Source organism: Python bivittatus, unplaced genomic scaffold (genome assembly GCF_059951505.1).
Source record: "Python bivittatus isolate LINGU-HERP-01145 unplaced genomic scaffold, Pbiv_v1 ctg000790_np1212, whole genome shotgun sequence".
NCBI lineage: Eukaryota > Metazoa > Chordata > Lepidosauria > Squamata > Pythonidae > Python > Python bivittatus.
In genome coordinates, this window is record NW_028277110.1 from 6,626,795 (window position 1) to 6,770,310 (window position 143,516).

The window sequence follows — 143,516 nt, forward strand, 5'->3', positions numbered from 1 at the left end:
TTTAGCCATTCCCTTTCAAAGCGGCATTTTCCCTCTTCTCCTGACAATTTTCGCCAGTAATGTGGCTGCTGACCCACTCGGAGGTTGGAAGCTGCCCAGCTCCTCCCGGCCAGTTCAGGCCGCTGCAGGCCGGCCCCTCCCGCTGCTGGGCACGGTCCCCTGGGCCATTCTGGCCGGGCTGCAGGAGAGGCCGGACGCCTGGTTTCCCGAGAGGCGAGGCGCAGCGCTGGCCAGGTCTCCCGCGGGCTCCTTGGGTGACTCTGCCTGACGATTAAATAAAGGTGGCTTTGTTTCGAAAGAGCCAGACCTGTCTTTTAGACACAGTTCGGCGGCACCTTGAACTCGCGCCAGACCCGAGTTCTGGGGGGGCTGGTTCCATCACGGCAGGGTTCCACGAGGGGCTCTGCTGACCACCCTCTCTCCTCGTGCCACTGCTTGGGCGCCACACTGCCTCCGCCACGAGCTGCGGGCCCCGCAGCGTCTTCCCCTCGCAGCAGCACAGTGGCCCGAGGCCGGTTCGCGGCTGGTCGCACCCGGCACCCCGGGCTGCGTGTCCTTCAGAAGACCGCTGAGCCCGTGTTCGGAAAGAGTGCCGCTGGCAGCCGGCTTGTTGGGCAGCCTGACAGACGGCTGAGCGCCGTTCTAAGTACCGGCCTGCCCGCATCCAGCGCGCCGGCACCAGCGTAAGGAGAGGCTCGGTCGGGCGCTGCGGGCTGGGAAGGGAAGGGAAGGGAAGCGAAGCGAAGCGAAGGGAAGCGAGCCAGCGGCGCCCGGCAGCCGCTGCCCACCCTCGCCCTGCCGAAGGCAGGAAGGCAGGAAAGAAGCCCTCCCCCGTCAGCGGCCGGGCACCGCCCGTGCCCAGAGCGAGCCCTTCCTCTCCGGGCTGCGACCCCGGACGGGCGCGTGGCGGCGGCAGGGAGACGCCGGGCCCTGCGCGGCCGACCCGGCGCGCCGCCTGCGACTTTAAGGGGCGCGGCGCGGGGGAGGCGCCGGCCGCCGGAGCCTGCGGGCGGGGGGCGGGCGGGCGAACAAAGGGGCCCGGGGGAGGGGCCGGAGCGCCGCGGCCGCCTCCCGCCTTCATTCAGAGCCGGCTCTGGCGCGCCCGCCGGCCCGGCCGCAGCCCCGCCGCCGATGCGGAGCCGCAGACGCGCCGCCCGCCCGCGAGGACGCGCCTGCCCGCGGCTGCCCGCCCGCCGCGGGATGCGAGCGCGCCCCGAGGCCTCCGGGGCCGCCTTGTAGGGCTGCCGCCCGCCTCGCGTCGCCTCGCCCCGCCGCCGCCGCCGCCGCCGCCGCCGCCGCAGCCATGGGGCACCCGGCGCTGGAGTTCAGCGACTGCTACCTCGACAGCCCGGACTTCCGCGAGAGGCTCAAGTGCTACGAGCAGGAGCTGGGGCGGACCAACCGCTTCATCAAGGACGTGATCAAGGACGGGAACGCGCTCATCGGGGCCATCAGAAGTAAGCGGCGGGCCGGCGGGCGGGCGAGCGGCGCCGGGCCCGCGCCATCCCCGTCCCCGTCCCCGTCCCCGGGCAGGCGGGACCCGGGGCTGCGCGGCCCGGCCCGGCCCGGCCCGCCCCCCGCGCAGAGCGCCGCGCCCGGGCCGCAGGCCGAGCCGGGCCCCGGGCTCCGGGGCGTCGTGGCGGGGCCGGCCGGGAGGCGGGTGGCGGAAAGCGCCGGCTTCTGGCAGCAGCGTCTGCGGGAGCGATCGCTTAAAGATGGCGATTGGACCGTAGTCAGCCGCATTGGATGGAGCGGCTGGCACTCCTTGCAGTTCCGCCTTTCCCAGGGCTGCGTCCAGCTGTCCGGTCGGTACTTTGACGGGAGGCCACGAGGAGATGCCGGACTGCAGAGTCCCCCTCCCCTCCAAGTCCCCCCTGGAAGACATCAGAGGGGCTTCTCCGTGGTTGCCAGGAAAACGAGAGGGACCCTCCTTGGTCCTCCCGAGCCGAGCTAAGAGAGCGATCCTGCCGGGTGGTCAAGCGAGCTGCCCTGCCTCTCTTGGCATCCCCTGGGCTGAGTTCCCTCCAGGGCTGAGTTCCCAAGAAGTTGCCTACTTGCTGGTGTTTCATGAACCTCGTTTTGTGGTCTGCTAAATCTTAGTGTAGCACGTTAGGGGGTCTGGTGAAATGTTGCTGGTGAAACCTTTGTCCTGCTTTTGCGCATTTAAAAATGCATGTTCTGCAAACCTCAGTTAAGCAACCTAGGGCTAAAAGGGTTGTGAACACCACCATCTTCATGGGTTATGCTAGCAGGCAGCTGCAGAGGTGGGGGCAAGTGACATCATCTGTGTCATGATGTCATGCCTTGATAATTCTTGGCTTGAATTGTGTAATTTGGGTGATTATCCTGGGTGCCAGGGCAAGTGTTCCAGAGGATGACAGAAGGTGTCCTGGAGGCCCCCGGGCAGGAGAAGAATGGGGTCCCTCTTGGACTTGTGAGTGGGTGGGAAGGTTGGCTCGCCTGCGTCCACTAGAAGGGCTTGACTCAGGACAGCTGCAGAAGCCTCAGGATCGAGGGGCTTCTAAAGGGGTTTCCCACCTCCCCTTTTCTGCTCTCCAAGGAACCAAGTGCCCAGTGGGACAATCTCTCTTCTGCAGTGATGCATCCTTAGTTGGTGGGCCCGACCTTAGTGCCCCCCCCAGGGTTCCTCTCATCACGCTCCGTGCACTGCTTTGGGGAACAGGCGCAGAACAGACTCCAAAGAGAGGCTCTTTGGCTCGCGTGCACCGAATTCCAGAACGGGCTACTTTGTATGGTCTCTAAGCCTGGCTCTGTAGTTTCCTGTGAGATAGCTGAGGATCTCAGAGGAAAACGCAGTTTATACGTAATTTTAACACACAATAGGCAGTGTGAGTATTTTGTTCAAGTGTTCACGCAAGGACCAGATTGTGTGGCATGTTCCTCTGGACAATGGATGGGCTGATAGCAAGTTCCTGAACAATACAAACTGCTGAAAAAAGCCGTTTCTAGGCATGATCTGTTATGTTTTATGAGCCCTTCCCAGGGAGCAGGCACCACAAGAAGATCCTGTTTCTTATAACTGCAGAAGGTGTACAAGTATGTATATTGGGGAGTGAATCCTTTCAGCAGAATAGTCTACAGTGATGGTGATGTGAGTGCTCTACATGAAAAAGTGTTATTTTTCTTTACTTCAAAATGAGGTTCAAAATGAGCTGTGTGCAGAATAGGGCATATTTCAAGGTAAGAAAAAGAAGAGTAGTCTTGTTGGATTAACAACCTTTCACTAGACGCAAGCGGAAGAAGAACACTGGTCTTGCTGGGTCTTGAACTCAGGCCAGTGCCTTATACGCTGGGTTTACACCTTGGGCTAAGCTCTAATGTGGATCGCTTGCTTGCGGCCTAAAGTACAGTATAGTCCCAGGCATTGCGATCTATAAAACATGGCTTATGATTTAATACAATGTACAGACTCAGCTATTTGTAGCTTATTAAGTCAACCATGGTTAAACAAACCATTGTTTAATATATGTAAAGCCAACCCTAAAGTGGGTGGGTGGATTAGAAGGTACAGAAGCTTGCCTCCCACCCACACCTTTCTACACCCAAGGTTTTTTTCCCCCTCCCACTTGTTTTTTCTGGTTCCACGTAGCTAGTCTTCCAGGAGCTAGAAATGGCTCAGAGCCACTGAGTGGTCTTGGTGAAAAGTCCCCCACCTTGGGGGTGCGTTGGCTGCTTTGCTTTGAGAAAGATACAGGAGGAATTTAGCAGGGCTGGGTGACTGATCTAATACTTAATCACTGAAAATTCTCTTTCCCCCGGCAAGATCTTGGGAGAATATCTCAACCAATAATGGTTATTGAGGGACCTGGCATTGCTCCCCTGAGCAGCTCTGGCTCCCAGCTCCCACAGATGTAGGACTGGCTGTCTTATGAGCAGACTCTTTCCTTATCCGCCGATTAGGTAGTTGTTCTTTTCTGAAGTCATAAATGTGGTAGCCTGTGTGTAGAAGATACGCCTTATAACCGGAGGTTCATGGACAGTCCCTGTCATCTCCAGGAAAGACCCACGTGAGAGATTTGAGCCAGATAAATCCCAAGGAACAGAGAAGAAAGCCGTGTGGTTGTTTTACAAACTATTAACCAGATAGGAATACCAACTTGGGCGTTCAAAGTGAGTGACTCCCAGCTCTCAGATGGTTGTGAAATTTGGCTGCTGTCATCCCATGCTCTTGGAGATGCAGCTTTTTGGAAAGCAGTGAGCACGTACTGTCATGTGCTGTGCTGGCTGAAGAATTCTGGGAGTTGAAGTCCACTCACCTGGAGGATGCTGAAGCTGGGGAAGGCAGCGATGGAAGAACAGAATCATGGCTAGAGCCAAGTCATCTGTTTACAGCTCTGATCTCAGAGGCGTGTTTGAAAAGTAGCTGTGCACCATCTGTACACCCATCTGGAGATGGAGATGAAGTGTGCAGATCCCAGGAGGAACAGCTTTTTGTCATTTGCAGTTGCTTTAAAAGCATTTGGGAGTGGTTGGGAGATGTGCTCCTTGTACAACAGCGGATGTATTCTTTGATCACAGTTGTTGATGGCCACTTACTTCTCAGTGACCCAAACGTAGTTGGATCTCTGATTAGTTGGATTGAGTGGGGCATTAGGAAGGAGAGGAGCCTGGATTCTGGACACCATAGAATTACACAGATGTTAAACCAGCTCAGTTAGCCTGCTTTCCTGCAAGAGAAATTAGACTTTGAGTGGTGAGTGACATTTCTTTTAGAGATCTCACTTTTCACAAACAACCCACAGAATGCCTGGGCTGAAGATGGCTGGACTTATGCAGTACTTTATCTAGAAGAGACATTTTTGTTTGCTGAAATATTTGAAAACTGGCTCCAGATACAATGAAATCAGCAGTGCATCATTTCAGTTGCATCGGATGTAAGCGATGCACCGTTAATAGTAGTAACTCTATAGCAGACCAAGCCCTCTGCTTTCTAGGAATCCTACACACTCATGTGTGGAGGTAAAGGGCTGTGTGGTTGTTGTCCTGGATCAGTTCAGTTCTCCAAAAGCTGGTGGGTCTGATTTTAAGCAGTGACACTGCAAGAAGGAAAGGGGGTTGGAACCCCCCTGCCCCTGAGTTCATTAATACCTGCCTTTGATTTTAGCCTCCCAAGAACTTTTTTTCATTCAAACAGGAGCCCAGAAGATGGGTGGGGTGGTAGAAATACTCATCCAGAAATTATTTTATGCTGTTTCACCAGTATTGTATCTTTGATGTGTGTCTTTTGAAAGATGCATGTACACAGCCTGAAAGAATTTGCGTAATCACAGCGTATCTGTGAGAAATAACAAGTGGGGTATGCAATTACTTAAGTCTTTATTACAGAGGGGCAAAAACCACAGGTGCATGGAAAGTTAGGTCTGAACGCCTTGCAGAAGAGCTCTGGAGCTTTTCATGGCACTGGGCTGTAATTAAGGCACAAGGGCTGATCTTTCAGTTTTCTTCATTTACAAAGGAGTGAAGGTCCAAATACGGACCCCAAATACATGGGCATTTTATTCTGGTAGAGTAGTAGACACTTCCATATAGCAGCTAGCTCAAATTCTCATTAATAGAAGAAAACATCTCTTTAGAGCTGGTCTGCTGCCAGGACAAGTTTGTGGAATAACTGGAAATAATTATTTGTTAACTTCCCAGCAAAGACAATGACACAAATTGCTGAACCCCTCAAAAGCTGCATGCTCCTTTGAAGCCTTTCCCCAGAATAACATTTGTTGTTGTTGCCGTTCAGTTGTTAAGTCGTGTCCGACTCTTTGTGACCCCATGAACCACATCGCGCCAGGCCTTCCTGTCCTTCACTGCCTCCCTGAGTTGGCTCAGTTTCATGCTCATGGCTTCAGTGATGCTATCTAACCATCTCATCCTCTGCCATCCTCTTCTCCTTTTGCCTTCAATCTTTCCCAGCATCAGGGTCTTTTCCAAAGAGTCCTCTCTTCGCATTAGATGGCCAAAGTATCTGAGCTTGAGCTTCAGTATCAGTCCTTCCAGAATAAAATAACAACCTGTAATTCTTCACCTGATAGAAAAGGCTGATAGGGGAACTTTTCCTAAGAAGTGTGAAGTAAGAGGTGCCACATAGTATTTGGTTTTCCCCTGGCAGTTGAACAATGTGGCTCCGTGCCAGTTGGCAGCAGGTAGTGAAGCCTGGCCCAGCGTCCTCCGCATGGAAAGAGTGGAAAATCGGGGTCCGTCCTCTTCTCGTATATATGTGAAGGGTGATGGCTGCAAAGTGCTGCGTGTTGGCACCCCTTCCTCTTGGGACATTCCGTTGCACAGCAGAGGAATAGATGGGCATCCGCTGGCCCCGAAGAAAGAAAGCTGAACAGAGATTGGGAACATTTGTGCTGAATCTCTGAAATCAGTTATGAAAATTGGGGTGCTTCAGGATGACGAAAACCAAAATAATTCAACGAGCATTTGTTTCGTCCTCTCATTTCCCCTTTAACTGCTCTGAACTTGAGTTCAGATATCATGTTAAGCAAGGGCTTTTTAACTAGAGTTTGCTAAGCCAGCCACAGAGGTTGCGCAACGTGTTAAGGTGGCATGAACTGTGGGTAGTCTCAGGGATGTAGGTGTCTCCCCCCAGTTACCTTGAAATGGTAGTTCTTCAAGTGATAGAAGGAAAATGTTAAATGTGGGGGGAAGCAAATTAGCTATTTTGAATTACTTTATTACAGTTTAAAATAAATTTAAGTATTGTAATTGTAATAAATTTAAGTATTCGCTATTTTTAAAAGTGCAGAAATGCTGTGTCTAGAGGAACTGTGAGATAGGATGAGGGGCATGTCCGCCTGCTCCTCAGAAATCCTGCTGGAATTTTTCTCTGGCAGAAGCTCCATATATTGAAGCTAGACTGCAGCGCATATCTTTTTACAATTTGGGCATGCTATTACTTCAGAGTAAATGTGCAAACATCCTTGAAAGAAAAAAAAAAGGCTTTGTAACCCTGGACGAGGACTTCAGAAGATGATGACGATAAAAAATAACCTTACATGGGGCCCCCAAATGGCCAAAAAGGCATTGAGAGAAGCCCATCGATTGTCTGGCTTTTTTCCAATGAGCAGACATGTGCACGACACTTCAGTTGGCTCCCATTGGGCTTCAGCCTCTGTTTTCTTTGCTTGGAAATGGGCTCATCTGTCTAGAAAAAAGACAGCTGGCAGAGAAAGACTAGAGGGGCTGGTGGAGAAGAATGTTGCCAGACATTTTCCATTGGCCATGTCCATCATGGCACCATTTTGTGAGTTCCCATAGCATGCTCCCTGATTCCAAAGGTGAGCACCATCCATAAAGATTAAGGTCCCATGACCTCTACTAGGCAACATTAAATTTCCACAGGAAGAGGACGCTTGTAATTATTAGGGCCATGCAGTGCTTCAGATTTGATTCCAAAAGGGTATTTCAGAGCACACAGAGGTGCAAACCCAGAACCTGGCCGCAACTCTTTAAAGCAGCTGCCTGATCCCAGGGAACGCTGTAGCTACTTTAGACAGTTGCGGACGTGTTACGTTCATGCTCCTGAATGCTCCTAAGAATCTTTTCGGAATTATTTCTGAAGCATTGCATAGCCCTAGTAACGTTAGCTCCGTTGGCACTGTTGCCGTCTTTTGGAAATATTTTGTCTCAGTCTTAGGGTTTCCATGCAAAACCTTCCTCTCTCACTGAATATTGCATCAGTAACTGATCTTGTCAGTTACTTTGATACTGTAGTCCTTAAAATTAAGCTCAGAAATGATACGTTTTAATTTATTTTAATTTATTTACAATATTTGTTAACTACCCCAGTCAGTAAGACTCTGGTCAGTGAACAACAAAACATTTATTTATTTAATTTATAGGCCCCCCGACTCCTAAATGACTCTGGTAGCCGGCAACTGAGACCCGGCTCATTACGAAGTACAAACTAAAACCAAAACAGATAAAACAAGATAAAACAAGCGAAAGTAAAGCAAAACCAAAAGGGGGCTTCACAGTCATTCCATCTCCAAGGCCTGGGAGAACAGCAATTGCCTGAATGCCGTTCGGGTGGGAGCCACGTGAATCTCACGAAAGAAATTGCAGCAATAAGCTAATTGCATGTACCCAGGACAAGCATTCACAATCAATCAATTGGCTCAAAGGCACAGTGGAAAAAAGCTGTTTTTATAATGTGCAAAGGGTGGGGCTAAATGCAACGGGGGGGGGCTAAGTGTGCATGTTACAAAGCATGAGGGCTATATTTTCAGCTTAATTTTTAAAATATTTCTCTTCTTTGGATAATTAAAAGCAGTTCTCTCTTTTTTTCCTTGCTGCTTCTGTTTGCCTCTGGGAGAGAAACTGGTGTTTGCAAGGACAAAGTATAACATCTTTGCTCTTGACCCAAGGAGAAAACCAGGAGAGCTCCAGGACTGTTGGCTTCTGGAGAGTTTGACAAATCAAGGTGCGACTGCCAGGCAGATGCATGAAGTGGCACCTGGACTTGGAAACCCAAGTCTGGCCCCAAAACTAAAGGCACAGGCTTCTGACTCTTATGGGGTAGTGGTCCCCATAACCCACCATAACCCACCAAGCGCCACGAAGCAAACATTTCTTCTTGGAGGCAACTCTTTGGGGTTGCTTAAAGGGGGCCAAATAAAGGCCAGAATGTGGAGAGTCTCCTTCCCAAGTGTGCGTGGGTGGGTGTTTCTGGCTGAGGTGGGATTGGCATCTGCTCAGGAGGTTGGTCCTATAGTGAGATTCCAAGAATGCCCCTGTGTGGAGGGCGGCTGCCCTCCTTCCATTCATGGTGGTTTGTGCCCTTGGTGAGTAGATGCAGGGCGGAGGGCTGTTGTCCTGCCAAGGCCACTGCTGAGGGCCGTCCAGGTACCAAAGTGTCTCGTCTTCCAGGTGGTGATGGAGCTGAACAGCAGGCTTCCCCTTACGCGGTGGCCTTGAAAGAGGGTTATAGTGCTTTGTTGATTCCTCTTTAATTCTTTTAACTGAGTATTTTTAACAGTGGCTTTTTTTTTAATTTGAGGGGACACCAGAATTGGCTTAATATTTTCAGTACTTGTTTCTCTAACAAGTATATCCTGCTGATGCCATCTTCAGATGACAGAAATGTTCTATTAAAGGGTTTCAATGAACTAATGGTTGGCCTATCAAATATATGGCAGCTAGGGGTGATGGGAGTTGAAATCCAGCCCGTTTGGAGACCAGAGTTACTAGCCCATTTGTCTACATCAGGGGAGAGTGACTCACCTGGGGAAAAAAGCCTTTGCCTATCTTGAAACTGGAGACTGTTGACAGTAAGTTTTGTGATGCTTTATACTAGTGTCAAAAGTAGCAAGCAATTGTACAAGAACTGCCTTGAACTGTGAGCATTCAGTTGTGTGCGTGTGTTCATCTTTTACACAAAGACCTTGTGACCCAAAGACAGACCGTGCTGGGGCTTGAGGTCTGAAGGGGTCCATTTCTCCTTTGGGATAGGGAAGAACTGAAGGCAAAACTTTCTCCAAAAAGGGGCAAGGGGTGGTGCTTGCTTGACCTTGCTGGCATTGCATGTGTGTGTGTGGGGGGGTGGGGGGAGGAATTGCCACTGGAAAAGCTCCTGGCCCCAGAACGCAGCTCCTGGTCAGTTCAGATTAGAAATGGTCTTTGGGGGAGGAAGCCTGGCATTGCATGCCTACCCCAGATAGGAAGGGGCTGGTGCGTATTTATAGCACGAAGGGAAGATCAGCAGAGAGGAAGGCTGCAAGCGCGTGGCCAGCGGGAGACAAGAGCAGGTGCCTTTTTCTTTTTTTTAAAATAGTTTTTATTAAAAGATTCTACGTATATAATAAATACATTCAAAGAAAAAATATAGTAAAGTTAATGTGAAAAAGAAAAGAAAGGAAAAGAAGAGACAAAGAAAAAAGGAGATAGAAAAAAGAAAAATAAAATAAAAGAACAAAACCCATGAATGAATGAATGAATGAATGAATATAAAGAAGTGGCTTCCGATCTTCCTCTCGGCAGTTATACATACAATTCTAATCAAACCTCTCTCTCTAAGATCATACCATGATTCCCTTCTTTCTATAACCTGTTCTTTCTAATCGTCAAAACCGTAAGTCACAGAATTCTTTTCTTTTTTTTTACCAAAAAGTCCATAAGGGGTCATTGATGAATGTCAGTAATGACCTTTCTCTAATCAAAGAAGCCAGTTTGTCCATCTCAGCAAGATCTGTCAGTTTCACCAACCACTTCTCCATGGTGGGTAATGCCGAATCTTTCCATCTTTGTGCATAAAGTAATCTTGCTGCAGTTATCATATATTTAAATAATCTTCCATGACTCTTTTCTGACAGTTTATGTATCAGTTGTAAAAGGAAAAGTTTTGGCTTCATTGAATATTAATCTTTAAAATTCTCTCTATCAATGTGTATATTTGAATCCAATTTTTTAAAGCTTTTTTACATGTCGACCAAGCATAATAAAATGTCCCTTCATGCTGTTCATGTTTCCAACATACATTTGAAGTGCCTTCATACATTCTAGATAATTTCTCTGGCCTCAGGTGCTTTTTTCCCACCAGCATGTTATTTGCGTTAGCTTTGGCCTCCACGTGGGGTTTATCTTTTGTTGTAACACTTCGTAGTGAAATTTATTTGCTGTGGTGTGACTGGAGAGGCGCATTGCACTAAAGCTACAGCTGGCATATCCCTGGTTCGGGTTTACTTAACATGGTACACCCTAATGTTGTTTAGTGTTACCTATTGGGGTTTGTAAACTTTATAGCTTAGCAAGGTGTGTGAACTCAAACACATGGCTTGTTCAGTGTATCATGTCTGAATCAATTTCTCAGGTCTTTCAATCCCCTTGAGTTTATACAGCAAAGTTTGTTGTTAAGATTGGAGTCAAATGGGCTGTCTGGTTAGTTGGTTAGAAATCCATCACTGCTCTTATGTTTGCTGCCTTTTGTCCCAGTAAATCTCCCACACCAGGAATGTTTCATAACACGTAGTTCCACTCCCTGTGTGGACCATAAATTTGTCCCTCTTCTTTTGCTCTTAATCATCTCCCAGGTCTTCTTGATCACTATTTCTTGACTTTCTTGAGAACCTCATCTTCCATTGCATGTTGTCCCTCTGCTTTGTGTCTACTAGCTTTTTCCAACTTGCTTATTCTGCTTTTCCTGACACAACTTTAAGTCACCTCCTGTCCATGGGGTACCCTTTATGAATCTTGCAAGTTTTTTTTCTCTTTCAATACAGGTTCTGTACCATTTTACTGCATTGGGTTTTGGTAAGCCCTGGTTTAACTCTGGTTAATAAGCTTGGCTGGGTTCACACAGCATGCAGAACCAGGCTGGAACCACTTATATTCTGGCAGTGTGTGACTCGGTTTTGGTCAACACTGTATGGCTGGCTCTTTTTGCTCAACAGTCAGAATACTTAGGAGTTTTTATCCCGTTGTGGTTGCTGAGTAAGGGATCAGTTGGATTCACAAGTGACACAAGCTGCAAACGATTTTGAAAAAACATACGTGTAAGGTGGGGTATTTTATGTGCCTTCTCTGCCTTAACTTTGTGAAGAGGACACTGATTCTTCTTGCTAAATATGAATTCCGCACCTGCAGCAGGATTCAGTCTTCTTCTGCATGGGAGAGGTTCTGTTCCTCAGGAAAGCCCCCTTGTTCAAGCCAGCCTGTGGCTGAATAAGGAAGATGTTGCTGCAAAGCTACTTATCTGTGGCTTGGAGAAGAAAAAAGCCATTAAAGGAGCTTCGAAGCTTGCTGAAGGTCATTTGGGGTCCCAGTGACAGCTCACATAAATGGTTCCCTTTGCCCGCTGAGACGGTTTTGTTTCCAAGCGTGCCAGCTTCCCCAGAGGGTCTGTCAGCGGTCTCTCCTCTTTCCTCTTTCGCATCCTGGAAGTGCAGCACATTTCCGGTGGAGGCCGATGACTGACTGGGATCGTGATCTGTAAGAAGGGGTGGGTGCCTCGATTGTCCCCTGTGGCAGAGAGAGCCTCTTGGCTCCTAAGGGAAAACTAGGTGCGTGGGTGGAGGTCATCTCTCCTTTTGGGCTGCGTCCCTTAGACTGCACGCCTTAAGTTATTTTCCATGACCGCACTCCGTAGATTATTTTCTTTGCATTGTTCTAGCGAGCTCAAGGCGGAGCACTGGAGGAAAGCAGTTCCGCATGACGCCTCCCGGCTGCGAAGAGGTTGAAGGCTTGCTTCTGTTTAGACAGAGGGAGAGGAGAGTTTGGCAGAAGGTTGACCCATGTTCCTTACTCTGAGCTGAGCCATGGGGTCCTAATGACAGGTGGTTTAACTGCAGGTGTTGGGTCAACTTCTCCAACATCACTCTGAATCTCAGAACATCTGTCAGGCAGGTGGGGGCTGTGTTTCAGGAAACATCTCCTGGCCATTTTAGAAGCTGGCCAAGGCTCTAACAAATGCAAGCATATATGTTAGATTTTTGCATGGAAGGGTCTCAGTCACTGATTGGTATCAAAGGTGGTAACTGGTTGCACATATTCCGTAAGCCATGATTTCTTGAACAATGATTGTTTGATTAAGGGCCACTCCCCCTGCATTTCCACTGATCCACTGATCAATCCCCTGTCGATGTGCATCACCATTAGGCAGTTCTGCAGCTGAACCGTTTCACTTCTGTCTCAGCTGGCACTGAGCAGTTTGCAGGATGCACCCCAGGCCATGGGTGGGAATTCCTACCTTATCTGCCTCCTTGGCTTTCCCATCACCCTACTGGTAAGGGTGGCTTGCCATCTTCTGTCTTACAGTCCTTTTTGGTTGCACAAAGAGGCAGCTTTGCATCCCCCACACAAATACAGACACAGCACAGTATAGGAATATAATTTGGTTTGTTTCTTTACAGTCGCTGACAGGTGTAAGATACAATTCTGCAGATTTGGGTGGGTGAAAATGGAGGCTGTGTGGAAGTGGCCTAAACCACACTTGGCTGCATTTGCATGACACTTATGCCTTAAGCGTGGTTTAAAACCTACCAAGTTGGGTTCACACAACATGCTTATCTAAAATCAAACAAACCAGATATGGCTGAGCATTGCATGAACAGTCAGATTTCTTGCGTTTCTCTGCTTCTGCACAGTGACTTCTAAAGGATGGGATTGTGATCAGGTTCAATGCTGAAACAGAACAAAATGTGACTTGTCAAATTCAGCCTCTTCTCTGTCTACTTTTCTCATGCATTTGTGTTTAGCTGGTGGGCTTGGGGAAGGAGATATCTGGGGGGCGGGGGAGGTGGAGACATTCCAGCAGAATTAATCCTGTAAGGTTTTGCAGCCACGTCCATCCAACAGCTGCCTGAAATTCAGCAGCTCTGGCCAAAGTAACTTTTGTAAGGGCAGAAGGGGGTGACATGTTATGCTAAACTGTAATGGAGTTTGGTTGGAACTGGATTAGCAAGTTGCAGCAATTTTGCTGCTGTGGTTTGCCAATCATACTTCCTGGTTTAGTTATTGTGTAAACCTAGCTAATTCAGCAAACCAAGTATGAACAAATCATCTTAATCTAGTTCCCTGTTTCATGTAACACAGTAGATTAAACTAAGATGGGTTGGCAGGTTGTGTGTTGTAGGAATTCAACCATTGTCTTCGTGTGTAATGTGAAGAGACTACTGCACTGAACTACCATTTGATTTATTTGTCAGGGCATAACATGTTGTATGAGCACAGTCATGGGTTTCGTCCACGTGGGTTTAGCATGTTGAGGGAGAGCACAATAGGATTCAGTTGCCTGAAGCGCTTCACTGCAGCCAGAAAGAAATTTCCTGAATGTGTGTTGGAGATAAGCTGGTGGTGCAGCTGAGCTTGGCATGAGAATTCAGCCTCTCCCAGGTTGCCCCTCTCTGCAAGAAATAATTAACTTAGAGATATCCAGGCGTGGGACTGGCTTCATTCATTCATTTATTATTTAGAGAATTTATATGGTCGCTCAACTCCAACCATGAGACCCTGGGTGGCTTACAAAAGACAGCCACCTTTTTCATGACCAAAAGGTGCCCATGGCTCTTGGAGGCTGACGTAATCTTGGAAGCCGTGCTTGACAATAACACATTATTCTTTCCAGTAAACATCTGGAGTCTAAAATAAATGTTGTGGCATTGCCAAATTGGTATACTTGCTGCGTCTATTTCGGGCCAAGCCTGGCTCCTGCTCTTTTAATCGCTGAGGTCCTGGGTCCAGAGGTGCTTTTGAAGCTGCTGTGGACCTTGGGCGTGCTGTGGGAAGACCGCCTGACTGGTTTCCTGTGGCGGCTGCGTGGGAGCAGGGGCTGTGCCTTCCCTGGGGTCATGCCTAGCACCGCGGCTGTGTCCTCCTTGGAGGCCACTGGGAGTGGGAATGCCTGGGCCCGTTTCCGTATGAGGCCTTCCTGGCTCTTGGCTCTTTCTTCCCAGAGAAGAGGCACCTGTACAGAAGATTGGTGTGTGTGTGTGTGTGTGTGTGTGCGTGCGTGTGTGTTTAACAGGCCCACTTCACATGGCAATTTATTTCTATCTGCATCCCTCCTTTTATGAAGCACCGCTTACAAAGCATTTGTTCTCACGGAAGTCTCCTGTTACCGAATTCAGATTTAAGACTGTTTCATGCCTGAGTTCCGTGCCTGACTTCCGTGGCTTCTAGTCAAGAAACCATGGAAATCATTAACAAGGCATTTTTAGCAACATTTTCCAACTCGGGTCTCTAGAGTTCTTTTAGGGAAACTGACGGTGACAAAGGGTTGAGACCACAACGAAAACAATTTACAGTTTTTAGGCATTCTTAAGGGTACCCGCATGATTTTCTGTCATCAGGGATCTCCAGGCTACAGATCCCATCATTCCTGCTGGCTAAGGTTGGTGGGAGTTGTAGTCCAGCACAGATGGAGTGTACCAGGTTGGGAAGGGCAGCCTCAGACAAAGCTCCTTCTCGCCCCAACTCTCATCCCAGCGTTCTTGCTCGGAGCCCACTGGAGGAAGACCCTCACTGCTCCCTGGCAGTCCCCACGGCAGCCGGGGATTGGGAGGCAAGTTTATTTTAGAAAGCCGTTGGGCACCCTCCTCTTTGAGGCTGTTTTGTGTTTTGTGTTTTTTTCACAGAGCTACCTCCCAGGTTGTTGCAGATTGAAAGCAGATGTTGTGATCTGAGCAACAGCAGGAAGATTTCTCATCTCAAAAGAAACACTGCAACAGCTGTAATATTCTGCACTCCCTTCCTCAGTTAGACATTCATCCCACAATGCCTTCAGAGACGCCTCCTTATCTGCACTGGTAGGAGGAGGCCATCGATTGGATGGTCCTCAACAGTAACAGTGCACCTACGTGGCCTGCTCACATGACACGTGGTAGCTTCTAGCTGAATGTGTCAGCAGGCTAGCGCAGTTATGGTTGAATCAGTTTTTGGTCAGCAGTCTGCAGCTAGTTGCTATTTCTGACCCCCCCCCCCCAAGAGAGGGAGATCCATTGGAATGATCTGCCTGAGATACTTTATGGATCCTCTTGGATTCCAACAGGTGCTGGGGAGGTTCCAGGGAGAGAGTAGACAGTCCTACTACAAGTCTTGTCAGCCTTTGGAACAGGAGGCTGACGAGTGGTGGACGGGGTGCCCTCACATGGCTTCTCTCCTGCTGCAAATCGCATGGCACCCCATGGTTTAATGAGGAGCTGCGGGCCCTGCAATGGGGACCAGGAAGGCTCTGAGTCCAATTCCAGGTGCTGCTGATGACCTATAAAGCCCTTCAGGCCTTTGGTCACCTTAGGAGATGCCTTCAAGCAGAATCTCATTTTGTTGGAGCATGCTGGGAATGTTCAAAAAATGTTTAGAAGCCTCAGCTGGTCAGAATGCTGCTCCAAGTGATTAGTAACTCACTTGCTCCGGGCTACTAGTTTGTTTGGGGGCACAGTTCAAACCCTGTGTGGCTTAGAAGCAGGTGAGAGTCTCTATTGCCCTTCCAAAGTCCCTCTACCAGGGAAAACACTTTGGCCAGGCAGGTCAAAACGGGCTGCTTGACTGCTGCTGTCCTTGGAACTCCCTGCCAAGGGAAATTCAGCCAGTTCCTCACCTTTTATCCTTCCACTAGCATGCATCGTATTTTTATTCAGAGAGAGATTTTTGGTGAGTAAATTGGTTTGGTTGCTGCATTTGCTGGGTGCTAACTATTACCATCTTTTTAATTTTGCTTGAAAATGGTTTTTTAAAAATTATTATTATTACTATTATTATTCATTTCATTTCATTTCATTTCATTTCATTTCATTTCATTACCCTTTGCTGTCTGTTGATAGACCGGTTGGCCATACATTAAATAAATGGTTGCAGATAAGTGTTAGTTAACTCAGGCATTTTAAATCCATGTGCACCTAATGAGTTTCATTCTTAGGGGTACTATTTAATGCACTGAAATGGTGCAGTTAGCACATAACAGTTGAATGCTGCCCTGTGAATAGACTTCAGATGGAAGTAATAGGAAGGTCATATTGAAACTGCCTTGGAACTAAGTAAAAAAAGGTAAAATCTCCTTTGATGCAACCTCGAACTACAGGCTGAGCATCATTTGCCTCTGCCTTCTTCTGGAGTTCTTTTGGACTTCTCAGTCTACTTGCCCCCTGGGATTTCCTGTGGCCCCCTCTCCAGGTATTAACCAGGCTCAACCCCTTGGAGCTTTCCAGCCCAGACGACATTGGCCAGAGGCTGCCGCCTGCTTGAGCACTCTGGAACGCAGGGGCAACCTTTTCAGTCTCCTGCTGTTTTAGGAGGAAGGATATTTGGGCCCCAGAGAGTATGAAGATGCCAGCTCCTTCTGACTGCGCAAGAAGAGGAGGAACTTTCCTTCTAAAAGCAGAAGTGGTTCAGGTCCAAGGCAGCCGAACTCTGTGGAGATACAAGGCCTGGGGACAGGACTATGGCTGACAGCCTGGAAGTGGCTTGTGGCTGGAGGAAGTCTCAGCTTTCCAAATGAGCACAACCTGCTTCTAAAGTTGGATTAGTGTTTCTCCTTGTGTGTGTTTTTCTGAAGATGATCAGCCTTAGCACAAACCTTCTTGCCATGCATGCCATCAGACTTTTTTTTTTTTGGTGAGTGTGCATGTCACTTGAATGCACATTTAATGTTAAGGGTTTTTTTTTTTTTACCAATCTTTGGCACTGGGGAGGTGTATCTGGTGCTGAGCCCCCTTTGAAGTAGGTAATATCTGGGGGGAGAGACTTTCCAGGATCTCCACGTGAGGGCCGCAAGGTTTAGACTGGCTGTGGAATGTTGATACTAGGAATCTAAGGAGGCCTCAGGCCCTCCAAAGGATCTCAGGTCTTCTGCAATCTTGGCTTTCTAGAGCCAGCAGCCGTGGGGTCTAGTGGGATGAATCCCAACTGTTCCTGGCTTTGGGTATCTCTTGAAGGATGGCCTTGTGGGCTGAGTGTTCTGGAAGAGGCTGGGTGCTCTGGATGAGTCTTTAGGGAACGGAAGACCCTTTTTTCTCCTCCCTCCCAGGTGGGTGTGCCTTGTTTTCACACTTTTCAAAAGATAGAAGTTGCAATTATGCACTCAGGTCAGCCAGTGTGGTTTAAGATCAGTGGATTCCCCCTCCCCCTGTGCCTGAGCTTCCTTGGATAGCTCATAAACCATGAGCAAGCTTTTCCCACTTGGCCTGTGTGAGTCCTCTGGCTTCCTGCCAAGGTTGTCCTCTGGAAATGCTGAAATGAGCTGCTTGCTGCAGTCTCACAAGGAAACAGTAATTTGCCACCCATGTTTTTGTTTGTTTGTTTGTTTGTTTATTTATTTATGTGTTGCTTGTTAAACTTACATGCCACCACAGTCCAAGGACTCTTTGACGTGTTGCAGAAGTAAAGGGACAATGGCCCCTGCCACCTCTTTTCAATTTTTCCAGTTGATCTTTGTTTTCAGGGACAGGAATATATTTTGGGTAATTTGAGATGTGATAATGCCTTCTTCAACCTGGTGCCTTCCAGATGGGTTGGGCTATAAGTCCATACTTCCCATGCCATATTAGTAAGTTATGCCCTTTCTGTAGTCTTCTAAAAAGTCTGTAAGGAGCCAAGAGCTCCCTCCCCATCTGCTCAGCCTAGGAGACCCCCAGTCCAAGGATATGCTTAGTGCAGTTGGTCTTGCTCATTGCACTAAGCTATAAATCACTGTGCACAGGCCTCCTTGGCTGGGATCCCACATAATGTGTTATGGTATGAATCTAATCACTGTGGCTCCTGCTGGCTGAACTGGGAGTTTCTCCCCTTTCAAAAGACCATCAAAACATCTCTCCCTCCTTCAGATATTTGGGCTATCTGAAGGAAGGATCATTAGAAATAAATCTTTTGAAGCCTTAATTTGCTGCTAATTACAAGAATTAATAGAGTTGTCCACTGGAAAACATCACCAAAATGGCATAAAATTCTGGATTTTGCTTGGTAAATCAGATTAATCTATTTTTCATGACATTTTGGCACTGACAGATTCAAAGGCTCTTTCAGATTTTCTGGAAGTATTAATCCAGGGAAAAATGTGTGTGAACTCATCTATATTTTCATCCTCCTCCAAGAGTTACATTACCCTAATATTTTCTTGATACAGTTTCTTGTCTGGTTGTAAGTATTAGTTTGATTTATCATGTTCATCTAATTTTTGCAATGCTATAAAAATTGTCCCAGATAAAACTACTTGCCCCTTTTCTCCCTGTAAACAAGTAGGGAGGCTGTTTTACTTGTCTGAATGGTTCTCCTGGTCAGTGGACATATCTGAAGGCATCTAGCAGGTCTGGTAAAGAGGTCAGTTGACCAGGCAAATGCTGGAGGTGAAGAGGTTCTACCAGATCCCTCTTATTGATGAGAGATGGGATCGTCAAACTTTCCTTTTCAGCCGTGACCATAGAAGGATACAGGTTGGGTTTGCACAAAATGCTGCTCTAGGCTCAGATAAGAGTGGCTTATAGGGCTTGTAGGGCAGTGCACTGTGGAAATCTGGTCATGGTTTTCACCTGTGGTGGGAATCAGGTCATCACATTAAGCCATAATCTGTCTTATTTTGGGAACATCACAAGTCATGCTGTGGGAATCCAGATGTATGGAGGCTGTTGTTGCTGGAAGAGAGTTGCCACTGAACCTTTGCTAAGGGGAGCAATTTAGGAGGGATGCAGCCACTCCCTGTAGTGCACAATCACCCGGGTTATTACTTTCCCACCAACCTGGAGGTGGAAGATGCAGGAGACCTTAGCTGGGTGGCCTCTTTTCTGTCTGCAGCAGCAGGAAGGAGGAGAGCTTCTTGGGCACATGGCTCCCATATGACTCCCTCCCAGCTAGGTGGTCTTCTCCAGCCTTCTCTTGCTGGGACTCAGCAGCCACCAGCCAGCCACACTCCCCTGCAGCCCCTGCATGTCCTTGCTTGAAGGAAGCAGGAGACATGAGTTATGGAAGAAAGAACATCTGGGCAGTTCTCCAGCAGCTGGTTCTGTAGAGAAAAGGAGACAGAGCTTGCTGGTTTATTTCAGAAAACTGCTCCGTCTCTATCTCTCCCCCACTTCCCCCCTCCCCAGATAGGTGGCAAGGCTGTTGCACCGTACCTGCAGCAAACAAACACTTTTTTGCAAAGGAGAAAAGTCAGAGTTCTCTGTGAAATAGCCCGCTATGGATAAGGCCACAGGTGGGGACTCCCAAGGCATTTGAGTAGTAGAACATGTTGTGAACTTCCATCCTGCTTATTCTTTTCCTAGTCTTGTGGAATTCTGCCAAATGAATTTAAATACTGAGGGGTGACCAGAAGCATCAATGGTGTTTGTAGGCCTACAGCCCTCTGAGGAAACCCCCATAGATTATGCTGGAATTGCAAAAGACAGTTGAATATGTATTTCCCTTCCCTTTCCCCTTCCCCCTGTATTTCTAGAACAGCTTCTGAGGCATTCAAGTGGTGTTATATTTTAGCAGTGTCGTTTTTATTTTACCTATCAAATCAAATATTTCTTAGAGAAACTTCTGTTTCCCCTTCCCTCCTGTAAGTGATTCATGAACAAGATAATCCAGTGTCACCATTCATCTCCCTTGCAATGGTGCAAAGCTTGCCTTGTCTTGAGGCCTTTTAAGCAATTACATTTTAGAACAATAATGCACAGCAGTGGCAGGCAGGGAGTGGTGTTTGTGCTCAAGGTTATGTCCGAAAGGAAGCCTTGGGGAACGGAAGGAAAATGAGCAGTATTTATTTAAGGCTGCTTGTGACGCTGTTGGTTTTCACCAGTTTGCCTTGAGATACCGTTTTCTTGTTGACTTACTTGCCAGGCAGCATTTTATGACATGCTTGAAGATCACAAGGGGGAGGAACAGAATGGTGAGGGCGCTGCTATCCTAGCACATGAACTGAGCATATATCCTCTGAGAGAGGGGGGTAAAAATGGACCATCTGCCTCTTCAGGAAAGCTAGTCTTGAATTTTTCTGGTGGGCATTTCCAAAAGCTTCAGAGTCCTTGAAGTCCTGCATCAAAGATGTTGACATGAATTGTCAAAAGGCTGAAGGCCAGATCTATGTCACAGTGACTTATGGCTTTTCTTTTTTTAGAATAATTATTGATTTGAAATGCTAGGATTTCATCAGGGGAAATCTTTCCCCACTCTCTCTCCCCTTAATGACTGGTATTTAGATTAAAAACTCAACGTTATGGTCTTCTACTTTGCCCTGAGTGTGTCTGGAAATGGAGAGGGTGAAGCAATTCAACTGTGTTCCTTCATGTTAGGTACTGTGTGTGTCTCGGTGCATTTTCTTCACACTGGGCTTTCCTACTCTTCAAATTTTGAAAACAGTTGCTTTCTTTTTCTGTGCCTTCGAGTCAACTAGCCCCTGCAGTTTTCTTGGCAAGATTTTAGAAGCGATTTGCCATTGCCTGCTTTCCAGCGCTGAGAGAGAGTGACTGGCCCAAGGTCACCCAGCTGGTCTTGTACCTGAATTGGGACTAGAACTCACCGTCTCCCGGTTTCTAGCCTGATGCCTTAACCACAACACCAAACTGGCTCAGTTACATCTGGTTTTTATTCTCTTCAACAAAGAATAATGTATACATTTAAAGTGAGAATATTTTTCTTCTCCTTGGTAACCAGTGCCGTTAACATTTCTGACTTTTGGTCTGACCTTTTGGCATGGTGGGCACAAGGAGGAGCTGCCTACCCCAGTCAGGGGCCTTCTAGATCTGAAGGTGGGCCTTCAGATTAACGACTCATATAGGTTGCAGAGCAAACAAGCTAGCTGGGGCTGCGGTTCTTTCCAAAGGCTGAAGTGCTTGGAGGCCTAAAGATGAATGCTGACTGTGGCCCTTTCCAAAAATATCCTTTCTGCATGGTTACCACCGTGGAGGGTGATACTGAAAGAGAATGTTGTCATTTCCTTCAGGCCCTTTGGCTTCAGTGCAGATGGGCAGAGGAGTTGGTCTATGAGATACGCAAAGTGGCTCACGGCTGACAATCTTGGCTCTGAAAGCAGTGCCTGTACGATGAGTCTGTTGCTCTTTAGAAGGGTGCTTGACCTCTTTTCTCATTACTGTCCGTAATTTGTTCTGAAAACTTCTGCACTGGAATATATGGCCACAGTTTCTTTCCACAGGACCCTTGAAGAGGAGAAAAATGGGCTTTTTGTTGGTGGGTCAGAGTCAAACAGGCCATAAGGAGCTTCTTTGTGAAAGGGGTTGAAGGGCAAATTTTGCTGTCTATGGAAGGCTGTCCTACTTTTCCCCAACACTTTTGGCTTCCATGTGGAAGGGCCATGTCTGTCTATTGCATGGGTGACAATGCTTGTTCTGCAACTGACCCCACTCTGGCAAGGCACAGGGCCCATGGGGTGGCATTGTAGCCATCAGTGACACTTCTGTATTTCAGTGCCCTTGTTAAAGTAGTGGGTCACCTTTTTTCATAGTTATGAGGCTATTTATTAGAAATAGAATTGCATACAGTACATACATAAGAATAAACTGTTAATAAACATGATGATGAAATAAACACAATAATGAAACATTTATAAAATTGGAAAGCATCAGTACTTCAGCATCCTGCCACAGACTATTCGTTCAGCGACTGTTCAAAGTTATGACGGTATTAATATTTTAGACTCTCAAAACAAAAACTTACATATTTACACCTATTAGAGATGAAACAGAAAGATGGATTTTAAGAAAAATAATCATCCTGAAGTTAACTTAAAGTTAAGTAACTGTCTTGTGATGGGGGTATAGAAGAGATGGATCTTCCACTGTTGATCTAACTCTGGTTCTTGCAAGCAAGGGTGTTGGTCATAGATGCTTTCCAGATACTTCTGTGATTTCTGCAGTGGTAACCTTCAAAGGACAGGTCCACCCCATCTGCTCTGGCCTTCTGTGTGTCATTTCCAACATATTTCTGCATGCCAATTTTTGGTAATTCTGATTTTTGAACATTGATATCTCACAGCAGGACAATAATATATTATCTCTTAAAAATCATGTATTATACTTGACTTTCTCACTACTGTATGGCATAACCTTATGGCAAGTGCTCACCTCACTGGACTGGCATAGGCTGTGTTCACTGAAAAAGGTCTGTTCCACATAGCGGCTAGTTTGTGTGCAAGACGCCATTCTGACCTCTTATGCCCTTAACAATGCTGCTTAGGATCTGTTGTGCTATTTCTGCTGGAAATTATGGAAACATAGAGAAATACTACCGTTGTCATGTTTGCGTAGGAATGATAATACTGCGGGCTGTTGAACAGAATGGGACTCAGAAAGCTTTATGCAGATAAAAGAGAGAAGCCTTCTGTGCATAGGGGTTGGGTGGGTGGAGGAGAATTGGTGTAAATGGCAGGGCAGGGTTGCAATTCCCCGGCGTGCTGGGAGGGCTTGTAAGCAGAATGTCAGGGAGGCAAACTCACGCATTTCTGCAGATGTTGTTGTTCTGGCTTTGCCAGAAAGAGCAAGTGTTTCTGCCACAATGCTACGTTTTGTGGTCCCCAGCAAAAGCTGTTCTCTTTTGAAACGTTAGACATTTAAAGTAGCGGATAAAAATACTGAATTTCATTAACCTGCATACTTCTACAGACGTTCCAGAGGCTGTGAAGTCACCAACCAGTGCAAAACCATCTGCTGGGACATTTTGACAAATGGCTGGACCGCTGGATTTGCCCTCTCTCAAAACTCGCCCGGGACGAGGCTGTTGCAGGCGTGCCCAGACAAAGCAGAAGTCCGTTCTGACATCGCTGGCCTCATCCCCACAAACTGCCTTCGCAGGCGTGATCAGCTTGAAAGCAAATGTTAGGGCTCCCGTCTAAATTGCTCACAATCTCCCTAAGAGGTCACAACCTACAATTAGAGAACCTCTGGCTCAGAAGTGGGCAAGTCCAGCCAGAGTGCAGTTTTATTACTGGAGGCATCAGCTGCTGCTGTTGCTGCAGATTTCATTTCAGCAAATGAGTGTGTCTGCTCTGGATTAGTGAGTGCCTGGTACTTCTGCACTTGGAGGCATGAATTTCAGAAAAACAGCTTACATGCCTGCTGCTTTTCCTAAGAATTAATTGGGGTGATTGTTTCCTGGCACCCTGGTCCTTCCAGTTGGTTTGCACATGTACGGTAGCTCTCATCCTCTCCTCTCCTTGCAGCACCAGTATAACAGGTCTTTCCAATCTGCAGTGTTATTGCTCTGGGCGCCTCCCCTGGAAATGGCTCTGCCCGCAGTGGAAGAATGTACACATGGGCCTTCCGTGTTGGCCAGGGGCTACAGGAAGAAAACGCTCCATACACCTGTCCTTTTTTCCAGTCGAAGCTGACAGCTTCAGACATGAGCATGTTGCTAAGGCTGAAAAACGGTGGTTGAGCCCTATCTTCTAGGGCAGGCCCTCTTCCTGGAGCTCAACCTGCTCTTCCAGAGCTGCCTCAGCTCCTCTGTTTCCACTCTGCTTAAATGCCTTTAGATTGGAGGGACACTTGCTATATTTTCTGCCCCCCAAGAGCTTTGGGCATAGCCTTTCCAAACATCTTCACAGTATTGCAATCTGTAATGCAACAGAAGGGAGAAATCATTAAAATATTTCAAGAATCATACTCCTGACTGCATTTAAACATAAACTGAATTCTGGCTTTGTCTTGGTTCTGCCTACTTCTTTCATCTGGTGCCATTCACATTGAGGACTGCACTGTCTGCCATGCCAGTCAAAGGTACGGGCAATGCTCACACTGTAAAAAGTTGGGCACACCTCCCAGGTCCCTTTGGAGCTTCTGTAGAGCACCTAAAAACCCGCCGTGGCAGTGACTTGGAGAAAGTGGGCTGCTGGATGAGTTGAGCGGCCCCACACAGCATGCCCAGTGTTCTGGGATTAGGGGATGTGTAGTCAAATAACAGGTGATGGGTCACTGCATCCCTGACACAGACTGGAAGAGGCTCTGTAGGTTCTGAGCGAGGGGTCTGTCTGGAGACGCTGCGTTTGGGCCTTTGCGTGCAAGCCCCTCGCCATGGCCTGCATCTAAAGCACAGTTCCCTCCTGGGTCCTTTCCTGCTGTGACAAACGCAGTCTGCTGATATCCTGCAAGCATCCAGGGTGACAAAATAACATCGCTCTTTTCAGGAGAAAAATTTGGTAACCGTTCTGATGGGCTGCATTTCTGTCCTGGTTTGTTTCAAGAACGTTGCACCTCCCTTGCAGCTTGCTTGAAGACTTAAGTCTCTGAGCCTTCAGTTCGTTTTCTGGGTTTTCTCAGAGGAAAGCAGGCCTGCTCTTGCTTTTCTCTTCGCCTTTTCACGTTTGCTGAAAGGTTGGTTCGTTTCCTGGTGGCTGTGTTTGTTTAATCCTATAATCTTAAATGCCTGTTTATCAAGACTCACAAAAGTAAACGCTAATAAAGGTCTGCTCTTGGTTATTCAGTACCTGCTTCTGGTGAGACGAGTAAATAAACTCTCATCTTTCTCAAGAGAGAATGAAGAAAAAAATATGCTTTAATCAATGGCTTAATCTCAGGAACTGCTAGTTGCACCTCCAAGCTGAACTGGTAGCTAAGGAGGAATCAGCTTGGGGCAGGCTGCGTCTTCTTATAGACGCTTTTTAAAAAAGCTGTTGGACCAAGTGAGGAGAAGTTAGGAGGAAAGAGCCACAGGTTGCTGCCTTTGCAGCTGACAGTATTTATTTTGAGTGAGTTCATTAGGTACCATGGAGTTGGGTCAGCTCCTAGTGAGTTGCATGGAAGTGCTCCTCATCTCGACCTCTCGTTGGTACTAACTTGTGGAGTGCCTGTGGTTCTCTGAGCTTCCTTGTTTTCTCTTCTAACTTGTGTTTTGATTTTCTGGCTGTGAAAAGGCCACCTGTGGATCTTGGGTTTAGGTCCACGGATGAACAGGGGCATTAGCTTCCTATTCAGATAGAGCTGGCTTGTTGTTGGGAGAGAACAGAAATCTGAAGGGCTGGAGTATTTCCACAATGTGCACTAACACAGCTTTTTAACATGCAGCCTTAAAAGTGGGTGGGGATTCTATCAAGCACAGTTGTGTGGAAATATGTACCTTGCCTTTGGTGCATGGAAACTTTTGGACAATTTGGCAGTAGGGCTTGTTTGTATGCTGAGTGCACCTAGGATTGTATGCTTCTGTATATTTAAGTTGGAATCAGTCCCACTGAGCTGATTGTGCCACGTGGCTTTTTTTAATCTATGTACTTGTTTGATAAACTATTCCTCATATCCTGCTTTTGAATTCTTAAGCTGATAATTACATTGGCTCCAGGAGGCTGAAAGAAAATGAGCAGCGGCTATTATAGACCCAAACTGAATTTTGCTTTTGCGCTAATGTTGTTTGGTTTCCTCTCTGGTGTCCTGCCCTTGTGTTGGTAAAGATGTTAGAGCTGATCGGTTGAGCTGATATGCAGACAGTCCGGCTGTTCAGTGGTGCAAGCCCAGTCGTTTTCTGCAAGACAAAGGCAGATGTTCTGGCTGACTGGGAAGCAAGAAAAATGGAGCAAGACCAAGCAAGAGACTCACGTTCTGCCTAAGGATGGGAAATAGATCCAAGTACTCTGGAAGCTGAGAGCCAGCTTGGTGTGCAGGGAGTCCTCGCTTAACAACCATTTGTTTAGTGACCGTTTGAAGTTACGACAGTGCTGAAAAAAGCTACTTATGACCAGTCCTTGCACTTATGATGGTTGCAGCGTCCCGGAGTCACACGGTTGCCATTTGTGACTTTCCCAGTCAGCTTCTGGCAAGCAAAATAAATGGGGAACTGTGTGATTTGCTTAACAACCGCCACAAAAATGTCGTAAAATTGGTGTGGTCATGTCACACCTCACTTAACGATGGCCCTGCTTAATGACACATTTTCCAGTCCCTATTGTGATTGTTAAGCGAGGACTACCTGTAGTGATTAAGGCACCAGGCTAGAGACTGGGAGACAGTGAGTTTTAGTCCTGCTCGGGCATGAAGCCAGCTGGGTGGCCTTGGGCCAGTCATTCTCTCTCAGCCCTAGGAAGGAGGCAATGGCAAACCACTTCTGAAAAACCTTGCCAAGAAAACTGCAGGGGCTAGCCCAGGCAGTCTCCGAGAATCGGACACGATTGAACAGATTAAAAAAAAAAAAAACTATGGAAGTTAAAGTGCAGGCAGTCAGGGTGGTGGAAGAGAATGCTAAGAGGGCAGGACATTTAAAGATGAAGGAGGTGTTTTCAAATTGGTGGTGTTTGTATACAGTTGAAAGCCAGGATTCAAACACCTCCCTGCTTATTATGAGCAAGCTGTGTGCCCTCACCAAGAGTCTCTGAAGTTCTGGCTCACTGCTATTCACAAACAGATCCCTTTGACCATTTGGTTCTTGGCATTAAATAGTATTTTACATTTCCAAGCAGTTTTTTTTTTGGAGACAGCACCCATTATGCCCTGGGCAGCTTGTTAGGCTGGAAAAGTGTGTCTGCCTGCATTCAGAATAAACTATACAAAGAGGCAAGGATTGCTTTTTCCAAAAATCTCGAAAGGGAGGAGGCCTTTTTAGTTGTTTCCTAGGCATGGCTTTCTCCTGCTGCATGTGACATTGTCCCCCTCTGTTCTGGGGAGGAAGCGGTAACTTCCCTGCTTGCTTTTAAAGTGGCCTAAAGTTTGCTTCTCATTTCTAACTTCATGTTCCTTGATCTGTCTGTCTGAGCTGTGGTGCCATGGATGTACCTGGGGAACCACCCTTTCCCCTATGTCTTTTTCATTGTAAGTATTTGGATCTTCTCTGCACACTGGCAGCTCCATAAAACCCTTGACGTGAAGTAACACTGCCCATTTCAACTGAAACATAGCACTTCCGTCTCTCCCCTGTTGTCATTCCTCATTCCCTGAAAAGCATCTTGAAGACAGTCTGTGATCATCTCTTCTGCCAGTTATACAGGGCTGAGAACAAGGAGCAAAGAGGCACTCTCCCATAGGGAGCTTCCCATAACCCTCTTCCCTACAAAATGGAAATCAAATAAATTATTTACCCCTCTCAATTTTAACTTTAGTTCATGCTGTGCATCTGTTTGGTCTAATGCTAAAAAAATTCCAAGCTGTTCCTTTGAGAGGGAGCTGCAAAGCTCTCTAGCCACATTTCCCTTGAAAGGCCCACTAGGGCAGCTGAAGCCTGAGAGGTGGGATGCAATGAGGATTTCTGCCAGTTTGAGAGCAGACTAACTTTTCAGTCCTGAAAAGAAAAGAAATTTACAGCTTTGCTGCAGTTTCAAATAGTTCAACAAAGCTAGGAGGGAAAAAGAAAATGATTTAACTTTCAAAACCAGTTAAAGCTGTGTAATTGTGCAACTTTAGAGCTGGGTTTGAACTGGCAAAGCTCTTGTGTGAATATCCTTGCAGCTTTTTCCTGGTTTGTCTGGAGTACAAAGCTGCAGTTTCCTCCTGTTGAATCAACCACCAGAGTTGGGGAGGGGGGTTACCAGCTTGAGTAATTTCTATGGCCTCTTTTTTATTTTGGCATATTTGGTTTGTTCGAAAACTAACCTAAACCAAGTCTTGTTTTGCCTCCTGAATAGTGCAATCTCGTTTGTTTCTGCCTGGAATCTGTTTTCAATTAAATAAATTCTGGCCTCAAGAGGCATTGCAAGGATCTGAAACACTGCCCCCATTTCACTGCTTGGATGAATTTCTCTGCTTGCTCTTTTTTTCCCCAAGTAACGAATGAACCCTTGTCTTGGACATGTTCATTGTGGGGCTTAACGAAGTTTCTTGATCCATGAAAACATTTAACACAGTACAAAGTGGTGATGGGAGATGACACTGTTTATGCCAGATTTAAGTTTTGTTTGCTTTGCAGTAATTGGAGCTGTGCAGCCATTACTCTCCGGTTCTCTCCCTGGGTGTAGGTATCTGTTTGGGTAGCTGAACCTTATCATGTTCTCACATTTGTCTGAGTTGTACCTCTTAAGATTCTTTAAATAATGCTGAAAATGATTTTCATGATCAGAAGTGGACTTCTCCGTCTTCCAGAAGTACTCTGATTGCACATTAAAGCATGTTGAATATGTACTAAATTAATTTCTCAGGTTGTGGGTTGCAAGTTTATTGCACCGAGTGGGGTGTGAGAAATGACGGTGGCTTAGATCAGTATGTGCCAACCTGGAAATCTCCAAATGGGTGGACTTCAACACTGCCCAGGTTGGGAAACTTTGGTTAAGAACCCTTAAGAACGCTCTCAACTTTACAGTTCCATGTCTGGGCCACTAATCCAGTGTACATTTCACACCACAAAAGTATAAACCCCCTGCATGCACCAGAAATGGTAGCAACTAGTCAACTTGTCTGTCTTCCAATCAGTGAAATAATAATTACCAAAAAAAAAAAAAAAGGAGAGAGAGGAGGAGAAATACACTATATTTCTTATTATGAGCTCAGGGCCTCCTAAACCAATTTGGATGTCAATCAGGATGCTCTCCAGGCCGTTGACCTTTGAGTCATGCCCGATAGTGTCATTTCCAGAGTGATGCGGAGAGAATGAAGAGCTGCTGCTTTTCCTTCCCACCCTTTGGAATGAAGAGTGGGGGGTAAATGATACAAATTCTGGCTTCTCACTGACTGGATGAGGAATGGTTAACTCAGAATTGATTATGTGGCCCTCTCTCCTTCAGCCCCCCCCCCCGCCCTTCCACAACAGACTTTTGCAATAGGGTGGATTGAGTGGCTGAGATGGGCCCAATGTCACTTAAAGAGCTTCCACATCTAAGGATGGACTAGAACCTGGATTTCCTTCTTCCTAGTTCAACGGCTTAACCACAGCATCATAGTTCTGTTCATTTCTGCTTCACCCAAGTTGCACTGCACTGGTGAGGCTGAAGTTAACTGGCATGTTATTATCCCATCATTATATTGTCTTGCCACATTGTCCTGCTCTTATTTGTCCCTCCATCCACTCCTTGAGGATTTACCATTTGTTTTTACCTTTTCAGGGGCAAGAGTAATTTTCCACTTCGGCCTCTCATAGTTGCTGTCAAGGGTTGAAACAAAATTGTAGTGGTTTGGTGGAAGGCTGATTGGAAAGAGACTGGTAATATAACAGAAAATCCGCTTTCTCTTCCCTACATTGGCCAAAATGCCCTTGTCTCTTGCTGCAGGGAAATTATGAGGACTATGGTTCAGAGCAGACAAAGAAGGCTGTTGTAAGTCTTCTGTTTAGGAACAGTTATAGCTACAGTCTCGGATAACATCTATAGCTATCTGGATCAAGAAAATTTAATTTTTACCTGGAAGTACTAGGATCTTCCTGATTTTGTTAGATAGTGATTTCTTAATTCACATTAGAACTCCGGACAATTCTCTGTAGTAAGAGGCTTATGATGGAGAACTGAGCACCCTTCTCTTTCTTCTCTTGACATGCTGTCCTCCCCATCTACCACAAAAAGCACCTGGCAAGATAATCTGGTACACTTGTGGCAAGACAGTGATTCATTCTGAAAAAGAATTACTGAATTCAGCTGTTAACATATTTAATTTCTGGGTTGACCGCTACAGAAGACTTCAAGATAGAGGAGCAACCCAGAAGGAGAGAGCCTTGCGGAGTTTCGTTCAAAGTTTTAGTGCCTTTCTATGCTGCCATTTGTGGGGAAGCATGTCATGGTCTGAGACAGAATCTTTTCACCGACGAGAGCTCTCTGTGGCTCTCCCTCCTTGGAGGGGCCTGCCAGGCACCAGCATGGTATTCTTTTGGCATTAGGAAGAGCTGTTTTTTTCCCCCCGAGGCTTTTCAATATTTTAACGTACAGCAACTTATGTTTTAATTTCTTGGTTATGTGTCTCCCTGGAAGTTCCAGTGAAGGGCAGCATGCTGCGTCCCCTGATTCTTCCCTATAGCTACATTTATGAGGAATGGCAACAAAAGAGCCACAGATGTCTTTTTGCTCAGGCTTTGCACAAAATGGAGAAGTTAATTCTGAACAAGAGCCTGTATTCCTTTGACCGGGTCTTAAGAAGTTGGTAGCAGCTGAGCAGTTCCCTCCCTTTAAGAACTGGAAAATAGAGCTTTGTGGTCAGAAAATGCTGAATGAGGCTTTTTCAGAGAGAGGAAGGAGTAGAAATAGGTCCTCTGATTTGCATGGCTCAGTTCTATCTCTCTTCCTTCTTTTGGTTGGAGGGGGGGGGATGGCTTTTTAAAATCTATAGGAAATCTGCAGGATTATGATATCTGATGAAGTTGTGCCCCACTTCATCATTGGTCTTGTCTACAGCCCAGCCCTGTGCAGAGTGGTCTAGAGAGTGTTTGACTTGCTCTTCTCCAGCAGGAAAAGGATTTGGCACAAGGGATCCACCCCATCTCTCTGGAAAGCTGACATCTACCCCCTCCAGTTGTCAGCAGCAAGTCTTCCAAGGTTGGGTATTTATCATTCTCTGTATCCTTTTTCATACTGTTTTAGAAGAAGGATTATTTTTCAGAGCACTTTATTGTGAACTTTTCAAAAATACTTTTAGTTAATTTGTCTCCATGGGGGAAAGATAGACACTTGACCCAAGCAATATAAAGACCATCAGGCCTAAGTAGGAAATTTTATAGTTATTCACATCAATGAAAGTCATGTTTGGTCATTCAGGGGGAAAAAAATGAAAAATTAAACCACAATACCATATAAAATCTGTCAGTCTGTTTTTGCCTCTGGATTGGTAGTTTTTAAAACCATCTCAGGGAAATGTGTGCTTCCTTGGAAGAATGCTTTTGAGTTAAGAGGATGACCACATTGGAAACATAATACTTCCTCAAGTTTATCTGCCTCTGCTGGACTTTCCTGCTGATCTGAGGATAAAGCCCACTTCCCCAGTGGGCTTCCATTCACATTTCCATGTCACCTGGGGGAATTAAAGATGCATTTTAGAAGACATTCTGCAACCTTTAGGAATTCCATGGCTAACAATCTTGTGGATACTGAACATACTGAACATGGATAGTAGAGAATTTAAAGACCATCATATTATCTTACAGCTACTTTGAGTATGTAAATTATCAGCATGCCACAAATAAATTTCCTTCAAACCAGTGCCCTCTGGATAGTTGGACTGCAGTGCCCATAATCTCACCACCAGCAGCAGTGCTAATTACAGATTCCTTCTCTTTGGGCTTCTGGGCATTAGGCGGCTTCACACAGGAATTACTTTGCAATTGACAAATATAACCAGGACGCATTGATAGAGGTATCATGATGTTGCCAGTCACCAATGACATAAAGTCCATTCTTGGCCCAACAGACAAAATTTTAAAAAAAGATCATGTTCTCCTGTGACTCAGTGTTGCATTCAGTTATAATGTTAATCCAAGATTTTACAGTTGTGGTATAACGAATAAGCCAGGATAGCCTACTGTATGCCAAATTACATCATGGCTTAGTACAACATGTGAACTGTATCTGAACAGTCCTATAGCCATGAAACCCAAACTCCCAGTAATAGCACCGTAGGCCTTTGTGATTCTTTGGTGATAGGGAAATGGCAACAGACCTTGCTCGTTTTATAGCCCATGCTATCCTGAAGGCTCAAGGTGAATAACGCAAACCCCCCTTCAGTACTCAAGAACCACCAACTCTTACAGGTGCTTCTTTGGTGGATTTCCACAACCTTAATGGGACCCAAGAACACTGTTGATATGTGTAAGGTGAGATTTTCTGGCTGAAGCCAATTTATTCTTGTTGGGTTGCAGATAATCCCGAGTGCAGCTGGTTTTTATATTGCTTAGATGAGCAGATTGGTGAAGGGTGCTGGCCGAGGAAATACCATTGTTGATTAATCTGCAGCTGTCTCAAGCATGCTCAGTACTGCGGGATGCTAAAGGCTGGCATCTTTGGAAGGTGGATTAATTTGAGGAAGGGGCAGGTCTGTGTAATTGCCTCTGCCTGACCATCCTGATGTAATGGACTCACTTGGCTCAGTGTTCTAGCTTAGGAAAGGGGAATGGGAGCCGCTGACATTTGGGCTGTCTCCCTGCAGCTGAGCACGAATTAGATTAATGGCTTGTGGATAATTCTCCAGTGATGAGACAGATGGATCCTGGATTCCCTTTTTCTGTAGGTATTGCCAGTGCCTCCATTTTCCCACAATTTTTTGAACACAGATGGAAAGCAGGCATATATAAATGGCCAAACGTTTTGTGTGTGGGTGTGTTTGCGTGGTTGGAGCAGTGCAGCTGTGCAGGAAGAAAAGCGTGTGATGTTTATGCTTTTACCCCTTCTGATTTGGGGCAAAAATTCCAAATCCGCCATTGCATCAAAGGATACATTTGCAAAATCAGATTTTCTTCTTCATGATGTAGCAGGACCAAGTGTCTCTTCTGTCCTACATTTCCTCTCCTGTACCTGCAGATTTTTTAATCTTCCAGTTCATACTGAATCAAATGCGGTTTCACTGAACTTTGGGTCTCTGAAAAGAAGAATTCATCACAACCTTCCCCAACTAGGTGCGTTCCGGATGACCTGGATTACAGTTCCTATGTTCCCCCCATCCGACTGAATGTGGGTTTAGTTCTGGCACTCTGCTTCTTCTTCTTTTAAATCCAATTTCAGCAACTTTAAACAGATTTAAGTCCCATTTATCATTGTTGTGCAGCTTCTAGGAAAACATTGATAATTTCAGCTTAACCCCTGATAAACTATATTTATGCCTTTCTATCTTGTTCTTCAGAACATGCCGGTCATTTTTTTTCCACTGTGAGGACTGAATGAATTTCAGTCGCCAGATATTTTTTCTGCATTAAGTTGCATAACAGGAACAGGAAGAATAACCTATATATGGTATTTTAGTTTTTTCCTCTCTCCTTCCAGCAAAAAAAGGAACAAAAACTTCAGGAAACTGAATGCCTATCTGTGGTGCAGCAGAGAATTTTCAGTAGGCAGATGGTTCCAGGATGACTCTCTCTTAAGACCAGAGAAACAGAAAGGTTGGAGTTTGAAGTACTCCTCCATAAAGCAACAGGGTACCAGTTAGATTTGTATGCGAGCATCTGGAGAAGACCAGGTGGGGAAAAGAGAGTGGGATGTGGTGGGTTATGGGATCAGGGGTGGAGGTCGGGGGTAGAACAGGTAATTTCTGCTCCACTACTCAACTTCTCTGGGTGATTCTGGGCATATGCAGAGTCCTGCTTGACCAAGCCACTGGCCCATCCAGTCCAGCATTTTCTGTGGTCAGCTGGGTGCGTTTGAGGAGCCTGGCCTGGAGGGCAAGCCCCCTTCTGCTGTTCCTTCCCAGCAACCAATAGTTTGAGCTTGTTTGCTGCATTGCAGGAGGCTGTCAACAGGGGTTGACAGGGTCAACAGGGTATCAGAGGTTGGAACCCAACTAGTCCTCTTTCACAGCCATTCAAATTGACTGCCCCGACCACAAGCAGCAAATGCCGATTTCTCTGTGGCGTGGGTTAAAAGAGCATCGTTTCTTTCTGCCAGTTCTGAATTAATTTCAGTGGATGAAGCTCTAACTTTGCAAGAGAAGGAGAAAACCTCCTCCTTCCTCTCTGTCTCCATGTGACATATGCCAGGCATGACTGGAGCACCTCTGTATAACTTGCTCCATTTCCCATGTACAAAGATGTTCTGTGCAACCAACACAGAAGGTTGTTATCCCAATCACAGCACTTGTGATGAGAGAGTTGTTTGAATTTTGAATGGTTAGAGCAAGTGAAGGTGTTTTTCTCCCTTAATGGTGGTGTCCTAATGTCCTGATAAAATATGGAGTCTATCAGGACAAGAATGAACCTTCCCTTGCTGAGTTTAGACATTTTCCTTCCTTCTCCAGATTATTATTGATAAGGAGATTGTAAATAAGCTTTTCATTCAGATTAATGGTAGTTTAACACCAGCCTTAATCTTTGCTTCCTAAAGTGATGTTAATCTCAATTCTCTTTAATTGAATCAGGACAGCCCCATAAACTATGGCTTAATTATGTCTTGTTTCAGTTGATTCTACTTCAGATAAGTAATGCTTGCCCATAACATGTAGTCTGTAGTTGATCTAAAACAGTAATAAAAGCAGCCAAACTCCTGCAGCCACACGGGGGTGGAAGAGAGTGCAGAACCCGAGGATTCAATAGTGCTGCTGCTCATATCCCCAAATGATAGTTTGGTCCAAAATGTTCTTTATACAATGCCTGATTAACATATGGAACCACAAGAAGTGGTGTTGGCCACTGTGTTTATTGGTTTTAGCAAAGCATTTTGCAAGTGTGCCTTGATTAATAATGTGACTGGAGATTTTTGAGCTTAGCTCAGAAGTTAGTATTCCAAGAGTAAAAACTAGATGTGCTGTGGAGATAGGAAAGAAGGAAAAATAAATGAAAAAGTGTTTATCATAAGGCAGAAGGAACAGATACACATCAAGAAGGTCTTGAATGGCTGGCAGATAAAATCTTCTGAGGATTGGGCAAAGATGCTGGGGAAGAATAAAGCAGGTGACATTTGATGGTTTGAAAATGCAAATTCCTGGCCCCAGACCAGCTGGCTGAGATTTCTGGGAGCTGTATTCCTAGTGCATCCAGAGATGTTTAGGTTGGGGAAGACTGCCATTGAGCAAAGATGTGTCCAGATCTTTGGGTTTGAATAGTTAAATGGAGCCTGTCTTCAGATGTAGAGTTGCTGTTGAGCAGGAGATGTCAGGATGGGTATGACTTTCATGCAGTGCTTGTCACTTTCCACAACCACCAAGTGGAGCTGAAACCACAGGCTGGGCTTGATATGTCTTGGCCTTCCCTTGGAAGATCTTATTCTCCCTTTTAGTGTGTTCAGACCAGGCACATACAGGGCAATGTATGTGTCCGGCTGCTAAGACTAGTGAGAGCTGGGTCAAGTGGGTGGACCTGAACTGGGACATTTAAGCACTTCCCTTTCAAGTAGGACCCAAGGAATAGATTGTGACTTCACAGTATGGAAAGGGAAGGCTAGATATTATGAGGTGGAGTGTGATGAAATGGAATTATGAAGGCCGGGCTCAGGGAGAAAAACATTTTCTTTCATCTCCTGAGGAGTGTGGGAAATACAAGAGGATGAGACTGGCACCTCCCTGAGGAATTCACAATGTTGTGGCTGGCATTACTTGGGAGCTGCGGTTTCAGTCTGAGAAGATTCTTGCTAGAGGTTGTAGCTAATAAACATAGCTGGACTGAATTTACATGGTCTCTTGGAGTTCCTTGGGCTAGGCCTGACATGGAGAATGACCACGTGGCTTTTGGGTTCAGTGGCAGCCACTTGTTTCTTGTACCTTCTAGCTGAACTACAAATGGTCAAGATGCTGGACTAGGATTAGGGAAACCCAGGTTCTAGTCTCCCATCCATCATGGAGGCCTTCTGGGGAACTTTGGGTCAGTCACTTTTTCAGCCCAGCTGATCTCACTGTGCTGTTGTGGAAAAAAATGGAGGGAGCACCATGTATGCCACCTTGAGCTCCTGCAGGAAGGGTGGGATGTCAATCTATTAAACAATGACAAGGGGTCCCTTGATTAAAGAAACAAGGGGGTTGTCTGTCATCCAGGTATCTGTTGTAATATTTATATTCTTGGAACCATATCTTGGCTATTGTCATTTGAATTAATCAGACATTTTCAGTTGAGAGATTAGTGCTACTCAGCTCAGTTTTGGAATAAATCTTTAGAAATGCTAGACTATACCCACATATATCCATTATTACTGTTTAAAAGCATGCTTTGCTTCAACTTGTTTCACTGTATAAAAACACTTCAAATGATCTTTGTCAACCAGTGTTGAATCAACATAACATCAAAGTGCACACTAAAAAGCTAATCAGTGATGACGAGAAGCAAATTATTTTATTTATTTAAACAATTTATATAACTGCCCATTTCTCAGCAATGATTCTGGTGGTGTACAGAGGATTAAAACCAGGAAAAAAAAACCCCCAGCAGCATTATATACAAAATAAACATCCCAAATACTAATCCAAAATAATGGTAATAACAACTAGACAACCCTGTGACTCGTTGGGCCATCCTTTGAGAGAAAGGTAGTGCAGTGTGATGTGACCAGAATGAACATTAAATTTTAGGCTGACCGTATTTTTTTTCTACCCCAAATGAGGATGGTCCCGTGGTCATCTAAGAAGAGTATATGCCATAAATAGAAAAATAATTGTAGTGGCAAATGAACTTCAGTATTTACTTACCTAAACAGCCACATCACACTGCACTACCTTTGTCTCAAAGAATGACCATGGGTGGGCAAGAAAGCAGTGGGAATGGGAGTGACTTCCAACTTCTTGCCAGCTTCCTCATTAACTTTGTGTGTGGGAAGCTGGCAGGGAGCATCGGAAGTCACGACTGCGGGGATACTGCAACAGCCACAACTTTGCAAATAAAACTGATCTGAACATTGTGGAAATTTCAACTCCACAAGAGTCATGGGTCCCGGATTTTTTATGCATTCTTTAAGTTAGCGGATTTTAGATATCTTGATTCAAAAATTGTTGCAGTATAATGCACCGTTTGGGCTAACTCGAAGGTACAAAGAGATAAACACAATGAGTTTTTTGGTAGTATATAGATATATAGATATAATATAATATAAATAAAAATAATCCCATTTTCAATCTATAACAAGAAAAAACAGGAGTGGATTAACTCCAGGTCCAAATGCCTGTGGGAACATCCAGGTCTTTGAAGCTTTCGAAAGGCCAGGAGGATCGGAGCCATCCAGTTCTCTGGGGAGACGCTCTTCCAGAGGGCAGGTATCATGACAGAGAAGGTTTGCTTCCTGAGTCCCACAAGATGACAGTTCTTAATAGAAGGGACCCGAAGTGTGCCAACCCTGCTAGTTCTGATGCGATGAGCAGAAACCATCTGTCAGCAGCAGGCATTCAGAAAATCTGCCACTAAGGAATCACTGTTGGGTTAGACTGACCCTTTCTCACCTGTTTGAGCTCCAAGCTGAAACTAATTCTGGAGAACTGCCAGTTCCAGATAGCCATGACTCTTCTCTCTGTCCCAACTCCCCTTCCTAGAAAGCATCCTTTTTCTAGGCTCATGTAGTTGGAGGGGATAGGAATCCTCCCATGCTTCTGATGAGCATTGGAACACTTAATCTGAGCTTCCCCTTGTATTTATAGTTCCAAGTCAGGAAGGACAAGAAGCCAAAAGGTTGTCTGTTGCCATGTTTTTGGCCCCATCTTGCCTATTCTTGATTCCTAAAACTGCTCAGAAGTTTTTGGGTATGGAAGCTGCAAACTCTCTTCGTGCAGTCCAGAGAAGCAAGAGAGCAAAAGGCGCAGCGCGGGGGCCTTTTGCATTACAGCATCCGCTTCTCAGCTGCTTGATCCATGTCAGGCCCGCTTATGGGCTTTATGTTGAATGTGGAAATTTGAAGAAGAGGGTTGCAGCATCATGGAGGGCTTGATCAAGTAGACAAGAGTAAAACACTTGTTAAACCCAGTTCTCCATGCGTCCATCACTCTATCCACTGCATCGCATTGCCTTGAAGAACTTGGCCCTGAACCTTGGAAAATGTGGCTGTCAGAAGTTTCAGGAAATAAGATGAAAAAGCCACCTTCTAGTTTTGCTTTTTAGAGAGCTGCTCTCTTTTATGTCAGACAGAACAAGTGAAATGAGAAGGTAACAGTAGAAGCATGTTGGGGACAGGCTGAGGCTGAGTTCTTTTTCCAACAGTTGGGTGGTTGACATCTGATTAAAAGCACTAATGTGGCTATTGGTCTCAGCATGTCATCTCCCTGAGCTGGTTTATCTTTTCTTTGTTCCTCTTCAAAGCAGCCCAGCTGGGGCTCTGCAGTCTGTTCCTGGACACACCCTTGTCCAGTTCCTAGATGTTTTCTGCTGAAGACACTGCAAATTAGATTCTGTTTAATTTCAGCTCAGCATAGGGGCAGAAAAGCAATCTTTTTACATTTGAAAATGTGGCAATTTGCCATATGGGAAGAGACTTGGTGTAGAGAAGGAACTGGCATGAAGCTAGGACAGGGTGGGGGTGGGGATGAAGGAACATCCAGATCCTGATTCCTTGTTTTCTTGGAAGTCAGTAGATGTCTTTGTGTTGCCAGTCCCTGAATCATAGCTCCACCTACCTCAAAGGGTAGATGTGTGGCTAAAATAAGGGCAGGGGGAGGAGTGGTCATAAATGACACATACACGGTGTCAGTCACACTGCACTTTAATTCCTCTGTTCCCGAGCACGTCCTAGGGAACTTGTCTTTAATACTGCTCCTGGCTATGAAGGATCTTGCCCAAGATCCTTTTATTTCTCCTCTCCCATGGATCCCTCATTCTTTTGACCCCAAATAATCAGAAGCTTGTTGGGCTAGATATGTCTAATTCCTCATGGATTAATATTAATTAATTAATATTAATAATTAATACCATGGCATTACTGGTGTTGGGCCTGGTTTATCTGCAGCTAATCTGTGTGGCCCTCTGATTCTTTATATTTTGGTTGCCTTCAAAAGAGGCTGAAGAACGCCAACTGCTCTTCTTCAGATTCTGCTCTATGAACCCAGCATGGCAATCTGAGAGTTCCTGAGAGTTTTGCTGCCTGCTCTTGAAGTCAATTCATGTGCCACCAAGCAACAAGCAACTCTGGCTGCCTCTTCATGCCATTCATAGTGCAGCCAAGTGGAATGTTGTTGAACCAACACGACTTAATGTGCAACAATGTCTTGTGAGATTTTGTGAGATTCCCACAAACTAGTACTGGATTACCTTCATCTCTCTCCTGATGGGCAGATCAGTACTTGCACCAGGGCTTGGACAGGAGATCAAGCATAGGGGCTCTTTTTTCCTTGGCATCTCTGACTCAGGATTTGAGAGTTCTGGGTAACTGCAACATGTAAAACAGATTAAAATTCTAAATTCATATGTTGAGGGCTGATTCCCCATGCAATTATGTGTATCTCTTCAAGGCAGTTGATCCCCTCTTCCCCAATGTTGTAGACTGAGTTGATTTGGTTATGCAAGTATTTTCTAAACTCCTAAATTCCAGAATGCACAAAAAATAAATCAGGTCAGCTTTTAAGGCTTTGTGCAGGTTATCATGTCCAGCGTACAGGTTCAGCTTCATTCAATAATTAAGATTCAGCTTAATTAATTAATTAATTGTTTGAAAACATAATCATTGAACCTGAACATGGAGGGGGAAAGCTAGGGGTCAGTGATAAAACCCATACTGAAAAAATGTGGTTTTGAAGGGCAGCATAATTTTTTTTACATTAAATAAAAAGCACATTTTGTTTAGGGTGTCAAAGATCAAAGCTGGAAAAAGCCAGTGCCTTGCATGGGTCGGTGGCTGGGTTGCTGTAGAACAGTTCTGTAAGTCCATGCAGTCAAATGACTGTTCTGCAAAAAAAAAAAAAAATCAGAACGACCCTGTGAGTAATGTTGTAGCAGACCTATGTCAACCCCAGCATGGACATTAATTCTAATGCACACAAAGGCTCTCTTTTACATATTTATTTTAAAACTGGTGAAGGCAGTTTAATAGCCATGGACAGCAGTGTGTCAGTAAGCATTTGCTGTGGTGCCTTCCAGGCTCCCTCTGATTCCTGATTATGTTACAGATTTTTTTCACTAAAAAATATTGAGAAGTTGCCATGCTATAAAATAGAGTGCCAGCCTTCAACATAACATTTATTTCCAAGAACATCTGTTGGCCGCAAAGGCAGTTTTAGAAGACAGAAGTCAGGAGCCTGTATCCAACGCTTTCTATGGAAGTTGCTCCTTGCCTAGAAAAAGGCAGAGGTCAGCTGAGGCTGTGGGCGGGGCTGGAAGCAAAAGGGGAGGGGCCAAGATGGCGAAAACAAGCCAGCTGCAAGGAGCAGTTGCCTCTTTGTAAACAGGTGCCCTCCTGCAAGCGCGCTCATGATTGCATTCAAAAAGTTTGAAATCTAAAAGGCATTATCTGTGTTTGGCTTCAGCGCGAAGTTTCTGCAAATTGAGTTGCTCTTCTTGAATGCTCCTGTTTAAAAGTGTTCTCTCTTTCCTAGATTATTCCTTGGCTGTCCAGAAATTCTCCTTGACGCTTCAGTCCTTTCAGTTTGATTTCATTGGGGACACTCTGACGGACGATGAAATCAACATTGGTAAGTGCTTTTTTGGCCAGCTGCCTCTTTCGCCTTGTCACTGCAAGTAGCTAGAAGTCCATTTGATGTCCTTCTTGAATAATGAAATTCTTGGTTATAATACAGTTTAATATATCTTGCATAGAGCATGTCCAGCATACTTAACTCCCTCCCCACAGTTGCCATGTTAGCCATGAGAAAAAATACCTCAGGTCCATAGCAGGAGCACATGCATTAGGCCAACTGGTGTTTCACTGAATAGTGCAAGTTTTTAAGTTTAAAAGCTCAAATTATGTCTGGCCTTGTTGATACAAAGGCTGTCTAGTAGATTTATGTCTTGTTTTCCACTGGCCGAGGGATTTTTGTGTCTCACGTAGTTTGGAGAATGGACTGCAACAGCTGGAATTTATAGTGCCAAGGATGGGAGCCCCCAGCGTTTGGTGTCTTCGTTCCAGCATGACTTGGGAGGCCCTTGACACAACTCAACCTTTTTTCTCCTGAAAAAAGTGTGCTTACGCTGTTGTTCCTGTTTTTAGAGGAAAGCAGCTGTGTGGCTCCCTGTCCTGATCAGAAGTTTGGCTTCTTTCTATTTCCTTGGCGAGAAATTGATCTGGAGTACCTATTTTAGGAATGCTTTTCTGATGTAACATTTCTTAGCTGATAAATAACCCAGTTGCATGACCTGGATCAGTGTTTACCTTGCCTACTAATATTTGAGATGATAGAGAGATACAGATACAGATAGACGCAAACATCCAGATCAGTTCTTTCATTGCCTTCGGTATATGGTAAGTGTTTGTAAAATCACATAGAATTTATATTCCTGGGGGAAGAATAAGTCAAAGAAGTGAAGGTATGAACAGTCAGGGCAGCTGCAGGGGGATGAACAGGTAAGTATCAGAAAGCAGCAAGGCCGGGGGCTGCCCCTCTGCCATCCGTGAGAAGTGTTGAGGCACCCTGAGGATAAGATAGAAAAACAGGAGGAGGAGGAGATTTTTGCAAATTGCAAAGCAGAATTTGGCACAGCATAAATATCAGATAGATGATTCCATATTAACCTGTAGTATAATGGCTATGAAAAAAGGGAAGAGTTTGCAAGCATTATGCTGGGCCAGGAAAGATCAACCTTCTTTTGCACTTTTGAATTAAAGCAAAAAGCCAAGGTAAATCTACAGGCTGTGTGTCCAAAGCCATATGTGGTTTGACCCAGATTTGAGGCAGTTAGAAAACTAACATGTGGAAATGGTTCATGTGGTCCCAGTGGGCAATTGTTTTGGACATGGGAGACTTGGGACACCACTCTTGTTGCTCAGAAGATTTCTTGGAGAGGTCCTCCTGGTCACAGCCTAATTTTCTATCCTGACACATAGATATGATGACCAGCCAAGGAAGCTACACATTTGGGGTATTAATTCACTAAATATATAAGGATGATAAAGGCCTGATGGGGGGCAGGTATTCCCATCTCTTAGAGTCAGCCTCAATTAATGTTTTCTCATTCTTTTCTCTCCATTGTAGCTGAATCCTTTAAGGAATTTGCTGAGCTGCTCCAAGAGGTGGAACTTGAGAGGTCCATGATGGTAAGGACATTTCCCCTCCCTCCTTGGTCAGAAGTGAGTTGAGGCTTCAGTAAGATGGGACTGAGTTCTATCATTGCATAACCCAAAGCCTTGACTTTGTGTTCTCAATACATCTGCCCTTTCCATCTCTGGTGCAATCTAGAGATCTCCAAGTCAAAATGATCCTATTGGTGGGTACGCATATCACACCAAGCCCTATATGTGTTTGGTTTGGGCCCAGTGTGTTGTGTCATCTCAAACATTGGGAAGTGTAAATCATGACTTATGACTTAATCTACTCTGAACCTAGGCAGTTGTGATTTATTTGACCAACCATGGTTAAAGAAAACCATAGCTTAGTAGGTTGTATGAACCATGAATGATGTCTAAACCCAGCCAAAATGAGGTTAATAATAGCTAGAATAATGTAACTTTTTCTAACTTAGTGCCCTTGCAGAATTCCCTGCCAGAAAGGAGTCAGTTTTTTTTAACCAAGGAGTTGCATTAACCAAGCAGTTGCATTTTTGGTACATGTTGAATATGCCCATTTCTCTATTTGCAAAGCTGTATGTCCCTTTTTTTTCAGGTTTTTCCACTCTTCTCTCACTTCGCAACAATTCGCGACACAAAACTCTTCAAAACCTTGAAACCCGCCCCCCCCCCCCCCCGGATATTGAGAAGACCAGGTTTGGGGGTTGCTTTCACTTATAGGCCCTCAGGATTTTTGAGTTGAACAGAAAAAGCATCAGCAGCTTCCATCACAGTTCACTGCTCCTTGAAAGAGAAAGCTTGGGACTTGTTTTCAAAATATCATTTGAAGTGGAAAATATTTTTTTAAATATTTTTTTCCCCACCTTGTGAGATTTTATGCAGCTTTTTAGGCATTAGGCATTGTGCCTAAATTGAAGTGCTGGTCTGTAGCAGAAGCACATCCCAACAGTGTCTGCTGGAGGTGCGGGTCCTTCTTGAGCAAACCCAGCAGGTTGGGGGTGATAAGCTCATGTTAATAGACTGATTGATTATGTGCCATCAAATCATTTTTGACTCCTAGCAACCTCACGGATAGATTTTCTCCATGATGATCTGTCCCTAACCTGGTCTTTCAGCTCTTCCAGTGCTGCACTCATCACTATGTAACTGAGTGTATCCACTTTGCTGCTGGTCATCCTCTTCTTCTCTTTCTTTCCACCTTCCCCAGTATTAGAGCCTTTTCCAGAGAGCTGGGTCTGTGCATAATATGTCTAGAGTAGGATAATTTGAGCCTGGTCATTTGTGCCTCGAGTGAAAATGTTAGCGAGATGCATCATCTTTAAGGCAAATCTAGGTTATGGCTCTCAAATGCCGTCCTTGCTGAGGGCTTCCGTTTATCCAGCCAGTGTCAAGTGGTGCACAATGCATTAGCTCACTGATAAGCAGGCAAAGGCGAAGGAACCCAGTGCCAGGGAACAGGGTCTGGGCTGTGTTTTGTGCTTCTGGTTCTTTCCCTCACAACTCACTTTGATCAGTCTGTTATCTTGGAACTTGTAAGGAGATGCTTGGTACGTTGTAGAGCTCTTGGCAACTGATGATTTTTGATGTCTCCAAACTGTTGGAGCAGGAAGGATTCCTGAAAGCACATACCACATTGCACAAATTCCATCACACCGTTCCATGATTTCTATTGCCTTTTCCATGATACGCTTTTAGTTACGGTGTCTTGAAAAGGCCAATGTAGGATGGTCTCCTGTAACACACTGATCCAGAAGGAGGCTTAGTTTGATGGGAGAACCTGGCCAAACTCTGCTTGTGTGAACTCCTGCCAGGACCCTAAGGCCCTCCTTCCTTAGTCCTGCAGAGTGTGGAAATTAGTCTGGAGCACAGTTGAGGACCAAATCACACAGATTTAAAAGGTTCAGTGTTGCCTGACTCTTTATTATTTGACTACATTTTTCCCCTTAGGTGCAAAATGCCAGTAATTTGTTGATCAAACCTCTGGAAAAATTCCGTAAGGAGCAAATTGGATTCACCAAAGTAAGTTCTGGGCTCTGCCCCCATTTTATTTATAACTCAGAAATATAACTGCGTTAAGTTGGGGCAGACGTGATTGTGTTTGTGTGACTCATTATTTATTCTAAATATCTCCAGCCAGCTCCTAAAAAGAAACAAATTGCAATATAGTGTCTTGGGTGGCTACATTTATCAGTAATTATGCATTTTTATGATTTTAAAATTTATGATGATGTTACAACTTTGCTCTTTTATTATTGTGAGCTGCCCAGACCCCGTGCAGACCCTGTGCAAAGCCTGTGAATATTGGAAAATAGCTGAGTAACTACAGACGTCCTCGAGTTGGCGTTCTGGGAAGTCACAAAACTAAAATTCACATTGTGGTTACTTGTTAACTGCCCCTTCTCACTTAGCTGACGGCGAATTTCTTGTTTTAAGCAGTGCAGAGAAATGACCATTCCTTGGAGGTTGGGGGCCTTCTCCACTTTCAGCCTCTCCGTTTGGGGCAGCTTGACCCACGGGCACTTGCAGAGGCAGATGCTGGAAGCTAGACAAACAGCTCATCTTGGCTGGACTTCAGGGTGAGAAAGAAGTACAAATGCTTCCTTCTCTCTCTTGTTTATCCCTTTTTAATTTGGGGGCCACCATAGATTAGCACAGCATTCCTCCTACAATGCCTGGAAAAATGGAGGTGGTGGGTCAGCAGCAGCAGCAGCAGGAGGCTGAATATAAATACGCAGCCAGGAATGATGACTAGAAGGGGGGGAAATGAAACAAAACTTAGTCCCAAAGATTTGAGCAATACGTTTCTGGCCCTGAAGAATACTTTTTTTTTTAACCAGAACTAAACATGGCCATAAACAAGATCTTGTTGGGAACATTTTACTGAAATGACATTTTAAAAACCAGAGATGGTTATACTCTTGGCACAGAAAAATACTTTCCAAACTTCCATAATAATTAATTGATCTGGATCTGGTAGAGCTCCTAGTGATTTCTCAAAGTTTCTGCCTCCTTCATGGCTCCTCAGATCACTGCTCCATTTTTGGATGAAAGTAAATGTGAGAACATTCTGGCTACAGAATTGCTTTGTGGGGGTGTTGCATCTAAAATGAATTCTGCACCTCCCTCTCTGAAGAATATCTGTTTGGGTTAAATCAAACAAAAATGCACTTTTTACTAGAAATAATTATGATAGAATCTTCCCCGTGAATGAAAAAGTTGTGATGGAGATAATTAAAAGAAGCCTTCATGCTAACGATTCATCAGGCCCACCCTGATAGATGCTGTGTGCATCCTCTTCTGAATTGATTTCTCCTTTCTTTGTGGCAGTTGCTCGGTTTCTTTGTTTTCTTTGCATATAATGCCTCTTCGTTAGTTTGGTTTCTTGGCATGGAGGGCAGTCTGTTCCTCCTCTGGTCCACCGTTCGGGGAAGAGGGAGGCTAGGTCAGCAGCTGGCTGGCATGGATGCTTCAGGAACGCTGCATTTTTAAAAAGAGGATATGATTTGCAGAATTTATCTGTCTAGTCAGCTGCATTGAGTTTAATATGCAGTTCCACCAATCACACAGTTTTTGTGTAATTATCATGCAGTCTTCCTTTCTAACTAAGGTGTGTAGTGCTAAAAAGGGAACCAAGTTGGTGTATTGCATAAGACTTGATCTTAGCCAAAAGGTTGAGAAGCAATGAAGAACATCTGTGTCCATGCCTTTCTAAATCTGTGAGTCAGTGTCATGTGTATCATTATACTGTTCTTCCTACAAGGGACACCTGATATTTATTCAGAAAATCAGAAGGAATCTGGTAGCATCTTTTCCGACTAACAAAATTTTATCAAAAGGCATAAGCCTTTGTGAGCAACAGCTCACTTCGTCAGATGCATGGAGTGGCTATATTGTTGAATTAAATTCATGCAGTTTAGCAATACCATTCATCTGAGGAAGTGAGCTCACAAAAGCTGATGCCTTTTAATAAAATTTGTTGGTATGAACAGATGTTTACAGACTCCTGATTCTTGGCTACCATAGACTGAATATGGCTCTCACCTACGATGTCTTATTCATAAGACACTGTAGGTGAGAGCCACATTAAGTCTATGGTAACACCTCTTTTAAGCAAATACTGAGGTAGACCAGATACCCACTTCCTTTTATCAGATTAAAACCCAGATAGTCTTTGTAAGGTGGCAAAATTTGTTCCTGAGACTATTAGGAAAATAAATGGACTTATCAGCCACCTGCTTATGAAATGAAAATATAATGGAATATTACACCTTATGGGCTAAGTTATAAAGTTACTGTCTATTTCCTTTGTGATCATGGCAAGTGCTTGGAATAACACATAGCAGAAAAGGTGTTTTATTTCCAGGAGTATGAGTGGTGAGAAATTTTTGGACCATATTGGGACACAGATTGCATTTTGATAACGAGACTCATGAGTGATAATGAGACTCATTTTTCTTTGGAAAATTCTGCTTTAAAAATTGGTGGTAAATTATTCTAATCGAAAGTTAGGGCAGAAGCTGGGATCAGGACTTTAAATCAGCTGTTATACAGTGACTATTTTAAGGATTTTTCCTGACTTCAAATTGAATTTGGTTTTCCCAATTCTCATGAGGAGGTATCTTTAACTTAAGCATGTTCTAATGGATCAATATGGACTAGATGCGTTGTCTGCCTCAAAGACACCTGAGCTGCTTTTTTTACTTGATGGAACCCATGTCAGAATTAAAATGTATAATGTATCTGTATAAAAAGTTCAAGAATATTTTTAAAGTGTACATTTCTGGGGTATTTCAAACATGGACTAAAGAGGTAGAATTTCCGAAAGTCCTATCAATGGATTTATGTCCTTAAAAATGTTAAAATGGTATCTACAGATCTGAGGCTAAGGTTGATTCATCAAAAGTTTGCATTTAGGGTGGACTGGACTCCAGAAAGAATCTATTTGATAGGTCGGGCATCAGATTTTCTGTGCTGGAGGTATAAAAAGTTTGAAAGTTCACTGACCCATGTGATATGGTCATGTGATTATTTGGTATCTTTTTGGGATAGCGTATTAATGTATAGAAGCAGGTTTATGGGAGAATCTTTAAATGTTAAAAATGTTAATGTAATGTTGAATTATATACCAGAGCTTTGGAATTTGACTGTTTGTCAGGAATTATGGTTGTACTGAGCTTGGGGGGTGGTAAAAAGAATCATATCGAGAAGTTGGTAATGTGATATTATTCCAGATGTCAAGGAATGGTTATTGGAAATATGTGATTTATCTGTTTTGGAAAGGACAGTATTTTCTATTAATCAAAGGATGTAGCAATATTCGTTATTATGGCAGAGACTTTGTGATATCTTACAATAATATTTTGTGCTGTTCATATTATAGTAGTGAATTCATTGGTAAAACAGTCTCCTGGTTTCTAGGCCAGCACCTTAACTATACCAAACTAGTTGTCGTATCATAGTCTTTATAGTTTTAATATCAATAGAAAGTACAATTCTTATAGTAAAGTCTAAGAGTTTAAGGGTTAGTTTGGGGTTAACAATCTGCATAAGTTTGTTATTAATCTGTGGAGCCCTTGTTGCTCTCTGAGCTTGGTTCTTTACCCAGCTAGGGAGCATCATCAGTGCTAGTGAGTGTGAGGATTGCTCCTTGTTTATATACAGTAGCTTGCCCTGCCAATGTTGGTGGGGGTGTGGATTTCTCCTTGGTAGTTCCTTGATTAGGATATTGTTTTCTGGTTGTTTGTCTGGTGATGATCTGGGTGTAAGCTGCTGGAGAGGATGTGTTCTGGTCTTTTTGTTTCCTTCTTAGTTTTTTTACTGTCTCTTTTGAATGGTGTGTAAATGTGGTTTAACTCTATGTGCCTGTTGATGGCTGATTTGTCTGAATGCCAAGCTTCCAGGAATTTCCTCGCATTTTTGAATTTAGCTTGGTCTAGGATGCTCGCAGTTACCAGTTGAAACTATCCACATGAGTCTGTCCACATGTTGTGAGATTAAGGAGTTTTCATCGTGTCTTCTGACTGCTGGTTGGTGTTCATGGATGCGCTCTGCAAATCTTCTGCCTGTCTGTCCCACATAGTGTTCGTTACAGTCCTTACACTGTATGTTGTAGATGACTCCTGTTTTTTCTTCTTGGGCTACTGGGTCTTTTGGTTTGCTTAGGATGTTTTGGAGGGCTTTAGTTGGTTTGTATGCTATGGAGATGCCATGTGGTTATAATAGTCTGTTGGTTGTTTCTGGGATGTTTCTGATGTATGTGTTATTCTTTTCATAGCTTGTGTTGGTTTGCTGTAGTGGGTTGAGCAGTCGGGCACTTTTTGATAAAGTTGCGTGGGTATCCATTTTGTTGGAAGATGTTGTATAGGTTATGTTGAATATGTTATTAATCTGTTATTCTATCACTTTCATTCTTATTCCTGGATTGAGTGCAATTTTATATGTTTTACACTGGGTTTGTGATAGAAATAAAAATTGCTGCCTTTCGGCACTGCAGAATAAATAAGAGTGAGATACAGAACATGGCATTCAGATCAGACTTGGTCATGAGCATTCTGGGCAAACCTTAGGAAAAACGAGTCTTCTTCCATTCATAGCATTCATTGGCTAAGTCCAAGCATAGTTCTAAGTGTGTGCAGAAACCGAAACACTCTTACATTCTGCCCTTGGAGGAGATATTCTTCAACCAGAGCTTGTTTATGAAATTGGGATCATACGAAAATAATATTAGCAATCGCTCTGAGCGAAAGCAGAAGATTTTTCCTTCACTACTGAATGCCCAGCGGTTAACAGGCCAGGGGACCTCTGCTTCTGGCCCTTCCGTTTGTTCTCAAAATCTTTAACTATGGATCCTAGTAGAAATTTGTGCAAATTCTCCATCCATAGGAGAGGAAGAAGAAATTTGAGAAGGATGGTGAGAAGTTTTACTCCATGTTGGATCGCCACTTGAATTTATCTTCAAAGAAAAAGGAATCTCAACTGCAAGAGGTAAAGTGCAGGCTGTTAGTTGGGTGGTGGTCAGAATGTGACTCAGTCTGAGGATGCTTGTGAGGTGAAGGCAAACTAATTTAGCCCAGTGGGTCAAGATAGTTGCATGTTATTTCATTTATTTTTATCCTGCCATTTCTTCAGGAAAGCCAGACACCTTACATAAGGATCGCTCTGCATTAATCCTGTGGCTGTTGCTCCTTTGCTGCCCATCAGAAAATTGTTCCCCTCCAATGAGTTCACACACCAATTGATTAGGTCCTCCTACTTTGGCTGCCTCACACCTTTTCCCCCAGCAAATGGGTTAGCATTAAGGTTATCGATCCATGGCTGAGAGTTACCTCTTTGAATTTAGATACCAGTGCCATAATCATATGGATATTGCGCTGATTACATCTGCTTGTTTTGGTAGTTCTCTTTGGCAGGCAAAAACTTTCTGGACTTTACATTTTATCACTAGTGGCAGGCAAAAAAGGAACAAGAGCCATCTCTGCAACCACTCTGCAAGGTAGATTAGTCTGAGAAAGACAGTCATTGGCCCTAAGTCACCCAGTGAGTTTTGCTGGCTAAGGGTGGACTTGAACTTGTCTTAGCCCAACCCTTTCACCTTCACCCTCACCTGGCTTCCACTTCCATGAGCAGTGAATATGGCTGAGTCAGTGGAAATTGCCAGAGCCAGTTTGTAAATTAGTCTTCTCATGAAGACAATTCACGAAGTGGCAAAAGCGTGTGTTCAATAATAGGAGAGAATTAGTTGAATCATTTTATTCACTTTTTCCTATTTCCCTTTTTTGTTATATAAAGCATGGTTGATTTCTGTTGCTTCAGTTGCACGCTGTAATGGACATCTTGAAATTAAGGCAAGTCTCAAATAGGAATTCTGGCTAGTGTAGCTAATACAGTTTGTTCTTGGGAAACAATTCAAAACACATGGTGTTTTGTGTTCTGGGGTTTCCCCCCACCCCCTTTTTCTACTTTTAAAAGTAGTGTTCAGCTGCTCATGGATTTATAGCTTCCCTAATTGTAGCAGAAGGATTGTGTAATACTGTCTTTCTTTCTTTCTTTCTTTCTTTCTTTCTTTCTTTCTTTCTTTCTTTCTTTCTTTCTTTCTTTCTTTCTTTCTTTCTTTCTTTCTTTCTTTCTTAGGCTGATTTGCAGGTTGATAAGGAGCGGCACATTTTTTTTGAATCTTCCCTGGAATATGTGTATCAAATCCAAGAAGTACAGGAGAGCAAGAAATTCAGTATTGTAGAGCCTGTAAGTCTGCTGTCCCTGCCTTTTTTTTAAGCAATCTTACCCCTATTTAAAGGGAATAGAGATTCTGGAATCCACAGGCTGGGTTCTACTCTTTATTGTAAGCCTTTACGATTGTTTGTTCCAGAAATGCTCTTATTCTTAAAGAGAGGTGAAAAAAGAGAGTGAATAGAAATTTTCATGATGATGAAATCAGTCCTCAATGTTCTTTTGCATTCCTTTTTATTTTTTATTTCATTTTGCCTGTAAGTGGAAATTGAACGTTTCTTTTTGTTGTGAGCTGGTCAAAAACAAGAAACTGAAATGAGCAGATTTCTACACATAGAACATTAGTTCTTTACTGTCTGTCAAATGTATCTCTAGTCACCACCTAAGTCTATGTAAGAAATGATTTCCATACCACTTAGCTCTTACAGTTGCAAAGGAGGGCTTAAAAGTCCCTGGGCCATGTCTACTAATACTGTTGTATTCAAACATTGTTGTCCTTGACTTAGAGAAAATATACGTTATGCAGAAAAACCTGTACATCCCACACAAATTGCAGATGCACACACATGGAGGCACCAGTGAGGAAAGGTAGGTGAACATTAGTTACTTGTATTTCCTCACTGGGTCTGAACAAAGATTGCTGAGAAACTTTAACTCGTCGGCAGCCTCGGATGTGGCTTGTGACGCTGATCAACCCTGTTTGGCAAATGTTGAAATCAGTTCTGATTTGTTACAAAGTTATTTGGCAGCAAGTTCCTGCTCCAGAGGCCCAGTTCCATTTTTGGCATGGTCCCTTTGATGTATTGCTTTTCCCCGCAGAGATTTTTAAGCATTCTTATCATTCTTCCCTGCACAGGTGTTGGCTTTTCTTCACAGCCTCTTCACTTACAACAACCTGACTGTGGAGCTCACACAGGATTTCCTTCCGTACAAGCAACAGCTTCAGCTCAGTTTGCAAAATGTGGGTGAATTTCCAATATTCCTTGCATCCTATCTAGAGGGCACTTGATTCTGTTCTCAGCCCTTTTTTAACTTGAGACAGGGACAACTGGGAAGCTCCAGCCTGCGGCCCTTTGCTCCACGGGGCCCCAGATGAACTCCCCTCCTCCAAACCCCTGAAGGCTGCCCTCATCTGCTGAAGCCTGCCCTGGGGCCTCCCTCAGAGATTCTGGGCCTTCCCAAAAAAGAGAAGGCCTGCATTGGCAGGGATCCCAGCTGGAGTGCTTGCTCCCTCAGGTGCCTTCCCTGGAAGAGGGAGGGGTTGGTCAGAGTGCCCCTCCAGGCGCCCAGCTGGGCATGTTCCTCCAGTTCTCCAGACTGGGGAAGGGAGAAAATGGCAGTCTTGAGCAAGGGCTTTCTTCCATGGAATGTGCTGATTCCAAGTTTCCTCCTTCGCCAGAAGCTGGTAGGCATCAAGGCATAGGACTTCTGGGAAGGGGACAGACATGCCGTCCCTCAAGCTCCTGCCCAGCCCAGTGGGAGAGACCCTGGATTCAGTTACCAGCTCAGGACCTAAGAATCCAGACTCTGTCCTCTTTCCCCAGGGCTCTGGGGAAGGGCAAACTGTGTGCTGCAAATCAGATCTGTTTAAGCCTCTCTCAGTAAACATCCTTCCTAAGTGTGCAAAAGTGGGGTTTGTTGAACTAGGAAAAAAACTAGCCTCACTAAGCACCATGCAGGCAGGATGCAAACAGTATGCTTGGTTGTTGCTTCCCTTCTTTTCCATATGAATTTTAAAATATTTAAAAATCATCCCTTTAGTCAAGTTTTTGGTAACTAATAGACACTTTGATTACCATCCATTTATGTTGAAGGTTCTAGGATGGAAAATCGAACCCTCCGCTGTTCTCTGTTGTAGCACATTCTCAAAAACAGCCATAATAACCTTAAAATGTTTTGCACACCTTCACTGCCTGACATATCTCTGCAAGGTTCCCAGGGGCGACTGACCAGCCTCTGCTTAAAATGATTGCTAGGCTGCCCTTCGAAGATTAGCTTTCATTCAAGACCATCAAATATTTTATTGGCTATTTGATCCTAAATATTTTGCTTCTTTAGGGTCAAATATGAATTGAGTCTTTTCTCACATTCCTTAATAGACGAGGAATCATTTCTCCAGTACTCGTGAAGAGTTGGAAGACCTCAAGAAAAGAATGAAAGAAGCGCCACTGACCTGCAAGTTACCTGGCAAGCCAACCATTGAGGGATACCTCTATTCACAAGAAAAATGTAAGATGCAGAGTTGCTTTCTTATTTTAAATGAGATTCTTACATAGTGGAATCCTGAAAGTTCTGGAATGAAAATAAGAGATGCGCTCACTCCTTGTTACTATGGCTAAAAAAATCCCTTTGGTTGAAGATCTTGGAAATAAGTGACCTCTGCTCTCCAACTTCCATCCTTGTAGTTAACTGAAGATGCTCGTGCCCAGTGAGGTCATCAAAAGTCACCTTTATATCAAGCCTTTCCTAAAACTAATTGATGTGAAATGATTATGAAGGATTGGGGAGCACAAAAATTCAAAAATGAACCTGGGAGGTTGGGGTCTTGACCTGCCCAATTCAAACCTCCAAGCCCTCCTCCCAAGCAGATAGGCTTACTTTAGGAATAAGGACCCAATAGTAGAGTCAGTGTTTTTTCTGGGGAGGGCAGACTTGCCAGGTTGTCTTTCTCCTCCTCCCTTGACACTTCTTTCAAAATACAGGGACATGACTTGCACCATTCATGGGGACTTAATTAGAATTCTCACTATTCCTCTGAGAAAGGTTACCAAGGATACAGGAAAATGAGGAAAAATTAAAATGGAACCATCTCCTACTTCCCCATCTTATTCCCCCAGGCTAAACTAGCTCCATTTGGGACCTAGCATGGCTGCAAAGCTGAGAGCTGTGCATTGGAGCTGCACAAATTATTCAGAGGGGCGCAAGCAAAGCACTCCTCCTTGAAGCACTGAGGAGCCATAAGGTCCTCTGGGAGTGTTGGCCCAGGTGCTTCACAAGCTTTCCCAGGAGATCTGCACACAAGTGCAGGCACATCACTGGGATGGTGGCAAAGGGAAGGGGCTGTGTCTTCATGCTCTTGAAAGCCAAATGGAAAAGTAGCATCTTTGAGAAGAGGTGCTTCATTCTTGTCAAAACTTTTGGTGAGCACTCTTTGGAATGCTTCATACAATCCTGGGTGGGTTGTGCTGCCTGTCCTAATTTCTCCAAGATTTCTCATATTATCCCTTCATGTATTCTTCCCATGCTAAACTCTGATTCTGTCTCCTTAGTTTGGAGGCTTCTGTCTTGCAGGGATGAGGAAGATGATGATGCTTTAATTATAGTCAGAGACCAAAAGTCAAGTATAAAGTTTCCTCCGGTAAAAAAAAAAAAAAAGAAACAGGAGATGATTGATTGATTGATCGATCGATCGATCGATCGATTGATTGATTGAAGGTAGTCCAGGGTTACGACCATTAGTTCAATGACCGTTCAAAGTTACGACGGCACTGAAGGAATGATAGTTATGACTGGTCCTCAAAGTTCCAGCTGTGCAGTGTCAAAATTTGGGCACTTGGTGACCGGCCCTCATTTATGACTGGTCGCAGCATCCCATGGTCTGTCCTGCGCAAAATGCCTCTGCTTCAGCTCCCCCCACCCGCCTCTCTCTCCTTATCTCTGCCCTTTTGGCCCCTTTGTGCTCTGCTGCCTACCCCTGCTGCCCTCAGCTGGACTTCACTGTCTTCTTCCCCCCGCTGCTGGCCAAGGGTCCAGGTGCTGGGTGAGGGCATGGCTAAGTCTGTGGCCTATGTCTCGATCGCTCGTTCCTTTGCCGTTAATAGTCAGTCCTAAAAGGCAGAAGCAGTCCACCACTTCAGTACCTTTGTTGTCAACTCCAAGTCTGGTTGCTGTACCCGTTGTTATTACTTTGGTCTTCTTTATCTTGAATCTTAGTCTCTTTTTGTCAATGTGCTCCTTGACTTTCATTACGAGAACTTGCGGATCATTTGCGTTTTCAGCAATCAAAATAGTTGAGCCTACTTTGTGTTTTTGTTGTTCATTGGTGCTTCTTCTTCCAATTTGCAAGACGTGCTTCCAGTTCATTTTCTCTCAGTATACATTCTGCATATAGGTTGAATAAATAAAGGGTGAGTATACATATTTGCCTCACTTCTTTGCCGACCTGGAGTCAGTCTGTTTCACTATGTTCTGTCCATACTGCGCTATCCTGACTTGTGCTGAGGTTTCACATGAGGACAGTGAAATGTTTTGGGATTCCCATTTTCCCAAGCTCATTCCACAGCTTGACATGATGGATACAACCGAAAGCCTTTCTATAATCATGAAGCATATGCTGACTTTCTTTGGCTTTCTCAGTTATCCAGCATTCTCAGCAATAAGGCTTCTGTTCCTTTTCTAAAGCCAGCTTGAACATCTGGTATCTCCCTCTCCATGTAGGGCTCTAATCTACATTGGATGTTTCTAGCATGTGAAATTAAGGGTTTTATACAATAGTTTGCACACTCTGTTAAGTCTCTTTTCTTTGGTATTAGTACATAGACGGAGTTTTTCCAATCTGTTGACCACTGTCTTGTTCTCCAGATTTGCTGGCATAGCTTGGTTAGACTCTTTATTGATTCTTTTTCTGCTGCTTGCCATATTTCTGTAGATATTCCATCAGTTCCTGTTGCCTTCCAACTTGATTGTTGTTATTGTTATTATTAGATTTTTATTCCACCCCTGGACTGCTAGGAGGTCAAACCAGTCAATCTTAAAGGAAATCAACCCTGATTGCTCATTGGAAGGATTGATACTGAAGCTCAAGCTCAGATACTTTGGCCATCTAATGCGAAGAGAGGACTCTTTGGAAAAGACCCTGATGCTGGGAAAGATTGAAGGCAAAAGGAGAAGGGGACGGCAGAGGATGAGATGGTTAGATAGCATCATTGAAGCCATGAGCATGAAACTGAGCAAACTCAGGGAGGCAGTGAAGGACAGGAAGGCCTGGCGCGATGTGGTTCATGGGGTCACGAAGAGTCGGACATGACTTAACGACTGAACAACAACAACAATACAGGTAGTCCCCAGGGTAAGAATGCCTGAGTTACAGATAACCCATAGTTACGAACAGAGCCTTTTGTAGCAAAATTTGAGTTAAATATACAATGATTCGAGTTAAATACACAATGATTCAAGTTAAATACCCAATGATTTGAGTTTATTATACAATAGAGGTAGTCCTCAACTTACAACCACAATTGGGACCAGAATTTCCATCGCTAAGTGATGCACCACATGACTGCATCACTTAGTGACTGCAATCCTGGCAGTCCCAGTTGCTGTTGTTAAGTGAGAATCGTGGGTTGTTAAGTGAGTCCCCATCCCAATCCAAGCCATGCCAGGCTTGGTCCCTCCCAGCCTCAAGCCTCAGTAGGGTAAGGGATTGCCTCCAACTCCCCCCAGCCGCTTATCTCCCCCATCTCTGCCCCTTTGGCTGCCCTGTACCCTACCTTGTGGGGTGGCAAGTAGCCCCAGAACTGTGCGGCTCTGGGGCTGCTTGCCATGTCCTGGGAAGCCGAGGCCACTCCAGCCCAGTCCCAGTCCCAGTCCCAGCCACAGTCACCCTCGCCACCCTGCACTTGAGACCCCTGCTGCCTGGTGCTCTGCTGCCCCAGCTGACCTTCGCTGTCTTCTTGCTCCAAGAAGCCCCTTTGCAAAAAGCTCCTGGGCAGGGCTGGGCTTTTGCTTTGCACTGGGGGGGGGGGGGGGGGGGAAGCAGCACCTCCATTTTCTTTCCCTGTCTTTTTTTTCTTTCCCCACGGGTAGATCGGCCCACTCAGGGAAGTGTCCTCCAGCTGTGATAAGTGAGTAGACTGGGCCCTCACAGCCCCCTTCAACCCTCTCCTTTCCGTTTTCCCTCCAGAGCTATAGCTTTTTAGCTTTTACCTAAAACTTTTTAGCCTTAGCCTTCTGGAGCTAAAGCTTTGCAAAGCTACCTGGCAGCTGAAGGTTGGACCTGTCTACCCACCTTCCTGAGAGGAAGGACCGGTCTACCCACAGAAAATGGAGAGGGTCAAAGGGGCTTAGTCTACATGCCTATTGCCAGAGTTCCCAGGAACGGGCCAGTCTACCCGTGGGGGAAGGAAAAAAAGGGGGAGGGGGAAGGAAGGGGGTGCTGCTTTTTGGGGGGGGTTCCGCAGTGCAAAGCAGAAGCTGAGCCCCGCCCCACCCGGGGGCTTTTTGCAAAGGGGTTTTGGAGCAAGAAGATGGTGAAGGTCAGCTGGGGCGGCAGATCACAGGATGGCAGGGGGCCAAGAGGGCAGAGATGGGGGGAGACAGGCAGGTGGGAGGAGTTGAAGCACCCCTGCAGTGTGTGGTGTGGGTGGGCTGCCAAGCACCTGAATTTTGATCTCTGACCGCAGACGATGCTGCAACAGCCGTAACTTTGGGTACCAGTCATGAGTCACTTTTTTCAGTGCGTTCGTAACTTTGAACAGTTGCTGAATGAATGGCCATAAGTCAAGGACTACCTGTACTACTTATACAGTATTATACAATAATACTGTTCCAGCTTACATACAAATTCATCTTAAAGACAGACCTTGGGAACAGAACTCATTCTTGAACTGGGGACTACCTGCATATATCTATCAACTCAAGGTGGCAAACATGCCTAATAGCCCTGCCGCCTATTTTCCCCACAACAACAACCCTGGAAGGTGGGCTGGGCTAAGAGAGAGTGACTGGCCCAGTCACCCATCCAGCTTTCATGCCCAAGAAAAGCCTAGAACTCACAGTCTCCTGGTTTCTAGGCCAGTATGTAACCGCTGCACCAGACTGGCTCTCTAACTGGAGTGTTGATCTAACTTCATCTTCTAGTACTAGAGGTGTTTTAAGTCAGGATTATGTTCTTAGGTATCTTGAATGTTAACATCTCTACTGTGCAGAATTTTAGTATACTTCCATCTTTGATCTTCTTGGAATCACCTACTTAAAGGACTTATTGATGTCCTTTAGAGTACCAATTCAAAGTTGGACCCTCCTGTATTCAGAGATCTTTGAAAGACTTTCCTTGTGTTTCCATGTCTGTCTTCAGTGTCTTTATACATGTTGTTGTAATGCTGCTTCTTGTCTCTGAATTTCTTCCTGAGATCATTGTCTTTCTTGGCTTTGGCTTCTCTCCTCCTTGGTAATTTCCATGGTTTGTCTGATGTCTGGTTTGCTTTCTTCTGCGTCTTCATTTTGGGCAGTCTCCTTCTAAATTCATCTTTAACAACTTCTTTAAGTTCATTCCATAGTTCCTCTGGTACCCAGTGAAAGAGATTCAGGATTTCAAAACAATTCCCGATGTTTTCCTTGAAAATGGTGGGTATATGCTCAAGGTCATATCGTGGAAACTGGATGGCTTTTTTCTTCCACTTTAGCTTAACTTGGAACTTGCACATGAGCAATATGTGATCTGTTCCATAGACGGTCTCTGGCTATGTCGTTGCTGTTATAACCTCCTTCTACCATTAATATAGTTAATCTGATATCTGTGTACTTCATCTGGTGATGTCCCTGTATACAGGTGTCATTTTGATTGTCTGAAGATTGTGTTATAGCAATGAAGAAATCATTGGATTGACAGATAATCAGAAAGACTGATAAATCTTTCTCTTGCTTCACTTTCATTTCCTAGGCTGTGCAGTCCAACTACATTTTCCTCCATAATATTTCCACCTTTCAGTCTTCCAGTCTCCAGCCAGATGCAGCACATCTTGCTTGCATGTTCTGTCAATTTTTAATTGAACTTGATTATAAAATTCATCAACCTTCTCTTCTTCAGCATCAGTAGTTGGAGCATAAACTTGGATTAATCGCCATATTAATTGATTGCATTGCAGCGAAGTACTGTTCTTGCTATACCCTTCCTAACTATGAACACTGTTTCTTCCTTGTTTTTCATGTCCTGAGTAGTAAACAGTGCAGTTTTCTTAATGAAAGTGTCCAATTCCAGTCCATCTCAATTCATTGATGCCTAAGATGTGAATGTGTAGTCAGTTCATTCCATCTTTCACTGTGTTAAGCTTTCCCACATTCGTGGTTCTTGTGTTCCATATTCCCACTGCAATTCTGTCTGCAAGTTTGGATTTTCTTTTCCTCCATAGCAACATCAGCAACTAGACATCCTGAAGGTTTTAATCTAAGCGCATCATAAACATCATTAGTACTTTGAAAGATTCTTAGTTCTTTCTCAGTAGCATGTCGAGTGTTACCCAATCTGAGGGCCCATCATCCGGCACTGTATTGTCAGTCATTTTGTATTTTCTATCCATGTGGCTTTCTTGGTAAAAACAGGCGTGGTTGACCATTGCCTTCTCCCATGCAGTATGAATTGATGCCTTTGCCATTGTTACTAAAATGGTCTTCCAGCGTCTTCCTATATCGCCGCTGCCCAATATAGGCACCTGCTGGCTTTAGGTGGGAGCTGGGATGATCCTCATGCCTTGGGTGACCCTGCTGGGTATATATACCCTTGGCATACACTCTCAGCATTCTTTGTTCATCTGTTTGCTGATCCGTCCCAGGAACCATGGGGAGGCAGCACACCAAGGACTTGGGTGGAGGGGCAGAAAGAAGAAGAGTCATGTAAAATTATTTGAGCAGTTAATAGAGTAAGTGGAGTAATCCATATCCAGACAACACATTGTTTCAAATTAACAGTACAGCTATCAAAATTAAATCCATCACCTGAGCAACTGAGCAATTTTAGTGACTCTTCTAGAGGTTTCTGTAGATAGGATAGCTTAAAAAGGTATGCCTTCTAGTCTGGCCTATCAAGACAATTAACTAACAAAGGTGTTAATTAGTTCTGAGTGCTAGCCTTAATTAAAATGATAGCATGATAAAACATGGGGGACAGACTTACTCCTTCTGAATATGGGTGCAGAAGGTCTTGTAGAGGGATATTGTTCTATCAGCTTTCTAAAATCATAGCTCACAAGACATTGCCATATAGTCTTGCCTACTCTTGCCTGAGTAAGATGAGCAAGGTATTAGTAAACTAGGCGATTAGGGTAAAGGTTCATCTGTATATGCTACCTGTATAATAATAAGGGAATACAGTCCAGTTTTTCTGGAGTCAGAATAAAGGATGCAGTATTTAACTCTAGATTAGCTCTCTTGAGCCCTGTGAAGCCCAGACTTGGACTGAGAAACCACAGTGTCTTGAATTGGAGTTGGGGCCTTCTTTCAAGAAGAAACAGAATTACCTAGAAGAGTTCAAGAACCAAGATCCTGCCATAAAGACTAGTTTTAACCAGTACTTTAGGTGTTACAGTCTCATGCTAGCCCCTATGGAAACTAGGATGGTGCAACATTTGCACACTCCAAGGCATGCAGAGCATCACTCTCAAATCAATCTTGGCCTTTGGACTGACATCATATAGTGTCTTGCAGGGACGTGGGGTAAATAATTGCATCACAGGATTTGAGGTATTCTTGGGGTTCTGTAATAAAACTGGTGTCCCTGAGCCAAGTGTTGATCACCATGGAATCCCCCTAACAGACCCTTTAAAGGAGTTTCAGTTTCTGTTTCCCATTTGAGAGATGTCACTTTACAAGCAAGACCATTAATACATACATGCATGAGTTTCAGATATAGTTTGTGCTGCTGTGCTTAAGTATGTGTTCACATATTGTGTATATACAACCATATACCCACATTCACATACATAGGAAGTGGTCTATTTATTTGAAAAACTCAGGGAGGGCAGACAAAAGCGAAACTACTTGTCTGTGTGCTGTATATGACTGTAGTCATCCTTCCAGAAAGTGTGGTCAGGGTAATAGAAACTCTGCTGGTTCCCATTTTGAAGAAATACATTGTTCCTGTATTTACCTTTCCCCCCTTTCTCCCCCCACCCATTCATAGTTTCCTTTAGAACCATAAAATTGAAAGTACCTCAAAAGTCATCTGATCCAACCCCTTGTTTGGTGCAGGATCTGCTAAAGCGTTTTGGAGAGATTGCTTTTCAGCCTTCATTTCAAAGTCCTCCAGCAAAGGGGAACGTACAACGTACCTAAAGCGGCCTGTTCTACTGTTTGACAGCTCTTACTATCAGGAAGCTCTTCCTAATATCTTACCTGGATCTACTTCTTTGTAGTTGGAGGTTCTGGTCTTGCCCTCGGGGGAAATAGAGAACAAATGTTATTTCCTCCTTATAACTTCAGATTTCTGCAGAGTGCTATCATTTTCCCCTTCAATCTGCTCTTCTGCAGGCTGAACATAACCGCTTCCTTTAAACTTCCTCATTGGACAATTTCCAGCTCCCTCATCATTTAACCCTCTTCTGAGCATATTACAATTTGTCTGTTTTCTTTTCAGATGGTAATGTGTGGAATTGGATGCCCTATTCCATATGGGGCAAGAGCAAGGCAGGATAGAGAGTGAAAGTGGACTCTACTCTCCTGTTAATTCATCCCAAAGTAGCACTTGCTCTTTAGCAGCCTCGTCGCGTTCTTGGTTCATGTTCACTCTATGATCTGATAGAACACCCAGATCATTTTCAGGGGTATCATGGTCAACCCAGGGCTCTCCCATTCTATACTTGTGTCTTACAATTCTCTTTCCCCTCAGATGCAGGACTTTGCTATTTTCCATGTTGAACGTCATGTTTCTTTCAGTCTGCTCTTCAAGCCGGTCTAGATCTTTCAGATCCCCTCTTTCTCTCCTAAAGTGTTAGTCACTCCTCTTGGTTTTCTGTTATCTGCAAATCTAATAATCATCCTGTTAGCTCCATCCTGGTCATTAATAAAAATGTTGAACAGCACTGGGCCCAGGGGAGAGACCTCTGGCCCTTGACTCCAGGCTGAAGTGGAGCCATTCACAGCCACTCTTTAGGTATGGTCATCCAGCCAATTGTGAAACTGTCTAATAGTGGCATCACTTGGCCTTTTTTCCCCCATTCTGTTAATGAGGATATCATGAGTTTTAATCAGATGAAAGCATGGTATCTGTTGGGATGCAATACAGTTACTTAAATTCAACCAAGGGTGCCCTTGTAGCCAGAACTGACATCAAGGAGCTGAGTCCGGTTCTCACATAGGCTGGATCAAGAAAGATTGGCAAGGGTCTCCACTGCATGCAAACAAGTACGGCATGTCTAGCCTGTGGCATTATTTTTTATCTGTGCCCGGAGAAGTGAGAGAGAACCAATGTCTGCCTGCCATTTGCCTTTTCTTTTAGTGCTGAAGACCCAGGCCCAGGCAGTGTTTGAGATTAGCTGCATTAGATGTCGCACAGAAATGTGGAGAGTAGGGCGTCTCAGGTATTAACTTAATTCATCTCTTGACTTGATGTAGGGGCACTGGGAATCTCCTGGGTCAAATACTACTGCCAGTATGAAAAGGAAACAAAGATGTTAAGAATGACACCCATGGAGCAGAAACCAGGAGCGAAACAAGTAAGTAGCTTCTTGGATCAATTACTCTGTGCTCCTCGTGGTGTGAAACCAGGTAGAACTTCAACGCCACTTCTGTAGCCCTTATCTAACGCTGAGCTAAAACTGCAACTTGTGGGTTCTCCCCTCCTCTGTAGCTTTCTGATCTCCAGTCCAGATGTTCTTGTTTCTTTTTTGTTTCTAATCTTCACAAGGGTTGTAACTAATTTTAGAGTTTCTAGAGGGAAAGACCATGCAGGCTGGTGATGATGAGAGCTAAAAGACACTAGTTTGGGGAAACTTGTTCTTAACAGAATGAAAGTTCTTTGACATGTCAGGTTTGCACTGTGTCATTCACCAGGCCATCAGAAGAATAACAAGCAGGACAATTGGTCTTCTAACCTGCAGGATCAGTATCAACTATTTGGGTGAGAAAAAGCCTTAAATGTTCCTCCCAAGTCTTCTATCCAGGATTCTCAAGTGATGACAGTGTCTTGGATCATGCAAACCCCTTTATCTCACTGAACTTTAGCTGCAGTGAAGCTTCTTTTATGTTGCCTCCAAAATTCTCTTTTATCAAGCAAAAAGTTCCGTTATAGACTTTTTCTCAGTGTGGCATCTCTTAAAGGAGCACTATTTCTGTTATTAAGTGTCCTTTACTACGTTAATGTAGGCAAAATTTTGCTGTATCTAACCCAAGGCCTGTCTCTACATGCGATTCCCCATTGCCATCTTCCTCAATTGGGTTTGGAAAAATCTTTCTACTGGAACAACAGGAAGGTTATTTTCCCCTTGGTTACATTACCAGCAGGGGAGGGAAGGAAGGAAGTTCGTAAACATTTTCTTCTTCTGCCAAAGAGGATTCTAATATTCTACTTCTTCTTTAGGAAGTTTGACCATTTCCTTTGGATTTCTCTGAATTGTTTTCCAACTGATGCTGTTGTTGGCGTGGTCGAGACAGTGTGGCTGCTGATTTTCTTTCCAATGTTCTGAAACCTCCCTGGCTGCCCTGCTTCTCTGTTTGAGAGGGTCCCATGTAGGAAGTTCCCTTCTGATGTCTTTCCGTCAGATTTAACTGGAAGTGTGGCAGGCCAGGAACACTGCAGACCATGACAAACATTGCCACTACAGAAAGCAGGACGTTGGCCACCACCTAACTCAATGTGGTGGTGTCTTTGTCAACTTCCTCTTCTCTTTTGAAAGAAATTTTGAAAGCAAATTCTCATCAAATTGAATGAGACCCACTTAAAGAAATGCAAAGAGATGAGCACGTTGTATGGGAGGAAAGATTTAATTCTCTCTACGTTGGGCTGTCAACAGAACTGCATCCCAGATAGCGGCTAAGCTTTTCTTACTCATTCATTCATTCCATTTATTTAACTGCCCATCTTGCAAATGCAACTCTGGATGGCCTGAAGACATTCTAAGCCAATTCATAATAAACGAAGCCTGTCAGCAGGTTCACCCAGCTTCTGGCCCCAGGTCCAAGGGAACATCCAGGTCTTCAAGGACTTATGAAATGCCCGCAGGATCGAGCCAAGCGAATCTCAAAATGTACCACAAGGCAGGCGCTGCAACAGAAGACATGCTTCTTGGGTCCTGCCAGATGGCATTGTTGAATAAACAAGACCAGAAGACGCCCAGCACGCCAGATTATAAAACGCCTCCCCTAGGCTGCCATGAGAGGCTTTGCTTTAAGCTTAATTGCTGCTAGATGTTAACCTTTAGGTATAAGTAAAAAACTGGATCCATGCAGGGCACTAAGGGATGGGTTACTGAACTGTGATTTTTTGAATAAGGCGGCACAGTGAATTGGGTTCTCATGGCAGACTAAGCCTGTTTGTACCCCCCGAGACAGCACTGTGGAAATGCGGCAACAAAATGACAGACTTCCAGCATGGCATGTTTTGGGGGTCGGGTTGAGAGAACCTGAAGGGTGGGAGTGCTAATAGTTTGCTTTGTAGAGGCCTCCAATTCCTGTTCCCTCCATTATCCCTCCAGAAAGCTAAACAAGGGCCCGAAGGTTTCAGCCAAGGCTGTTGCAGCTTTCCAGAAGGTTGGGAAGCTGATTTGCATCCCTGACTTCTCCCAGGTTGTCCACCCTGTCCCGTGTTGGTTTACAAAGCAGAAGGTCTAGGAATGTGTAGCACAGAAAACCAAAATATATTATGATTCACTGCATCCAGCCATGGTATATATGAGAAGATGAAGGGTCCTCACCCTTTTTCCGAGGGAGGTCCCCCTCTTGTCACGTGACTGTCCAAAAGAAGCTAGAAATAACCCTATTGCTCTCTTGTTGACTGTTCTGGGAAAGCTCTCTTGGCTGGTTTGGTCCACTAGATGTCTCTAGCAAGCCTAGGGAATGAGGGAATCGGTACTGACATCAGGCTTCTGGAAGAGGGGAGTAGTCCAGTTCTTACACACTGGTGGCTCCATAGAATGATAAATGGATTTGTGGGAATTCCCCATGGTGAATAAAGCTGGTGAACACCTCCCAGTTGGAGCGAGGGTGCCAGGTATCTGTTTAGAATCAGCTGGGTTCTTCATTCCATTCCATATCCCCCTTGCACAGGCAAAGCCCAAGCTTCATCTGCTGGCTTGTCCAGGCAGAGCAGGACCAAGTCCTGGCAGCTGTTTAGCTTTGCAGGTGTGAGGCATCAATCCTCACGGGGCTTTTGCTTGTGTATGCGAAGTCGGATTGCTGATGGAAAAGCGACTCCCGGGCCCAGCCCTCCAGTGTGGAAGGATGGTGTTCTACAAGTTGGCAGCTGTGAGTGAACCCATGGCTCAGCCAGAAGAAGCCATAGGCCTCCCAATTCATGTCACAGTCCCCCAGCGCACATTCAGGAAGGGAGAAGGAAAAGCGTAGCCATGGGCCGCAAGGAAGCACCTTGGGCAGTTCTCCCTCTCATGTGATTCTTCACCTCTTACCTCCTCCTCACCGTGGGATCTTGGTGCATTTTACCTCCTGTACTCCCATCTTGCATATCTCTGCTCCTAGGATTGGGGCTTCTAGAAGGGGAGGAGGCAAGGAGTTGTTAGGGGATTCTCTGTTATTTAGTCTACCCACCACCATCATTTCCAGAGCCCAGAGCCACCTAACCACCCCTCCTCCCATTCTGTCCCATCCATGTCTTCCTTTCCCCTCTTGCTTACAATTTTGCAGGTCCACTTGCTATTGGCCATGCCTCAAAAAAAAAAAAAAAAACCCTGAAAAAGCTCACTGTAACTGCAGAACAACCGTCATAGCCCAGCAGCCGAAGAAGCAAAGGCTGGCTGCTGCTCTGAGCTTCCTCCTCCCTCCTCCGTCTGTGTAAATTGCCGCCCCTCCCCAAAAGCTGCTGCATTTTGTCCCCCTTTGCAACCTGCCTCCTGCAGTTGGGCTGGAGGGGGGGCTTTCTCAGAGCACCCCCAGAATTTACCAGGCCTCCCAGCACCCCAACACAGCCAGTTACTAGAGGGTCCCTGGCAGTCTCCACTCCGAGGGCAAGGCAGAGCTCAAGCCAGCCGCAGGGCCAGGGCCCGCACAAGATCCTGCAGTGACAGGAGGGCGCCTGGGCACCGGCCCTCAGGCGGAGTTCTGCTGAAAAGTGCTAGGGTGGCCATATCTGCCAGGCTGCCCCTGCATAGGCCTTTGCTCTGCAAGTGTCCTGTAACCAGGGAACGCTGGTTCCTGCTCTTGCCCTCTGGTTTGCCAAGAGGAACCTTGAGATTAGACCACTTTCAGCTTGTACTGATTGGAGGGCTGGCTATTACTCTTGACCCAGACTTCTTGAAATGCCACCTCAACTGTGGTTGTTGTTTCTTTTAAACATAATATGTGGGTTCTCTTCTCTCAGGCTACCACTGTACATTTGATCCTGAAGTCCTGCGTGCGAAGGAAGACTGACTCTATAGACAAAAGGTTTTGTTTTGACATTGAGACAGTGGAAAGGTGAGCTAAACCTTTGCCAGCTTCAGACACAATGGTGGCACTGAAATAATGTTTGACAGCTTTTCTTCTGAAGATTTTGCAGATAAAAAGAAATAGTCATGAAAAGGCGGAAGCTTTTCCTTCCATTCGGATGACTGGGCATGTCGCTCTGTTGGGAGAATTGAAGGGGCTGTAAAGACCCTCCCCCCACTCAGTGCACGAATGCAAAGTAAAGCTTCCTTGACCAACATCTCTCCCGTCTCTGCTGGAACAAGTTCAGTGAATGGAAGGCTGTAATCTCTCAGGGTCATTGCTGAACTGCTCTTACTGTTCAAAAGTGTTTTTCTAACATTCAATCAAATGAGAGTTTTGGTGCTTTCTACCTGCAGTGATGTTGAAGAATTCCAAGAGAAAGCAGCTAAATTTTGATGAGCCCAAGAAACTTTCCCAGGATTCCACCACCACCCGCTCTGCTCAGATATAATATTAATGTGCACTTCTGATCCCATTGAGGGGTAGTTGGCATCTGTTGGCATCCAGATTGGATGCTGGTTAAGAATCCAGAGCTGCCTGGTGAAGTCATGGCCCGTGTTGGTGATGTGAGATTTGACTTAATAAAATGTGCTTAAAGAAAAAGGGGAGATTGTTGCTCAGGAAAAATGGGTTAAATAATTTAGAGAGAAAAGTTTAGAAATACTTTCATACATTTGATGGATTTCTTTGAATAGTATAAAAATTAATATAAGTTTCAGTTTTGGACTGGGCTAAAATACAAGTCTGGCACTTAAGACGTTTTCTTGATCAAGCCAATGATGACTCCATTTGATCTGTTTCACTTGGTCTCTGTTTCCTTTTGCAGCTGGGCAACTTCCAGATCTGTAGATTTCAGCACCCAAAGTTTCCCAGCCACCATGGCCATTGCTGATAATTTTTAATTTTTTTTTATCCCGCCTTTCTTATTTTTATAAATAACTCAAGGTGGCAAACATTTGTAATACTCCTTCCTCCTCCTATTTTCCCCACAACAACAACCCTGTGAGGTGGGTTGGGCTGAGAGAGAGGGCCTGGCCCAAAGTCGCCCAGCCGGCTTTCATGCCCAAGGCGGGACGAGAACTCACCCTCTCCTGCCTTCTAGCCTGGAGCCTTCACCACTAGCTCTTTGGAAGATACATCCACCTATCTAGAAGTTGTCTGATGTGAAAAACACCGATCTAATATAACGAGAGAAAAATCGTTGCTCAGATTGAAAAAATACTTATCTTCAATTTCTAAAAATTGAAGCCTTAATATACCAATGAACTCCCCCTTCAAGAAACCTGCCTTCTTTTCTCAGCATGAGAAGTCTAGAGCCTCCCTCAGATTCTTCTGTTTTATTTTGGGAGTTGTAAGAAAAAAGAAAAGCTAAATTTGAGTTTGCTGCTAATTTTTCTTTCTCGTCCCCCTTGCTGAATTTTCCACAGATCTGGTCCCATCACTTTACAAGCTCCCTCTGAAGCCAACCGACGGCTCTGGATGGAGGCCATGGATGGGAAAGAGCCGGTACGTCTTCCAGGACAGGCTCCTGGCGGGGCCGATGAAGCTTTAGGAGGCCGAAAGAAAAGCAAGGCTGTGGGTGGCTCTTTTTCTTCTTTAGAGAGTGGGACTTCAAGGAAGGACTTTGGATTAGCCAAGTCTCCACAGAAAGTGCTTTAGCTAATGTTTTAAAAATAAGTATACCTTGGAATAGTTAAAAGTCTCTGAATGGGGTCTTGGAAGTAATTTTCAATCTGGAGGTGTAATCCAGTGCATGTCTACTCAGAAGTAAGCCCTTACGAATGAAGCTGGACTGTTAGTAAAGTGGGGTGTGGTCACCAGAACAGCTGGGCTCCATAGGACCCATGTCACCATCAGATGGCATTCATGGACCTCCCACCCCCAAATTAAAAAAAAACATTAGTTGTTGAGATCTTGTAAGATCTGAATGTCCTGGCAATTTTTAACATTTTGTTTTTTAGTCTTTGTATTATTATATCAGATTCCTGGAATTACTTCTGACCTCTAGGGAAAAGGTATAGCGCGACTTCCAGCTGAACTTGTTAGGACCGTTAGAAAAAGAAACCTGGCCCAGAAAGTCCCCTCCTTTATTCTCTGTTGCTTCTCAGCCTCCAATATTCAGCCTGTCAGGTCTAAGTGTCGCTGCTCAAACTATCCTTTGAATGTCCCACCATCACAGCTTAGCCACAGGCCTGATCTTTGTCTCCTGCTTCACCCAAATATCTGCGGTTCTTCCATTCCTGTACACACTTACTTGGGGCACTTCCAGACCTGTCTGTGACTGATTTGCTTTCCTTCCTGCAACTTCAATCAGAAAACTTATCACTACCTCCTTCCTAGGATGTACTGCCTGTAGAAAGCACCCAAGATTGAAAATATTTATTAAGAATCTCAACCTACAATTAAAAATGATGTTAAGTTAGATGTTTTGTCTCCAGTGTTGGGCAGGAAGGGTGGAGCAGCTGAAGGTTTCTGCCAAAACCAAATTAAAACTTTGCAGGATAATAATAAATGTTTGGAGTTTCAGCAAGAACAGAGAAGGTTTGTCTGTTTGTCTTTAGCCCCCTAAGCAGACTCCTTGCTCAGTCAAGATTTAGTTCAAGAAGGCCTTCTGCTTTTATTCCAGCAGACACTGTCCAATTTTGGTTGGTTTCTACATCATCTAAGGAGCCACCTGTTTGCTGAGGCATTTGCAGGGTCTGATGTGTCAATCACTCTGGTTTGGTCATTGTTCTCATGGTGGGGTTTGAGTGTTTGAACTTGATGGCTTTAGTCATTGGTGTTTATTATATCTGTTTTGTTTTTGGACTCTTGATGGAAAGTGGACTAAAATTCATATCTAATAAATAAGTTGAAACATGCTGGGAATGGAAGCTTCTTCATTTTTGTTCATTATGTTGATCAGCTGCATAATAAACAAGAGTAGATAATGATTTCTGAATTAGTAGCGTCTTAGTGGATTGCAATAAACTGCAACATTTATTACCAGTGTGTTAAAACACGTTTTAAAAGTATGTTGTGGCTTCTGATAAGCAAGTCCTCTGCAGATTTATTCCTGAACATAGTTTGCTAGGGTTGCTTCCCTAAAATAGGATGCTTTTCCTGTGATTTTTCAGATACGTTTTCTTGCATCTCTTTGTGAAAATTATTTCTGGATTTGGTTAGATTCCTTGGAATAATGGAATATATCCTCAGAGACTCCAAACTTTGGCACATAAAGTGTGCCTAGTGGTGGAGGTGAGAAGCCAGGCTTACAACGGGATCCGGGGAGTTTCTGGGCGGTGAAGAAGAAAGGTGCCATTGTCCTACACCATGTGTCAGAGTCTGCACACTCATTCCTTTTCCTGACCTGGCAGGAAAACAGGTGGCGGGAGAGGGAAATGAGAGGGCCCTATGCCAGCACCCAGGACCCAGCTGGATACTCTTCCCCACCATTTAAGAGAAGGCTGTGGCTTGTCTACAGTCTCTTGTTAGGCGCAGTGGATTCCAGAGATAGCAACTGTGGTAGAACATTTTGGGGAAAGAAAGGGACAGTCCTGTCCCCTCCCTCTGTTGGATCTTCTTTTCCTGATGCTTGGAAAGCTCTGTGTGGTGGGGTGTGTGTGCGTGTGTGCGCGTGTGTGCTGAATAGCAAGCTGAAGGTGGAAAGAAGAAACAGGCAAGTGAAGCAACCAGGGCGACCTGAGGTGCCTCCAGAGAACATCCTGTCCAGAGCCCCTACAAACCTGGCAGTGGGGCCACAGGTCGACCTCTCCCTTTGCCCCCAGTGCTCACGGGAGGGGCCCTGAGAGATTATTTCTGAGGGTGTCCCAGGATTTTCTCTATTTAGAGTCTTCACGAAAGTTGCTCATGGTGGGTTTTGTTAGTGTGGATTGATACCTTACTCACCATCCATCCCAAAAATTATTTTTTCCTGTTGCAGTTTTGTGTCCTCCAGATGTTTTGGACTATAGAAGAGGGAGAAGGCCCAGGAAAAGGGAAGCATGGGGGTGGGCCTGGGGATCCTTCAGTGTCTGATCCTCCTGTTGAACCGAGGGATGGTGGATGCCTTTGAATCTCAGAAGACTTTGCTCCCTGGGAATGATGAGAAGCAGCAGCCCCACCCACAGAACAGGAGAAGATGCCTTTGCTTTTACTATGGAGTATACTGTTTTTAGCAAATAATAATAATAATAATAATAATAATAATAATAATAATAATAATAATAATAATAATAATAAAAAAACAGCATTAGTTCAGGGAGCCTTTTTGTCCAGCTTAAGGATTTTAAGTGTCTTTCATTGTAATGTACAGCCTCCCAAAGACTTTGCAAAGATTGAAACTAATCCATGTGCTTATTTTAAAATGATGTTATCTCTTGTCTCTCTCCCCTCCCACCCCCACCCCTGTTCCTTTTTGCCTGTCATGCTTTTTACTGACCATTTGGTTTTGCTTTACCCCACCCCACCCCGCCCCTTTCACTGTTTAGATCTACCACAGTCCCATCACCAAGCAGGAAGAAAGTGAGTATGTCCTGTGGCTTTTTCCAGCATTCTGGATTCCAGAGTGAGTCATTCTGTTTCAGAGAGAGCCCACCGCTGCCGCCTGCTGGCTGCTGGTGGCATGTCCTTCCCACATGTTGTAGCCCTTTTTGTAGTCGTGTACTTTAAAATAGGAATGATCAGGGACCCTGCGAATATCAGGAAGTTTAGAAAGAAGTGCAAGAAGAGTATGCTACATGCATCGACAACGCACCTCTTTTTTTTAAAATGGCTTGCATTTGCTTTGGGAAGTAGAGGCAGTCCCCGGGTTAAGAATGCCTGGTTTACGGATGACCGATAGTTAAGAACAGAGCCTATTGTAGCAAAATTTGAGTTAAATACCCAGTGATTCAAGTCAAATACACAATGGTTTGAGTTTATTACACAATACTATTGATACAGTATTATACAATAATAACTGTTCTGGTTTACATACAAATTCGACTTAAGGACAGACCTTGGGAACGGTACTCATTCTTAAACTGGGGACTACCTGTATATTCCTTTCATGTTCTTCAGTAGAGCTCTGACTTCGGTGTCGGGTCACTTTCTCTTTGAATAGGCTTCCAGAGTCTATCCAACTGCCGGCCAGTTCACAGACTTGGATTTCTGAAAGGGTAAAGCCATCTTGCACCATCCCCAAGTCTTAGCTACTAATTTCTTGGGGTTTTCTTCAATAGCTTGATAGCTTTTTGATCAGAACTGTCCAATTCCCCCCTGGGTTAGACTTGCTGATATTTCTTGAAGGCTTCAGTCATTACTTGGCTGCAGGGCAGCCTCAGAAAAGGGAACAGCAGCAATTGCCCAATTTTTTCTTTTTAACCTGCAGATTCAAACCCAGCCTTTCTCAGTCCCAGAAAACCATTTTGCACCAGCACATTTCCCTTTCTGCACAGATGTGACCTGGAGTAGTAAAATTGAAGAAGGTGCTTAGAGTATAGCATGGATGTGTCTACTTCACATCCATGCATCACATGTGGGATCCCATCACATGTGGGATCTTTTGATTGGAAATGTCCATTAGAGCCACCAAATGAGGGCTGGAAAAATCTAGATAACCACTAGAGGGCACAAGAAAGCTTTTTGCTGCACTCTAGAGTGATCATCTAGAGCAGGGTTCCTCAACCTTGGCGACTGGAAGATGTGTGGACTTCAACTCCCAGAATTCCCCAGCCAGAAGTCCACACATCTTCCAGTCGCCAAGGTTGAAGAACCCTGATCTAGAGCATTTCAGCCCCGGTCTGTTAACTGTATCATCTGACATCAATAATATCCTCTTAGGAATATTTTAATTTAACATGTACATTCCTGCATGTTATACACTGATACCAATGTACATGTTCAGTGTTCTTAAAGCTGTACTCCAGTGAGGATGGAGCTCTATGTAAACAAATAAGTGTTACTATGTAGTAATACATGTAGTAATACATGTAGCATGCTTTCCCAACTTTTCAGTCTTCTACCCCCATAATCCCCAGTCAACATAGTTAAGGAATTATGGGAACTGGAGTGGACAACACCAAGTCAGAAAAGGCTGATACAATACGGTTGTACCTTAAATCTCATCAAAGAGGTCAAAATATAGTCCAAACTTCCTTACCATTGTCTTGAATTTGGATCACTTCTTATCCCACCACATTTGAAGAGGAGGGTTGGTTTTGAAATTTCTAAAAGTCATTTCGTGTATGGAATCTGGAATCAGATACTGTGTCCTGGCACGGAGGAAACCACCAAGTCTTAGAACGAGTCAGGCTCTTGGCTCAGCGTGTTTTGTATTGCTTACTCTGACTGGCAGCAGTTCTTCAAAGTCCTGGCAGATTTGGGCCTGGGCATACCTGGAGATGGGCAGGACCAAACCTGGGGCACCTTGCCATCTGACCCCACCTTGTCCGGGCTTCATGCCTCATTTGACACCAGAGCTGCTCCTTCTTACCGATGCTGCAGTTCGCCCTCGTTTGGTAAGAACTGAGGCCTTTCTTGCCTGTACATGCAGGCAGTTGCTGGCTGGATAAAAGGAGCATCATTTATTCAAGGGATGGAAAGTAAACATGTTCTTCCTTGCTTTTCTGGAAATTGCCTTGAGACAATTTTGTCTGCCTTTTTGTTCCCAACAGTGGAACTGAATGAGATTGGCTTCAGATTTGTCCGGAAGTGCATCAATGCAGTAGAGACGAATGGTAAGTATAGCACGCAACCTCTGAGATAAATTTTCACTGGCCCGTTTTAGCTAACCAGAGCAAGATATTGGAATCCAGCCTGGGGCATGTTATGCCATGGAGCTCTGTTGCTAAAACTCTCTGGCAGGGCACTCCTGGCCTTGGATTGCAGTCCTTAAAAGATGGAGCGTTCCCAGTCCGTCTGACAGCCTTCTGGCTGCTGCTTTCCAAAGTGGAAGTGAGGGAGAAATAACCCTGGGACTTCTTTAGCTTCTTTCTGCCACCAATCAGCTAGCTGCCCTACGTTCCCCGGCATCGTCCTGTTGCAGACATGGCGGAAGGCTGCAAGGAGGTTCGGCGTCCTTTGGGTCGCAACGTCCTCCTGGCCTGCTCTCCCCATGTTGTTCTGACTGGGGCTTTTGGTGGCCAGGCTCTGTTTTCCGGAAGGCCAGCGATGGAGCCGGAGGGAAGGGAGTGGTACGGGTCTGAAGTTATAATGTTGTGCTCCCAAAGACAGAGCTCTTTCTCAGACAGAAACTTTACTTAGGTCATCGACCAATAAAAATACATTCAGTAAAGCAAACAAAGCAAAGTTAACCCCTTTGCTCACAACGTAGCAAACTTTTGCTACTTTTAGAGAGAGAGATTTATCCTGATTGTCTAACAAATAATGCCAATAAAAATTATCAGAATGCCCCAGGTGTCTGTCTGTCTGAGCTCTTTTTCTCATTTGGGTGGATGGGATCTGAGGAGTTCTTTGGTTCTAGCACAGCGTTGCAGAGTTTGTAGGTTACACCCTAACGTATCCTAAACATTATTCTTAAAGCACTAATAAAGCCAACATGTCAATAGTGAGGTGCAGTTGGTGGAAACACACATTTTTGTTACCCCTTGTAAAGAGCAGTTGAAAAGATGGCATGCAATTTTAGAAGTATTAAAATAAACTAAATCTTTGTTACCTGCTATAAAGGAAAGTAGAAAACTGTTGTAAAGATGACATTTTGTACAATTTCAGAAGTACTGTGGGGGTGAGAGGGAATTAGATATATTTCTGAATTGCTCAAGGAAAAAGTCAGCATACTCCAGAATGAAACAATAAAAAAATAGAGTAGAGAAGGATGGGCTGGTCTTCTGTCTCTGGCTTTAAGAAGGCACATCGTAAAAGTGCCACAGAAATAAATGGGGCCTGTTCAGCTCAGTTCTTCAGACAACACTCAAAATCCCAGACGGTATAGTGTTGCTGGCAGAAATCTTAAACAATTGGCCAACAGTGGAACAAAGTTAAGGCAGTATCAGTTTGCTTTAGATGTTATCGTTTTTTTCTTTGAGTATCCTCATAAATTCTTTGGCTGGAATATTCTGGGCAGCATACATTGTGTTTGGTGTGGCCATGCAGGTTTCACGACTGAGCGTGGCAGTGTGTACGCATGCCTAGACAGGTCTGGATTAGTGTCACCGGCCATGAAGGAAAGACGCTCCTGCAAGACTCTCCTTGTGCAGAATTCTCGGGGGGTTTGTGGCTCTTAAAACTCTTAAAAAGGGGGCTGTCGCCTCTCCTTTGCACCAACTTCAGACAGTAGCAGTGTGCAGGGAAAGAGATGTTGCAGACTGTTCTAGAAGTGGTGGAAGCGATTTTTCCTAGAGCAGGATGGAGGCCGGAGATGGCCCTTACTCGGCCTTCTTAACAGAGCTTTCATACCTGTGTGAGTTCACGCTGCATTTTTGCAGGCAATTTACTCCAAAGCAAGTAAGCCGACTTTGAGAATTACTATGTTCTAATAAATTTTAAAGAGGACTGTGGTCTCTGGATTGCTTTCCATCCTAAATTATTATTCCAGAGTTTGTTACAAAGTGCCTTCCCATGCTACTGCTGTGGGAACATTTGAAAAATGGTTTTCCCCTCTAATGATGGCATAAAGGTGGCACTAATGAGCTTCCTCAAATCCTAATAAAGATCTTTGTTTCGCTAGAATTAATTGTTTGAATGGCTTGTTTTTTCCTTCCCATTCAGGAATCACAACTGAAGGGGTCTATCGAACCGTTGGGAGCAATATTCAAGTCCAGAAGCTCTTGAATGCCTTCTTTGGTAAGAAACAGGTCTTAATCAGTAGCTGTCAAAAAGAAATTTAGCAGAGGGTGAAGGAACCAACTAAATACAACTCAGCCTAGACTGCAACATGGTTGTACTTTGGTAATTCATTCTGAAATCTGCCTTAGCATTTCACTTCTTTCTCTTTTTAATTTACTGAACAATCTGTGAATATGGATGATAGGAATATTTTTTTTAAAAAAAAACTGGGGATCAAATTAATATAATGGTATAGTAGAATGGCTTCTATTAGCACACTCCGTGCTAGGCTGAGAAGGAGGAGGAGAGAGGGAGGATAGACTGGTTGTTTTCTACTCATATGCCACTTGAGGCCATGCAGGTTGAGATTTTTGGGTGTTCCAGCCCCACAGCATTTGGCAATGTTGGGGAGGGCTTCTGATGCATGACAGAACCCAGGCCTTCAAGAGTTTCCTCTCTGCAACAGTTTGATGGTCAGAGACATTAATGGAAGTGGTGCTGTGCAATTTAGTGATGATTGTATGGCAAAATTATCAATGGGATATAATTCAATATCTGCAGGACACATTCTGTCTCTCTTGAACAGGCTCACAGACTCAGGGCAAGAATCAGTTTCAATAGAAGAGAATCTCTGTAGCTCAGGGTCGAACTGTGGAGTCCTTGGTGCTCTCTGAGCTTGGTGGTTTGCTTGCAGACATTTCATTACCCATCATCATCATCAGTGTTCCCTGGTTGGGTAATGAAATGTCTGCAAGCAAACCACCAAGCTCAAGAGAGCACCAAGGGATTCCAAAGGACCAATTTGGCACAACATTGGAAAAGTGAAACTTCGCCAACGTTGCAAGAATGGGAAACCAAAATGGGGGAATATGCAGCAATGGCAAAACTGACTGTATATATTCATAACAGAAGTTTAACCAAATTTAAGCAGGAATTGCTCCCTCACATATAAGAGAATACACAGCAAGGCCAGTGTAGGCATTGGGAATAAGGTTTTTAGGAAAGGAGTTAAGAGACTAATTAAAAATAACAGATGAAACTAAGCAGTTATAAGCAATAATCTTCAGCATTTCCTGTTCAATTGGTTAGCAGTTGGGGTAAAATGGAAGAGAAGAATATGTTTTTGAAATTTCTTCTTCACAATGGTTTTATTATGCTTCTTTATCTTGCTTTTTCTATCTTTATTTTTTTTAAATTTTTATTCTTGTGTGATTTCTTATTAAGCTTATGGAATAACTAAAAAAAGAATAGGTTCACAAACTGGCAAGGATGATTGGGATCACTGTGTGGGTGATTTATATTTGGGAGTTACTTGGGGAAGAAAAAGGAAGGGCTATTTGGTATGAAGCTTATCATGGCAGCCCCCTTGTGGGCTCTCAGCAGTGACAGATCAAATGTCTGAACAGGGCTAGTGCGAGCACATTAGAGGACAAGGTTGAAATTCACAGTGATTTGTGTATAGTAACTGGGAGCACAAGGCATTCTCAGTTTACCAAACTGTCAGCTTTTGCAAAAGATCCCAAATCCCCAGAGTTAAAAAAAAAAAAAAAAAAGAGGTTCCTCTGCAGGTGTCCCCCAATGGCTTAAGTTGCAGAGGGAGAGAGACCAGGGCTGTATTTACTATTCTGCCATCCCTGTATCCCTACCCATGTTGAAGCTCTCCGTGTCTGCACTGGTGAATTAGGTTCCACATAAAAGAGTGAAGTTTTGTGGTTGTAAAAAATATATTGATTAGCTTGGAATTTTGCAGAAGGGTGATGGAAAGTCTGAAGTATTGAAGTAAAACCAAACCTTCCAACTTTCCACTCATTTGAGTTACTGAGCTACGGTCTTGAAATCTCCCTGTTATTTGCTAGTATAACCAGAACAATTTGCCAAAGGGAAATAAATCTCAAGGGTTCAGGTCTCCTTTTTTCAGACTGAATATGGACATTTACTATCTGGGCCAGAGAAATAGAAATATGAGCGCAGAAAGGGAAATAAAAAAGTTTTGTAGAGGAGAGTTTAGTAAAGATTAAATTGCTGAAAATCTGACGGTTGATTTGACAAGTATATAAATTTGAAAAATTGCAGCTGGCAATCACAAGCAGCTGGCTTGGAAAAATTGCAGCTGGCTTGGAGGAAAGGGGAGAAAGTCAGATCTCTGAGGTCAAGGGGAAGAAGTAAAAACCAGCAAAATGGTAAAAGGCTGCAGACAGTTGGGCAGGCCACAAAAGCCTTAAAACTGAGGAGAGGAAAGAAAAAAGATAGATTTTCCTCCTGAGTTAAAAAGGAAGGGATGAGGCTGAAGGAGAGAGGAGAAAGGTCAGGGTCAAGTGTCTCCTCTCAGAGATTAGCAGTCATTAAAGTCAGAGACTAGTAAATTATAGGTCCTTCAATAAAGAAAAATGAATAATTTGAAAGTAGGTTCAATTGTAAGAATTCCAGGAGGGGAAAATAGAGACACGGTGTACATTCCAGAGAGGGAATGGCTTCAAATACATTGGAAGCTCATTAAATGAAAGGATTATATGAAACTGGTAAAAAACCCCACAAAAAGTTAACCAAGCACATTATGTGCCATTTGAATGCTCTCTCTGCCCTTAGGAAAGATAGGAATCTTGGGAAAGAGCCAGTGGGGATATTCGGATTCAGGTTCAAATCCCTTCTGCGGAAGAGGTCCCTGGATGACCATGAGCTGGCTCGGCTTTGCTCTGCCTGCCTCCCACCCAGAAGTTGGGACTTCTGCTTCCTTAATTCCTTTGCCAGGGAATTCATGGCCAGGATTGTTTTCAGAATAAAGTAATTTAATTTAGGTGGAATATAAAAATAATGCATAAAGGTGATGATAAGGAAAAAGATTGTGTTGGTTTTGGTCTTACAGCTGAAGCTGTCTTCATAATTTCAGTTGGGGGGAATATAAAGGGGGCAAACGATCTCATATTCCAGGGTCCCTGATAGATACTTGTAATGGCTTGAGTCTGTCTGGGTCATCGAGAGGACAGGCTGGAACAAAGCATCTTCACTAGCTCCCTGCATCCCTAGGATGTGAGTCAGCACTGCCTCAAAACACTTGGCCCCCTTGAGCATCTTCACCCAACCTTTAGGCAGCCTAGAAGCCAGCTGTCAAAAGCAAGTTGCTATTAAGTCATCCTGCCCCCAGATGGAATATGCTGCCCTATTGTTCGCATTCGAAAGTTTTATAAAACGTCATAGCATTTCCCAACTGATGTCCCACACTGCAACAGCACATGTTCTTTTCCCTCTCTTGGAACCAATGTGATCACAGACCCTCCCCTCAAGCAGCATGGCAGACTTCACAGGGTAGCCCGACCTCACGAGACAAGTGTCTTCCAACGTGATCCTATCAGGGTTTGGCTCACGATGAGCTGTTTCTCCAGTCTCTCTTGGGAATTAATAAGATGTAGGCGACATTTCTAGCCCTCTGATCATCCTCAGGATTCTTGTTGCCAGGTCTGGCATCCTCAGTTTTATTCATTCCATTTCCCTACCCTCATCAAGGTAATTTTGAATTTTATTTCAGTCATCTAAGGCAGTGGTTCTCAAACATTTTGGTCTCAGGACCCTTTTACGTTCTTAAAAATGACTGAGGACCCCAAAGAGCTTTGGTTTATGTGGGTTATATCTATCAATATTTACTGTATTAGAAACTAAAACTGAGAAAATTTAAAAATATTTATTTATTTGACTTCATGAACCCCCTGAAAGCCTCTTGGGGACCCCCAGAGATCCTCAGACCACACTTTGAGAACTGCTGATCTAGGGTTTTAGTTTCCTACCCAGTTTTGTATCATTCAAAAATGATTGAAAGGGCAAATTTGATAAACTTTCCTTTGATTTCATCCAACTGATTAATCAAAATGTTGAAGCATACAGAATCCATAACTGAACTTTGTGGCACCGTGCATAAATTCACCCCACATTGATGAGAAACCATTGATAAGCAGTGTCTGATTATGTATTTTGATCAGCCATGTATCCACTTAATTGTCATGCTTAAATGATTTGCTAACCAGAATGTCTTGGGTATTTTATTAGATGTTTTTTTCTGAAATCAAGATAATCTATAGCATTCTTGCAATTTATTGAGAAATAAATCAAAACAATGGAAGAAGATAGGATGAGGATCGTTCCAGATAAATCCATACTGACTTTTGGAAAGCACTGCACTGTTTCCAGTGTGCTTATGGATCAATCATTGTATGATCTGCTCTAGAATCTTCCCCAGTATTGATTCTGGACTGATTAGTACTTCCCTAATTTCTTCCTTTTCCCTCTTTGAAGTTAGGAACAACAGTAGTCGATCACAGGGCAAAGATTCAGTCATTTTTTTTAATAGTTTCCACATCTTCTTTGAATATTGGTTTGGCTTGGTTGCTCAGTTTGCCCGTGCTCCAGATATTAAAAGTTTCTCTGCATAACTGAAAAAGTGAACAGCGACGGGTCACAAATGTTGGATAGCCTCAAATCCCATTCATTTGCAGAGCACCAGCAACAAACTGCTTTCATGACTAAGGGCTTACATTGAATACCCCAGTGGGAATTTGAAGCTGTAGCTGGGGGGGGGGGGAAGCGGTATTTCTTTCTGCTAAACCAGATCTCTTAATCTCTTCTTGCCACAGAAATGTTGTACTTGCCTTGGTAATCTAAACATAAGAAACATGAGTTGTCCAAATGTTCTGCTCTTCCCTTGGCAGATTTTCTGCCTCCTGGAAAGAGAGATTTTTCAGAGGGTAGTTTAGAATAATGAGATGATAAAAGAAAGCAGAATTAACCACAGAGTTTTGTGTTTTTGCGTTCTTCAGAGCAGCATTTCCAAAACTGGAGATCTACACTACAACTCCCAAAATTCTGCCTCAGCATAAGCAGGTGTGGTCATTATCTGAAAGGAGCACGTTGGAAGAGCAGTATCAGAAGCTAACTCCAAAACCCTGAGCCCAATACGTGGCCTAGAACTGTGCATCATTGTTAGGATAGGCAGGTACCCCCATGGTCCTGTCTTGTAAGGCTTTATCCATTGGAGGACCATTAGCAGGTCCATAGACGTTGCATCCAGACATGGTTACATTTAGATTGCACTGATATCAACATTTGCGTTTAGCCTGTTCCATAGGACGACGTTTCTCACCCTCAGCAACCTTAAGATCTCTGGACTTCAACTCCCAGAATTAAAGTTGCTGAGCTTGAGAAACACTGCTGTAGGACTTAAATGCCAGTAGTTAAATCTCTACCCAGTTCACAGGGTTGAATATAAATAAATAATAAACAATTAGGAGAAATTATCCTAATTTTAGCGTAACATCTAGAATTGTAATTTACTGCTCTCCCTCTCTTAGTTTTTAAATAAGCCACTGGCTCTATTTAACATTGTTATATATATTGAACGTTATGTTTGTGTATAAAGTAGAATTATGACTGTGTAATGCTTTTATCTGCCTTTTCTCGTGTTGATTTTGCAAAAGTGTTTCTCTGTCTCACTACAGCTAAATTTTAGGTATACCTTCACAAATAGTGACTCTAGCTAATCTTTTCCCACTCCTTTCCTTCTTAAGATCCTAAGTGTCCTGGGGATGTGGATTTCCAAAACAGCGACTGGGACATCAAGACTATTACCAGCTCCTTGAAGTTCTACCTGAGGTGACGTTCAGACTTTGCTGGGCTTGCAAAATAATTGCCGGCGTTTCTTGAATAGCATCATAGACCAATCTCATGTCCTGGGTGGATGATGCTCTTGCACCCTGTCAGAGAGCTGCCTAGTTAGCCAGTGAGCTCTGTGTGCACAGCTGTGTACCAGAGTTCTGCCTAAAATCAGCAAATGTTTGGCCTTCGGTCTACAAAACTAATTGCCCGGCCACCCCTTCTTCCTGCAAGAAGATGCGCTGTCGTGACCCAGCAGCACAAGGGCAGGGGTAGCTCGATCTTGTGTTGCAACTGCCATTTTGCAATTCTCCCAGCCCCCTTTGCAAAGGGGGAGGGGATGGGGAGCTATTCCTTCCTGCCACACTTCCTTTCCCCCCCCCAAGATGGAGCAAAATAAAATTAAATTTTAAAAATCTACCATGGTGTGATTGGGGCTGAGCCTTCATAGGAAGATTCTGGGAAGTATGTGCGTCTTTACTTAGCTCCACCCCTTGATGGTCATTTTGCACTGCTCGCCCCGTGTGGCTGTGGAAGGGTGGGGCAAAAACTGAAAGCCATGGCAGTGAAGCTCTTGCTAGGTCGCTGTCTCAGTCCCAGATAGATAAGAGGTAGTTAAACGCACAGTTCTACAGTTGCTAAGCACGTCAGCGGACTGCAAGATGAGCCAGTACCTCAGTCCTTGACCAGGTCAGTGACTACTCACAGGGGCAGTGATCAGCAAAGGAAAACTCGCACGCTCTGGGCATGCAATGTGAGCGGACAGTGGACTGGTGGAACCAAGGCAAAGTTGAGGAAATACAGGAGGTGCTGCGTGGTTAATGGCCTGGGGATGAGGCGGTATAAATTGGTACAAGATGAGCAAATTCTCTCCCCTGTCATTTGTCAAACCAGTAGAAAATGCTTCTATCAACTTTTAAACAGGATGTTGATTTAAAAAAGTGTGTAAGGCATCATATCCCAGGCATCATGGGGAATGATTGCATAAAGGGTACCAAACGAGCAATCTTGGCGCAACAAATTGAGACATTAAGTGCTTTCCCCCCAACCACAGAATTCTTCCCAATGTAGAACGGAGCTCGGTTGTTGCTCGCTTTGGCAGCGTGGTTGCTTCTCTTTTCAGGAACCTCTCTGAACCCGTCATGACATACAAACTTCACAAAGAATTGGTCTCGGCTGCCAGTAAGTCTCTAAGGGGGACAGGGGAGGCTGTTTTGGAGGGTTTCCTGAATTTGTTGTTTGTGGTCTGTTTTCCTGATGGTGTGAAAAATGCATTTCTGGAATGTTAGATCTTTGTCAGATGCGGTGAACGAACGTCGTGCTGCTCCTCTCTTCGATAATACCAGGAGATACGGGCTCACAAAAAGCAGCAACAGCCTTTCCCATTAATGGCTGAGCTGATACCAAATGCCAAACCAGGATTTTCAAGCCATAGTCTGGTACAAGTGGGTGTAAAGCTAAGCCATAATGGTTGGGTTAATATATCACACGGACCAAAATAAACCATCTACTTCATAGCTTAATGTGATGCATGAATTTTCTAGTCGTGTCTCTTTTTTAGTATTAATAGGGTTTACAGTTTGGCACCAGCCGAGACCCCAGGGCAGGGGAGGAAGGGTAGCGGTTGTCATCCGGGACTCTCTGCTGGCCTTCAAGGGTGCTGCTCCACAAGTAGCCAGTTGTGAGACCCTGTTCCTGAAGTTGGGCTCTTGAGAACAGGTAGGGTTGTTGCTGCTGTACCAGCCTCCCTGCTGCGTGGCAACCTCCCTGCCTGAGCTGCTGGAGGCTGTTGCAGGGCTAGCGGTGGAGTTCCCCACACTTATGGTTCTGGGGGACTTCAATCTGCCATCCCTGGGGCGTGCCTCAAAGATGGCTCGGGCGTTCATGGCCACCCTGGCGGCCAGGGGCCTGTCCCAGATTATTCGCGACTCGATTCAGGACAGTGGTCTTGCACCGGACTTGGTTTTCTTGTCAGAGCAGTGGCAATGTGATCTGAAGGGGGAATTACATCTGTCCCCCGTCATGGTCTGATCGTGCCCTGGTAGCCTTGAGATTCTCCTATGCTACCCACCTCCGCAGGGAGGCAGGACCCATTCGATTGGTCCGCCCCCGGAGACTGATGGACCCAGTGGGATTCCAGAGGGAGCTGGGGACTACACCCAAGGATCTGCTGCACGGTCCAGCAGAGGCCCTGGCCACCACCTGGAATAGGAATGTGGCCGAGGCCTTGGACAAGATCGCGCCCATGCGACCTCTCTTGACCCATCGAGCCCGATGCTTCCTGTGGTTTATGGAGGAGTTGAGGGTCTTGAAAAGGATTAAGAGACGTCTAGAGTGCTGCTGGAGGAAAACAAGGACCGAATCTGACTGAACACAGGTTAGAGCCGCTATTAAGGCCTACCTTGTGGCAGTAAGAGTGGTGAAATATCAACATTTCTCCGCTCTTATTGCATCTGCAGAATGCCACCCAGCGGCCCTGTTTAAGATCACTCGATCTCTTCTGGGAAAGGTGGGCCCAGTGACCCACGTACAGGGCCGCGCAAAGGAGTTTTCTGGGCATCTGGCGAATAAAATCGCTCGGATACATTCCCAGTTGCATACCAAGTGTGTAGCATGGCCTGTGGAGATGCCCGGGGTACATACTTGCCCTGTTATCTGGGAACAGTTTGGGAAGTGGACAGGGTCCTCCAGGCTGTAAACGCCACCACCTGTCAATTAGATCCATGCCCCTCCTGGCTGGTTAAAGCAGTTCGGGGGGTGACGTGTGGGTGGGTCCAGGCGATGGTGAATTCATCCTTGAGAGAGGGAGTGTTTCCAGCGGCCTTTAAAGATTCTTGTAAATGGGTTGTAGCTAATAACCTTGCTGGATTGATTCTGTATGGTCTCCTGGAGTTCCTTGGGCTAGGCCTGACAAGAATCTTCCCAGAATGAAAACCAGTTCCCAAGCTCAGTCAGTTTACACCGATGGAATTTCTTAGGGAGGTGCCAGTTTCCTCCGCTTATCTCTTCCTCGCTCCTCTGGAGATGAGAGCACATTCTTTACTCCCCTCCCACCATTCCAGTCCATCACAGCACTGGTGCACTCCCTCCTCAAGAAACCATCACTGGATCCCACCGTACTGGACAATTTTCGTCCAGTCTCCCACCCTTCCTTTTTAGGGAAAGTCGTTGAGAAGGTGGGGTGTTGCAGCTCCAGAGGATCCTGGATGAAACGGATTATCTGGACCCTTTTCAGCCGGGTTTCAGGCCCAGATTTGGGACTAAAACAGCATTGGTTGCACTTTTGGATGATCTCCGGTGGGAGCAGGATGGGGGTGGTGCATCCATCCTTGTTCTTCTTGACCTCTCAGCAGCTTTCGATACCATCAATCATGGTATCGTTTTGGGTCAGCTCGGAGAGTTGAGGGTGGGTGGCACAGTTTTGTGCTGGTTCACCTCCTTCCTCCAGGGCTGGTCCCAATTGGTGTTGATAGGGAGCAAGAGGTCCAGCCCACCGTCCCTACTCTGTGGGGTGCCGCAGGGTTCGGTTCTCCGCTCTCCGCTCCTTTTCAACATCTACATGAAACCACTGGGCGAGATCATCCGTCATCATGGGATGAGGTATCATCGGTATGCTGATGATACGCAGCTATACATCTCCATCCCTGGTGAAGTAAGTGATGCCGTGGCCACCCTTTCGTGGTGCCTGGATGGGGAACAACAGGCTTCAGCTGAACCCTGGTAAGACAGAGTGGTTATGGGTTGGAGGATCCTCTGTATCTGGAAGTTTACCATCTTTGGTTCTGGATGGGGTCACACTACCCCAGACAGACCCGGTGCGTAATCTGGGGGTCCTCCTGGACTCACGACTCCTGCTTAAAGAGCAGGTGGCAGTTGTGGCCAGGAGGGCCTTTGCACAACTTCGTGTTGTGCGCCAGTTATGCCCTTTCCTGGATTGGGAGTCCCTCCAGTCAGTCACTCATGCCCTGGTCATCTCCATATAGACTATTGCAAAGTGGTCTACATGGGGCTACCTTTGAAAAGTATCCAGAAGCTTCAGCTGGTTCAAAATGCAGTCGCATGGGCAATTTTAGGTGCCCCAAAGATGGCACATGTTACACCGTTGCTGTGCGAGCTGCATTGGGTCCCAGTTTGCTTCCGGGTCCAATTCAAGGTGTTGGTTATCACCTTCAAAGCCCTGCATGGCATGGGACCAGGTTACCTGAGGGACCATCTCACCCCCATTATATCCACCTGTCCCACCTGGTCAGGCAGGGAAGGTATGCTGTGGACCCCGTCGATGAAAGAAAGTCGACTGGCGGGGTCCAGAAAGAGACCCTTCTGTGCCGTGGCCCCCGCCCTATGGAATGCCCTCCCCCCAGAGGTGAGGCAGCCCCCAACTCTCTTGTCCTTCCAGGAAGCAGTCAAGGCCTGGCTCTGCCAGCTGGCATGGCGAGAAAAGGGGCAACCAACCCTGGGGGTGGCTGGCACCTTGAAGATGCTCCCATATATTAACATCTTATTTATCGCCAGCATCTTGGAAGATACTATTATTTATGTCTGTGTTTGGTTTTACTGTATTTTTATACTGTTTTTATTGTATTTTAATTAATATTTATTTGTTGTTTTATTGTAAACCACCCGGAGTCACTTCCTCATGAGATGGGCAGTGTCTAAATTTGAAATATAAATAAATAAAATAAATAAATAAGTACAAGTAGAATCTTTCCTATAAAGAAGAATTAACTGAGTCCTTTCAATTTTACATGGAGCACATCCTCCCCACCCCAACCCCAGCATTGCTGTGCGGTTTTGTTGCTGTTGATGCTGCATCGCGGTTAAGCATAAAGAACTCACGATTTGAAGTGAGTTTCTGATCCTGAAGCAAGGGAACAACTGATTTGGTTTAAACTATAAGTAAACTAAGTGCCTAGCCTCACTTTACCATTAACGAAATTGCTTTTCTTTGGCTCTCCTCTCCCTTTAGCTATTTCTTTGTGTCTTGCCTCTCTTCAAAATGGTGCTCAAGGCAGTGACAAAAATGAAATAGAAACACATATAATAAAACCTTAAAATGGAACCCTACAATAGCAGCGTAGGTTAAATAGTGGTGAAATCAGTAAAAACAGTGGGCAATAATCAGTTTCAGAATATTGATGAGAGAACTAACAAGCCAAAATCGGGAGGTCCCCAGAGAGGGAACTTGCAGAGCCAGACTGCTGTCTCCAAAAACATGTTTTTTTTGCTACGTCTTCCCCTCCTCACTGAAACCACAGGCAGATTTCTCTCGGGTGAGAGTTTCTGAACTCTAAATATCATTTCCCACCATTGTAAGGGGAGGGTCTGATGGGTTTCTGTCTAAATTAATTCACCTTTTCATTGCTACCTGGTAGAAGCTGTGGTAATGCCATAAGTATCATGACATCGTTGCGCAAATGCAGCAGATGGCATAACGTGCGTCATTTGCACAGTGACACAGGATGTGTGCCATCATTCTCTCCAACGCTGACACGCTTGACTACTTTGCTGACATCTCCTACTCTGCCCCTTCTTGCATTCTGTCTGGAAATAAACAGCCAGAGCACCAAAACGATCAAGCCCCATCCAGCTGGGCAAGGTAGAAGAAAGCAAGATGACATAGACTTCAGGAAGGTGTCTTAAATGTGAATGTTAGAGATAAATACAGAATCTTGGAAGTTGCGAATGGAATTGCTAACCCTCAGTTGTTAATCAGCTCATTCAGGTGGAGACTCTTGGAAGGTTTCTTCCCAGGTTTCTTGCCACCTGGACTTAGTCCCCATTTTTGAGAATAGCTTATCTTGCCTTCCGTTACTCTTCCAGCCTCCCCACAATCTCGGTCTTTACGCATGCAGTGGGGAGGATCTTAGGGTGAGACTTAGCGGTCCCGGGCCTTTTCACTTGCGCTCTCAGAAACGGAAGGCTTTTGAGTAGGGCTTTTTCTGGAACGAATGGGCTGACTCTTCTCTGTTGCTGACACACTCATGTTCCTGATGGATAAATGGGCTGTTCTGTGCATTGTTACAGCAGCTCAGACAGTTCACCATGAAATCTCCCAATTGATTTGACCATCCTTGTTTGCATTGTATTACCAGGCTGTAATCTAATGCATTGAGTATGGTAATAATTAACCACATTGTCTTGCTTGGCTGAGGCTCAGGGTTAATGAACTCGCCAGGGCTTCCCGCCTTGGCGTTGCTCCTTTATGGAATTTTATTTCCCAGTTTTCCTCTGACCCTTTGTTGTTGGCTGCAGAGGACCTTTCTCCACAGCTGGGGAGATTGGCACCCTGTGCTCCTGGAGAAGACAGGGGTCTCTCAGGTTACAGGTGCCTGGATGCCAGTCCCAGGCGTCCATCTGTGGGCACTGAAGAGAGCTGAAGGGAATCCAGCTGAGCCCAAAGAGCAGAGCTTCAGGCATTGACTGCCTGGTCCCAGCAAGAGGGGACTGCATCAGGGTGAGCTGGAGGGAATGGCAGGGAGGGGCCCCTTGCACAGACCCTTACCTGGTTCATGGCTTCATACAAGGGCACCCCAGTTGTCTTTGGGAGCAGCAGTTCCCAGACTAAGTGCCAAGGCAGGTGGCATCGTCAAGTTGTTGGTGGGTTTTCCACAAGCCTCTAAAGACGGGGAGGGTTTTTTGGAGGACCTTCCCCTGATGTGAGGAGTTGTTGCCGTCTTTCTTTTTCTTTCTATTTTTGTAGGGTTGTTGTATTTTTAATGTTTACATAGGGTTTGTTTTATATTTGTATGCCGCTGAGATTGTTTTGGATTGCAGCGGCATACGAACACGTTTAATATAAAATAATTAAATGAATGTTGAGGTGGCTGCTGGTGCAGCCATCAGTCCAGCCTCTTCGGAATAAGGACCCCTCCCCTTTCCACCACCATCTTTGTTCCTTTCTGCCAGGCTATCAGGTGCTGCTCTTGTCCTGAAGCCAGGAATATTTTGGGTTGAAAAGAGCTTTCTGGAGAGTCGGGGTCTTGCTCTGCTCTGCTGTCTCTTGTTCTGGGTGCCACTTGAGAAAAAGTAGGGGTAGGAGTTGGATGCGTTTGGGGGGTGAAAAAAATTGCTGGGCCCTCCAGAGTTTCTTTTAAAACCCCACTTGGGAACTCATCTCAATTATTTCTAGGCTTCTAAAATAGTGAATGTAGTCAAACTATACTGGATCCCCCACTCCCACGTTTTCTACAGCGCCACTCACTTTCAACACACAGTGTCTAATTACATTTACATAATTTCCTCTTCCCAAATTCCCTTCCATATTTTGAGCCTGATAAAATCCCCCCCCCCCCAAATGCTGCTTGCATGGAAGGAAGCCTTCATAGATCAAAATCTCTCTCGCTGATTTTTTTCCGATTTCTTTCACCTGCAGAATCTGAAAACCTGGATTATAGGCTGGGAGCGATTCATTCCCTGATTTATAAACTCCCTGACAAGAACCGAGAAATGTCCGAACTCCTCATCAGACATCTGGTCCAGTAAGTGGAGGTTGATGTTAAGAGATCTGATACCTGGGAAAAGAGTTCGTGTTGAGCTTTGGGCTCATTTTCCGTGGGGGTGGAGAGGAGGAGGAGCATGTAATGTCCAAGTGGCTAAGTGAGTGCACTTAGAAGTTATTCCAGGAATAAGCAGACATTAAATTAATGTGCTTTGTTTTCCAAAGGAGAAGGAAAAAGCACATTGAAATCAGAGATGTCATGAACATTCACATTTCAATTTGGGGGCTCAGCAGAGTGGCTTTGGCACTGGTGATATTTGTGGAGGCCAAGCCCCCTTTTTGTGGGGCTGTTTCTTTATCCTTTCTTTGTTTTCTGCTCTTTCTAGACGGGTCATTTCAGCCAGTCAGTGGCCACAGTGTGCAGGGAGTTCTTGCTGGACCACCTTACTCTCCGTATGTTGCTAAGCTCCAACCCCTGTGGGCTGGGATTGCTGGGAATTGTAGTCTCACAACTTCTGGAAGGCCTAAGGTTCCCACAGCGAGTCATACAGTGATGTGTCTCAGTTCAAGAAGAGCCCCAAGGGGACAAATATTTTAAGTACTTCTGAAACACAGTTGCAAGCGGCGCAGAAAAGTATTTTTACAAAGCCAGCAGGGCATTGTGGGTTATTAGAAGAAATAGTTGTGGTTGCTCAGAGATATAGTGGGGACGTGTGCCCCTTTTACCTATTAAAAAAAAGCTAATATTAAGCTGTCACTGTTCAGCTTCTAGCCAATTCCTCATTAACCAAGAAGCAAGAAAATATCTGCTGGCGCTGAGTTTATTTAAAGAAATAAGTGCTTACATGGCACTGGAGAAGAAGAAAAAAGTTCCAGAGAGCAGAACTTGGGGGAAAAACATTAACAGAGCATATTGGCCTCCTTGGTTGCCAGTAACAGTCCCAGAAGAAGCAGGAGATCTCCCAGTGATGCTCCAGACCTCCAAGGAGGGGGAAACAACAGTTGGTACAACTGTCAGCAGGGAGGAGGTCAGTGGCTTCCTGATAGGACAGGCTGGCTTCTTCCTTGTGGGGGTTCTTCCCAGGCCCCCTCCCTGACAAAATTTGCATTGTGAAAGAGGCTTCCTTGCTGTGTGCATTGGTTAACTTCTCAGTGATCTGCAGATTCACCTTTGCCTTTCTGTGATTCAGCTACAGATGCAAGCAAACAGTGACCCTGCTTCAGGGCGTTCTTTAACAGAAACTAATCTGCATCCTTGATTGGCTCTGGCGATCAGATTCCTCCCTAAACTTGCCTAAGAAAGATCAGAGGAAGAGGGAGAAGTCCTGAACTCTTTGTCAAGAAATGCTGAAGACCACAAGGACATCTCAGCCCAAGAACGACATGGCTTGGCCTAGCCTGGCCAAGTTTGGCCCAGAAATGTATCTCTCTTCCACCTTACACCATAAAAGATCCAGCCCTTGGACTGAAGAACATTCTCACCCTCTGTCAACCAAGTCCATCCTCTCTCCCTTGTGGATCTTGCATATCCAAGATGTGGGGCCATGGTTTAACTGTGATTCTTTGAAGAAACCACAATTGGCTTGGCTCTCTCATAACATTACGCGTGGTTAAGACCTACCTAATCTGACTCGCTGCACTGGGCTGAGCCAAAACTTTGCAAATTACATGCAATCCTAGCTATTCTCTAACTGCCCACAGCACAGCTTTACAACACATTTCCTGGACAACTAGTTTGCCTATCTGTTTAGCCAAGATTTCTTTGAGGGGCTTCTTTTCTGACCTAGCTTCTTTTGGCGCTCTCTGTAAGTGTTTCTTCTGCTGGATTTGGGAATGGAAGGGAGGTTCAGCCCTCATCTGCGAACCCTCCGGGGTTCTGTGATCGCTCAGCAATTAGAGGCTCTGATTTCTTTGGTACAGACTAGTATGAGGACCTGTGGAGGATTTACATTTGGCATTCCTTCAAAATGCCTCATGTTGCTCCTCTCTTGGAAAAAGGTGCTAGTTTTCAGTTGTGCTTTATTTATGGCTGTGTTTTGCATCACGCGGCCTTCTTGCTTTCATCAAGGTGGGGTGCAGGTGTGAGACTGAAGCCTCACGTGGCCAACAGGAATTATTCAGAAGCTGTGACTTGACACCATGCCTGATTCCAGACTACCTGTGATAAACATTTGCAACAGATGAGGTTGTTGAAATTCTAGCAAGGCCTGAAGAAGGTGTGGGAGCCCCTCTTTAGAAAAGTTAGTTTTAGAAAAAGCATTTTCTGCTCAAATAAAGTCCTAGGCTGACTGCTTGCTGGAGGAAACTGTGTTGCTTTTGGCTGGTCGGGCTTTCGTCTTGGCACCTTGGACGGTGCTCTCCAACTCCAGCATGTCTCTGGATGGATTCTTTTGCCCTTGGCCTCTTTGCTCCCAGACTGGTTGGCCAGGAGCGGAGCTCTGAGATATTGGGCCACGGAGCCTCTCCTGGCAATGGAGCCACCTGGAGCTTTGGGTCCCGCTGGGTCCACCGAGGAGCCCGACTGGTGCACTCTGGGGAATGGCCATCTCAGGGTCAGCCCGCCTGTGCTCCCCAGGTAAACTCAGGCCAACTGGTCACTCTGTTCTGGGTTGCCTCCATTTTCCCTTTCTCTTCTGTTATCTGCCTAATCCCAGACGAAATAACCCGTGGCTAAAAAGCCCATGAAAAGTGTAACCGAACAGCTGAAGCCAAATGTAAAAAGAGAAGGGCGTTAATCGCAGATGTAAATGCGCCATCCGCTTTCTTCAAGGGCTCTGAACTTTGTGCTCTCTGAAGGGTTTCCAGATGGCTGGTGGGGGGAGAGAACCTCTCCCCTGCTCCACGATGTTCCAGGATGCCTGGCAGGGAATGAGGTGCTTGGGCATGTCATTCAGACCCGGGCAGATGCCGTATACTGCCAGGTCGCCCACCACAAAAACCTGTGAAGCTTCACAAACCCCCAGTGACACCTTGCATAGAAAAGGAGCCTCTTCAGCCTCCTCCTGCTGATTCTCCAGCTCTCTGCTGCTTCCAACAACATGATCAAGATCCTTCTTTCCTCATAAATGGCTTAGTAGGAATAGAGCTGGATGGGAGACCACCAGGAAACCTCACATCTGTAGGTTAGATGGGAAATCAGTAGAAACATCCCAGGAGAGGCAGTGGCAAACCACTTCCACGTTCCTGCTATGGAAGTGGCCCAGGTGTGTCTTTGTAGTCCCCAGACACTGAGCCTGGCTCAAAGGAGATTTTACCTTTACCAGCTTTGTCCTATTTCTAGTTGGCACTCATAATCCTAAACATTTTATTTTAAATAGGTTCTTTGAAATCTCTCTTTGCGTCTATTGCTTTTATATTCTAAACTGTATTTTTTATTTTCTGGGTCAAGGGTGATATTCTTCTCTTGCCATAGTCAAAGACCATAATGAAACCCTTTCTTTCTTGGGGGAAGGAAGCTGATGGCAGGGACGGGGCAGGGCAGGGCAGGGCAGGGCAGGGCAGGGAAGCCCTTTTCAAGGAGGTCTCAGCCAGCCCTGACCTCCCGCAAGCGGGATAGCAGACGCCATCCGATTACGCCCTGATCCTCTCTCCTAGCTTTATTTGCGGAGCATTTTGTAACTGGCTCTTGTTTCAGAACGTTGTAATGTTTTGAATTTAAGGGGAAATGAAAAGCCACAGGAGGGAAAATGATGGCGCTCCCCTTTCTCTATCCTCTTTGACGTTCCTGCACATCCAGAGCCGAAGGGGGTGGGGAGCCAAAAAGGAAAACGGTGCTCGCAACTGCCATCTTCCTTGTTTCGCAGCACGTGCGTGTGCAAACAGCACACACACACATACACACACACACCAGCAGCTGCAGCTGCTTACAACTGCTACATTTCTCAAATAAGAGAGAATGTTTAGTGTCCCAGATAAACGGAGCCTTGATGACATAGATCACTTCAGAATATTTGTGTGTTTATATGTGGGCTGACCGTGACTCCGCTGAAAGGGCTGGCTGGAGCGCTCCGTGGTCAGATATCAAGGCTGCTGCGATTCTGCATCCCAGATCGCCTGTCCTGATGCAGCAAAGGGTGCCTTGGCTCTGAGTGCATCTTTGTGTTTAAAAAGAGTCACTTACAGTTGGCTTCAGCTGCAGCGGAAAATATTTCCTGTTTGTGTACACTTACATGGAAGAAATTAAAATGGCTGAATTAATTTCCTCCGGACAACATGGAGTGGTCATCTAAGACCCGGCCAGGTTCTGCTGGCTTGGTGGGTGTTTGTTCTCTCCTGGGGCCCTCCAAATCAACTGCTCCAGAAAAGCAGCTTTTGCTTTGTCCTCCGTCCACTGGCCAGGGCAGTGGGGAGACCAAGAGTTGGGGATTTCCACTGGTATCCTGTTCAGTTTGTTGGGGGCAGTACCGGGTCCTACTGCAAGGCTCGAGTTCCCAGTATGCCTGTTTTCTGCCTCACATGCCTTCCCTTTGCTGAATCTCTCTCTTGGTTCTCTTCCTCCTGACAGTGTGTGTGAACACAGCAAGGAGAATCTCATGTCTCCATCCAACATGGGAGTGATCTTCGGCCCCACCCTCATGCGTGCGCAAGAGGACACGGTTGCAGCAATGATGAATATTAAATTCCAGAACATTGTGGTGGAGATTCTCATTGAGCACTTTAACAAGGTACAGCAGCTCCTGGCTGGCTTTTTCCAGACTCTTTCTCAGTGATGCTTGCAAGGCCTATCGAGAACCCAAATAGGATTAGGAAAAGACAAATAACCCCTGGGAAATTTGAGCTAGTAGAAATGGTTCCAGAGCCAGAGGGGAGCAGGCTGCATTTGGGGAAGGGAGAGGTGGCCAGCAGACCCAACTTGAAAGGAACTTGGAGAAGCCGTCAGCTGAAGACAAGGAGGCTGATGTGTACAGCTGGAAGCAGGGCTTGGTCCATAGGGAAACTGAGTCATTTCTTTTTTGCAAGCAGTGTCAGCCTTGCCAGAATACTTCCACGATGCATCCAGATGCTGTCTAAAGGAACCCTTCCCCAATATATTTTTTTCAAAAGGAAAGGCCTGGGAGACTTTGGCCTTTCTTATATTTCTATTTTATGCACCAGCTGGGGCAGTAGTTGTACCTCACCCAGCAAATGTTTCCAGTCCCTCCTGAACTTCTCCATTTGAGCGTTGCATATCGTGTGAATGCAGCTGCCACATTATTTGACTGGCACTACTGAGTCAGGCCACTGGCCTGTCTGAACCAGCAGTATCTGATCCAGTTGGTAGCAACTCTGTAAGCAGTGATCATGGGGAGGGGGAATTTTCAAAATGTCATTCAAAGATGACCATATATGTGCTTGCAACGTGCAAGTTTTCAGCTCAGCAATCCCCCCTTTTAAACTAACACACTCATTTTAATTAATTTCCTGCTGAAAACAGCCATAATACTGAGGTTTTTAAACATCTTGACAGGGTGCTTTCAGGAGACCTTCAGAGGCTGAGCAGCCACTGCTGCCCGGGATCCTCCACCCTGTTCGGAGGCCTTAGGCATGGATCAGGGAGCCAGAAACCTCGGACTGCTCTTGCCCTCCTGGGTTTCTTGCTATGCCTCTGGCCTGCCCTTCCTGGCACGGTGTTTCATGTGGGTTGGAGTTTTTTAAGTTACGGCCGTGGAACGATACTCTCCTATCCAGAACCAGGTTGACTTACAACCGATGAGATTTTTACTCTGTCTTAGCTAAACTGCATAGTTTTATTAATATTAAACTGCATGGTGTTTTATCAGTATTAGAAAGCATAATATGAAAAGACTGTTGGCTTTAGTAGGTAATTATGACTATTATGTACATAATATTTGCATTATATTTTAGTTGTCTCTAAATAAAGAAAAGGGCAGAAGTGAGGGTTGGCTGTTATGGTGTAAAATATCTTTTTTTTTTTTCCAAATGAAGAAATTTCCTGATTTGATTATAAGAGAATGAAGACTCATAATTTGAGATTTGCAGAGATTCACTGGTTGAATTAATATGAAAGCAAAAACACAGGTTCACCCAGATGAACTTGTGAGTTACTTTGGATTGTCATTTCTTGAAGATGGGTGGCTTGCTTACTTCCTAAATCCCAGCGCCATGACAATAGGTCAACGTAATGTAGGGTTTTAGTGTACACTTGTTTTAATATTATCTTAATAAGCCTGAGTTTAGCTATTTCCTTCTGTGGTTTCAGCCTCAGACCATCCTCTTTCTTCCCCCTCCCCCTTGGGTACTTTCGACAGTATCTCCACAGATTTAGGAAACTCATCCATAGTTTTGTTCTCATTTGTTTGGCTCTAACAAAGGACCTCCCCAAGCATATAGATATTTTCCTATAGACTAGCACAACTGCCTTGTTTCATTTCTGGTTCTTCATTTAAAAGCATGTGTTCCTGTCAGAAACAGGAAAGCTGATTTGCGTTATTCCTAATTCAAAACCAGACATTTATTTCAGATTTTTGGACCTCTGGAAATATGGAACGAGCCAGGAGACAGACAGCTGGTCTGCTGGGATTGTCAGTTGCAGTCCTGGTTTTAAAGAGGGAGGCTGAAGTTAAGCTGTAACTGAAAGTGGCGATGGGATCCAAAGACCATAAATGTTGGGATGACACAATTTTCCACTGAATTAAAATAGCTCCAAGACAGCTATAATAGCAAAGTGTTTTATGTTGAAACAAGAAGCCCAAGCTTTGGCTTCAGGTAGGTTTTCCATGATTTCTCTAAGCTTCACACCAGGAGATTCTTGCCAGCAGAGGGGAAGAGAATCATGCTTCTGCTGCTCTCTCTGATCCCCGGAATGAGACCTTTTAATTAAAAGTAAGACTATGTCTTCTTGGCCTTTAATTTCTGCTATGATAAGGTTAAGCTAGTAACATTTTATTAGGCTTGGTGATTGTTAAATGTAGTCCTGATGGTGATGATGTTTCAGTTTGCACATCAGCAAACACTCCAAATGAATTTTTAAGCAGGGATGATATATAATTTGTATGTGAATTATGAAGACTCAAAGGACTGGGGAAAATGTTCGCTGGTATGGATAATTATTGCTCTGGCAGCTTTAATCATGTGCACTAAAATTAAAATTAAAAAGCTAATCCCACGGGAAACAGTGTGTGGTATTACACAGACCCTGCCCTGGAAAGTGGAGACTAGATCAATATCGCCTCTCTTATGAATCATATAAATATGACTTCTAATGTAAAAATGACTTTGTGGTGCAAATTCAAAGGGGGTGGGAGGAAAACCTGAATGGTGGCAACTTGTCAGCCTGGATTTCAGGATGAAAAAGTCTCAGCTATTTGAATTTGTGATCTTGGTTGGTTTTGATTCTCATTGGTATCCAAGATATTCTGTGTAATAAACACATTAGATAGTCTAGTCTAGTCTAGTCATATATAGATATAATCTAGCCTAGCCTAGCCTAGGTAATAAACACATTAGAATTTCACCTACGGAATTTTCTAGTTTGATAAATAGCACTATTTCTTGCCCCCTGTGATGGAATGGAATTATGAAGGCCACACTCAGGGAGGGAAACATCCTCTTTCGTCTCCTGAGGGGCAAGGAAGAGATAAGAGGATGAGGCTGGCACCTCCCTGAGGAATTCACTCTGTTTTCACTGGCTGACTGTGGGAACTGAGTTTCAGTCTGGGAAGATTCTTGCTAGAGGTCGTAGCTAATAAACATTGCTGAACTGAATCTGCGTGGTCTCCTGGAGTTCCTTGGGCTAGGCCTGACATCATTGATGTCAGAGCAGAGCAAAGGTGTAATGTATGCCCTTCTAGGAGCACACATAACTGCCCACGCTGCTGCATTTTGTACCAGCTGAAGCTTCCGGATACTCTTCAAAGGCAGTCTCATGTAGAGTACATTACAGAAGTCCAAACATGAGTGACAGTGTGCAGAGCCCCCCGATCCAGGAACAGGTGCAAGTGGCACACAACCTGAAGTTGTGCAAAGACCCTCTTAGCCACGACTGCCACCTGTTCTTCAAGCAGGAGTTGTGAGTCCAGGAGGACCCCCAGATTGCACACGGGGCATGTGCCACCCCATCCAGCTTCAAAGATGGCATGAACCAGAAAGCCCCCAAACCCACAGCCACTCAGTCTTGCCAGGGTTCAGTTGAAGCCTGTTGTTCCCCATCCAGACCCTCACAGCCTCCAGGCACCGGAATAAGACATTCACAGCATTGCTTAATTCGCCAGGGGCAGAGATGTATAATTGGGTATCATCAGCACACTGACAATATCTCACTCATGGCGATCGATGAGCTCACCCAGCGGCCTCATGTAGATGTTAAATAGGAAAGGGGAGAGTAGGGGCCAACGGTGGGATCTCTCCTCCCCAACCACCACTGACTGGAATCAGCCCCAGAGAAAGGAGGTGAACCAGTATGACACCATGCTGCCCACCCCACTCCTCTGATCCAATCCAGAAGGATACTGTAGTTGATGGTATGGAAAGCTGCAGAGAGGTCAAGTAGGGCAAGGATGGATGCACTACCCCCCTCCCGCCCTCTCCAGAGATCATCCAAAAGTGCAACCAATCCTGTTTCAGTCCTGTACCCAGGCCTGACCCATGTTCAGTCGAGTTCATCCCTCATCGAGCACCAGCGACACTCTAGACGTCTCTTCTTGCTTCATCTCCCTCAACTCTTAACCCACGGGGAGTGCTGGGATCCCCGAGAGTGGAGAGGTCGCATGGGCATGATCCAATCCAAGGCCTCAGCTGCCCCCTTATTCCAAGGGATGACCAAGGCTTCAGATGGACCATGCAGCAGACCAGCAGGAACAACCCCCAGCTCCCTCCGGAACCCATCTAAGTCCATTAGTCGCCAGGGGCGGACTGATCTAATGGGCCCAGCCTCCCTGCAGCGGATAGTGGCACTGGAGAACCCCATGGTAAGATCCCAGGGCACGATCTGACCGTGACAAGGGGACACTAAAAGCTCCCCCAATTTCTGATTACATAGCCGCTGCTCTGACAGGAACACCAGAGCCGGTGCACGGCCACTCTCCTGTGTTGGGCCCCAGGTGACCTGGGATAGGCCCATGGCCGTCCTGGTGGCCATGAATACCCAAGCCATCTCAGACCCCACCCCTAGAGAAGGCAGACTGAAGTCCCCCCAAGCCATAAGTCTGGGGAACTCCACCGCCAACCGGAGAGAGAATCGAGGAGCTCAGGCAGGGAGGCTGCTGTGCAGCAGGGAGGCTGGTACAACAGCAGCAGTCCCAGCTTGATGAACAGGGTCACATACGGGGACACACGGTGCAGCGCCCCGAAGGCCTTAAGGGCGGCGCTTGCTGTCTTTTGCCACTGGCCACGCTTACCACCCCAGCTGCAGTTGCCACCCTGGCTGTGACTGCCACATTTGTGAACTTGGTGGCTTTTTTTAATTTGGCTGTGGCATTTTGGACTGGCTTGGCGTTTTCTGGCTGGCTTGGCTGCTTCCCAACGGTATGGGGGAGACGGCCCTCTTTCTTACCATCCTTTTACCAGTGTCTGCCTTCCTGCCGGACACTGGGGATCTGGAGATGCGCCAGTGGCCAAGCGGGGTGGGGTGGGGGTTGCAGCAGTGTGCAGACTACTATGGACGCCCCTCCCTGCAGAGGCCTTTTGCCTTCTCTCCTGTAGCCCCGAGAGGAAGACGTGCCGCGGCTCCTATTTAACAGTGAAGTGCCTGAGAGTTGCACTGTGAGTTCCCTGCTGTGGACTGTGTATTGATCCCTTCCTCTATACCCTTCCCTGGTGAGAGCCGGGGGTAGATTTGGTGGGGGGTGAATGGGATGGGAGACTCCACCAGCAGGTGGGAGCAGCAGGGTGGGGGTGTCTTGGATGTCAGTGGGGACGAGAGGGTGTGAATGTGTGGGTTCCCTCGGGGAGAGTCAGAGGAGGAATTGACGGAGGGTGAACGGGAAGGACGTCCTCTACCTGCCGGTGGGAGCAGCAGCAGGGTGCCTGTGAATGTTTGTGTGCGTGACTGTGTCGCAGTAAAGTGGGGAGGTGCCTCAAAGGCGCTCAGAGCTGGTAAAGCTGAAGTGCCACGGGGCGCCTGGCTTCCTCTCCTGGGGTGCCTGGCGAGGACAGTGGGAGGTTCCTGGTCTTGGGGACTGAGGGGCTTGGAAATGGAGATGGGGCTGCCCTTGGGGGGGCGGGGGCAGGCCGAAGTATTATGGTGGTGATGGACACGGGGAGGTACGGTGGGAGACAGGGAGTGGGCCGTTCCGGGGAACACAGGACCCTTGTTTGGTTCCAGGCTCATGCTCCAGCCCTCCGGCTTCCAGCTGCTGCTTCTGAATGCCAGGTCAGTCGGCCATAAGGCTGCCCTCGTCAGTGATTGAATCCGTGATGAGCGGGCCGGCCTGGCATGTATCACCAAGTCCTGGCTGGATCTGCAGGGGGGTTGCCCTTTTGGAGTTACGCCCAGTTGGGTTTTGGGTGTGGCGTCAGCCGAGATCCCAGGGTGGGGGTGGAGGTGCGGCACTTGTCATCCGAGAGCCCCTTACCATTGTGTTGGTTGTTGTTTCTTCTTGTTTTGTGTTTATATAGTCTGGTGTATTGAGAGGTGCCCTGAATTGTTTGGAATCGGGTGTCATCAAATAGAACAGAATGAATAAATAATAAATAAGTTGTAGTTCCCCATTGTGGATGAAATAAGGAATGCTATATCAGGAGACCGGAGGTGTAGAGCGGAGGAAGTGTAGAAAGTCAAGGAGGGACTTTGCTCAGCCGCCTAAATCTTGCAGTTGCAATGGCTGTGTAGATTTTTTTTTTTTTTAATGTTTCTGCAAGTCAAAACCTTTTTGGCTCCGGGCAGGGAAGCCGCTCAGCTTCTTTTGTGTCTCAGCCCTGAAAAAAACCGTTGCTTCTTTGTCCTAAATGCAGCGCTGCTGGTGGCAGAGCCCATTAGAGATTTAGCAGCTGCTTTGTTATATTTGGGGTTTGTGGGCTGAAATTCTAAGCAAATGAAGTTTAGGCAGCGCTATTAAAACGCTCTCGCTGCCCAGTAATTCTGAAAGCAAACTTGGTGTCATTGCCAGACACGGAAGGTATTTTATTTTGGCTAGAGAAATGGGTGGATCAGCTGACCCCGTGGATCTATGCTGACAGCTTGTACGTATCCATTGCAGTCTTGGACACAGAAGTGGCAGTAAAAATGGGGGCAGGGGGGACACGGTGAGCATTCGCTTAATCGATGGAATGAGGGCTCCCAATGTCTTTATGACCCAGATGCCTCATCCTTAAAACGACCCTCAAAAGTGAGAACATATTTGCCATCTGCCATTACTTCTGGATATCCTGGCAGGCCATTGTGTTCCATGGAAAAAATGGATGGTATTAGTTTGGTCTGGTCCAGTTCCATGGACGTGTCACTTGGTGACCTCTCTTTTAAAAATGGGGGATGAACTAATTGTTTCTCTATTAGAAGTTGCCTGATTTGATATGCCTAAAGCATCTCTGAAGAGGAGCAGGTGACTATTCTCGCCACCCAAAGAAAAGTCACGGCCAGCCGCCTCCCTGGGTGAATCTGCTTCTTCTTGACAAGGACAACCTAGCTGTAAAAGTTTGAGGAAGAACCTTCTCCCCACCCAGTCAGACCATTTCAGAAAGACTACCTGTCAACATGCCATTACTGCTAAATGTAGCTGAATGTAGTAACTGTCCAGAAGCAACCAGCATGTGCCATTTTTCTGTTACCAGAGCCCACTCTTCTTTGCATCCAGTTATAGCTTCCCAGACTTCCATGTGAACAGCCAAGGGCATCTTCGCATGTGGGGGAGAGAAAGTAAGAGATGCAGGAGGTCCTCTGCAGAAGGCCACCTCTGTTAAGTCTCTCAAACATGTAAGAAATTCATTCATTCATTCAGATGAAAGGGCACCTGGGACTTTCATTTGTGACACACAAGTAATAGAATAAGACTCGGATATTCTGTACCAGTCAGGAGGAAATCTACTGAAAGTCACGAACAAATGTATTTAATTAAGGTGGCTGGACCACAAACTCTTGCAAACTGTTTTGGAAAAATCTTAGTTTGGAGAAATTAAGGCAGAAGATGCCGTATTTCTTATTGTGAGGGAGGATTTTAAAAAAATCATCACATCACGTTTATACAATAGATTTTATACTTCTGCAGTTTAAATTAGATTAGAATGTGGAAGGAGTTTTGTCTCTTTCTTTTACTGAAAGGTCAGACCCCCCCAATGGAAAAAAAAAAGTTCCTGGGTACCATTTTATTAGTTTTAGGACAAATTGAAAGTTGGCAGACAAAACTAGGCAATCTGGTATTGCAAAAGTCTTTCTTGTTAACCTGGAACAAAACTTTAATTACATTTTAATGCATTTTCCAGACTATGGCTATATTTAAATGTATCGGCAAACCAACATCCAATGGTAGTTTTCTATCCTAATTTATGCAAGTTGTATTTTGATCCTAGAAATTTCCTCCTCTTCTGCAAAGCCAAAGGAAAGTATAGAGACCAACCAAAACCTTTAAAGCTTGTAATGCTAAACTAGGAGAGCCAGTCTGATGGAGTGGTCAAGGCACCAGGCTGGAAACCAGGAGACCCTGAATTCTAGTCCTTTCTTAGGCTTGAAAGCCAGCTGGGTGACCCTGGGCAGTCCCTCTCTCTCAGCTTTGGGAAGGAGGCAAGGGCAAACTACTTCTGAAATCTTGCAAGAAGCTGCAGGGACTTGTCCAGGCAGTAACCAGGAGTCAACACTGACTTGAAGGCACTGAAAAAAAAAATGCCAAACTAGAGAGCCACTTTGGCATTGTGGTTAGAGACACTGGACTAGAAAACAGACTATGTATTGTAGTCCTGCTTAGGCACAAAGCCTAGTAGGTGACTTTGGGCCAGTCCCTCCCTCTCAGCCCTAGGAAGGAGAGAGGTGTCTCCTAAAAACGTTGCCAAGAAAATTGCATGGACTTCCCAGGCAGTTGCCAGGAATCAAGACTGCAGAAGAAGAAGGAGAAGGAGAAAGAGAAGAAGGGGGAGGGGGAAAAGAAAAGAAAAGCAAGTGAGAAAAGAGCCAAATTGAGATTTGATGACTATTTGTAGGATGGTTTTTTTTGTATTGTTATTATAAAGTGTGTGTTTTCAAGATGTGAGAGAGGCCAACTGGCAAAGGCTCAAACACTGTTCATAAAAAGAGGAATGAAAAGGAGTTTGGTTTTACATGGCTTTGAGTTCTGAAGAGCTTGCCTTTTGCTGGCTCTGGCTTGGGTAGCACTTGGCATCTCATTTTCCTGACTGGGTTACAGTGTCGTTTACAACTGTGTGACATGGCAGAAGTTCAGTAGGTGAAGTTATTCTCATCCTTATGTCTGCATCGTGAGAGGGCTATGTAGCTCCTGCTGACTTTGCCTCTTCCTTCAGGCTGCTGGGGGACATAAGTAGGCAGGAGCCCTTGTGCTCACTGTGTGCACACCTAACTGGAGCATGATCCCTGCCTTTTTTTCCTGCAATCACAGAATCATATCTTAGAATCATGGAGTTGGAGAGATTGCAAGGATCATCGAGTCCAACCTGCAATATGGGGGAAAATCAACTAAGGGACAGGGCTTTTGCTGGTGTGTGTGTGTGGGGGGGGGGGGGTGAGATTAGCAATATTTTCCTCCAGAATTTGAGTGGTACTTTGAGGCCCTGAGTCAGAATGCTGTAGCCACCTTCTCCAATCTTGTGCTTTCCAAATGTGTTGGATCTCAAGTTCCATAATCCTCAAATAATTTGTTAATTATGATGAGTGGAGATTACAGGAGCTGAAGATCAACGTACCTAATAGCACCAGGATAAGGAAGGCTGTTCTAAATCATTGATAGCTTGGCTTTAACAAGCTGGTGGGCAGTCCATAACTCAGAGACAGAAGAACATTTGCTTTCCTTGCAGAAGGCTCCAAATAGAGCTCCAGGTAGATGGATCAGGTCGCAGTTGATGGGAAGACCCTTCTCTCCCTTGTGTTCCATCAGAAGAGGCAGTCTAGAAGCTCTGAGGCAGCTTCCCAGATTGCTAACCGTAACAGTGGTCTCAGTTCTGGATCCAATTCTTTTATGGTTGGAGTTGTAACATACTTTACATATGCTCTTTATTTTCAAACTCATAGTGGGTCATGGGATTCATTCCAAGAATCAATAGAGAATTTCTGTGGAAAGTCAGTTGCCCAGCATTAACTAGTGTGGTTTGAATCTGTGGCTTCTAATTGGAAGGTGTTGGTGAAACTGCTGAAATGTAGAGGAGTATGCCACTACAAAGCAGTAAGTTGGGCAGTGATTATGGAGTCACTGTGGATATTTATGAAATCAAGCCTCATGTAGGGAAAGTAGGTAGAGAAGTTTCAGGCTTCTCATGATGTTAGAACTTGGGGTCCTCAATATTTCTTCCCACAAAAACAGAAGTTAGAGAATTCTAACTGCAAGAAGTGCTGTTGGTTAAGATGGCTTTAAAGGGGGATTAAGGCAGTAGGTGGGGGTCGTTGCTGGGATCAACAATGGGCTGTTGCTCTCCTTTCTTGTTAATAACCTTTTTGGGAATTAGCCTTGCAGGAACCTGGGCTGAATGAACCTTCATTCTGATCCGTCAGGCACTTTCAGAACTTTGTATTGCTTCTAAACACATTCTCCCTTCAAGATCATCCTGTTCAATCAATGAAGCATAGAGAAATCCAGAAGCTACCACTAAACTGGATGTAGCTTGTCACACGTGCACACACATGTATATACAGTAGCTTGTAATCTCTCTCTCTCTCTCTGCTGTACAAGAGGACAGGAAAAAAGGTTAAGTAAAGTCATCTGCTTCTTCATAATTTTTGCTTATTAGATCTATTCTGGGCCTCCTGAAGACAATGCTGCGCCTCCTGTACCACCTCCACGGGTGGCCACTCGAAGACATAAGCCCATCACCATTTCCAAGCGTCCTCTGAGAGAGAGACCCATCTTCTTCGGAGGTTCTGTGGAAGAAAGTGAAGGTTGGTTCTAGTAGAGCTGTTCCCAGTGTTCCCATGTTGGATGCCACAAATCCTTTCATCAGCAGATGTTGGGTCTTCATTAGGATCAAGTTCTAATGGTGTTGGGTGAAGGGGTGAGTGCCGTTATATGTGCTGGTATGCCAGATGAGGTATGCATTTTTAGAGAAATTGAAGAGGAAGTCAATGGAACCTGGAAGACTGGCTGTTTACTTGCAAAAGTTTCTGAAAAGGAAGTTGTCACTCCACACTGCCTGACAAAAAGCTTTTGAAATTTGAAAGCAATTATGAGCTCTAGGTTTGTCGTGCAACAGATCCATAATGCTGTTGCCATAATTTCGCCATAAGGCTAAAGGGCATTGATCCTGTTGCTTATCTAGACTTTGGGGGTGTGCAGTGAGTGACACAGGAGGTTGAATGTTGCTATTCAAACATGCAAATTGGACTCGTTTTGTTTTGTTTTGTTTCTGTTTGCACTTGGAGCAAAGAGTTGCTGAAATCTGGGGACCAAGATTCAGTGCATTGTTAATTTCTAGCACTCGATAGGAGGATTGTTCTGTTCTTCTGGGATGCTGTAGCACTAAGGTACAGCAGCAGCCAGTTACCACTTGAATTGTCACTTTGGAAATCTCTGGTTCCTTTTTACAATCTGAGCCTCTTTTCCTGACCAGACCCATACTCTCTGTTCTTCAACACTCAAATATTTCAAGGGCCCATTTATTCCATAAAAAGTTTGAAGTTGTAGGAGAACATCTATTCCACCTGACTTGCAAATAGAATCTTTGTGGGGGTGACTGGGGAGGTTCTTGGAATAATCTGCCTACAGCCAGCGCTGGGGTTTGCGTTGCAGCTTTGCTAAAAGAAGAGGGAAGAGGGAAGTGTGCCAGAACATGCAAGCAACTTAATCATCATGTGTGCAAGAGTTGGGCACTGTAATAGCTGCCCCATGGGAGGGGCTCCGAGAGTAATTGAAGTTAATGCCCTTTCCTGGCCTTGCTGGCTTGTGAAAAGGCGAAAGATTTATACGATCTGAAGAGAAACCAGAGTATCTGGCTTGTGGTACCTGACAGTTCTCTCCCCCAGTTGTCTTGTAGGATGGGCAAAAGAACCCAGCTCTTCTGACCCGTGATGGATGGGGCAAAAATGAATTTGAATTTAATCGTGCATTCTTCCTTCCTGCCCCCCAGCAGCTTCTGAAAACAGTGTCCCCCAAATCTTATTAATGATGCCAAGACTGTATTGCGTCACCAAAGAGCTAAATGAAAGCACAGTCAAGATCCTGAAGCTCCCAAACCCCACAAACACATTTCCTGTTTATTACATCATTCTTGCTGCTGCTTTTTATATACTAATTTTGAGACTTACAGATTTGGATAAAATATTTAAGGAGTACTTTATAACACTATAATAGGGAAATCCACGAGTATTGCAATCTTTACATAGAAGTTTTAGGTGGCTTTATTTTGGGGAATTGAAAGGCCAAAAGTTCCTTCAGCCTGCCTCCACAGGGCATGTCCTCATCCTCATTGCCCTCGCTAACTTGTCAATCACCTTCTGGAAATGGGACGTTCATATACAATGTGTAGGCTCAGAAAAGGTGAGAGGAAGTCTCTGAACTGGATTTTCCCTTTCTGAAGGAACCAAGATTGCCAGCTGAATAGCCGAGAGTCACTGTCCAGGTTAACTAGAGAATATCAGATGCAATCAGATGGGGTTTTGACAGCAGATTAATAAGATACAGTTGCAAAGACGTCAAATGAAAAATCAAGAAACTGGCCATCAGCTTGATTTTATGATGTCAGTGGGGCGTGTGTGGCTTCCATTGTCGTCTTTGCAGAGGCTTCCCCTGTTGGTGACTTGCCTAGGTGCCTCTAAGAAGTGGCTATTATTTTGGGCTTTCCTTTAGAAGAGGACAGCTGTGCTCTGACTCCCAATGGCGTAATTGTTGCCCCTGGCCCTGATGCTCCTAAGCCACTCCAGCGTAGCAGACTGCAGAGACCGGGAGAACTTGACCCAGGAAGGCCCAGCTCAGAAAACTGTGGGACAGCGGAGCCATGTGTAGAGGTGGATGTCGGGAAGCTGGTATCCAGGCTCCAGGAGGGAGGAGCAAGAACTTCCAGCAAACCCACAAGCAGCGCCATGCTGACTCCAAATTCTCTGAAGGCCGCCAGCCTGCACACCAAGAGACCTGCTCCAAGACCTGGGGCAGGCTGCAAAGAAGGTGAGCCTGCGGGGTGTTTTTCCTTTTGCAAAATAGGTTGCATCCAGGTATTTTGCCCTTAGCAGATCCCACTGCTCTTTGTTCTGCAGTACAGTTCAAACTAAACTTGGGATGAACCGTATGCTCATTGTCTTTTCATCCTCTGAATCAGAATCACAGCTGGGAGGTTAACTAAACATTCAGTCAGTCAGTCAGTCAGTCATCCATTTTATTTAATTTGTAAAATTAAATAAATTAAATTTATTTAATCACCTTTCTACTTGATGAGCATTCAAGGAAGCTAATAAAATTTTAAACAAAAACAATATAAAACATTACAAACACATATCAAAATTAATAATATAAGTTCTGAATCATCTTAAGTAAACATCTGGTGAAAAATATGGGTTTTCTAAATGCTGAGGGAATGAGAGCCAGTTGCTGTTCTCAAGAGCATGTGGTCTGTATCCTTGGAGAAGGTCTGTTCCTGCATGCCAGAAGGACAGGGAAGACATTTTCAAGAGAGCTTTTTCTGCAGATGTTAACAGCTGGACAGGTTCCTTCTAGGAGAAGCAGTTCATTAGACCTTAAGCATTTAGGGCTCTGAAGATAAATAAAGACGTAAAATTGTGCTTAGTAAGCATTTGGCAACTAACAGATATTTCAGGACAGGCCTCATATAATCTCTGTATTTTGCACTGGTTAGCAATTTAGCTACTGCATTTTGTATGAATTGTAATTTCTGGATACTTTTCAGGGATAGCCCCCCATAGATCTCATTCTAGTAATCGTGGCAAGAATGTGGATTAAATGTCACCAATTCCAACTGGTTTAGGAAGGTTCACAGGTGACACAGCAGCCTGCATGGGGCAAAATTGTGCAAATACAGGAGCTGAAGACCCAGATGCCTTTCTAAACTGACCCTCCTTGTTGAGAGGAAGTACATCTTCATCCAAAATAGGCTGAACCTTAATTTGCAAATACATTTCCTATTTATTTGGGAATCTCCATCTTTTCTGGAATAGTTTCTACTTGTTCTCTCTCATCCAGCCTGTTAACAGACTGGCAACATTCAAGGATATCAATTGGTTCCTTGAAATTGGATAGGAAGAAGTTCAGGGACATCTGTGGGGGCTGGTCATAATCTGCAAGATGGCTGGCTTGGTGTTGTGATCAAAGCCCCACCTCTTCTGTACGCGTGTGCACACACATGCACACACACACACAGGTGTCCCTTAAGTATGCCCTGCTCCAAGCCTCCAAGTGTCTTCTCTTTAACTTGCATGGAAATGTTGAGTAGCAGGGGGAAATAGCAAGTTGGACAGCATTGAGTCTCAAACTGTCATAATGGGAATCGATGCATCTTGGTCACCCCAAGGTATACAGACCCCTTTCTTTTCTTTTTTTTCAAATAACTTTATTAGATTTTAAGATAAGAACAATAAAAACTAACTAAAACTAATATTAAATATAAAGAATGAAAATGGAAGGAAAGAATGAAAAAGAATAGAGAGAACAAAGAAGTGCAGAAAGAAAGAAGAAAAAGGAAGGCAGGCAGGCAGGCAAAAAAGAATGACTTCCAATTTTCCTCACAATAGATATAAGTATCAGTTTACACTGAACTCTTACTCTAAGTTTACAACATAACTTTCATTTTTTCTCTTGTCCACTATTAAGTGTAATCATCAAATCCGTACATCATAATTTCTTTTTTTTCTGTTTCATGCAAAAGGTCCAAAAAAGGCTTCCAGTTAGCATTAAAATTACTCAGTGTCTTTTTTCTAATCAAAGCTGTCAGTTTTGCCATCCCAGCCAACTCCATCATCTTCACCATCCATTCTTCCATTGTAGGTAATGTCAAATCTTTCCACCTTTGTGCATATAAAAGTCTTGCTGCTGTTACCATATATAAAAACAATGCATTTTTTCCATCAATCGCAAAAAAAAAAAGGCTCTGGTTTCAATTGTATATTAATCTTTAAAACCTTCTGAATTAAAATACGTATTTGATTCCAAATTTCTTTAGCTTTTTTACAGGTCCACCACCGTGATAGAAAGTCTCCGCTGGTTGTTCACATTCCCAACATAAATTTGAAGTACCTTTATGCATTTTGGAAAGGTTTTTTGGTGACATTTTTTGGTTTTTTTGGTGACATTTTGGTGACATTTTTTGGCTTTTTCGTTTTATAAAAATTCTTTTCAAGATTGTAACACTGTAAATTTCAGTCCTTTCATCCACATATTCTCCCATTATTCCATTGGTATATTATACCCAAAATTTTTAGCCCAGTTTATCATACATTCTTTCACTTGTTCTTCTGTTTCTAATTTCAATAAAAGTTTATACATCTTAGCAATAACATGTTCATCATTAGTACATAATTCTGCTTCAAATTCAGTCTTACCGTGTTCAACTAAACTAAAGTAGTTCTTTTATCTACTTTAAATATTTCTAGTAATGATACATGTGAAAATCCTTGACATATATAACCTTCTGAAGTCAAATCCGCTCTTGATTTTATTTTGAAGTCCTCCTGAGAAAATTCCAATACATCACCATAAGTTAACCATTTATGCTGTTATCATTTCTCTTCTATAAAAAGCTTCTTGTGGTGACAAACATAAAGGAATCTTCGGGGACAACCTAGTTTTATATCCGTTCCATACTCTCAGTATGGCACATCTAATAAAGTGATTTTTAAAATCTACATTAACTTTATCATACCATAAACAGCCGTGCCACCCAAATCTCAAATCATGCCCTTCTAATTCCAGTAACCTCCTATTTCTCAGAGTCACCCAATCTTTCATCCAAACTAAACAACAAGCTGTAAAATACATTTTCCAATCTGGTAGACCCTAACCTCCTCTTTCTTTAGCATCTTGTAACATTTTGTACTTATTTCGCAGTTTTTTTACCTTGCAACACAAATTTATATATACCTTTATGCCATTGTTTAAATGGAGCATCAGTTGTCACAACAGGTTTTGTCTGAAACAAAAATAGCATTTTAGGTAAAATATTCATCTTAATCACAGAAATTCTTCCCAACAATGACAACTATAATTTTTCCCTCGTAACTTACCTTTTTAAATTTCATTCCATGTCTTAATGTAATTATTTTGGAACAGCATACAATTTATATTTGTCAGATTAACATCCAGATATTTAACATTTTTTTCAGTCTTCAAACCTGTTTTGTTCATCAGTTCTTCTTGGTCTTGTATCTTCATGTTTTTTGTTAACATTTTTGTCTTTTGTTTATTAATCTTAAAGCCAGCTAAAGCACCAAATTCTTTTAGTTTTCTCATTAAAACTTTGATCCCCTTTAAGGGATCTTCCAGCACCAACACCAAATCCTCTGTGAAGGCTCTCAACTTACAAGTCTCTTTTTTAATTTTTATACCCATTTCTCCTCTCATCGTGCCTCATATCTCTGTTCAGGACTTCAAGAACTAAAATGAACAAAAGAGAGGATAGCGCCATGTTTTTCTCCTTATCACTTTGGTAATGGTCTGGCCTCTCTCTGTCAAGGCCATCTTCCTTACTCTCTACATCAGCATCTGCAACAACTCCAGACACTGCCCCTGGAGCCCCAAAATTATTTTTTTAAAAAAAATCATATTTAAGACTGCAGAAATGTTGCAAGTTTGGCAAATCCCACAAGCGTTTGGTCATGTTTCTATTCGTGTGTTACTGGCATTCACGCTCTAGTGTGAAATCCCTTAATGAAAAGATGGCTGGTCTATGCTATAGACCGAGTCCTAGTCCTCAACTTACTTTACTGAAGGGCAGACTTAAAAATAGGACCCCAGAAGGGCCGCTGCAGACCCTGCCCACCATTTTGCTCAATCCTGCTGGAACTATTTCTCACATTACATGCTCAGGCTCTAATGATATCTCATTTTTCATTCTCCAGGAGATTTTTTTTTTTTAGCGTTTTTCAATATTTCTTTAAAATATTGTATGTAAGCTACTATGTAGGATAAAGCCATAACAAGACAACTTCCATTGTACAAACCCAAAATCATCATTACAAAATAAAAGGACAAGATCACCATAAAATGTAAAAATATCATAAAAACAGCAGGAGCAGTGAAGAAGTAGCAACTATTAAATAGCATCCCGCTCAGTGTGATATCATTAAGACAGATGGCAGAACTAGGTTAAACATCATTTATCTGATACAAGACATGATGAAGTGACACACATTATGACAATGTTGAGCGGATGATGCAAACCACATAATTTGCAGCATGCCTGGTGGTGTTCCCTTGCCCACCTGCCCACCCACCCCATAACAAGATAACTTCCGGACGCTTCATCGTGCATCAACATATGATGAAGTGTCCGGAACAGCTGTGCAACTTGCAAACGTGTGGCCCTCTCAACTCCGTTAGGAGAGAATGTCATGGTTCTGCCACAGTTAAACCATCTTCCCGTGTATGGTGGTTCAGACAGGGTGATCCTGAAATGCTGAGCACTAAAAAAATGCAGGCAGTCTGCTTTAAGCAGTCAATGAATTGCAAATAGTTCATAGTTTGGATTGATGGTATAAAGTAGCTCCGAGGTGGGTTTTGCTTGTTTACATTTCTGTGTTTTCAGTTTTTGCAGATTGACCGCACAATAGGAGCCATTTCAGACTCGGGAGTATTCCCAGCCTCCCCCTTTGTCTGCCACCGTGTGCTTGTTAGCGCTCGCTTCTCTTTCTGGTGGCTAAGGGTTTGCGCGGCTGCAGCGAGACGTCGTTTCAGTCTGTCGGCATATTTCAGATGATACTATTTTCAACACGTAATTTGTGTTCTGCCGCCGCTTGTTGGCCGCCCCCTTGCCGTGGGTCTCGTGCAGGGGTGGAAAATGGCCCCGAGGCCTCTCCGCTCATGCTTCTCCCGTTCCTGCAGTTCAGCTCCTATTTTTTCAACTCAGGTGAATATGAGAGCTTCACGAAAGTGCGGCTGCCTGGAGAGAAACCGGTCATCACGCGTCCTCCGATGCGACCCCCAGATCCCCCCTGCAAGGCTCCTGTACCACAGAAGGTGGAGCCGAAGGCGGACCTGGTGGTGGGAACGGCAGCAGAAGTCCCCTCCTCAGTGTAAGTAGCGGCAGAGCAGAAGAAGTGGCAGAGGGTCCAGCCCTCCGGCTGGGTTGGAAGGCAGCTATCCTCCCCCCCCCCCCCCCCCACGATTTGCCTTTTGGCTGGGGAATTCCGAGAGCCTCAACTGTCCCCATCTGGAGGACACCCAGATAAGAAGGTCAGCAGAGATCCTCAAAAGCTGCTTGAAGGATACTATAGACCAGAGTTTCTCAACGTTAGCAACTTTAAGCTGTGTGGATTTCAACCCCCATGCTGGCTGGGGAATTCTGGGAGTCCACACAGCTTGAAGTTGCCGAGGTTGGGCAACGCTGCTGAAAACCGTTTATGATACTCATTTCTTTCCAGGTTTTCTCTATCACTTTTCATTCTAAACGTATAAAAATATCCACTTCAAAAGTATTGAGACATGCACGGGAACGTTTTTACAATTGTGTAAAAGCAGAATCAGATGGGACAGGAAGAGGAATGCAAACAGGCCTTCTAAGCCTTTGTTTTCCACTGGCAGTGCCACACGGACACCCCCCGCCCCAAAGGAGCATGCTTTATGTCCCTCGTCCCTAAATAGTTCTTTGTGGGTCGCAGAAGCAGGATGTACCCTGACTCAAAAGTCACATAGATCATTTCTTTGGGGGTGGGGTAGGGGGGCTGCAGGGGGCTAAGGGCTATTTCTTTCCCACACCAGGTGACTCCGAAGCAAACGCGTTGGTTCTCTGCGGGCAAAGACACGCTGGGGGCTGAATGCTTCGGGAGCACCTCAGGTCTGCTTAGCCCTCCTCAAGGGGGTCGGGCCTGTCTTGCGCGTTCTCTGCTGTTCTCCTCCAAGTCCTCTGTTTGCATCCGGAAAACAGCATTCAAGCGGAGCGCTAGCACTGCTGTCTGTGAACCGTGACTTTCTCCTTTGCTCTGGGGAAATCTCCCTCCACGTGGCTGGCCTCGGGGCGGGTCCTCCATGCAACACCTAGCAGACGCTCCACTGAAAGCAGGTGGGAGCCTCAGAAGAGCTGGGCTCATCCTTCTGACGGGTGCGTGTGCACATGCACGCGCACACACACACACCCCGTGCCTTGGCGGCCCAGATTCTGTGCAAGGAAAACAGAACCCAGAGTGGGCTGCTCTGCCTGCCGGCCGGCCGACCTTCTCTCTCTCCTCTCTCGCCCCCCCAGGAGCTCCAGGTGCTTACAGGGATCTCCTTTAATTTTATCCTCGCAAAAGCAAGGTCGCCTGGGAGTTTCTGTGGCTGAGGGTAGACTTGAACCTGGTGCTCTCCAGCCCTCATATCCAGTTGCCAGCTGAACTGCCACAGTCTGGCCATCGTAGTGGAGGCTGAGGACTTAGATGGGCTTTGTACGTCTTTGCCCCTAATTATATAAAACGGTTCCTGAGACTTGCCAAGCACTGCCCTCTATCCTTCCAAACAGGACTTGGCAGTCATAAGGACTGGAAACCTGTACCACATGTCTGCTCTCTCATATATATACACGCATGCACATACATACATGTGGACAGAACATGAGATCTACACACAGCGTGTCGTGCCCTCCTGTGGAATGATGGGTAAACTCAATCCAGAAGTCTCTCTTTCCAGTTTTCAGGTTGCTGAGAAACAGTGAATGCTCTTAAACCCTTAGCCTTCCCAGGAGAGAGGACCGTTCCGATTCAGAACTGTTAGTGGAAAACATTGCTTCCTTGATCTCAGAACCTTTTCGCTGAACAGCTGTGTTGTTGTCATACAAAAAGAGACTGTCTGTGCTGGTTGCTTTTCAGAGTGGCCTCCAGGGCAAAGTTCTTCGAGACGGCTTCCTTCAGGAGAGGCAGGTAAGAGAAGGACCAGGTTTGCCTTTAGACGGAAGGTTGGCATCCTGGAGAGCTCGTGAGCCATGCTGTCTTCTGATTTGGCCCGTATGCCTGAAAGTTTGGGACACTTATTCCAAATACATTCCCTGCACAATGTAGGGTCTACACCGCGAGGCGCTTTTCAGATGCCTGGCAGTTGAGAAGACCTGCTGAATTCTGCCCCATGAAATGCACCGCTGGCCCCAGAGGGCCTTATGGGTTGCTCAGCTGGCAGTAGCAGACCTCCTCAGGACTTTCGTTTCGCTGGTGGGCCTGTTGAGGGGCCACAGCCCCCCTTCCACGTCTCCCCAGTGCCTGGACCCCTGTACGGTTATGCTGATTTCAAAGGAAGGTGACATCCCAGGCGCAGGGTCAGCACTGTTTTCATTGTGAGCCATAGGATAATAATTCTTCTTTTTGATGCTCAGACGGGATTGCTGAATCTTGCAAGCTTATAGCTTCCAGTCTCCCTCATTTTAATGTTCTGGCCTGTCCAAAGATCCTGACATCTCAAACTCTCCACTTATTGTTTTAAGTGTTAAAGGCGTTAAAATAAGAGCGCCGCATTGCCAGTCCCTGTAGGTGGGTTGAGCTGACAGGGAGTCTCCATGACTGAGGGGGGATGAGAACCTGGGTCTCCCCACTCCTAGTCCAGCCCCTAAGCTGCCATACCGCTCTGGCTCTCTGCTTTCCCCCATTGTAGTTTAGCCTGGCTAGTTTTAGGGATTTATTGCAATCCTGCTTTTCTCTAGTTAGCATAAAGAACAATTTTTCCCTCATTCGTTTTTCTTGCTGCTTCACTTCTTTTGCAGTTCTTCCTGCCCCCAGGGCAGATTCCCAAACGAGGAGGGATGAAAGGCTCCAGGTAATCCTGTCATTTGTTTTCTGAAGCAAACAGAGCAGTCTTGGTTTCTTAAGACCCTGAATACAGGAGGTGTTCTGGGGAGGTGGCAGGAAACCCTTCGTGGGATTTCCCTCTTAGCTGCAGCTCCAGCAAGCCGATTGGCACATTGTGTTTTGACATCTGCCACTTTGCATCAATGCATGTGTTTCTTGTTCTTCCCAGACTTCTGCATGGCTGAGCCTGGATCGCCCGAAGATGGATTTGCAACACATGGTGTGTGCTCTGTAAACCAGCTCATATCTCCAACCCTGTCTTCGAGCATGCCATTGTGAACATTTTGCATTGCTGCAAGAGAAGCAGACACTTCCTTGCGGGGACAATAGTTCCACCTTGCTGCTAAGTGTTCAAAAAGGCAGAAGCAGCAGTCAGGCCTTTTGCTCCTCCTTCTCCATCACTCCACGCTTCTCTCACTCCCTGTCTCCAGAAAGTGCTGCTTGCTTTCCCCTTAAGCGTTGGGTAGCAGTTGACTTGGAATGGCCGAAGAGAGACACGTCCTTGGTTCTGGAGGTGGGGCAGAGCCACTGTGACCAGCCTCTTACAAGGTCCTTCCCGACTTAGCAAAGAGTTGCTACCTGGACTTAGGGACTGTGGACCCTTGCTCTGCCTCAAAAGGTTTCTTACTGTGGGTGGCTTCAGATGTGTCACATTAAGTTCTCTTTTTTTTTCAAGGACTGAGATGTGTCTGTGCACGTATGTGTTTGGGATGGGGTGGGGTGGGAGGCGTTGGGTATTACTCATAAAAGGCTGAAAACATTCCTGATTGGAGAGGTGGCTCAGTCTGTAAGCCCTCCATACGTCTTACTGGGTCTGCTTGCACAACCAGCAGGCGTTCCAGAGAGTGAATGGTAGGAGGAGAATGTTGGTTCCTGTCTCACATCTTCAAAAATTGAAGATTTTTGAAGCCAGGGTGCTCCATCCCAAAGAGAATGGCCTTGAAAATTGAAGACGAAGTCAATTGCACACCTCTGTGAGGATAATTTCCTAATGTCCAAAGCAGCTTCAAGACATTCCAGATTGTTTTGCCTTTTGTTAGACCACATTCCACTTTTCCACCTTGCCTTATTTTCTTCCCAAAGGGCCATTTCCAGCTAGCAGCAGAATGAGACGAAACACTGCATTCAGATCTGCTTTTATTTGACCTGCAGCCAAAGGAAGAAAGAGATGCTGTGGATGCCAAGAACTGTCTTGTAGTTGTGCCTGCACCTATACGGCCTCTCTGCCTCAGATGTCTGGGGGAGATGGCATAGGACCTTTTAGCATCTCACCTGAGATGCTCTTTCTCCAAGCTCCAGTTTGGATCTTTGCATAGCCTTTGGACAGCACCCTCTCTAGGGTTTCCCATTCCATGGACCAGTAGTTGGTTCTTTACTGAGAACCTGGATAAAGCACTTACTTGGATACTTTTGCATCAGAGGATTGGGTTCACCTTGTCAGAGTGTCTCTGGGGACCAAGGTAGGAAGCATCCAGTTAGTACGTTTTAGTCATGCTTTGCAGATACAACAAATGAAGTTGTGACATTTTTGGAGTGGCCCTGGGTTGCTAGAGATCGGGCCCGTTCTGTTTTCTTTTCAGAAATAAAGTTGACATTTGTACCATACCCACCACACTAGCAGACATAAATAATTATTTCTGCAGAAGTCAGCAGGGAACACCGTGTTGATATGTACCCAAGCCTTGCAGACGTGAAGGAAGTGATGTATGTGCTTCATTCCTGTTTTTGTTACCAGTGTGCTATCAGACATCTACTTGAACTCTCCGAAGTTGCTGATCAAATTGAGAAGGTTGTCCATCCTGTGAAGTCCAAGTTTTTAACAGCCAATATAAGTTAGCTAGAATAACCGAAGATTGATCTACTGATACGAGAAAGCCAGCATGTCTCTGGCAGAGTGTTGTCAGTCCAATCTAGAAGCCATAGATCAAAGCTCCCTGCTTATTGAGTAGTGTGTGCTCAGGAGGTTGCAGTGACCTCCAGTAAGTCAAGGCATCAGGCTAACGTCACAGGTCGATCCACATTTCCAAGTAATCCGTTAATGGATTATGCTGATACCATTAATTTCTGCTGTGGGAGATGACTGGGGAAAAACGCTGAAGATGTGATTGATCCTAGAGAGTAGAAGCTGGGACGTGAAAGGTAGTTCTGCATTGCGGCTTTTGAAAGCTAACTTTCACAGTTTCTTTCTGCACAAAGGGGGGCACTGAGCTCCCAAATGACTCTGTGATGTGAAATTGGTACATCTTTCCTCAAACTTGCTTTTGTCATAAGCTAAAGATGTCCAGCAATTCAGCTCTCTGTTTTGTGAATCTAAATGCACGTAAAGTAACTTCCATCTGGTATATTTTTGTCTGGTAAAAAAGTAGATTAGTTGCAATAATGTTTATAAAGTTTCCATGGATTAAAAAATACACCTGATTACCCTTGTCTGCACTTCCTTTTAACTTGTACGAACTTTATTTTCAGAATAGTAGGATCATCTTGCAAAATATGGCCTGATTAACTTCATCCAACATTAGGCAGTAAGGCAAGACCACTTGCTCATGGCAAGAATTAGGGTTACACAGCAGGAGTTAGAAAAGGCTGCAGCCCCACTTATTTTTGAAGAGAAAAGGCAAGTGGTAGATCGTGATGCAGACCCGTGGCATTTGTACCGTTACATCACAGTGTGCATGACAATCACTTGCCCCTCTGTAGACACCTGTGAAGTGACTCCTGTTTGTTGCGTCTGAGAGAATTGGAAGGCTTTTTCTTCCCTCCATTTGGACATCTACAGCTGGAATTTGGAGTCGGGGCAGGAGATTTTCTGGCATAAAGTGACAAGAATGAGATTGCCCTCTGGCCTCTTAGGAAGCAGATGGCAGTTAGCCAACTGATAAGGGCAGAGGGTGGCATTTCTAGGGGGTAGGTGCCACTGCTGTCAGAAGGAGATGGATGGGGCACCAACCAGTTACCCTTATTAAAAAGATCAAATGGATCTTTGCTGTGATTTTATATAAAGGGCTATGACTCTCTCCTGCAAGCTGCTTGGGGAAGGATGCATCCTGAGCGGCTTCCACAGGTTCTGCCTGTTCCCAAGCTCTGCTGTGGGGTCCCCCCTTGGCCTCTCTTCTCTCTGCACCATGCAGGCCAGGGTCCTCTCCGCCCTGGCCCCAAGAGGCCCACTCGCTGCTTGGGGTCTCACAGCTTCCCAACAACCTTTAAAACTGCATTTGGGTGAATCTTTACTTTTTCCCGGGACTGACCGTGTTGCGGCTGATGATTTAACAACAATTTTATTTGGCTCTTTTGCTGTGATTATGAAATAAACCAAACAGATGAATCCATAAACAGTTGCGCAGTTTTGCTTAGGAACAGCAGCAGATCTCCCCCACCAGCTCTCTGCCAGGTTGGCACTCTACTTTTCCTGCTGCTCTTTTTTATCAAGGTGAAATGCGACAACCGCAGCCACAGGATAGGAAAATTAATGCAGAATAGTAATTGGAATGTACCAAAGCTAAAAAAAGAAAATGGGCTCCATATACTATTAATACAAAACTAAGCCAATCCTTTAATGCAGGATTAAATCTAGGCGATAGAGACATATTAAAATCTGGCTGATGCTCTCGGGAGTCTCTGTCTTGGGGGCGTTCAGTGTCTTGGATGAAAAACACACCAAGAGGGCCTTGGACAATACAGTTCCAAAATGGTCTAGGTTCAAGTTACTGGTTACAAATCGTAACCCTTTGTGTAGGCATAACATTAAGATTTCAGAATTACAGAAAAGTAGTGCATTTTTGCTGTTTGAAGTGTCCTGTGTTTTCATTACTGGATCTCTCCTCCTCTCTTCCTTTTCATCAGTTCCCCCTCACTGTGACTGGTGAGACCAGAGCAGCTGGAAAGCTGTTTGCTCTTGTGCCTAAGAGGAATCGTGAAACGACACCTTATGGCTTAGTCTCTTCGGGGAAGGCAAAGTTGCTTTTCTCCAAGAGCTGCTGTTAGGAGACAGCCAAGGCAGAGAAGCTGCTGAATCTGCGTGGATCGTGATCCTAAAGGTGCCTGTAATTCGCTTCCATCTCTTGTTTCCTCCTTCCTCTGCATGTGCTCAAAGGAGAGCAAAACAGTCAAGAGGTACAGCCTGGCCCTCCTCTGCCGAAAGGCCGGCCTTCTCCCTGAACGCCGAAAGAGTGCCAGGAAAAGAGTGCAGAACCTCCCCACCCTCCTTTCTCTCTCTGGCGCTTGCTGTTGAGAGCAGACCCTTGCTGGGGTTCTTGCTTCTTCAACCTTCTTCTAAATAAACCTTACCAACCAGAGAAACCTATCCCTCGGATTAACCGCTTCCAGTCTAGGGTGTTACTAGGGCATTGGTTGGTCGGTGTGTAGCCACCAAGCTGGGTTTTATGGGATTAAAGAGACAATGATACCTTCAGGTTGAGATCAATTCCTGATGATACCAAAGGGTTTTTTAGCGCAGTTTATCCTTTCCTTCTTCTGGATGTTGTTTCAACTTCCCAGTCTAGTCTCCCACCCAAAAACTAACCATGCCTAATCCTGTTTAGCTTCCAAGATCAAGGTGGGTTAGCTGTTGTCCTCTTCTATGACAAATGATCCTACAAGGAAGCTATGCACTGCCAGAAGATGTAGAGATATGTGTGTGTGTGTGTGTGTGTGTTATGTTTGTATGTGTGGGAGAGATAAATGGTCAACTATAACTCTGCAAATCCCATTTTAAGAGCCGAAATGTTGTTTGAACCACTGTTATAAGTGATCTGGCATGAGCCTTCCCCCCCCTTAATCTTAATTATATACATCTTAATTACATAGCTAGTTAACCTTTGATTGTTGGCTTGCTGCATCTAAAATTCAGAAAGTTCTCAGTGTATGAATGCAATCAACCATTCTCTCGACCAACCTATTTGTGAAGATGTTAGAAGGGGACGTTGCATAGAGCCCTTGGACAATAAACTGTCCCACCTGGTTTATCGCACTGTATATGGTTGTTAAGGAAAGCTTCTTGAAGAGGCATATGGTTTAATGATAAAGAACATCTGGCTTTGTATGAGGAGCTTCAATCAGACTCAGCAGCTGACTGCACTGGCAGCTTTTTGGTTTTGCAGGCTGAGCTGAAGCAAAAATGGGAAGGAATGGTGCTTGAGCTGTGCTCTTTTGCAGTCATTGCAAAATGGGTGTCTTCCTGTTAAGCAGGAGTCAAACTAGTCTGACCAACCATTAGTGTGAAAGGCCTCGGCTTCTCCAAGGAAAGTTGGGAAAGACGCCTTCCTGGTTCCAAAGGACAGGGCAACAGGATGGTGGCCCTCCAGATATTGAACTCCAGTGCTTCAGCATTAGCCAGTGGTGGTGGAGGATGGGAACTGCAGTCCAGCAACTTTCTCTGCAGCAATGGAGGACTGGACTCAGAGAGGTGGACTGTCTGATTTGTCAAAAGGCATTTTCTTCTGTGCTTACAGTTTGGATGAGTTTGTCCTCCAGAGGGAGAGCAATTTCCTCAGTAAATTCCATTTTCCATTGGCTTTTTGAATCTCATGATCAACACCGAGTGCATGACTGCAATACCCCTCGCTGGCCACTTGTGACATGGGGCTGAAAGACAGCAGTCACTTTCTTCTACAGGTTGCCATGGTGACGGAGAGAGCAGCGGGGTGAGTCCCCCTGCAGAGAGTCTGGTTTGACCCTCCTGACGCTCACCCAGCCCAGCACAATGAGAAGATCTGACAGCACCTTGCCAGGTTCCACCCACCCAGTCTGCATTTCAGCAGCCTTGTGATTTTTTAAAAAAACCTTTGTAATGGAGCAATCACTGATGACAAATCATTCTGGAAAACATTATGCATGCACAGAATACAACTTACCCCATGGCAAATGTGAGCATTTTATCTTTTCCCTATCTAAAAGGCAAAACTTTTTAAAAGAGATCTTATAGCAGACAAAATGTCTAATCTTTGCACAGTTTTTCTTCACTAAATGGAATGCAAAGCATGCCTATTTTTAAGGAAATCTTGATGGATTTTTATTTAAAAAAGAAACAAAACCCAGTAGCAGCATGGCTACTTTTTTTCCTGTTAGGTTTTCTACCCTCCCTGCTTTCAGTTTTCAGCCAAGAATTCTCCAGCATTGCTGGAGCAAGACAGGAGGTGGGACTGAGTCAAAACGCAAGTGACCAGAGCCTCCCCAAGGGCAGCAAAGAGCAGACTGGACAGTGGAAGAGTGTGGGGAACATGCTGCCCCCTTTAAAGTTCTCGAGGGAAGAAAAACACCCTTGCAAAACAGGCCGATTGCTTCCGTGATTCAATCCAGCAAGTCATCCTCCAGCACTGCCTGGAAACAGCAACTGGTGTCAGGCGAGGGCGTTGCAAGTGCAGAGACCATCTGATGCCGCTCCTGAGGCCGTTCTGCTTCCTAGCACAATCTCAGGTGTTGTTCCTAACCTTTGTCGGCTCTCTTAATGGTTGCCGATCTGTCCAAGCATGAAGACCGGCAGGAGAAAGCCATTTTAGGAGGCCTCTGCAGCAGCAGCAGGCGCGGCAGGATCTTGGTGCTCCCAGGCTGTGGAGACCCCTTGGGTGGGATGGGGTTGACCGACCGTCTCGCTCGGCCTTTCCGGGAGCTTCCAAGACGCAGCTGATTTGCCAGGAGCCTAGCGGTCCGTTAGAGTTCGCACTGATTCTAATTTATGTCCTTGCATTTCTCTCATTTTTTTGGTAACCCATATTCTATGGATAGCCTTTGTTGAAATTAAGTAGGAAGATGGCACAGAAATCAAGTCTTTTTTAAAAAAATCAAACTACTATGTAATTTTCTCTGGGCCTGAGTCTGCAGTGGTAGAGTGAGCAAAGACGGATACACTTTTCATTAATTTTGTTCTGATTGCAGTTAGGATGAGGGACCTTTGTTTTTAATTTGTGTTTAGTCTTGGACAATAAATAAGTTTTGGTGGTTTTTAATTTGTGTATAGAAGACTTCAGATTTTTATCAAGTGTATTTCATTGGATCATAGGGTTGGAAGGGATTAGAAGAGTTCTATTGTCTGGTGGACTTACCAAAATGTTTTTAAGTTTTACAAATATCTGAAAATGAAGTAACAATAAAATCGAAATTCACATATCATAACATTAAATTGCTACTTTATTATCTCTGTACTTACTGCAAAAATAAGTGTCTGAATGTATGTAAATGTCAGAATTCAATTAAATTTTGAATTTGCATTCAATTTTCTACACTGGAAATAAAAATTAGTTGAATACTTATTTTGCTTTCAAATCTCAAATGCAAGGAACAGGTGTTGCAGAATAGATTCAATATCAGTGTCTGTGTACCTAGTGAGAAGTTAGGGGATCAGTGAAATAAACTTCATCCTGAAATCACATTTGGAAATAAATGTAAGTGGATGCTTAAACTGAAAAGATTACCACATGCTCTTGGACCAAAAAATAAAAAATAAATCTCTGCAACTTACTGAAGAATACAAATATATGATATTTTATATGTTTGTATTCTTCAGTAAGAAGAATTTCTTACTTATTTATAGCTTACATTATTTGTCATTGAACAGCATTTTGTTGGATACGGCCCAACGTCCAAGTCTATCAAGATCCTTTTGAACATTGGGCCAGTCTTCTAAGGTGTTAGCAATGCCATTTCCCCGCCACCCACCCACTTTGTGTCACCTGCAAATTTCCCTTCTGTCCCTTCATCTAAGTCATTTGTGAAAATGTTGAAGAGCACCGAGCCCACGGGAAGCCTCTCCTGGATGCGGCCGCTGGCGGGATGTGGGTGGGCAAAAGATGTCTTAGGACAGAGGCCAGGCCTTCCCACCTGGAGTCCAAAGAGACCCCCACTTACAGTATGCTTTGCAGCACCACGCTTTTGATTTACGGAGGTAGATAAATCCCAAAGTCCTTTTTGTTCTTTTGCGCCTGCAGCATCTGCAGCCATAAACGTGTAAAAAGCGCCATCTGCCCAGTCCTTTCAGGGGCTAGAAATCACTCTGTCTCTATTCACCAGAGGAAAGTGGTTTTCCAAGTGCAAACCACAGGGAAGCTTTTGTCTAACAGCTTCACAAACATGTTTAGAAATTCCCCTGCATTGTTTTTCCATGACTTCCTTCTGCTCTTCTGTTTATGTCAGAGAGAAAGCGGCTTCCCCAAACTCTTCGTGCTGCTTGGGACTGCCCGAATGCCACTTCCATTAGATGTTTAGCTAGGAAGCCTGGATCAGGCCCAAACAATGAACTCTGACTAAGGCCTGATTCAGTCATGTGAAAAATAACCCCACTGATGCCAATCAAATTAGAGAAATCTTGCTTCAAGTCAAGGCCCAAATACTTCTTGCACTAGAGAAGCCCAAAGATAGCTTTTCACTTTTAAGGAAAGAAGTTGGCATGTAGACCTTTGGAAGGGTTGCAGCCTCACAGGCAGATGGCCCCAAGCTTGCAGGAACACTTTTCGTTTGCTATTTTTCTTTTCCTGAACGACTTGCTTTGTGGCTGTTTTCCAACCAGTTCGTTATTCTCGCCCTCACCACCACCGTTGACGGACGGGCTTCATTCCAGACCCAAAGAGCTCCGATAGTGGCAACGGCTGCAACCGGCCAGTGCATTCACAGTCTCTGAGGGAGGGAGGGAGGGAGGGAGGGAGGGCAGCCCGGGGTTCCAGTGGTCCACCTGGGACTGACTGAGGAAAGAAAACGAAAACAGAGGAAAACTGGGTAGTGTAGGAAAAGAAAAGTAATTGACTCTGACCAGTTTTGCACCAGGGATCACCTGCGTGTGAGGCAAATATTGTAAACACTACCCTATTGGGCACGACTACAACAACAGCTGCAGTGGAGAGTAAAGACCCTTTCTTAAGAAAACACAATACCATCTGTGCATTCAGGTACCTTTGTAAATGGCATTGTTTTGTTTTTTAAAAATATATGTATATAAGTAATATATAAAGTAACACAAAGCAAAGGGTTATTCTGACAATGCATAACCACCAGCGTCAATAGGAGACTGTGTCTGAGTCACACCCACGGCCGGGTCAGTTGAATCTCTCTGGGTTACGCCTGGGGACGTCAAGGGCTCAGTGTAATAAATCCCGAGAAGGTCCTCCTGAATGGACCATTTTGCCAGGCAGCCCCAGGCACGCTGGTGCAGAGGGCAGCGGTGGAGCAGGGGGGTCCTGCCACAGCTCACCTCAGCCAATCGGGACAGATGCAATGCCCAAAGTCCGGCAGGTGAACCAGTTGCCCGTCCTTCTTGAAGGAGAAAATGGGACATTAGTTTTGAGGTGATGCAGGAAAACACGGGCAGACGTCGTATTTGCTGCATGCTGGGCGAGGGAGGGGAAAGGATGTCCTTTGTTCATTCCTCCTGAAATGCTGGGTGCTGGCGCAAGGAGGAATAGCTCTTTGCGGCTGCTTGATTTAACTGGCTCCTTTAAAGCAGCCCCCTTTTTGATTTGTGGATCTATTTTGATGGCGCGATGCAGAGAAAGCTTTATCAAATCAGTGCCTCTCTCTGAAGCATCGCACAGCCCTTACATTTTCTTAGGCACTCTCCAACCATGCCACAAAATAACCAGGGAGCATCTTTTTTTTGCCATGTCCCCCTAGATCTTCACCCCTTCATCTTGTCCCCACGAGTGAAAGCACCTGAAGCCATCCTTAGATGAATGGGTGTTAAAGGAGTGCTTTCTCCATGAAACCAACAGCATCAATGACACTTGCAAATGTGTACATTTGTCTTTGCCATCCATTACACTGGGTGAAAAGTGAGATGGCCAGGAGTGGGTGGGATCAGAGAGGTGCGTATTGGCCATTTTAAGCTGATGTGGACCCACCTTTTCCCACCTGGCCCTTTGCCAGGCTCAGCTGTCATTCCACTCAAGAGCTGGGAATAATAATAATAATAATAATAATAATAATAATAATAATAATAACAACAACAACAACAGCCAGTTTGGTGTCATGGTTAAGGCGCCAGGCTAGAAATTGGAGACCGTGAGTTCTAGTCCTGGCTTAGGCATGAAGGCAGCTGGGTGACCTTGGGCCAGTCCCTCTCTCTCAGCCCTAGGAAGGAGGCAATGGCAAACCACTTCTGAAATCTTGCCAAGAAAACTGCAAGGTCTAGTCCAGGCCAGGAGTCAGAAACTGACTTGAAGGCACTCATCATCATCATCGTCACTGTCATCGTCATCTCTGGAACAGTGCTAAGCGCTCCACCCAGCAGGACTGTTTTCTTTCTACTGTACCACCCTTATTGGTTTATGTGAAGCGGCAATAGAGAAACAGCACAATGAGAGGACCGATCCTGTTCCCACTGCTTTCCAGAGCAGGGAAGGATCTGGAGGTCAGGTTTTACTGCCTATAGAATGATAGGACAGGAAGAGAAAGGAAGAGAAGAGAAATCCTTTTTAAGAGTGCTGCTTCTGAGGCAGTGCTGTTCCTGGCTCTATTTTGTCTTCAGCCTGGACAATACAGAGGAGGGTCATCACAGGAGTGAGTCCTGTGGGTAAACCTTTCCCATTCCTGCCACAGTGCCACAACCTGGTGTCATACAGAAATACTGCCAAAATCTAGGGAAGTTGTTGTTCCACCCTATCCTGTGCTGGCCAGACCACAAAGAAATACTGCATCCAGTCCTGAACACTGTATTTTAGGAAGGACTATGACCAAGTAGAGCATGTCCAAAGGAGAGCAACCAAGATGACCAAAAACCCGAATGGACACTCATATGAGGACTGGGGACTGTGCAACCTGGAGAAGAGAAGACTGCAGGGTGATCCTATGGTTGTCTTCGTGTATCAGAAGTGCTGCCATGTAGAAGACGGGGCAGGATTGTTCAGCACTCTTCCAGAAAACAGGATAAGAAACCATGGGCGTGACCTACAAGGGAGCAGTTTTCAGTTAGGCATCAAGACCAATTTCCTAACAGTAAAAGTTGTCCTGCAATGGAACAGGCTCCCACAGGACAGGGTAGATTCTCCTTCACTAGAGGAGCTACTTGTTGGAGGTACTGTAGTAGTGGATACTTGTACTGGGCTGGGGGTTCGAGTAGATCATCTCCAAGATTATTGTTAACCCTTACATTTTATGAGTCTATGATTTTGGCTCACCCAACTTTAGATACGCCATTCCCAAAACCAGCTTATTTTCATATACATTAAAGAAAATCTCACCAGTTCAGTACTTTTCTGGCCTCTAAAACCACAATTATAGGAAAGCATATAACAAAGAATTGGCTGGCCTTTCATGACATGACAATTTATGACTTGAGGCAGCTGCTTCTCTCTGTGTTATGGTAGCCCCAGTACTGCGCATGGCACATTTGCCTCCTGAGAAATGCACTTGGCCCTTTCTGTGCCAAGGGTTCCTAGTGCCATTCTAAAGTGGTTCTCTTTGTACACACAGGAAATGAAAACATTACCCAAAATTGCATAAGAGATTCTGCTCATCTCTGTGGATTATGGAGAAAATGCTCTGGAGGACTCGGGTGAGAATTAAAGGAGATGCTCCGGGTCGAGCATTTGTGATGAGAATAGAAATAGGCTTGCCAGCTGGGATAAGGCTGAACTGAATATTAAAGAAAGCAGCAGAAGTTGAAGGTTGATACTTTCACTTTGCATAATCTTTTTAACTTCCCCACATTTCTCTCACCAATTCCCTTTTCAAAGCTTCCCCACCCAATCCAGGCTGGAGCTGCCAAAAATGAACATACTAGATTTGCAACACAGCTAACTTCACATTCCCCTGTGGACTGCAAGTCACACAGGTGGAAGTGGAAATGAAGGAATGATTCCAGTAAAAAATGAGAAATGATACCCATTGGCAAAAAGATTGGAAGAAGAGGAACTCATCCAGCCAAGACATTCTTGACGCAATGTGTTTAGTTAGAGCAGTTGCTGGTGCAAGGTCAGGTTTCTGGCCCCAGCCCAAATGACCATAACAATCATAGATGACCCCTGGAAAATCTTTAGTAGGAGAAGTCAAACTGCTTGGTTTTCCTTTGTCAAGAAATGTTTTGCATTATTTTGGCTTGCCCAATTAATGTTCATCTTGATGAATTTCCTATATCTACTGAAAACATCCAAAATATTTATTCAGGTTCTCTACAACTCACTCTCTGCAATTGTGTTTTGGAGGCAACCTTCCCTTTCCTCCCGAAAGCTGGGTGTTGTGCCCATCCGCACATTCCTGTGTTGGCATGAGGGCATTTTGAAACAGGAGAGGTAATAAAATTGATATAGAAGACTTTCTGAATGGCACTGAATACCACTCTCTAACAGAAAGCCAAGGGACGGAAACAGGAGGAGGAGGAAGAGCTAAATTACTTCATTTCACTTCTAGCTGTGCCAAAGGACTTGGCTTAGGAAAACTTCCATGGCTGAGAGACTGGGTCCCTGCTCTCTGCTATTGGCAATGTGTGAAACTCCAGAGGGTTGGAGCTGGGGACACGAGTCAGGATGGCTTAGGAAATCCAACAGCTTCCTTTTTTTGATTAGTGTCGCCTTGGCAGGCTGGGGTGCGCCGTTGTTCTCTCACATAATCAATAGTATGGCAGGTATAATTCATATCTATCATGTAGGATGGATTTTCAAGCACCTTGTTGAGTTTGACAAGCATCCAGTCATCTCCAAACCAAGCACCACATCCTTTGCAGGAGCCTCCTTGAGGCAAGATGATTTAGTGCTGCAAGTAATAGTTCCTCATACACATACAATCATTTCCTATTTATATATGCAAACCCTAATCCGTTCCATCAGGAGAGAAACCCACCTAATTTTCATAAAAAAGCTTTTCTCATCAAATATCCTGAACAGACATGATTTGAAAACCAAGTGAAAAAATGGAGTGGTGAGTTGTAATTATTGGGACTTTGGAAGAATAAATGTCTGGACTGTTATCTGCATCTATGTTTTCTTCTGCCCAAATGGAGAGATGTATGTGGTCCTTTGAGAAATTTCATTAAAATGATGAGGGTTTTACAATGGAGCCCTTTAGAAAAGGGACATGGTAGGAAGCACGAACCTCTTTCCACGCTCTGATGGTTCTGACCACATCTGAGTAAACCTCTGAGCTTCAGTATGCTTTGAAGTGCATTTTGGCTATCAGATCTTGTCAACAAATTTGGGTGCTTCTGTATGGCCTGGGACAACTTTTCTGCCTTTTTTGCCTCAGTGACCCTTTAGTAGTAAGAAAAAAAATGAAAGCAAAAGTTGCCCAAAGAAAGGTTTCCAACAACCCACCGAAGCACAGTTTTCCCAAGTTCAACGTGGCCTAATTTAGCTGGTTGTGTGAACTGTGCACATAGGACAGTAGGCAGTAAAAGCAGCTCTTGTGATACCAGTGTGGCAGTTACAGAGATTTACTCTTGTTTGCTCCTTGATGAGAAAATACACATTAGGATAAATATTAATCTCAGTGAAAGAAAAGTGGAAATAATCCATGCAGCAATCCTCCAGTGTCCTCAAAGCTGCTCTTGTGTCAAATAAATAAATGAGTTGCAAACTGCTGTTTTCCTGCTTGGACTGGGAACCTATATCTAAAGTACAACCAGCTTTTCCTCTATTCCTGATGTAAATAAGAAAGGTGGTGACCTTACAAAACCCCAGGCTGGGGATAGGATGCAAACAAGGTCCTGCCTGATGTGAGATTTGCCCCGTTCGACAGAGAAACTCTCGTGACACGTGTGGTTCACAAAGAAGGTTTACTCATGCGTAACGTAGTAGTCACAAGCAAAGCCAGGACTGGCTTGGTACAATTGCATCACTTGTTATATTCCCCCCTTCCCGCGCTTTTTCCCGCCTCGTGATCGCGTTGCAGCTGTGGACTATTGGGCCCCCCAATGTCCCCCTTGATTGTTCATGATGGCAGGGTCGGTCAGAGTCCATTGTCCTTGATTGCCAGTCCCCCTCCGGCCGGGTTGGTCCCTCCCTGCTACGTGCAGACCCGCGGGTTCTGTGCTGCGTTGCGATCTTGTTTCGCTGCCCTGCGGCCCCGTTCCTTGCTTGCTCGCGCCGTTATCAGTTCATAGTTAAATGCTTCCGCTGTGGTTTTCCTGTTTAGCTGGCCGCAGGTGGCTCGTTAATTAGCGGCGCTTTCGGTTCCTCTTTTCCCCGCTAGCTACCGCTGGTGGATTCCGCGTGGTCTGGTTGCGAGCTTCCCTGCAGCCCCGTGCTTCCCTGAAGCCTCGTGCTGACCGAACCTGACATGCCGCCCCCCTGCCGACAACTCCCCCCCCTCGGTCCTATTTCGGCTTCCCGGGGTATTTACTGTGAAAGTCCCGCACTAGGTCCGGCGCCCTTATGTGGGTTTTACTCACCCATTCGCTGTGGGACTTGGGGAAATGTTTCCATTGCACTAGGAGCTGGGTCTGCCCCTTGTGCCTCCGGGCGTCCAGTATCCGGTTGATTTCGAAATGCTGCTCCCCCCCGACCATGATGGGTGGTGGTACTCCCTCCGCCTTGTGCCAGGCGTTCCCCGGCTGGTGTAACTTTAGCAGGCTGCAATGGAACACCGGGTGGATCTTCCCGAGGCTTTTCGGGAGCGTCAGCCTGACGGTCACCGGATTGATGACCTCCGAAATGGGGAACGGCCCCACAAACCTCGGGCTGAGTTTTACGATGCCTGGTGCGTCTTTAGGTTTTTGGTTGACAGATACACCTGGTCCCCCACTTTCCACTTTTCCTCGGGGAGCCTCTTGCGGTCCGCGTGCTTCTTGTAGTCGGCTTTGGCTTTTTGCAATGCCGCGTGCGCCGCTCGCCGGGTCTCGTCGATTTGGGCGAACCAGGCGTCCAGGGAGTTGATCTGGGATTCCGGCTGAGGCAGCTCCGGCATGGGGACGAAATCTCTCCCGGTGGCTACTTTGAACGGAGAGAACCCGGTGCTCTTGTGGACGGCGTTGTTGTATGCCACCTCCGCGAATGGTAGTAGCTCCGCCCAATCGTCCTGTTGGTGCCCCACGTAGCAGCGCAGGTACTGTTCGAGCCCCCCGTTCAGGCGTTCCGTGGCTCCGTCCGTCTGCGGGTGCGCCGCGGAGGATAGGGCTTGTTTCGTCCCCACCCGCTTCAGGAACTCCCGCCAGAACCGCGTGATGAAGTTGCCGCCCCGATCGCTGACGATACGTCGAGGTGCGCCATGGAGTCGGTAGACATGTTGCACGAACAGTCTCGCCAGCCCCTCGGCCGTGGGGACTCGCCGGCACGCTACAAAGTGCGCTTGTTTGGAGAATAAGTCCGTGACCACCCAAATGGCGGTCTTCCCCTTACTCTCCGGGAGCTCCACTATGAAGTCCATGGCGACCTCTTGCCAAGGGCCGTCGGGTTCCGCTACCGACTGGAGTAGGCCTCTAGGTTTGCCTTTGGCTCCTTTCGCTGTTGCGCACACCGGGCAACCCCCCGAGTACGCCTCCACGTCCTTCCGGAGCGTGGGCCACCAAAACTGCCGCCGGATTAAGTGGAGTGTCTTTACGAAGCCATAATGCCCCGCGCTCCGGCTGTCGTGGGCTCTCTCCATGACCTCCCGTCGGCAACCCTCGGGCACGTACAGCTTTCCTTCGTGCCACCACAACCCCTCTTGGCCGGTTAGCGCCTCTCGGTTCTGCTTGAGCCAAGCGTCCCGCTCCGCCGCCTCCGCGAACCCCTGCCTTACTTCAGACGCCGCGTCCCATCGCTCCCCCTTGGTCTGGCTTCGGGTCACCGCCTTTGCAGCCAGCCTGCTGGCGGGGATGACGGAGTCCACGATCTCCTCCCGTAGGCTGGCGTGTTGGGGCATGCGAGACAGTCCATCCGCTAAGAAGTTGCGCTTCCCAGGGATGTGTTTCAGTGTGAACCTGAACCTCCCGAAGTATTGGGACCACCGTGCCTGTTTGGGGGATAGCTTACGCGGGGTCTTCAGGGCCTCGAGGTTCTTATGGTCCGTCCACACCTCGAACGGTTCAGTTGCCCCCTCCAGTAGATGCCTCCACGTGGCCAGCGCCCACTTGACCGCGTACGCCTCTTTCTCCCACACCATCCACCTCCTCTCCGTCTCGGTGAATTTGCGGGAGGCGTAGGCGCACGGGTGGATGGCCCCCTCCGGGCTGGGTTGGAGCAGGACTGCTCCCGTTGCCACGTCTGATGCATCCACTTGGATTATAAACCGCCGGTCTGGGTCGGGATGGCGCAGGATCGGCTCCGCGGTGAACCGCCGTTTTAGTTCCTCAAACGCCCCCTGGCATTCTGCAGTCCACGCGAGTGCCATGCTGGGCTTGGGGGGTTTCCCAGTGCCCTTGGTTTTTAGCAGGTCGGTTAGGGGAAGGGCGATTTGGGCGAAGTTCGGGATGAACTGACGATAGAAGTTCGCAAACCCTAGGAAGCTTTGGAGTTGCCTCCGGGTTCGCGGCGCTTCCCAGCCCAGGACATCCCTTACTTTCGCCGGGTCCATCTCAATTCCCCGGCTGGATATTCGGTAGCCGAGGTAGTCTAGTTGCTCTCGATGGAACTCGCATTTCGAGAGCTTTGCGTACAGCTGTGCCTTCAGCAGTCTCTGGAGCACCGTGCGCACCAGGCTCATGTGCTCCGCCAGGGTCTCGGTGTAGATGAGGATGTCGTCCAGGTAGACCAGGACGCCCCGGTAGAGTAAGTCGTGCAGCACCTCATTTATTAGCTGCATAAATACCCCTGGGGCCCCTTTTAATCCGAACGGCATCACGGAAAACTGGTAGCTTCCGAGCGGGGTGTTGAACGCCGTCTTCCACTCATCTTTTGCGCGGATCCTAACTCTGAAATAGGCTTCGCGCAAGTCCAGTTTTGTGAACACCCTCCCCTTCGACAGATGCGACATCAAGTCCTTCATCAGGGGGAGGGGGTATTTGTACTCCGTGCTGATTGCGTTCAGCCCCCGGTAGTCTACGCACATACGGAGCGAGCCGTCCTTCTTCTCCCGGAATAACACCGGGGCCGCTAATGGTGACTTCGCGGGTTGGATGAATCCCCGCGCTAGGTTCTTGTCTATGAACTCGCGCAGGGCCCCCATCTCCCTCCTCGACAGGGAGTACATTTTCGGCTTAGGCAGGGTCGCTCCTGGCTCTAGCTCGATGGCGCAATCACTGGGCCGGTGTGGTGGGAGCTGGTCGGACTCCTTCTCCCCGAATGCTGCCGTCAGGTCTCGATACTGCCTCGGGATTCCGCCGCCCGTCGGGGGTTCCCCGGGTCCGGCCCCTCGCTTTGCGGTCGCCTCGCCAGTCGCCGCTGCCTCCCCTCGCCTCGGGATCGTGGCGGGTCTCCGGGGTCCCGGCGCTGCTGCTGCTGCTGTTGCCGCCCGGGTCTCGGGCCCCATCTGCTCTCGCCCCGTCTCCCGGTGTCCCGGACCCTCCGCTTGCCCGCCGGTGGTTGCGGCTGCCTCCGTCTCCACGGCTCGGTCCCCTCTGCTCTCGCCCCTCGCCGGTCTGTCGACCCCGAACCGCACTGCCTCCGCCGTCCAGTCGACTCGTGGGTTCCGCCGCCGCAGCCACGCCAAGCCGAGTACCACCGCGTAGTCGGCCACCGGGACCACCACGAACCTCAGTTCTTCCCGGTGACTCCCGATCGTCATCTGGACCGGCTCGGTGTAATACTGAGCTGGCCCCCCCCCTGCCAGCGTGCCATCTAACTGGCTGAATGAGATGGGCTCCCGGAGGCGCCTCAGCTGTAGCCCGAGCCCCGAGACCACCGCTGGGTGCATCAAGCAGTGGGTGCAGCCCGAGTCCAGTAGCGCCCATAGCTGCGCCTCCTGTCCGGATCTCACCCCAGGACGTGTATCCTCACCCGGAACGGTGGGCAGTCCTCGTCTCCTATTGGGTCCGCGCGCCTCGACTCCCCTGCTCGCACTGGGACGCCGTTCAGTGCGAGCGCGCCTCGTTTCCCGCCGGCTCCGAGTCCTCTCCGGAGGATGCTGTCTCCGGGGTCGACCACCCCTGCGTCCTTTCTCGGTCACCGCCGCCACTGCCCCCTTCCGCGGTCGGTCACCGGTCCTTTTCCCGTTCGCACGCGGGGTTTTGACTTCGGGCCGTGGTGGGGCGCCTTCCCGCTCCGTCGGGCACTGCGCCGCTCGGTGGCCTCTGCCTCCGCATCGGAAGCACAGATTCGGGGCTCTGGTCGCCTCTCGCCTCCCGGTGGACTGCCGTCGACCGCTCCGTCTCTCCTCGGGGGTCCTCTCCCTCGGCCGGTCCCTCGTCTGGTCCCGTCGTCTTGTGCTCTGTTGGATCTGCCGCCACGCCGATTCCGCCGTTCCGGCCAGCCAGATCCAATCCTTCACTGTGGACGGGTCGTCCCGCCCCAGTGCCCGTTCCAGGATCTCTGGGTTGAGTCCCCTCTTAAAATACTTCACCTTCAGGGACTCCGGCCAGTCCGCGAGCTTCTCGGCCAACCTCCGGAACTCCAGGGCATATTCCGATACCGATCTGCCCCGCTGTCTGAACTGTAGGATGTCGTCCTCTGCCCGCTTGGCGCTCAATGTGTCCTCGAATCTGTCCCGGAGCGCCTGCATGAAGTCCGGGAAACTCCGTAGTTCTGCCGCGTTGGCATCGTACAGCCCGATCACCCAGCTGGCTGCTTGGCCATCTAGCAGCTCGGCCACGTAGGATACCCTGTCCTCGTCTCTAGCGAATAGGTGACCACCCCTCTGCATGAACCCCCTGACGTGCGTCAGAAAGTGTGGCAGCTGTTCGGGGTCCCCTGAGAACTTCCCAGTGATACCTCGAAGTCTCAGGGCGTCTGCCGCCCGTTGGTCCTCCGACCGGGGCGCCGTGGGTGGTGCCGGCGGGGGTGTCGGACCGCCCCGCCTGTCGCTCGCCTCCTCGTTCACCGCCGGTGGCCCCACTCTCTGTAGTAGGGTCTGGAGCATCGCCTCCACGGCGTCTAGGCGTCGCTCGACTCTCTCCTCTAGTCGGGCGAATTTCTCGCTCCACTCACGGTTCCGGAACCCCGAACCCCGGGTCATCGTAACGCCTGAATCGTCTGGTCCTTGGTTCACGCCCATCGACCACCGCTCAGATGGAGTGCGCCTGGCCCTGGCCACTGCCCCGTCGCTCCCGGGCGGCTGCGACCGCCCTTCCGCGAGCCTGGGTTCCTCGCGCTCCAGCTGACCCACGGATTCCTCGTCGCTGGTCATGCCTGTATTGAGAAAGAAAACGCTCCTCGGTGGTACCGGGTAGCGCTGACGGTGAGTCCTGGCTTTATGTGAGATTTGCCCCGTTCGACAGAGAAACTCTCGTGACACGTGTGGTTCACAAAGAAGGTTTACTCATGCGTAACGTAGTAGTCACAAGCAAAGCCAGGACTGGCTTGGTACAATTGCATCACTCGTTATATTCCCCCCTTCCCGCGCTTTTTCCCGCCTCGTGATCGCGTGCAGCTGTGGACTATTGGGCCCCAATGTCCCCCTTGATTGTTCATGATGGCAGGGTCGGTCAGAGTCCATTGTCCTTGATTGCCAGTCCCCCTCCGGCTGGGTTGGTCCCTCCCTGCTACGTGCAGACCCGCAGGTTCTGTGCTGCGTTGCGATCTTGTTTCGCTGCCCTGCGGCCCCGTTCCTTGCTTGCTCGCGCCGTTATCAGTTCATAGTTAAAAGCTTCTGCTGTGGTTTTCCTGTTTAGCTGGCCGCAGGTAGCTCGTTAATTAGCGGCGCTTTCGGTTCCTCTTTTCCCCGCTAGCTACCGCCGGTGGATTCCGCGTGGTCTGGTTGCGAGCTTCCCTGCAGCCCCGTGCTTCCCTGAAGCCTCGTGCTGACCGAACCTGACACCTGATACATTTGTCCTTGTTTCCCATCAATTAAACTGTCCTATTTCTTCCGAACAAGACTCATTTTTCCTTCCGCCTTTAGAAGACCGCCTGAGCTTCATGACTGCACGCAGTCGCCACCACACACATGCACAGAAAGGGAAGTCCTACAGGGAGACATCTGAAGAATGGTACAAGAAACTTCATTGTGGAATCAAAGTCCAGAATCCCTTTCCAGCAGCCTCATCAAGTCTTGCATTTTGAAAGAGGCACTTTGGAAGAAACCTTTTGTCATGGCAGCGTGACAGCTGTCTCATTCTTGATCTCCACGGAACCCTTGCCATTGTTATTCTTTCTTTCCTCAATATTATTTTTTTTCCTACCTGCTTATTTGATATTCCTTCAGACTGATCACAGCTTCCATGTAATCACAGATAAATGTGTTTTAGACCTTTTGAACCTGAACTTCTTGTTAGAAGGGGTTTCTGTTATTCAGAGGGATCAAGATTCAGAATGTGCTTGAAACTACCATGGAAAGGACCCCCCCCCCCCGCAAAAAAAGCAAGAAAGAAACAAGAAGACCCCGTTGGGCTGAGGCCAGGAAAACTACATGGCTATTTAGTTAGGAAGGGATTTTGCAGAAGAGAATTGCTGATTTGTTTTAAAGAAGCCCGTCAAATACAAAGGAGCAAAGGAATGACATTTTGAACATGCACAAAGTGTTTTAATTGTATTATGTGGTTAACAGATAAATGTCGACCACACAAGGAACTGAAATCTTGGATAACAATGTCTAAGACATTGTGCTTTTAGCACCTCCTATTTTGTTTTAACGTGTACGGGAGACCTCAAGTGGAGCCCCAAGAGGAAGTCACACCTGAAAGAAGCTCTCCTTTGATCCTGCCTTACTGGGGTTTACTCTGGGCACTTCCACACCAGTGTTTTGCAGGATCATCTCCAGACCTTATTGATTTCATAACATCGTCGGTTTTGGGGAACTGAATCTATTTTTTTCCTGACTCTGCTTCAGTCTACATGAAACCACAGCAAAAATGGTATTTTCTTTTGAATTGCTACAGCTCTTTAAAACTTGGAGACAATCTGTTTTTCCACTGGACAAATTCTCCAATTCTTTGGCTCCAAAGCAACAAATCCTCTCTCTTCCCGCTGTCCCCTGAAAGGAGGTTCAGCATCTTGTTCTTTGTGTTTGCATTATCCTGCATGGGTAATATAGAACATACCGCCCCCTCGCCCCACACACACACACACGCACACACGCACACACAAAATCCAGGTGCCATCATGATTTACAATCATAGTCTATTGAGGAAAGTAGCAGGTTACCATAAGTTACCATAACAATAGCAACAGCAATTAAAACTATCCAAACAGAAATGAGTAATAATGTCCAAAGTAAAGTATAAAAATATCCAAGTAGCAGTTAATGGCTGGGGGGCGGGGGAGAGAAAGAAAGAGGAGAGGGCTATCAGAATGCCCTTTTAACAATGTTTTTGTCTGTTTTGCTTCTTAATTTTTTTCTCAAATTCCTTTAACTATGTGCACATATATGCATCCTTTTCTTTTTGCCATTTTCTTGCTTATGTTTTATTTAACCAATGAAAAAAGAAGAGAGTTAAAAAAATTCAGTGGATTTTTAGATCACATCCTTTTCAAAAAGAAACACTATTTTAGAAATGACAATATTGCAATTATGTTGTTGGAGATGCAGTGAAACTAATGCTTTATTTAAATAAATTGTTCCATTTTGGTAAGAAGCAATTACATGTATTAATTCAACCTTGAGATTTATCTCAATCACATGAGAGCTGACTTTTCGACAGAGAAAATGAACTCATAATTAAAAGACTTTGGAAACACAAACATATGATTCCAACTATTTAGCAGTTTGAAGAATTGATTACTAGAGATTGAACATGGATGACTATAATCAATTTATTGATATATGTATGCCTGTAAATATACATTGTGTATGTTTGTGTTCCTTTTGTTTCTGCTTTTATAATTTTGGGTTTTCTTTTTCTCTGTTTTTTTGTATTTAGTTAATTTAAAAAGGGGGGGGGGAAGCACCAGGTTACAAAACTGTGATGCCACTATTTCACCTTCACCTTTCACCTTCCAGGGGCTTGTAAATCCAATAAGGGAATGACAGCAAAGCAGCTGAGAAAACTTGCATGGATTTCAGATTTGTTACATCTTTATGCACACAGTTTCCCATCATTAAAAAGTTTTCAGATTTTTTGCAAGCCACCAGACGTGTGCGTGCAAAAACCTGGAAGGAAAAACATGGATGAGGAGGGGTGGTTAGCAATGGCCGTACCTGCTGAAAATGAGAAGCTGGTCTGGAAACAAAGTAGATGATTTTCATATCTCAATATAACAGCAGGAATGTGGCTGAACACTCAGGGATCTGGAGCCAGGCTTGTACAAGCAAAGAGTGTTTTACTGCTCAGATTTTCTTGCATCCCCATTTGATCTGGTGCTTTCTGTCCCTTCATGATGGAATTGTTGAAATGTGGTTACATTTGGTTACAAACTAATCCTGTTTGTGAGTAAAATCAGTAGATTTGTAGGTTTGTTGAAAAGAGGTTAAGGTCAAGTTACATAGTTAGCTCCCTCTGAATTTTAATGGAGCGTTATGGTTTATGGTCCTTCAAAAAAGGAGTTCCCAAATCTGAAATGCTTAAAGTTTTTACAAAGAGTGAAAACATTGCAAATCTCAAACAGCAGGACTACCTGCTGGGTGCCTCCACGTAAAAGGCACTGAGCTGAGGAAATGGGAACCGTATTTATAGCCATCAAATCTTATTTAGCTGCTGTGCCGGGAATATTCTCTGTTTTGGTCTGAGTGTGCGCACTGCTCTCCATCGTCAGAGCTGCAGTGCCAGGTCACAGCCTCCATTAGGGTCTTCTGCCGTCCCCCTCCCCTTCTGTCCTGACTCGAGCGTGTGATGCCACTTGTGTATGGGAGCAGCAAGCAGCTGGGAACACACAGCATCCTTCTTAAATGCCCAGAAAGGATGGCTCAAAAATGGGAGAACGTATGTTTGCTCTTCGTGTCCACAAATATGGTCTGTGACTTGACAGTGGTTTTGTTGGCAGTTTATGTAAAGACCACGTTTTTGGTGCCATGGCAAGACCAAAGCAAGTGCAGAGTAGTGATTTTTACTGGGTGGTCAATGGGTATGAATGTAAGCTCTGACTGGATATGGCTCTTGCGTGTTTCAGCGGAGTGGAAATCAAGCAGAGATTCAGGGTGTGGGTGAGATGAAAAAAATTGGCATGTGAGTTGAAAGCAGGATGAGTAGAAGTGAGAAGTCAGCTCTAAGACAACAGCTTAGAGAGCCATGGGGAGCCCCGTGGGAGTGCCATGCTGCTTTATCTTTGCTGACGTGGCAGTTGCTACATGATGTCTTGGTTCCCTGTGGCGAATCATGCTGCTGAAGGCCTGGGAAGAAAACCGGTCTTTCCTCCAGCAATCCCCCAAGGAGCAAGGTGCCTGGTCTGCCCCATCAGTTTTCTAGGAATGGAGGGAGGTCAGTACAAAACTGGAAGCGTAGAGCACCATCTGACATGGACATTTGGACCATCTGCATCTATTAGCCTCATGCATTCGTGAGTGTCTGTGGGTCTGTGTGGGCCAGCCATGCTCCCCAGCACGGAAGTGTGTATTTGGTTGCTCTCTGCTCTTACATGTGCATGGGCTTCTTTTCATATGTCCCAAGCACGCAGTCAGTGAGGTCGCTGTGAAATTGGCCAACAGAGCCTCATGATTCCTATGGCCAGTTGGACACAAATGCTCTTGGAGTACGTACATCTCCTGAGACTGATGTCTTCAGGCACAGTTCACCTTTTTATCCATTGAAATTCTTCAATGGATAAAAAGGTGAACTGTGCCCGAAGACATCAGTCTCAGGAGAAATCATCAATGGTTATTCTGTGCTTCTGCCATGTGGCTGTTGTACAGGTAGTCTTCACTAATGACCATTTGTTTAGCAACCATTTGAAATTACCATGGTGCTGAAAAAATGGACTTACGAACTGTGCCTGAAGATATGGCTGTTGCAGCGCCTCTGCGGTCACGTGATCAAAATTCAGGCACTTGGCAGCCTGCCCACACTTACGACTGCAGGGGCACTGCAGCTCCCCCCATCTATGCCGTTTTGGCCACCCAGCACTCATCAGCAGCAGCGCCTGGGCTGGGGTTGAGGTGGAGGCCCAGAGCCTTCAGCAGTCACAGCCAGCTGCCACTGCACTGAGGCCTTGACTTCAGCACCAGCACCACCACTGCCACTGAGAAATGCTGCCTCACGCCCCACACCACTGGTCTTTACCGCCTCATGCTGTTCCTCAAGGCACACCTCTTGCCCCTTCCCTAAAGCCGGCGTCCTATTCTTGTGAGACCTGAGGAAGACCAGGTGGTTTCTGGAGGATCATGAGAATGGGACGTCGGGCTTGCGTTAGTTATGGGACGCTTCAGGACACCACCTTGGAGTGGTGATAGCTGGGTGAGACTGCTGAAGGCCTTGGGCCTTTACTTCAGACCCAGCCTAGGCAGTGCCACTGATGAGTGCTACTGTGCAGGGCAGCCAAAAGAGCATAGATGGAGGGGAGGTAGGCGGGTGGGGGGAGTTGCAGTGCCCCTGCAGTGATAAGTACTGCTAGGGTGGTTGAGGCTTCCAGGGGTGGCTGCAGCTTTGTGCCACATTGTAGCACTCCCAGAGCCTCCCCCAGCACCCTGAGGCATCCCCATGCTCCTTACCTGGGGCTCGGTAATGATCCATGATTTTCGCTTAATGACAGCAGCCGGGAGTGGTGGGATTGCAATTGCTAAGCAAAGCGTTCATGTGATAATTCGCTTAATGACCGCATCACTTAATGACCTAAATTCTGGTCCCAGTTGTCATTAAGCGAGGACTACTTGTAACTGAAAAGGTCATGGGCTTCCAGGTGAGGATCTATGGTGGACTAGATGTCCCTGAAGGAGTGAGGATGGCATTGTGGTGAAGATTGGCTGCCAAATGGTGAATTCTGGCCAGCACAGTCTTTCTGGACAAGGAGAGTTCATAAGATGATCCATTTGCATGCTGGACAGCTGCTCATGTGGAGACTGCAGGAATGGAAGTTTTTGTGGTCAACTCATGAGTCGAGCAGGGGGAGTCAAGGGATTTCAATCAAGCTCACAGCTATGATGCAGCCTATATGGACCCAAGGCTCGGAAAAAACCTCACTTTTTAAAAACACTTTTAGATATAAGCAATTTACAACTAAAGAGAGATTTTGTGAGCAGCATGACAAGATAATTCCACTTGGTGAGTCAACGTTCTTTCTGGATTGAAAAAGGAAAATTGGGGTAGGGGGTGGCTTCAAAGATTTAAAAACTTTTAGCAAAAAGCCTAACAAGGATTGGATGTAAGAAAGTTTAAAATGGATAAAGGGGATAGATTAATTAATTAATTAATTAATTAATTAATTAATTGAATGCGCTTTTGGAATTAAAATAGACAAATGAACCAGACCTTTGTGGGAATGTTTTCTGTTTAGTATTAAAGAGTGCAAACAATTGGTGGATTTTACAAAACAAAAGATAAAGGTAATATGAGCCAGACTGTGATGCTCTCTATAATTATGGAGTGCCATTTGGGATGAAAGTATTCAGGGTACAGGAAGACAAAACAGAAAAAAAAGGGGGGGGGGAGTTTGCCTTTTACTCTTTCCCTTTTGGATTACAATATCACAATGGAAACCACCAGAAAAACAGCAAAAACAGCAAAGGGAAGGAGAGATTCGCTGGTGCAAGCTGCAGAGAGAGGAATTACACCAGGCTTGCTTCAGAAAATGTTTGAGGAATTAGGCAGTAAGTTATCTGAATCACTTGATACTAAATTGACAGCTTTTGAAGAGACAATGGATGAAAGACTTGTAAAGAGGAGATGAAAGAAAAAATTAAGAAGATGGAAAGCTCTGTAAAATAAACGTCTGGAGATGTAAAACAAATGAATGACAAAGTGGAAATTTTGGAGAATAAGACAGAAGTTATAAACAGAGAGTGGAAAGAAACTTAGATAATCTGGCACTACTGGAATTAAGAGAGAAGGGATTTTGTTTGAGATTTAGTGTCAGAAACCTCGCAATTATTATCCATTGTGCCTAGCTTGCTTGCTTTGGTTTTGCCATTACCGGGGGGCGGAGGGGGGGAGAGAAACAGAAGAAGAAACCGTTAGAGGCAGATGCTATGTTATCTCTTCTCAGGAATGCCAAGGTCGTACCAGCGTGAGACCAGGAGGAACCAGAAAGAAGGATTATGGGTTGGGAAGGGGGGAATGAAGGGAAAGGGGCTTAAGAAAAGATTGGCGCACACGGGCTTTTTAGATTCAGCAATGCCTTCAGACTGTACACGTCTTTTCAATAAATGGACTTTTCTTTGGACTTGTTTGAGTCTCCAGGAAGTCATCTTTATTGGGAATTGAGTATTGCAGGTCCTCACATTTAGAGCAATTCCAGAGGATTCTGGTGACGGTATTAGAGAAAACGTTATTAAAGCTTTAGCAATTTTTTGGAATGGGATGAGGAGGATACAGAGGCAGAAACTGATAAAGAATATAGAATAAATAGAAGACTTGCAAGGATAAGAAATGTTCCAAGGGATGTTTTGCTGCACTTTGTCAGGAAGAAGACAAGAGATCAAGTTTTGCAGCAGCATTTTAATACAAGACTGAAGATTAATAATAGAGTTCTTAAATAAATTCCAGTTAGAATATTGCACAAGAGAAAAGAGTACTTCTTTTTGGCAGTAAACAGAAAAAGGTTCCATTTCAATGGGACAAATTGGAAGGTATGATTTTTTTACTTTTAAACAGCAAACGTTCTGACTGAATTCTGTCCAGAAGATGGGAGAATTTCTAGAAAAATTCAAAGACGAATTGGAGGAGACTCAAATGGAAGTGCGAGATGAGACTACCCAAAAACCTCAACAGATCCAACAGGAAACTGAAAGGGATGATCCTGAATTAGTTGCTACGGGTATTGAGTTTTCTAAGCTTCTGGCTTGATTATGGATTACACATTTTTAACATGTTATATAAATGGAGCAAGAGAAAAAAAATCATTATTTGAAAAAATTAAAACAAGACATAATTTGCCTACAAGAGACACATATTAGAAAAAAGGACATAAAATATTTGATTTATAAAAATGTGGGTGAAGAATTTATTTCAGTAGGAACTAAAAGAAATAAATGTGTGAGGCTAAGACTCTGATGTTGGGAATTTATGCCCCAAATGAGGACAAAGTATCATTTTATAAAGGACTTATGGAGAGACGAATGGGCTTTGCTTATGGAAATTGGTGTTTGATGGGGGATTGGAATGGAGTGATCTCCCCACAACTAGACAGAACCTCTGAGAAAAATAATAAAATTACCAAAAGTTTTCTTTGATCTGATGGACAATTTAGGATTTGTTGACATATGAAGATAGAAAAATGGCAATTCAAGAAAGTATATGTATTCTTCTGAAAGACATAACTTTATTTATTTATTTATTTGTTTGTTTGTTTGTTTATTTATATTTCAAATTTAGATACCACCCATCTGACAAAAAAGTGAGTCTGGGCGGTTCACAATAAAACAGCAATAAATATTTAAAAACAATAAAACAATATAAAATACAGTAAAAATAGAATAAAAACCAAACACACAAATAATATCTTCCAAGATGCTGGCGATCAATAAGAAGTTAACATATGGGAGCATCTTCAAGGTGCCAGCCACCCCCAGGGTTGGTTGCCCCTTTTCTCGCCATGCCAGCTGGCAGAGCCAGGCCTTGACTGCTTCCTGGAAGGACAAGAGAGTTGGGGGCTGCCTCACCTCTGGGGGGAGGGCATTCCATAGGGCGGGGGCCACGGCACAGAAGGGTCTCTTTCTGGACCCCGCCAGTCGACTTTCTTTCATCGACGGGGTCCACAGCATACCCTCCCTGCCTGACCGGGTGGGACAGGTGGATATAATGGGGGTGAGATGGTCCCTCAGGTAACCTGGTCCCATGCCATGCAGGGCTTTGAAGGTGATAACCAACACCTTGAATTGGACCCGGAAGCAAACTGGGACCCAATGCAGCTCACATAGCAACGGTGTAACATGTGCCATCTTTGGGGCACCTAAAATTGTCCATGCGACTGCATTTTGAACCAGCTGAAGCTTCTGGATACTTTTCAAAGGTAGCCCCATGTAGACCACTTTGCAATAGTCTATACAGGAGATGACCAGGGCATGAGTAACTGACTGGAGGGACTCCAGTCCTTTTCAAGAATAATAATAAATCCTTTTCAAGAATAGATATGATTTGGGTTTTGAAGAATTTGGTTACCAAGGTGCATAAAGTAGAGATACTACCAAAGACTTTTTTGAATCATAATCCTGTGAGTTTGGTTTATAAAAGGAAATCTAATTCTTTTAGATGGAGACGAAATGTTGCTACAGAAAGAAGCACTAGCAGAGGATTGTAAAAAGAAATTAGAAAACTCTTTGAAAATAATTTAGATAAAGGTACTGATTTAAGAATGGCTTGGGATGCAAGCAAACCTTTTATTAGAGGTTATTTCATACAACACAGTAGTGAACTCAAAATGAAGAAGCAAGAGAAAACACAAGCTATTTTAGATGAGATAAAAAGGAAAGAATTAAAGAAATTTCCAGAAAAGCATTTCTCAAGAAATTAAGCTTTAATATAGATAGCTGTCAGATCAATGACAGCTATCTATGTTAACAGAGAAATGGAAATAAAAATGAACTATGTAAAGCAAAAAAACTTTGAGTTTGCAAACAAAACAGGGAAATTGTTGGTATATAAATTACAAAAAGAAAAAGAAAAGAAAATGATATTGAAACTACAAGAGGGAGATATGGAATACTGGATAATGTGGCTATACAAAAAGCATTTCATCAATACTATTCCAATTTGTATAACAGACAAGACATTTCTCTGGAGAAAATAGATGAATACCTAAAGAAACAAAATTTACCAAGGATTACAGAGGAACAGAAAGAAATTATGAATGGACCTATAACAATAAGGGAAGTTGGTAAAGTTATAAAAAAGATCAAAACAGGAAGGTTGCCTAGACCAGATGGATTACTAACTTCTTATAAATGGTTTGGGAATGAACTCTTATAACCTCTACAAAAATGTGGTGAATTCTATTTTACAGAGAGGAAAAATGCTAGAGAGCTGGAAAGAGGCCAATATTAACATTAATACCTAAAGAGGGACAAGAAATTTTAACAAGAAATTATAGGCTGATATCATTATTGACTACAAGTTGTTTACAATGATTTTGGCTGATAGGCTGAAAATAATTTTGCAAGAATTTATTCATGAGGATCAATTGGGTTTTTACCTAAAAGACAGTTAAAGGACAATGTTAGAAATGTATTGGACATTTTGGAATATTTGGAGCATTGGTTCTCAACAGGGGCGGTACCGCCCCCCGGGGGGTGGTGGGAGGATACTGAGGGGCGGTGAACTTGTTTTGGGCGGTAGGGGGGCGATGAGTATGTTTTGGGTTTCGAACTTAATTTTAAAACTCCCCCCAAAAATTATTAAATCGATTATCCAGTTTACACCATTTGTACCAGCAATAAAACGAACTTATGCAACGGCTCCCCTCACACACTTCTAAGAATGGTGAGACGAATTTGTATTCTAGGTAGGCTGACCTTGAAGAACTCGACACTACGATTCTTCTCCGATCCCAACCAGCACAGCGCATGCGTCAGCTGTTTTCCTGCACGATTAATCGCAGCGAGTGCATTGAGCGTCCTTTCAATATGAATGTTTGGTTTGACCCGTGTTTCTTGAGTTGCTTTTCGTTCGCTTCACATCTGTTTTTTCCCCTCAGTTTCGATTTACTTTCATTGTTTATTTGGCCAGTCGGCTAGGTAAGTGCGCTTATTAGTTCTTTATCTTTATTTTTTTGCATTAGTCATTTTAATTTTAATAAAAGGAATGCAATTACCTTCCAGGGCAAAAGTATCGAGTTAAATCGAACAAATTTGGCGTGTAAGTCTACTGAAAAAAATTACTTAAAATTTTTGCCTTTTATAATTCAGTAACTCCCCCCCAAATACCCTAAATTACAGGATTTTCACAAAGGGTGGCGTTGAAAAATTTTCCGCTCCTTAGGGGGGCGGCAGCTTCAAAAAGGTTGAGAATCACTGATTTGGAGCAACATAATGAAAAACAAGCCACATTGATTTTCTTAGATGCAGAAAAGGCCTTTGACAATTTGAACTGGGCTTTCTTGTTCAAGGTTTTAGAAGATATGAATTTTGGAGAAAACTTTATAAAATTAGTAAAATTGATTTACACTTCACGGAAGGCACAAATAATTGTTAATGGAGATCTACCAAACCCTGTGAGATACAAAAAGGAACAAGTCTCCTCTGTTGTTTATTTTAGTTCATGAAATATTGAATAGATATAAGACAAGATGACAGGATTGTGGGAGTAAAGATTAAAAAAGAAATGTATAAATTAAGGGCTTTTACAGATGACTTGGTGTTGGTTTTGGAAGACCCTTTAAAAGGAATTGAAACATTTATGGGAAAGCTAAAAGAAGTTGGTATATTAGCAGGTTTTAAGATTAACAAACAGAAGATGAAGATATTAAAAAAACCCATGAAAATAGATGATCAAACAGAATTGATGAATAAAACAGGTTCTAAGATTGAGAAGAGGGTAAAATATCACCATGACAAATATGAATTGTATGTTATTTCAGAATAATTATGTTAAGACATGGAATGAAGTTTAAAAAGATGTTAAGATGGGAGAATCTACAACTGTCATTTTGGGGGAGAATTTCTGTGATAAAAATGAATGTCTTGCCTAGAATGATGTTTTTGTTTCAGACAACACCTGTTTTGACAACTGATGCACCCTTTAAACAGTGACAAAGGATATATCTGAGTTTGTGTGGCAAGGAAAAAAACACACGTTGAATATAAGGTGTTACAAGATGCAAAGGAAAGAGGAGGATTGGGTTTACCTGATTTGATATTATATTTTGCAGCTTGCTGTTTGGTTTGGATGAAAGAGTGGGTGTTGCTGAGAAATAGAAAGCTTTTGGAGTTAGAAGAACATGACCTGAGATTTGGATGGCATGGATATTTGTGGTGCGATGAAGTCAAGGGTAATGTGGATTTTAAAAATCATGTTAGACATGCCATATTGAGAATATGGAATAGATACAAACTGGGTTGTGCCCGAAAACACCTTTGTGGCTCTCAGCACAAGAAGCATTTTATAGACAAGAAATTATCTTGTCTAACACAAATGGCTAACTTTGTTTTTTTTTTAGTTTAGTTTTTAAACT

At 45.3% G+C, this 143,516-nt stretch overlaps 1 protein-coding gene across 5 annotated transcripts; it reads left to right on the forward strand.

The window, feature by feature from the left end:
- Positions 1 to 998: 998 nt before the first annotated feature.
- Positions 999 to 114,439, forward strand: OPHN1 (oligophrenin 1). 5 transcript variants are annotated; one of them, XM_088129248.1, is made up of 24 exons: positions 999 to 1,457; positions 40,398 to 40,493; positions 41,991 to 42,052; positions 43,970 to 44,041; positions 48,905 to 49,006; positions 50,153 to 50,263; positions 51,105 to 51,209; positions 52,348 to 52,477; positions 61,574 to 61,674; positions 65,490 to 65,584; positions 67,024 to 67,102; positions 70,066 to 70,099; positions 72,232 to 72,294; positions 74,285 to 74,359; positions 79,894 to 79,978; positions 81,102 to 81,160; positions 87,351 to 87,456; positions 91,921 to 92,080; positions 102,237 to 102,384; positions 104,288 to 104,602; positions 109,509 to 109,674; positions 111,442 to 111,492; positions 112,323 to 112,375; positions 112,577 to 114,439. In XM_088129248.1, the coding sequence occupies exons 1-23, from the start codon at positions 1,304 to 1,306 to the stop codon at positions 112,363 to 112,365; spliced, it is 2,412 nt and encodes an 803-aa protein (XP_087985374.1). In that variant the 5' UTR covers positions 999 to 1,303; the 3' UTR covers positions 112,366 to 112,375; positions 112,577 to 114,439. The 5 variants fall into 5 exon arrangements, 4 of the variants coding, with proteins under 4 accessions (XP_087985374.1, XP_007436346.2, XP_087985372.1 ...); XM_007436284.3 differs by lacking the exon at positions 999 to 1,457 and adding an exon at positions 15,947 to 16,101; XR_015793612.1 differs by lacking the exon at positions 999 to 1,457 and adding an exon at positions 30,607 to 30,802 and having other exon boundaries at positions 111,263 to 111,492.
- The last annotated feature ends 29,077 nt before the right edge of the window (positions 114,440 to 143,516 follow it).

What these genes read in the sequence shown, in the direction of transcription:
- OPHN1 (XM_088129246.1), top strand. Translation starts at nt 30,622, where the DNA reads ATGAAGTTGTGCCCCACTTCATCATTGGTCTTGTCTACAGCCCAGCCC. An exon ending in CCTCTATTCACAAGAAAAAT is followed by an intron (nt 52,478 to 61,573) that starts GTAAGATGCAGA and finishes GACTTGATGTAG; the next exon opens with GGGCACTGGGAATCTCCTGG. An exon ending in TCATTGAGCACTTTAACAAG is followed by an intron (nt 92,081 to 102,236) that starts GTACAGCAGCTC and finishes TTTGCTTATTAG; the next exon opens with ATCTATTCTGGGCCTCCTGA.